This window comes from Vicugna pacos, chromosome 31 (assembly GCF_048564905.1).
Source record: "Vicugna pacos chromosome 31, VicPac4, whole genome shotgun sequence".
Lineage (NCBI taxonomy): Eukaryota > Metazoa > Chordata > Mammalia > Artiodactyla > Camelidae > Vicugna > Vicugna pacos.
In genome coordinates this window covers 13,376,325-13,519,799 of record NC_133017.1, presented here as the reverse complement: position 1 = coordinate 13,519,799, position 143,475 = coordinate 13,376,325, and the positions used below count along the sequence as shown (strand labels likewise).

At 46.0% G+C, this 143,475-nt stretch overlaps 2 protein-coding genes and 1 long non-coding RNA gene across 5 annotated transcripts; 1 reads left to right on the top strand and 2 right to left on the bottom strand.

Moving 5' to 3' along the window:
- Positions 1–24,560: 24,560 nt before the first annotated feature.
- LOC140690691 (polypeptide N-acetylgalactosaminyltransferase-like 6) lies at positions 24,561–48,711 on the bottom strand. 3 transcript variants are annotated; one of them, XM_072952602.1, is made up of 4 exons: positions 44,917–45,119; positions 41,747–41,896; positions 40,693–40,842; positions 24,561–25,013 (listed from the first exon to the last, which is right to left on the bottom strand). In XM_072952602.1, the coding sequence occupies exons 1-4, from the start codon at positions 44,935–44,937 to the stop codon at positions 24,846–24,848; spliced, it is 489 nt and encodes a 162-aa protein (XP_072808703.1). In that variant the 5' UTR covers positions 44,938–45,119; the 3' UTR covers positions 24,561–24,845. The 3 variants fall into 3 exon arrangements, 2 of the variants coding, with proteins under 2 accessions (XP_072808703.1, XP_072808704.1); XR_012065950.1 differs by lacking the exons at positions 41,747–41,896; positions 44,917–45,119 and adding an exon at positions 48,639–48,711; XM_072952603.1 differs by lacking the exon at positions 41,747–41,896.
- Positions 48,540–53,091, top strand: LOC140690692 (uncharacterized). The gene is made up of 2 exons (XR_012065951.1): positions 48,540–48,890; positions 52,659–53,091. It is a non-coding gene; the product is annotated as an uncharacterized lncRNA (long non-coding RNA).
- Positions 53,092–55,123: 2,032 nt separating this feature from the next.
- On the bottom strand, positions 55,124–98,213 carry LOC102536049 (polypeptide N-acetylgalactosaminyltransferase like 6). Its single transcript, XM_072952487.1, has 4 exons — positions 98,106–98,213; positions 80,529–80,636; positions 67,797–68,018; positions 55,124–55,282 (listed from the first exon to the last, which is right to left on the bottom strand). The coding sequence occupies exons 1-4, from the start codon at positions 98,211–98,213 to the stop codon at positions 55,124–55,126; spliced, it is 597 nt and encodes a 198-aa protein (XP_072808588.1).
- Positions 98,214–143,475: the final 45,262 nt, after the last annotated feature.

Here is a 143,475-nt window from a genome sequence, read left to right as displayed (position 1 = left end):
AAACGAACAGGCAATCACCAGTAAAACTCTATGTCTTTTGGGAGCAATCTCCCAGTTGTTTCAATTTTTCACTTTCCATTAAGTAGGGTTGGTTTAATGCTAACACCGACTGTCAAGGAAGTCATATTGATGAGACGTAAATGTCGCAGAGAAAACAAAATGTTTAGAGTTTATTCAATTTTTCAGGATGATGTGCTAGCATTTTAAAAATATGACTAAGTTCATTGCCTTAATACTTCCCTCCAGAGGAGCTCCCGATGGCCTTTTATTGTCAGTGTTTCCCTTATCGTGAAAAATACTGAAAACTGGAGTGAGGAGAATAGCTTTAAAACTTTAATACTTTGAGCCTATGTTTTATTTTAATGATCTTAAACTTTCATGAAAGCATTGCAGGCATCATCATGAAAACCTAAAGCCTTGGGAGACTATTAATAATTGAGTGTCTCAAGTTCATGTGGGAATGTTAATCCCACTCACCAAAGAAGAGTTCATTATGATTCACAATGATTAAGACCCTGTAATTGTGGAGGTGTGGACGTGTGGAAGTGTGTTTTCACAGACTCGCTGAGCCTCAAATCCAAGTATGCCGACTGGAGCGATTGTGAAGTCAGCCCCTGGTGAATTTTCCCTGAGTCTTACTTCAAAAGTTAAACTCAGATCTAGATTTTTTTAAGAAGTGGAATGTTATCCAAATTTGCTTCTGAGATTATCTTGCTAGGTTTAGAATAGTGGCTATAATGACTTTAGAGTTGAGCTAGTTAAACAAAAAATGTAATTTTTCAAACAGTACATGGTGTTTATATTTTTAAAGAAATGATTGTGTCATTTTAGAGATTTTTTGGCAGAGAGAAATGGTAGACTTTGAAGAATAAGGGAAGACGAACTCGAGAGGTTGATGCTAAGATTTTGGGGGGTCTCGAGGAGGGGACTCTTTGGGGAAGAGGCATTTTCTAGCAGCCCCTGTGTGTCTGGGATTAGGGGCAAGGCTGGCATCCTTGTTGCTCTCTGCTGGTATTTCTGTACAACTTCCAGTCTTGTTGAAAATCATGCTTCATTGAGCAAAACATGACTTTTGTGCAGTCAGCTTCCCTTCCTTGTCATCACGGTCTCTCATTTACTAAGGCGTGTGTGTTGGTTTGAGGGGCTCCTTCACCCTGATTCCTGCTCTCACGTGTGAATATAGCATCCACCCCACCCACTGGCCCCGTTTTCTCAGCCTCCTTTCTCCATGACTTTCTCCTCTACATCCCTCTGTCCACTCCCTGATCCTCTTCCTGGAGCTGGAAACACCCACCACTTCCCCACCCCTCGAGCACAGACCTGACCCCATTCTCTGCTTCCAGCCTCCTGCCTTTCCAGACTTCCTGTCAGGTTACCCGTATTCTGGCCGGACTTCAGACTCAGGTGGGCATCGACATGAATGGCTCCGGCCTCTCTATATCCCTTCCCCTGTTTCCTCTTTACTTTCTTCCACATCTTACGTAGCATCTATGAGCCATCATTTCACTGTGTCTCAAAGACCCAAAAGTTCCTGCCTTTGTCATATCCCTCAGAGCAGACGTCAACCCTCAATTTCTATTCTGGTCATCAAAGAACTGTTGGAGAAGATCTTCCAGTGGGGCAGATACTAGCCACCACAGAGTCACAACTGGAAAACTTCCGCGCCATCTGGAATCCACCAGCGCTCCTCTGATGGACGTGTCTACCCTTTGTTGTGATGACTACTTCCGACGACCTCTGTTCTCAAACTTCCAGTTCCTCAGCCCCATCGCTTTCTCCTGCTCTGGGATCACCTTGCCCTTTAGAAAGGGGAGGTGGGTAGGTATTCTCAACTTCCTTCCCTCGCTTCTCCTCTCTAAGGTCAGTCCTTGCACAGGTGGTTGGGCTCTCATCTTCTGCTGATTCAGGAAAGTTACATTTTCCGTCGTCCGTTCTCTCTTTTGCATCTTCAATCTCTCCTTCTTTCAGGGAGCCTGCTGTTCAGTGTCAAGGTATTTTCACATCTCATCCACACAGATCCTTTACGGACCTACGCCGGTTCCACTTTTCTCCCCAGTGCTCATCTTCCCTTTGCAACCAACTTCTTGAAAGGTTTCTTGTCTGCACTTACTCTGTTTATCCAGCCCTTACTCCTTGCTCAACACCCTGTGAAGTAGCTTCTGCCCTTTCGTGGGGAGGACTCTTTTTATCATCAAAAACACCTTTCCCATCACTAACCAGTCTGCAGGCGTCTGTGAGTCCTCCGTGAAGCACTGGCCTCTGTGGAGAACCGCTCTCCTGATGTTTGTCTCATCTCTCTGTCTTCTTTGCCCCCCTTGCTTGTCTGTCTTCTTCCCAAACCATCGACTCCACCTGTGCTCCTTGGGTGATCTCATCTGCACCTCTGTCTTCACCACCAACATTCCAGTTCGCTGTCTTCATCCTGTCCTGTCACCTGTGGGGTAAATATGCATCTTTCCAACCATTATCTACACCTAATGTCCCTACAGAACCTCAGATTCTGCATTTCTAAGCTAAACACATCATTTCTCTCACCACCCCCACCCCCCACCCAGCCTATTGGTACTAGAGCTCCCCCACTCTTAGTGAATGCCAGCACTATCCATCCGTGTATAGAAGGCAGCTCAAAATGAAGGCATCATCCTTGACACGGCCACCCCCATCTCCAGTTTGTGGCTAAGTCCTGTGAATTTTATCTATTTCCTCCCACCCATGCTGCCACCATCCTGAGTCTCCATTACTGTTACCTCCCTCCCAGCTGTCACTCCAGCCTCCTAACTGGTTCCCTGCATCCACTTTTGCTCCTCTCTAATCTCTCCTCCAAGTTGCAGAAAATGTGATCCTTTAAAAACACACATCAGTTATTATTACTCTCCTGCTGAATGTCTTTCAGAGGATTTCTGTTGCTTGAAGGAGAAAGATCGAAATCTTTGGCATGGTCATTGAAGCCCTTAGAGCACCTGTCTCCTCTTTAGCCTCATCCCTGCCACTTGCCCCATGGGTCCCTCTGCTCCAGCCACAGTGTCTTGTCTTCAGCTCTTCATGTGCTGCACGATCCTCTACCCCAGGGCCTTTGCACATGTGCTTCTCTTTCCTTGGCTATTCTTCCCCACTCCTCATTCTGGGCTCTTTCACCAATAACTCACTTGGAATGACTCTTTTTATAGACTTGAAGTCTTTCACTCTCTTCAGAGAAAAATGTTTTCTTCTTCTGGAAAACAGAAGGAATCCAAAGTGCCCATTGTCTGTTGTTCTTAAGTAAATTTCACACCGAGATCAGTGATTCTCTTCCCTAGAAGAGAAAATCTAATACCTGTAGAGTGTCTTGCTCCAAGACAGCCTTTTGTTTATGTTTTTGTTGTGTTTTTGTATATCTCTTGTATTTGCTTGTCTTTTTATATCATTAGAAAAATGGGGGAAATTAATCCCTCAGCATCCTGGGTGACGTAGGAGAATAAAAATTATCACCAAGGCTGGCCGTTTCAACCCTTAGAGGAGGTAATAAAAAGACTCAGAGGGCTGTTCCAGTTCCTCTCTGTACCATAGCCTGCCAGCCCTCAGAGGTGCAGGGATACCCAGGATCGTAAAGACTCTGGAAGAATCCTAGAGAGAGTCTCTAGGCTGTCCGAGAGCTGGACACAGTGTGATTGATGTCGTTTTTGTTGAGAGAGTGTAAAGCGACAGTAGAACCCTCTGACGGTCTCTGTCTCTCAGAGTGTTGATACTTCCATCACCTTATGTTAAAAAAAAAAAAATCAAAATCGTGCCTAAACGGGCAGGTCCCGAAGACACTTCCGCTCATCCTTTGGCTGGAGGTAAAGGGTCGTTTCCCTGAGAAAGCCCTTCACACATCTGCAGACCCCGCAGGTCCTCCATCGCAGGCTCCCGCAGCACGTGGTGGTTTTACTTCGTAGCACCCATCACATTTGTAGCCATGAACTTGTGAGATTATCTGACTGCTGTCTGACGGCGCCTCCAGAGTGTGAGCGTGGGGAGAGCACCACGTGTGCGGGGCTCTTGGCCGGGCTCCCGCAGCGCTGGCTCCTGCGGTGCCCGACCGACCGGCGGCGGTGGTGGAGGGAGTGACTGCGTGAGGGGGCGAGTGTAAGGGCACAAAAAGCCCGTGGCTCATGAGCGTCTGTCTCAGAAACAGAGAGTCATCACCTGAAAGTCCTGTTACCTTGCTCGATAATAGCTGCTTTATACTCAAGACTTTTTTGAATTCCAGTTTTGGGACGATCTCCCCAAAGAGAGAAAAGGGCATGAAAGAGCGATCGTTCCTTTGTGGCTATGAAGCACGGTTATTCACAGGGGCCCTGTCTCCCCGACACCCCTCCGCGGCGCCGGTAGGAGCTGTGACCTCCGTGTCCGCGAGGGTGTGTGTTGGGGCAGCCCTTAGAGCCACCGTGTGCCACGTGGCCTGGGTCTGGGGGCTGTGAGCCTGGTGGCCCCTGCTGTTCTGTGTCTTCTTTCCTCTCTTCTGGGGACACACATCCCCTGTGTTCACAGTGATTCACTTCCCCCGCAGGTGCTTCAGCCATGGTTATTGCCGCGTGGCCGGAGTTTGCACCCTTCCTGTCCCTCCAGTGAACCTTGCTCTGTCTCTGCTCTTTGCACGACACTTGTCTGCTCAGCCTGGAAAATCGGGCGGCCTTGAGCACAACAGCGGGACTTCTGAGCAAGCCACCCCCTGGACTGATGCTGAAGACCCTGTCCTTCTGTCTGCTTTAGGGAAGAAGAGTGCAAGTTTAACCCTGACCTTGAATTCCCAAGTGGCATGTCGGGAGGGAACAAAATGACCAGGAACCTGGAAGCGTCTTCACCCCCTCGCTTACACCTCCCAGTGCCCCCGACAGGCCGTTCATTTCATGAGCTTTACATCGTCCAGCCCAGTTTTGCTCTTGTGTCCCACTGACCCAGTGCCCAGCACCCCACCGGCGTGGTGAAGAGTCCCCTCTGGCCAGTTAAGAACACTGCCTTGCCGCCTGGCTCAGCCCGAGTCCCGGCTCCTTCCCGCCTTCAAGCTCTCACCCTCAGCCGCTGCATCTGATGTGCGTGTGTTTGTTCCTCCTGCCCTCGCACCGTGGGCGCCCCCCCCCTTTTTTATTAACATTTTTTATTGATTTATAATCATTTTACGATGTTGTGTCAAATTCCAGTGTTCAGCACAATTTTTCAGTCACACATGGATATATACACATTCATTGTCACATTTTTTCCTCTGTGATTTATCATAACATTTTGTGTATATTTCCCTGTGCTATACAGTGTAATCTTGTTTATCTATTCTACAATTTTGAAATCCCTTCCCACCCTCCGCCCCCCTGGCAACCACAAGTCTGTATTCTATGTCTATGAGTCTATTTCTGTCCTGTATTTACGCTTTGTTTTTGTTTGTTTGTTTTTGTTTTTGTTTTTTAGATTCCACATATGAGTGATCTCATATGGTATTTTTCTTTCTCTTTCTGGCTTACTTCACTTAGAATGACATTCTCCAGGAGCATCCATGTTGCTGCAAATGGCATTATGTTGTCGGTTTTTATGGCTGAATAGTATTCCATTGTATAAATATACCACCTCTTCTTTATCCAGTCACCTGTTGATGGACATTTAGGCTGTTTCCATGTTTTGGCTATTGTAAATAGTGCTACTATGAACATTGGGGTGCAGGTGTCATCCTGATGTAGGGTTCCTTCTGGATATATGCCCAGGAGTGGGATTCCTGGGTCATATGGTGAGTCTATTCCTAGTCTTTTGAGGAATCTCCACACTGTTTTCCATAGTGGCTGCACCAAACTGCATTCCCACCAGCAGTGTAGGAGGGTGCCCCTTTCTCCACAGACTCTCTAGCATTTGTCATTTGTGGATTTTTGAATGACGGCCATTCTGACTGGTGTGAGGTGATACCTCATTGTATTTTTGATTTGCATTTCTCTGATAATTAGTGATATTGAGCATTTTTTCATGTGCCTTTTGATCATTTGTATGTCTTCCTTGGAGAATTGTTTAGGTCTTCTGCCCATTTTTTGGATTGGGTTGTTTATTTTTTTCTTATTGAGTCATATGAGCTGCTTATATATTCTGGAGATCAAGCCTTTGTCGGTTTCATTTGCAAAATTTTTCTCCCATTCTGTAGGTTGTCTTCTTGTTTTACTTATGTTTTCCTTTGCTGTGCAGAAGCTTGTCAGTTTCATTAGGTCCCATTTGTTTATTCTTGCTTTTATTTCTTCTAGGAGAAAAAATTTGAAATGTATTTCAGATAATGTTTTGCCTATGTATTCCTCTAGGAGGTTTATTGTATCATGTCTGTGGGCCCCTCTTTTGGAGACTTTCCCTCTCCTTCCTTTGGTTTCTGCTGCTTTCATCTGCGCTGGGTGGTTCATTTCCCCCAGAGACTCACTTGGCTGCAGAAACCTCAGCTTCCCACAGAGACATCACAGCCCGCTGCCCCCAAGTGCCCCGCCAGCCCAGACCCATCCAACCAGGAGGACCCGGACAACTATGGGGCCAAGCTAGTTTTCGTTTTCTCCTGAGAAATCTGAAACAAAAACAAAACCAAACTTTCCCGGTAGTTGACACCATCTGAGATGGCCAAGTTTGGTGTATTGAGTAAATTTGGGATGTTTGCTGTACAGGGAAGGACTTTTAGAAAAATTATTCCAATATTTCCAATTAGAATCTATCTATTCAAATATTCATCTGAAAATGCTAATTTTTGGGACAATATTTTGTTGATTGTTTAAGGAGAGAGGTGACATTGTATTTAAATGGCTGTGGCTGCCTGGACACTGATCTGACCACTGAGATGCTGAAGGTCGCAGTGAACCTGCCCTGTGGTCTGTTTGTCGCTGCTGCTCACCGGGACTTGATCTCTGGCCACCCTTCCCCGCTCCTGAATCACCCCTCGGCACTGTCTCCTCGTATCTCCACTCCCTTTGCCACTGGGACAGCTCGAAGTTTAGGTGGTTTTGCCCCTTCTTGTGGCAAGCAGAATCTAGACCTGAATATCTTGTTACTTTGTGACATGCCGCACATTCTTCTGATTGTCCTCGAAGTGCCCTAATCCTTGTCATGCCGCTTTGGCCAGTAAGCAGCCCGGAGCTATCCACTGTTGCAGCCAAGATACTGGTCTCGTAAGTTGTCAAATTGCTCAGCTGCAGCTCGGTGGCAACCAGGAGATCGTTTTTCTTCTGTAGAATTTTTAATTCGTCCTATGAAGTTCAGCAAATATCCATGAAAACACCCACCATGCAGCTTTTTAAAATTTTACTGTGAACTGCCATTTTCAAGCACATCATGACAGACCTTCACAAAAAGATGGTAACTAGTCCCTTTTCTGTTAAGTTCAGGAACAGTCATGTGTGTGAAGCAAGGCAGAGGCGGTCCGGAAGTCTCTGTCCGTGGTCCTTCAGGTGTGAGTAACACGCTGCTCTGCCTCCAAACATCCTTTAGACTATAACCCATCAGCATTTTGGGGCATTTTTGTTTGAATTCAGTGAGGTTACAGCTATAGGAAAACTGCAAAATTTTTACTCTTTAATCAATTCAGAAGCTGCACATTTTAAATTCCTCCTGAGAATTAATTAAACAGTTATTTTAAAAGTGGATCGTTGAAGGGGAAATTGTGATTAAATGACACTTCTGCTATAAGCGACGCTCAGAAGCTCCATCTAGAATATATCGCGTGGGAGGAGGTGCAGCAAGCAGTCTCTCACCTTCGGGCTTCTGAGTGTCTCCAGATGTCTCCTGTGCTCACTTCCCCCCTGGTAATTGTGTCAGCGTCTGGTGGCAGAGACTGGGAGGCGTAGCCAGCCTTCTGATGCTGTTAGAGATGGATGCTCCCCAAACCAGCCTTCCAGTCTGACTCTGCAAGGTGTTGCCTCCTGACTTTCCTCTCTCAGTGCCATAGTCTGGATCTGCTAAATGCATGCAGTTGAATCAAATGCAGTGATTTGTCAGAAAAACAAAACAAGCAAACAAAAAAAAAACCCAGAAAAAAACAGAAGCCTGGTGATCTCTTGGGCTAGACTAGCAAATGCTTCTACACAAAGAATCTACGTAGAAAGCTATTTGTATACAGAAATGCTTAGAACTTTCTCACCTTATTTGATATCATAGATCTGAATTATTCTTCCCAGGTAATTCTCTGAAGTGTGTGGTTATTAATTGAGTTTAAAAATGCACAACTTCAGTGCCGATACGATGCTGAGTCTGTGCCCAGAAGTGTATTTATTGAATTTATTTATTTATTAACTACATAGAATCAAAGAAAAATCTATGTTTGATGTCATTTACTCGACCAGACGTCTGGCTCTTACCTAAAAATGTTCTTTGGCAACAGTGGTGACTTGGTTTTAGGGAATTTCTTCCAGAAAAATCGGCTTCAAATACCTATTCTGTTCCATCCCTACCAGCTTCTAAAACGCATTTCCCAACTGAGCCAACACCTCTGACCTCACGAAGGTCCCCCATGGCGCCTTTAGTTAATGAGGAGGAGGTGGTCTGAGCTTGACCCAGTGCTCTGAAGGCCAATCTGGCGTGAGCAGAAGCAGGTGGGGGGCTGGCGCGTGCAGCACACCCAGTGGGGCCTGAAGGAGTGACAGAGACGAGTACCTGGAGGGGGAAGGGCCTGATGTCAGGCCTTACACTTGTTGCTTCGGGCGCAGGATGGTTTGGCTGTTGATCGGGTTCATGCAGAGGGACGGGGAAGATGACCTGCCATTGCCCTCAGCGCAGAAGTGCTGCAGGAGCGAGTGCTGGGAGCTGGGCCTTCGTGGTGCCTCCAGAGAGTCTGCCCAGGGTGGCGTTTCCACCTCTGCCCTGCCCTCCCATCACCTGCCTCTCCCCCGTGCATCCTGCTCCGACCTCACTTCCTCGGAAACCGGCTCCCTGTGTCCATTCCCGCTGTAGACTTCTTCGCGGAGAGGACTCTTAGACGGCTGTTTCCTCCAAAAAGGACAGTCCTGCTCTCTGATAAGGGCTGTTTGATCCCGAGGCCTGGGAGGTGCTCCTCCGGTTCTGGTCTGCGGAAGCCTCCTGGGAGGGCTGCTCCCCGGGGCGGGTTACACTCTCCCGCAGCTCTTTTCATCAGAGACATTAAGTCTGAGTTTCTCTGTCCTTCATTTCACCCCCGTTATTCCCTCTCTTCAGCTCAGTAACGACCCCGACTGTTGTTTACACTGTGGACACTTGCCTATGACAGTCACGTCCCCTCTTGGTGGCTGCTTGGAGCTGGGCGTTTTAGAATCCTTTCATCACTTCTTTTCTCGTGTCAGTCCCTCTGCCCTCGGAGTCAGATCTGTGCCCTCCTCTTAACTTCCTTTAGTTTTAGCCCGATTGGAATAGTTTGATTATCACATGGCTCTTTTCGGCTCTGGCAAGGATTTTACAAACGGTTGCAAAAAGAAGCTGTAAGCTCTTTCAGAGATCCAGGCTCCAAACCCACCGAATTACACTATGGCATAGACCAATATCTCCCTTTAAACACTTTTTTATTCTGAATCTGCTTCTGGTAATGGGAAGTTTAACCGTGTGGCTCTGATACAAAATTCAGGTGGAGTTTGTATTTTCTGAAGCTCTTTCCCTACGGTTGTGAATCTCAAATGATAAAGTAGAACCGTAGTTTTCAGTTATCTTATGCTCAAATTCAGGCAGTGATTGTTACTTATCTTAAAAATGATGGTAGAGTGCTTTACATGTAGCTGTAGTGGCTTATTGCTCCTTTAATAGTCACACCCTTTGGTAACAGGTACCTCTCTTGCGGGGGTAGTAGCTCCTGCGATCCTGAGACCCCAGTCTCCTCCGAGATCTAACGTTAAGTTTTGCAGCTGCCTTGTTATCCAGCAGTGTCCTTTGTTTCGCTTTGCCAGCCACACCGGAGTGTTTATCAAGTCCTTCCCAGTTTAACTGCCTGCAAATATTGGGCCTAGGTTGTTGACTTACTCGATTGGTCAAAATTGACAATTGAGACAACAGTCTTTCCTTTCCAGTGGCTGGTCCAGCTGGCACACTTCCTGCCAGGTTGGAGAAATACCCGTGAGCTGTTTGACGTGCTTGCCCTAGGCCTCCTCTAAGAGAAATCTGAAGCCAGTGTATGAAAAATGGAAGCGGGTTAGAAGAGTGATTGCCACCTCGTTAGTTAGCGTTGGATAATTAAAAGTTTGAGTTTGGCTTTATCAGAAGTGTTGGCCCGAGCAGATGAAACTTTATTCCTCACTGGTTTGCTTTCTATCCCCATCCTGGAGCAGAATGAAAGACTTTGATATTCAGTAGGCCGTGCACCGTTTTCTCAGGACTTCCCAGGGGAGGGGAAGCACCTAGCCAGCCCCCCTCTTCTACCATAGGGACCACAGGTCCTAAGAAGTAAAGCAGGAAAGGGCTGGTGATGAATACAGAAGGAATTCCCCAGTGACAGGGACGGACAGCATTCATGTGCCCAGTGCATCCCCATAGTTGAACCAGGTTATCAAGTCTCAGGTTTAATTATAACTGTACCCCTTTCTCTTTTCAATTTTTATTTATTTTTTTAAAAGAAAGTAGTAGTTCCTTTTTTTTTTTAATAGAAGTGCTGGGAATTGAACCCGGACCCGGTGCATATGCGCTACCACTGAGCTACACCCTCTGCCTCCAGCTGTGCCCCTTTCTCATGCTCTGGAAAGAGCATCTCAGAGCACAAGTGAGTGAGAAAGATGCTCCTTTAGGGAAAAAAGAAATTCAGATTCCTTTAACTCAATAGAAAATTCGGAGACTCTGGAGCTGTACTTGTTATTAATAAATTAATTGTAACACAGCTTAGAACTGATCAAGGCACACAAATTGGCCAATAAAGGAGTTGAGAATTCCGGCCTTTCCCACGCTCCATGGTCAGGACACCTCTCAGGGGGGACGATTTAGGGAAAGGGAGACGAGAAGATGCCTCGTGTGCCATTCCTAGTTTCCTTCCTTCTACTGAAGATAACAGGATATTTTTATTTTATAAACCTTAAAGACTTCAGAAGTCCTCCATATCTTCTTACCTCTTCTTTTTCTCTTACTCTCTGAGAAATCCCCAGCCATCTATTAGAGACAAGATGAAGGAGAGTAAGGTTACTGTTCAGAACGGTTTTCCTTTAAACGTTAGCCCTGGCTGTGGTTTTGTAATCCGATAAGCAGATTTCCAGCCCGCTGGCAAGGCCTACAGAATATCTGACTAGCCTCCGCATGAATTCAATCAAGGCAACGGCGTCCTCGCAGAAAGCTTCGCCACGAAGCCCTGTGATGGGTTTTTGAGAACTTGAATGATTAGAGCCTACCATTCAGCCCTCAATAAATGTTTGATGAATGACTGACTGAAGAACTGATAGAGTTAATACCTCGCCAGCCACTTGTGGCATCTGAGTGCCCTCCGATCCATTACCCCATTTTCGAGTGGCAGGTTGGCACCGTTGTTTTGTTCGGCCTGTCATTACCGACGACTACCCTCATTCCAACCCTCCAGACGGGAAAATATGTCCCACGTCCCTCAGGTGACATTGTTCACAGCGTAACCTGGGTCCCTTTCTTGTTTTGGTTTTTACTCTAAAGTCACAGCATTTTCCGCGGTGGGGCTGAACCACGCCAACCCCGTTTTTTCAGCTCCACCTGCGGCCTGAATACTCCCCGCCCCCGGCCCCTCGTCACTCTATGTGACTGAGCTCTAGCCAGACTCGCACGGGACCTGCCCCAGCCAGGCACGCCCCCTGTCCCCTTCACCCTGCCTTCCTGGGACGTGAAAACTGGAAGAACTTGTGCTGATGCGGATGGTTAGTGGTTGGGAGATCCCGGCAGGACGGGGCAGGGGGTGGTGGACCTCTGGTTCCCATCCGTGCAGTTGCGTCTCTCCCTAGTGGTCAGATTCTGTTTCTGGTTTTGGCCCCTTTGAATCCCCCCGGTGTCCCTTTCCCCGGCGCAGAGGCCCAGGCCCCCGGATCGCCGTGGACCTGCCCATCCTGCCTGCACGTCAGTCCCCACAGGGGACGTCATAACTGCTCTTCATGGCAGCTTCATTTCTCGGTCTTAAAGTTCCTCCTCTGTGCAGAGGATACGATTCAGTCTCTCCACCTTCCAGCATCATTTATCCGGGGCTTTGGAGCACAGCACCGTTTAGGCACGAACACCCTCTGTTGTAGACCTGAGATCATTTACCCATGGTTATGCAGCCAATCAGCAGACATGTGTATGGTCAGTAAAAGTAGAGTCGGTGACCTTGGGCATTAGAAACAGAAACAGCGGCAGCTTTGCCACATGTCTGGTAAGCACTGCTCCTCTCATGATGATTTAGAAGACTAAGCACAGGTGACCAAAAGCAATGCATTTTGAAGTAGTTTAAAAATATTCATTCCCAATGGGAAGGGGTAAACTGGGAGTTTGAGATTTGCAGATCTTAACTACTGTATATAAAATAGATAAACAGTAAGTTTATACTGTAGAGCACAGGGGACTATATTCAATATCTTGCAATAACCTATAATGAAAAAGAATATGGAAACGAATACATGTATGTATGTGCATGACCAGGACACGATGCTGTGCACCAGAAACTGACACAACATTGTAAACTGACTGTACTTCAGTAATAATTTAAAAAGAATATTCATTCCCGTCAGGTCAGAGCGTCACCATTAGGAAAGCAATGCCCACATCTGTTGCTTTAATTATTTTCCATTTGGGCGAATCAGCAGTATAAGCAAAATGAAAGTCTGTAGGTCAAGAAGAGCCAGCGAGCCTTCTCCGTTTCCTCGGGGAGCCTCTTCTGATCGTGCTGCAGCCCAGCGTGTGCCTCAAACTTGCCTCCTTATCCAGTTTCATGCATTTCTTGTAGCTTAATTAGTTTCAGAAATCAATGTGACTACCCTGGAAACCTTTCAAGTCGCGGATTTCCACTTACAGTTGGATAAATGTGAATTTATTGGGTAAACACCCTTACATGCTTTGCGCTGTTCCTTCAGCATCGCGAGCTCCAGGCGCCCCACGGCTCACCTGGAGAGGATCAGTGCGCTTCCCATTAAAAAGGAGCAGAGAGCTGTTGCACAATGTGACCCATCTGCCTTCGCTCGACTGAGGTCTAGGCCGTTAGAACAGACTTCTCCCCCACGGGGCTCAATATAACGTATCTATATTTGCCGTTTCCACCAGTAAGTAGAAATCCTGTGTATAATGTGTACACATTTCAGCTTCTGTTGGATCTTTTCTATTTTTCTCAGATTCCTTTCTCTAACTACTGACAATCCCGTACGACCATACACGTCTAGAAAGGGGTGAAGATGTCAGCATGAGCTGGGAAAGGAGAGGGTGGTCTTTCTTTGACCTGAGCTCCTTCCACTTGGAGAGCTGCACGCGGGAGGGTTAGAGCAGATCGGAGTCGTGAGAGGTTTCGTGTAGACAGGGACTCGGGCTCTTCTAGGAGACTTTTTTTTTGTTGTGTTAGTTTCTGGTGTACAGAAAAGTGATTTATATATATATAAATATATATAAAATCTTTTTCATTATAGGCTATTACAAGATATTGAATATGGTTTCCTGTGCTTTATAGTAGGACCTTGCTGTTCATCTATTTTATGTACAGTAGTGTGTATCTGTAAATTCCAAACTCCTAATTTATCCACCTTTCCCTTTTGGCAACCACAACTTTGTTTTCTATGTCTGTGAGTCTGTTTCTGTTTTGTAAATAAGCTCTTTGTATCACATTTTAGACTCTACATGTAAGTGATGTCATATGATATTTGTCTTTCTCTGTCTGACTTACTTCATTTAGAATGATCATCTCTAGGTCCATCCGTGTTGCTGCAAGTGGCATTATTTTATTCTTTTTTATGGCTGAGTAACATTCCACGTATAAATACACCACATTTTCTCTATCCAGTTATCTGTCGATGGACATTTAGGTTGCTTCCCTGTCTTGGCTGTTGTAAATAGTGCTGCTATGAAAATTGGGGTGCACGTATCTTTTCAAATTAGAGTTTTCTCTGGATCTATGCCCAGGAGTCTGGATCATATGGTAACTCTGTTTTTAGTTTTTAAAGGAATCCCCACACTGTCCTCCACAGTGGCTGCACCAAGTCACCTTCTATGGAGACTTTTTCCTGTCCACTGCCTAATGGGGTGTATTTTGATTGTGCCTCATTTTCTTTCTTGGAGTAGCAATTATAAAACAACTCACCCCATTAACTGAAATAATCCAGTCAGTATATGTCCTTATGCCACTAGTGTGCCTTCCAGTGTGGTCTTCATTTCTATTGCTTTCCTCCCTCTCTCTCTGCTCCCCATTTTTTGAGGTTGAGATTTGGGGAATACTGAGAGTAGTATGGGGCAGTAGACATTATCTCTGCCATCCATCCACCCATCCATCCTTCCTTCACCACAATTTTAAGCAGCTAATACATACGTATTTTAGATAAATCCACTTCTGTCTTCACAAGTCTGTTGTTAGAGGAGCATTTAGGAGCTTTATGGTTGTCTTTTGTTTTTTGCTCATTTTCTTTTTCTTTCTTTCTTTCTTTCTTTCTTTCTTTCTTTCTTTCTTTCTTTCTTTCTTTCTTTCTTTCTTTCTTTTTTTCTTTCTTTCTTTCTTTCTTCCTTTCTTCCTTTCTTCCTTCCTTTCTTTCTTTCTTGTTGATTTGGTTCGTTGATTTGGTTCTAAATCAGATGATTTATTGTCTTCTCATTTTTGCTGGGGCTGCAGTATAGCTTGTCAGGAACAAATCCTGCAGAAAACAGCTTCGTTTCATGGAAGCTTTCCCCCAGTTACCTTTGTCTCAGGATGCAATAAAATTGAACAAACATGGCACCTCCCACATTGCACAGACGGGCACGTTTATCAGGCATGTCCATCAGGCCTTATTACCTCCCTTTAATGGAGGAATTGCCCCTGTGCAATGTGAAACCAAGGAAGTAAATTAGCAATAAAAACCTAATGTCCTCTTCACTCTTTTGTTTTATTGCTAAATTGTCTGACAGCTGCCTCCTTCCAAAATCCTCATTCATCAAGTAGAACACAGATCTGTTGGCTAGCTACGTAAGGCAAACTACAAAGTAGCATTTTTTAATATTGTGGGAGGAATTTAATAATTCAATTATTTTATAAGTTCTACTTTCCTATTTAACTAAGTATGTATGGTTGCACATCAAAACAGAGGCAAAGACTGTATTTCCTCTTTAAAGCACCTTCTTTATAAGCCTTTTATTTACATTCTCTAAATTAGGCTGGTTACTATGATGATATTCTGATACCCTGATTTGATGAATAAGGGTTTTAGGGCCATTTCAAGCAGTGACTAGCCTAGATGTTTTAATCGAGTTATAACAGCATCCAAACAATTGCATTTTAGAAAGAGCTTGATGCTCAAACTTAAAAAACAGTAAAATGAAACCACATAACCTCCGTGATTTCAAAGAACTTTCCAATAAGAAAATCTAAGCCCTTAAACCCAAATACACCTTGTGAGCACTGAAGAGGTTCATGATATACCACCCCCCAAAAGATGCCACTTGGGCATAAGAATTATTTTGAACTAAGGCATCTGAGCTCCTCAAACCCTTTATCTGCCTGAAAGCAAAGCCCACCAAAAGAACTCAAAAGGATTGTTTCCATAAATCCTCACCCCAGGAAGAATTCTCGTCTTTTCTGCTTGGAGAGAAGTTGGCACCACACCCAAACAGACATTGTCACCAACTATCGTCTCTCCCATCTGTTCTGCTAAGGGTCCATTTATATTTCCCCAAAGTCTCTTGTCTTTTGATAAATGCCCTGTCTCCTGCCTCCCCTCCTAAGAACTCAGTTGTTCTCTCAGAAGTGCCCCTCTGCCCCTCTCAGTCCTGTGTGCGAATGGTACCTAAGTCCCGAGTTCTGTTTCTTGAGTTACATTTCTTTGTGAATTCCTATGCATAAGTGTATCATTGTATCTGTTTTTTTCTCTTGCTAATCTGTCTGTCATCAGTTTAACTCACAGCCTCCCTGCCCCTGAACTCAACGAAGAGGGTAGAGGAAAAGTTCTCTCCTCCCCAACAACCTGTAAATGTTGTCTGCATGGGTTCAGGCTTCATATATCATCTTCTCCACAAATATTTTGTTAATGTCTTTAAGAAGAAGATGCCCTATGTCCCAGTTTCCCCAGGCTTGGTTTTTCACCTGTTTTTCCTCCGTCATTATTAATAATATCTCATTTCATTCTCAAAAATTGTCTGGTTTGTATGGCAGATTATCTGGTCACCCCACTAAGAATCACTCTGCTAAACTGTTTGCTGCCAGAGGACAGACTTTCATTCAGTGTGAACGTGTTTTGCTTACATTTTGTTTGTCAGCCCCCTTCATTACCATCTTTCATCAGGACCACACTCCTGCCAGGGAAGCCGTAAAGGTTAGTTAAGGAGGCTAAAGGTTTGCCCAGTTTCAAGTGGGAGACAAGGGCTGCAGCTGGGGCAAGAGTAACATATTTTGAGAGCTAACCACACGTTTTTCTCCAAACTACGTGTACCTTCTGCTGTAATGTGAAGCCTCACTCGTGTTGATACTTGACAAACACTTATTGAATTCAGTTTACAGTGTTGAGTCCCCAGAGAGAAAGACCAGCCTGCTGATACTGCCTGAGATAGTCTCCCCCAACGTTTGGGGTTGAGGGGGGAGAGACGCGTAAAGAATGACCCGCGGGGATGCTGGAGATTTGACTGTTCTCACATTTCTGTGAACCCAACAAGAAACGTGCTCAGATCATCAAGTCATCAAAGGAACGACACCGATCTGATGTTCGACTTCGACTGGTGGAGGAAGCACATCAGGACTGGTAGAAACAGGAGAATTCGCCAGCAGTAAGAGGAGAAGAATTTCCCAGGGAGCCTTGGGGACCCTCTGCGCTGGGCTCAGCTCCTGCAGAGCATCCCCGGTGGGGGCGGAGGGGCCGTCAGCCTCGTTAGAAGCTGTGCCCAGCGCGCCCCGTCTTCCCTCAGCCTTTCTTCCTGGTTGTTTGAAACCCGGCCGCCTCGACCTCACGGGCAGTTTTCTGGCAGGAACAAGGCCATTAGGTCTCCTCCGGTGAAGGCTTTCCTGTTGCTCCCAGTCCAAGAGCCTTCGATCCACTTCCTAGGGGTGTTTATCATCCAGATGAATTGGCCTCGAGATTGTTTTATTTAAACATTTCAAGGACTCGGCATAGCTCTCTAATGCTTGTTTGAGCTCCCATCCTTTAGAAATCCTCGACTTCTCACCGAAGGTACTTTTGTAGACTGTGCATGTGCGTGGGTCTGGCCCTCGTGGCTCTCTGGTGGGGAGACCATAATGAGAAGTGGCTGCCTGTTTTAAGGGTAGCATTTTTTCTGTGAGATGATTTCTTTGACATCTCAGCCCCTCCGACGCTTCCCCGCTGCTTCCTCCAAGACACTAAAAAAATCATCTTGAGGAAAATAAAGACTTGGCTGTTTCTCTTTCTCTCTCTCAAGCTCACCCCTGCCACTGCCCACCTCTTCAAATTCCTCCTTTGCAGGATGGGGAGCCTTGGTTCAGACACCCCCTTCCCTGGTCCTTAGAAGCTGGAACAAGAATTCAACGTCTTGATGATAGAAGTGTATCCTTTTGATTTGAGGTGCACTGTCTAGATTTTGGCTCTAAAAGGAGTTTTTGCATCTCCTGCATCTTTTCTTCTGCAAGATCAGAGCACATGTGGCTTGGATGTTTGGCACATGACCACTTTATAAATTACACAGCAAGCAGTTTGCTGGGTGATACAAATTTGAATAGCAAGCAAGGATAAAACAAAACGTTTTTTTCACCATCATAATTCTCCTTCATGCATCCATGGTACACAGACACACACAGACACACAAAACTAGAAAAATACTTGGGAAAAAAAGTAACTTGGAGGAATTACTCTATGTGCTATTAGAGGCTAGAATTTAAATGCACTGAAAAGAAAACTATTCTCAGTTAGCTTTTATTTTGAAGACAGAGGACAAGGGAGAAACAACCATTAAAAAAAGATCTTTGTGTTTTTATTTTCGATGAAAAGGTTACAAATCCGCACTTCCGACATGGCAGAAATACTAAGCTTTTCTTTACCTCCTGCAACTATTTCTAGTGAAGTTACTCAACTGAGTTGAGCACAATGAGATACTGTTACACTTAAAAAAGACTTTTAATTAAGCTTGCTGCGTTTTTCAAAGATGAGAGGAGCCACAGCTCAGTGACGTCTGCACAGTGTTATTGAAGTGAGCTCAGCCAGGTATTTGCCACCAAAAAACAGTGTTTCTTTTCTCAAGGCAGCATGGTCTAGGTTAGACAGGCTGATACACTGAAAAACCACGTTAAGTGAATTATGTAACCACACTCTGCCTTCTTTTGATTGTCAGTGTTGTTCTATAGTAGCATGACGTTCACCAACAGCCAGAGGCAGGGACGGCTGTTTAACTAAATTATTAACGCGATGCTCACTGCCAGGCACTTTTAATGGCTGGGGCCGTGACCTATTTATTGTATTTTAATTGAGAAATGTAAGCGATTAAAAAGATTTTTACTGTAATACCTTAATACTGCCTGTTCTTGGTGGTCCAGCTCTGTGCTCTTGATTTAAAGAGCTTTAAAAGAGAAACTTTCTCCTGGCTATAAATATCTGCTGAACTGAGCTAACACTCAGCTTGGATTTTGAGTGGGCTGGGATTTTTATCATTTCTAAGAGATGGCTTTAAATATAATAGGTGGTTTCTAAACACGTCCAACATTAACACAACTATCTTTAAAGTATGTTTTCAAAATGGTGAGACTATTGATCAAAGCGAAAGGGTGGATCCCAGATGCTCAGGATCCTCATGGCCTAGAAACTTGTCAGAAATGTAAAATTTGGGGCCCCATTCCAGATCGAACCTTGGGGTAGGGGAGGGAAAGTGGTCCTGCAATCTGTTGTAACAATCCCTTCAGATCCTGCAGTTTGACAGCCACTGGCCTGATAAAAGCTAGAGGATTTTGGAAAGAAGAGGTTCTTGGATACGTTTTTTTGGCGTTAAGTGTAGCTTTGGATTCCAGCTGACCTTTCTTCAGACACCTGCAGCGTGTGTACCAGAGGCGAGCCAACCCCAGCGCCAAGACATGAAGAGCTGGAGCCCAGAGCGATGTATTCCCTCTCCCAGTGTAGAGTTATCTGTGTGTAGCAGCCTGCAGTACCCTCCAGAAATTCGGATTTAGGATGCCCGGAATAGAAGAACGGCTGCAGAGGGGTCTTACATCAGTGCATTTAGAGGGTCTCAAATGACTGGGAGATGTCCCGGGACAGCACTTCTCAGAAACAACAATATTGAAAGAAGATAGGTTTTGGAGACTTACTGAAAGGTAAGTGCAAAATCTTTGGTTGGTGGCCGTCCCCGGCCCCTCCCCCGCCCCAGGGAGGGCTGAGCCATTAATAATCACAAAGTGCGCGTGCGCGGAACTTGCCTTAGGCGTCGTCACCCAGAGCTCCGCGAATAGTGTCAGATCCCTTCTTCAAAGTGCCCTGGAAATCTCATTAAGGGGGACTAATCCTGAGCTGAATTTGCTGTCCTTCCTTTGATAAGCTTGTGGGAAGCGAACAAAGCCCTCAGGTGCAGAGAAGAGTGAACAGTAACTGAGGGTTAAAACCAGAGGCCGGCGAGGAGGGGTGCGCACGCGGTTTTGAAGTAACTCAGGACGTCTGGTGTTCGGTTTTGCTGTGGACCAGCGACCCTAGAGGGAGACGTGGGCACCACGGAGCCAGGAAGGTACCGAGGCCTCAGCCTAAGGCCAGGATTCCAGTCCCGCCTGCTGTTAACTTGTTGTGTGACCCTGATCTGGCCCCACGCTCCCGCCGAACGCGAGGCCTTCCGTTTGTTCATGAAGACGGTGATATCATCCACCTTAGAAGTGGTTACGAGGGTGGGATGAGATTAATGTTAAATCTATTTGAGAAACAAGCAAAATTGCAAACAGTTCGTATGGCTGTGTGTATGTATCTCAACTTCATACGGTAATGTTGATAGTTAATAATATGGCTAATGATAGGCACCTACTGTTCTCAGCTTGGAAAAGGAGAAAATGACTCAGTTGGTCTCAGCTAAATGTTTCAAATCATGAAAAAAGCCACTTACATTAGAATTGTCTTAATTCAGCAGCCAGATTTAGATGGGTTTAAGAATTCTTAATTTAAAAGCTTCCATGAAGCTGCTTGTAAAGCACTTGCTCTAGACAGTCACCAAATGTGACTGGTGTTCGCTGGGTCCTGTCTGAAGGGATGGAGTGAGGCCACTGATTTCTCGTGGATGACAGGCATGTTTCCCTGGAAAGAGCATCGGGTAAACAGGCAGGCAGATCCCAGAGACAGCGACCACATAGCTTGCTGTCCAAAGAGGACACTTTTAAGAGTAAAAGGGGGCACTGCTGATAATTACACAGGCTCAAGCCAGGACTGTCCCTGGTAAACCAGGACATATGTCACTTAGTTACAAATGGATACACTCAGCAATGTCGGCGTGGAGCCGTTAACAAGGAGGTTCTGCAGAGCCCCGCCTTTCTGTGCTGAGGTTGGACAGGGCACACGTGGAGGGCCGCAGACCTCGGGGGCCCCGGGAGGCGGCTGCGTGGCGGGCTGATGCCTGAGCTGACGTCTGCTGAGACCACGGGACCAGACACACCAGCCCGGAGTGTCAAGCGCAGAGATGCGTGCCTGCGAATGAAAACTCGGGGCCAATGTCAAGTCTACTAAACAGAGTCGTAGACAGCTCCCGGGTCTGCCATCCATGCTCCGGACGTAAATCAAAGGGCATCTTCCAACGTCAGCGGCATGGGAGGACTGGCCACTTCTCATGCCTCAGGGTTCCCTCCTCAGTCACACACTTGGAGAGTAATTACCGCTGGTGGTGTCATCTGAGAGTGATGCTGGCTGGGGTGGAAGCTGCGGACACAGGGAAACGGAGGGGCTTACAGGCACCCTGGTCTAGCGATGCAGCCTGACCTCCTGTCATTTACATTTACTCCCAGGATCACAGGGAATCACGTAGAAATACCTTCCCTTTGAAGTGTTCTCTCTCAGGATTTATATAAAATGCCTTCTTTCTTTGCCTCCAGCAGCTGCGTAATGCAAGCGTATTTCAGCCTTACATCTCTGCCAGGGGAAGAGGCCTCAGGAGATGTTTCTAAAGAGGTCCCAGAGGTAAGTCGATGTTCACAAGAATCTCCTATTATTAGGACGGCTCAAAATTCTGAATAATGTGAGCCAGCGGCTTCTGAAGGCCGGGGAACCATCTGCTCCTGGGAAAGACTCTGTAACCCTCAAGACGGGAACTCAAAGCAGAGGGGACGTCATAGCTTCGCCATCCACGCTGTTCTGGTCCTCCCCTGTGTGACGTCCAGGGCCAGAGGTGTCACCCGGAGGTGGGCGTGGCCATCCCTGACCGGACCGATGGCTTCCTCACCCAAGCGTCCTTGGCTCCTTTGATGTGTCTGACACAAGCTTTATATGCCAGTCTTTCCAGTAAGAGATTCCTTTGTGCGCTTTTGTTTTGGAGACAGTTGTGGAAGAACTGAAATAGGCATTTGCACGTGAGGGCCAGAAGCACAGAAGAGAGATTTATATGCCCTTTATTTTCTGGCTGCCTTTTTTTTTTTTAAACATATAATTGCCCTGAAAGGACAGGGTGTCAAGTGTTTTGCTAGAAAGTGAACAGAATGGACCTAACGCTCTCTTTCATTGACTATAAATCCATTTTCATTACGTGCTATGCATTTATTGTATAAAGCTCTGTGTTACTGGTTCACAAAAGAATCCTGGAACTTGCATGATGCTCTGAGGCCTCTGATATAATGAATACATTTAAAAACAGTCACGTGATCATGTTCATATTTTAAAGGAAATAGCAGTAGGTGTAGAGGCCACACATTGTTACTGCCGTGGTATTAACTCAGCCTTGGGGCACAGATAAATCCCACAGTCAGCTCACAGCTGGTCTCCAGCCATTTCTCAGTAAATACATGCAAAGGATTGAAAATATTAACTATGTTCTAAGTTCTGGCAAAACCGCTTCTAATGATGGAGAAGTAGCAATTTCCGAGGCCAGACCACATTGAGGCTGTGTTTCCTCCCATTCTGATAGAAGGGTAGGTCAGACCTCCCCTCCTCCATTGCTAAATTGGGTTATTTCCAGGAAAGAGAATCTCTCTGGTTACTGTTCAGTCCTTGTACCCCAGTAAATACACAAACCTACATAATTGTCTACTTTTCAGAGTGATAAGACAGGTATTTTAAGTAAGTGGAGACCCGCCCTCCGGTGGTACCAGGGACGCCTCCTGAGATGTCCTGACTGGACTGCGAGGCCCTTCTGCCCTGGGGCAGATTCCAAGGCTTCGTTTTATTCTACCTGGACGCTCCCCCTTTGCACACATCTAACAATTGCTGTTTGAAGTTTTAATTTTGGCTTATAACATCTCAGGCTTCTCTTGAAAATTTTTTTTTAATTTAAATTTAAATTTTTTATATTCCATCCTTTTAGTCAAAGGGGAGGTAAGATCCAAGAGACAAGGCTCTCTGAGATTAGGAAACCAGCCTCGTCGGTCCCAGGTGGCACACTAAAAGGATGCCGCATTCAGGCTTTCTCAGGGGACAGTGCCAAGCGTGCTGTGGCCAGCTTCCCACCATTAGAGCATCCTGACATATTGCATATCCGGGCCCTCCAGGGTGCAGAACCCAGGCTGGCTCCTTGCTGGAACTGTAAATGGCAGTCAACTGTTTAATGACATAATGCGGATTTTTATAGGCTCATCTCATCCCACAGCCAGACTGCTCTCTGAACACTGGAGATAAATCTTCGTGCACTCTCTGGAATTGTTGAACACACAGGTTAATTTCTCACTATCGATTTTCTCCACTATGCATCTTGAATGCCTCCAGATCTCTTGACCTAACACACACACACACACACACACGAAATCTCTGCGACTGTCAGTTTAGAGAGAACAGCTCTTCAAAAGAATGCTTGAAAAATCAGTAAAGGTAACAAAATAAGTCTTTCCCAACTATTAGCCGGGCAGTTTAACTGGACGTTCTGATCGGATTTCAGTGAGAGAACAAGATGGTGAACATTTACAAGAAGCCATTTTGTACGTTAAAGCTTCTGAACGTGAATGCTGCTCCTGTCTGCAGCCCCAGGCAGGCGCGCTGTGCTCATCTGGGGACTGAGCCCTTCACGGTAAATCAGGGAAATAACCAGGACCTCCCGGTGACAGAGTGAGGCAGCACAGCACCGACGGAAGAGCCCTGGGCTCGGGGTTGGCAGACCCATCGCCCTGCAGCCATGAGGACCACTCTCCCTGTGCTTCTGCAGTTCATCCGTAAAAACAAGGGGACTGGGTTCCAACAGTCTTCCCAATTGTAAAGTTCCATGCTTTTTTAAAAAATCCAAGACAGTATGTACATTTTTTTATTCATATGAAAACTGAATTAAAAGAAAACCAAAGCAAAATAAAGACTATTTTTTCTACCTGGAAAAAACTTGAGAAATGTATATATAACAACTATGATTCAAACAAAACAAAACAAAACATGATTCTGTCCTCGAGAGACTCACCTTGATCCCTGTATAGTCCTCCCCCACCCCCGTTGTTACTGAAAAGTAAAACAGTTCTTTCAAGGGTTAAATGTTCCATTTAGTTTTTTAATCATCCCTTTCTTCATTCCTGAAATATTGTCCCATTAACAGAAAATGGGATCAGAAGCACTTTATTAATGGAAATTCCTTCTGTGTGCTTCCAAAGAGAACAGAAACATTATTAACATCCACAACATAAAGCCAAAAAAATAACCAGAACACCCAACCCAGGGCAAAACCAAACCAGCTCTCTGCATCACTGAAGTGTGCCAAGCCATTTTCAGTCGTCACTTGGAGTGTAGATTTATTTGGATTTAAGGATCTCCTAAACAGGTTACATCAACCCCACTCCATTTCCTTCCTTAATAAAACTATGACAGGACAAGCAGCAGACTTTTAAAATTCTAAAAATAATAGAAAAGTAAAAGTAGATTTCCTGGGGAAATTCCTCTCCTAAACCTTACTGGGTTTTGCTGCATCCATGAAATCTTTCTCTTTGGAGTAACTGGGTAGCATAGATTTTTGTTTCGTTTGGTTTTTGTTTTTAAACTGGATTCATACACGGGCACTGAATTTGAACTTCAGCTGATTTATGGGGCACGAACTTTTGTGGCCAGTAAGTTACCTCTGCTGTTAGAGGAAAATGGCACACGAAAACCAAAGCATGGGACCGCTGGAAGTCCATTTCGTGATGTCATTTTGTGATGTAATTTGTCTTAGATAGCACACTCTCATTTCAAAATAAAACGATAAACAGAATGGTATGAGCACTCTAGAATCTTGTGCAGAACTTTTGACCCATTCTGGTTGGAGAATGGCTAGTTCTGGACCCACGGTGTCCATCCTCAGGTTATCAGATCGTCACGCGCTCCACCTCTATCCCTCCCCCCACCCACCCACTTAATAGGATCCATTCATAGCTACTCACTACTGCAGGATTTGACCTGAGAAATGCTAGGATTTATTAACTCAGCAGGTGTTTGGAAAGGTCCCTAAATAATCTTTGCCCTTGGCCAGCAAGGGAGCTCACTGCTCGTCTCAAGTTCTCAGAAGCAGCTGGTGAGGGTCTCAGCCAATTTCTTCAGGTGCGGGAAGTTGTTCAGGGCAGCCTCTTTGACACGGCATTGGCAAATCTTCCAACCAGGCTTCCTGGATCTAGGAAATGCTATTCCTGACTCCTTCGACCCAGATGCTGGCTAAAATTTAGTTCTCATAATCTGTAGGTAACCACTCTTTCCTTCTTCCTTTGTTTCTTTCTAGGAGCTGGCATGGTAGTTAAATTTTTCTAAAACAGTCATATTAATATGTTCAAAAATCCACTGCTGCGTCTCGGACAGGGGGTCACATCTGGCCATGAAAATCTTCTTCTCTGCAGGGTTGCAATCCATGCAGCTGTCGCTCACAGGATGGAATAATGTTCTGTCCTGGAGGGAGGGATCGGAAAGAAAAGCCTGATATAACATTTGGGTGAATGGTTAGAACCCAAAACAGAATAGAGGAAGTAAAACAACACTGCTAATGTTTCAGTCAGTATCTATCAGGAGTGTGAAAAATTGACCGTCTCCCAAATCAAACAACAGCAGGTGGGGTTACCACAAGGAAAGTGGTTTCCTTGCCGTGAGGTGGCTTGATCTCAAAGCCAGTTCAGCCAGAAACAAAGAATTCATTCATTTCACTGAAAAAAATTTTTAAACACTCCCTGTAGTGGGGAGGGTATAGCTCCAGCGGTAGAGCGCCTGCTTAGCATGTGCAAGGTCCTGGGTTCCACCCCTAGTACCTCTGTTAAAAAAAATTAAATAAATAAACCTAATAACCCTCCTTCCTTCCAAAAAAATCCCCACAATCCATTCATTTCCTAGTGAGTGGTAAGCATTTTCTACATGCTTGAGTTTTGAAGATGAAAAGTATGTGAGGTTGCTTTTCAAGTAGCTCCTAATCCAGCTCCTGGGGGAGAGGTGTCGCACAGAGCTGCCATTTACCCTGTAATAAACACCACCGCCATGGCAGGTGCGTGCCTACACGGGGCCGGAAGAGTCATGATTTCCCCTACCCTTGTCCTGAGCCTCTCATGGGACAAGGACATGCACAAGGACTAGGAACCATGGAGCTGGGCTGGGATCCTCGCTGCGTGGGACGTCTCATGCACAAGTTCCCATTTGTCAAGTCTTGACTCTCCCCAACCCCTTTCTTGCCATCCCAGCAATTCCTGGGGTGCCATTCTCACTGCTTGCTGTAAAATCCAGGCGAGGGGGGCAGCGATCACTTTGTAAACAAAGTCGCTGAGCTCTGTGGCACAAAGTTTAAGGGGCAAGCAAGCCCAGTGCCTGAATAGCCTCTGTGAACACACACCCTTTTTATCGTGCGAGTGGAGAAAAGGAAGTGAGTGCTATGAGTAAGGATCTTTCCTTACTACTAATAAACACGTTTGTCTCTTACAGTGTCTGTACCTTAAAAAAATGTGCCAATGGCACATAAAAACGTCCCCAGATCACTGCTTACATTTAAGGAACAAGTGATGTTTTATTATTTAGCTAAGAAAACATCCAGAGATGCTGATTATTTTCTCTGAGGAATATTAGACTCACAATGCTTTTATTTTTAATTATAATTTTTGTTGTGGCAGGGAGGGGAAATTAGGTTTTTGATTTATTTTTTTCAATGGAGGTACTGAGGGTTGAACCCAAGACCTCAAGCTTGCTAGGCATGCGCTGTGCCACTGAGCTGTACCCCTCCCTCCTCACAATGCTTTTAGAATGAAAGAGTTTTTCAGGTGACTTGTGTAAACATTTCTGGGCCACCCAGGTTGTTAACCAATATTTGATGTCCTTTAGGACCCAGATGTTTGCAGAGCCAGGTGCCTATGAAGGAAGGAAGAGTGAGGAGGAGGAAGGCAGCCTCCTTTGTGTTTGCATATTTCTGCTTTCAGAGCAAACAGAGCTACGCCTGACGCCTCTGACACCGAGGCTCACTCTTTTCTTCTCTGTCAAGTCTCCTGAGTTCACCAGGGATTTTAATTTCTTTACAGTAAGGGGGCTCCTGAGGTCTTCTGCCCATTTTCTTCACCCTCTGCTTCCCTAGCTGCTGTCTGAGCCCAGGGCGGCTGGGAGGGGCTCTGTCCTTCTGGGGGCGGTGGGTGGGGGGCGCAGGGCATCCCTTCTCCCTCACAGACCCCTCCTCAGAGCAGCCCTGGCTCCTCCCCCTCCCCCACCCCAGCATCTACCCCGCCAAAAAACCTTCTTGTCCTCCTGCCTCCACTGCTGCCAGCGGAGCTACACAGGACTAATACACTGAAATCAGTTTTTCAAAGAGCATCCTTAAGCTGCTACATTTGTGCAAATTCTGTGTGACCTGCTAAATTCTAAAATTCACTTTGTTCCGCATCCATGGACTTCTTTTTCTTCTCAACTACCTGGATTTCTTCCTATTGTTACCTTTGTCAGTAGCTCAAGTGGGGACCCCCGCATGCTCGCAGTTTCCCTCCCTGAACACACGTTTCCATAAAAACTAGAAAATGAGGGGGAAAAGGAGTAGACCATGTTTCTATTCTCTTCGTTTCTCAGCTTGTATAACCCGGTGTGGGTGCAAAAGCCAGGTTTTCTGAACATTTCATGTTTCCGACTGTTCCTTTCTGAGCCATAAGGTGGTCACGGTGTCCCAGATCTCACGCTGGGACATGAGCTCTGACAGAGCCAGGTATGCTGGGGACAGCGAGGTGGGATGAGCAGACACAGCGCCGTCCTCATCCATCCAGAGTGGGTTTTCTGTCACCACGCTGCACCATGTCAGAAGAGTTGAAGACTTGGATTCCCTGCATCTGTCTGTGTCTGAGACGCTCCATCGGGAAAATGAAGGGGTGGGTGACATCAATCACGGAGGCCTCGCCCAGCCGTAAAATTGGATCAACATTTTCTTCCAAAGTTCACTGGTGACAGAGACAAATGACAGGGCATCCAATAGAGACTGTCACTGGTTTTTAGGGGACTGGTAGATGGATTGCTCTCTGGTTGTAGACTGAGCTTCTGTGTCTTTGGAGTGTCCAGCAGGTCCTAGAGGGAAGGTTCTGGAAGCATCTTCAGTGTCCCCAGGACATGCATTTTCCACTTTGACCTTGGGACCTAAATACACCGCCACCGTTACGTTTCTACTCAGCTAAGTTAGGGCCTGCCGAATGTCCTCAGTGATGCTTCTCCTGGCTGCACGCATCCTCGGTGGTGGCCCTGGTTTCTCGTCCTCGGACAGCCCTTTACTCCTAAAGTCTCCTTGGTCGTGGCAAGAGATGCTGGAATGGAACCAAATACAGTTTTTTTCCAGGATAGACTTCCGAGTGCTTCGGAAGCCTGCTTTTCCGTGACGTCGTCCTGAGCGGGCACTCCGGCCGGCCCATCCAGTGTTCGGTCCCCAGCGGGGCAGAGCACGTAGCCCGGCTGTTCAAAACACAAAGTGCCAAGCTGGGTGTCCTGCACCGCTCCCACCTGCCCCAACTGCTTCCTCCCTTGTTTTGTTTTTGCCTAAGAAAATGAGAAATCCTTGAGCAGGAAATGAAGAAGTTTCAGACTGAGGATTATGGAAATTCCCCTCATAGTCCAACCAGCTCAGGCTCAGTTCCTGGCCGTCGGCCAATGGCCCCCGCTGTGAAGGACTGGGTGGGGCTTTTCAGGTGGGTCCTGGAGAGGGACACGCCATCACAGCAGGCCTGTGTGATGCTCTGGGGCACTCACAGGCTGGCACTAAATTTTATTAGATTCTGTACTTCCATGGGGCCCAAACTTTAAAAGAATAAATATGCTGTAGAAAACATTCCATACCACGTTCAGGGTAACAAAAGAACCAAGCATCAAAGATGCGAAGACAATAAAATAGGCGTGTGAGCTCATAATGTACAAGAACGTGACCTTGAGAATAAAACGCCCACTTGGTGAGGGAGGCAGCAGCCTAGTGCTGTAAGGGGTGGGGGGTGGGGGTTGTTCCACAGGGAATTTGGGACACGTCCTGGTCATGCCACTCACTTGTTATATGACCTGGGACAGATACTGAATTCTCTCTTAGCTCTCTCATCTATGAAATAGACATAATAGTCTGCCTCACGACTTTGTTGTGAGAATAAAATGAACTAACGTATGTAAAATCACTGGCATGATGTCCTACGTATGGTGAGTAACTAAGTAATAGTGATTCCATGCCCCACTCTCCTCTTAGTTTGTTTTTAGTCAGGGAGCATCCCCGATGCTAAAAATCAGAACATACTATCTGATCTGAGACCAGCAGTTCAAGACCACATTGAATTTTCTGAAATCCTGGTGAAAGAGAATTTGCAAAGGTTAGCACCTGCCTCAACCATTTATCCAAATGGATACAGCAGTACCGCCTGTTTTAAGCAAAAGATTTATGGAGCAAAGGTGATCTGTGGCTCAGGAATAAGCTCCTCTGTGAAGTTATGGTCTGAGTTTGTATGTGATGCATGTGTTCAGGGCCTTGGCCTGAAGTGCAGCATGATCCAGGGCATTTGAGTTCAACTAATACTTATTAAGCACCTTTTATTTTCTGGCATGTGTGAGGAAGTAGGTATAGAAAGATGACCTAAGATGCCTCCCCTGGCCCAAACAATGGGGGAGGCCAACAGGTAAACAAGACATGTTTGAAGTAAAAGGTGTCTATGAGATTGTAGCTTCAAGGAAATAAAATGAATAAAGAAGAACATGTGAACAGAGAGAGATGTGAAATAACAGGTGTGTTTATGCATTCAGTTTATTCAACAAAAATCTACAGGGCATTTACTGTTTTGTCAGGCACTGTTTTTGGTGGTTGGGATGTATCAGTAAAGTTGATAACAACCCCTGCCCTCCAGGACCTCACATTCTAGAGGTCGGGGTGAGAGCGGGAGCAGTAGGGCACGGGCAATAAACAGTCAGTCTAACAGGTAAAATTCACAGCTTGTTCAAAGGTGATGTGAAGAAAACTGAGGCAGTCACGAGGATGTGGAGTGCAAAGGGAGGGGCCAGCATGCAAACTTAAATAGGGCAGTAAGGGTCATCCTCATTGGGAGGGTGACATTTGAAGGAGGTAAGGGAATTGGCCATGCAGATATCTGGGGGGAGAGGTTCCAGGCAGGGAACAGCCAGTGCTAAGGCTCTAAGCAGGGATGCACGGTGTGGGTTAGAGGAACAAGGAAGAGGCAAGAGTGAGGGGGGAGTTAGGAGATGATGTCGGGGTGATGGAGGACTCCATCATGTACTGGGTACCCTGGTATGGCTGAAGCACAAGGGGTTAGGTGGAGGATTCCAGACAATGATATCCAAGAGACATGCGTCTTGGGCCACAAAGAAACTGGGGTAAGATGCTGAGGCCTGGCTTCTCATGCAAGTGTTGGGGGTGGTCACTGGAGGACTGGAAACCGTGGCGTTAAGGATCTACACTCTGGGGGCATCACGCTAATGGCAGAGAGGAGGACGGACAGGGGGTAGGCAGGCTTTGGACCGCAGCCGGAGGGACTGCCGGAGGCTGCTGCAGTCATCCAGATTTGAGCTGAAGCAAAAGCAATGGGGAGGTATAGCTCGAGTGCATGCTTGGTGTGTATGAGGTCCTGGGTTCAAACCCCAGTGCCTCTATTAAAGGGAAAACATAAAAGTAAAAAAGAATTTTTAAAATTCCACTCCCAAGACAGGAGTGGAGAGCTCTTTGAGAGGGTAGATGTATAGGGCGCTCTGGTCAGTGGGCGTGGTGAGGTGGGGGTTAAGGTAGGGGCAGGGCGCAGATGGGTGGCAGTGCCGAGGTGAGAAATGCAGGAAGGGGAACAGGGTCGGGGGTGGGGACGGTGATGTCTGTGTCAGGTACAACGAGTCCTGCACTGTTTTGGGACGTCCGGGTTTAGATGCCCAGCAAGCAGTGGGGCAGAGACTGGGCCTCGAGGTAGCTCCTCTGTGTGACGTGGGGACAGTCGCGTTCCTCCGTCCTCCTGACTGTCCATTGCTGTGTAGCTCACATAAGGAGAAAACTCTTATTGAGAGAGAGAACTCCTTCCCGCCCTCTGCCTTTTGTTTCTGATCTGGGTCTGATAGAAGGAAGACTTGGAACTACAAGACTAGGTTTTAATCCTGGTTTTACCTCTGGCAGTAATCTTTGATGGTCATGGACTCTGCCAGTGACTCAGGTTTCCCACCCACAAGATGGAGTGAGAGGGGGCGAGAGGGACGAGATGCGGGGTAAAAACACCGCCTCCCCACCTCCCCACATCGCGGGGAAGAGCAAGGCTGAGGCAGGAATGTCCTCCGAGCTCTGGAAGACAAACCCGGCAGTTTGTTGCTGCCTGTTCTGGCTGTGGGCATCTGGGAGAATGCAGGCCACACCCTGACAGGCGTTGAAAGGGCCAGAGTTATTGCCTGTCCTTTTCCACTGTTTTCTTTGACAGGTAGAATTCCTCACAGGCGGAGAAAACTGGTCTTCCTGCATCAGCGGATAATTTGGCCAATAAGGAATAATGCCTCCGCGCGCCTGGCTGACAGAGCCTTCGGGGTGCGCGTGGGAAGGTGCTGCCTGCCACAGACCCGCACCGCCTCCCACTCTGGGCAGTCACTGGTTTTCTGGACTAGGGGCAAACGATGGGCAAGGGCGTACCCCCAATTCTCGGAGCAGCCAGGATCTTTAACAAATCTGCTGCGATTTGCTAGATCCCTGCTCTTCATGCTGTCCAGAGACTTCCCAGTCTCTTAGCTGAATTCTGAGCACGGCCCACAAGGTCTTGTACAGATGGTCCTGCCCCCTGCCTTACATTCATCATTTCTGCCTCACCCTCATACATTTCAACCGGCTTCTCTGTCCTTCCGCAAAAACCAAGAGCTTCCCTACCTCAGGGCCTTTGCACAAGCCGCACCCTGTCCCCCATATCTGGGATCTTTTTCTTCACTTAGCTAATTCTGACTCATCTTTTAGATTCACTTAAAAGCTAGCATGTCAGAGAACCCTTGTGTACCTCTCCAACCTGGGCCGAGCCCCGTGTTTGGTGTTCTCAGATCACCCTATTCACTGAATTCGTTAAATTATTTGTCTGCTTCCCCACTAGACCAAAAGCTTCAAGAGTGGAGAAAACCCATTTGTTCCGTATCTTGTTTCCATCTGTCTGTAGCTCTTTCTCTGCCCCGAGTCAACCTGCCGGGAGTCACTTCAGCGTCATAATGGCTGCTGTTAATCGAGTATGTATTTGTGTGTCTCGTAGGGTTAAGTGTTCTACCCAGATTTTCTCATTTTATCTGCTTAAACCACATAAGCAATCTGAAGAGAGAGTGAATGTGGGCAAACAGGAAGCCAGGGTCATTTATTCATTCGGCAAATGCTAGTGAAGCACCTACCACGTGCCAGGCAGCGTTTTAGGTACTGGGGGCACTGCACGAAGGAAAGCAGAGAAAAGTCTCGGCTCCCGTGGAGTCTACCCACGAATGTTTAGGTAGAGCTAAGTAGCTAACATAGGACCGGAACACGCCTGGACAGCCCATCTTGTCCTGCCTGCAGACTAAGTCGGAGAGCTAAGCTCAAATCAGGAGATGGTCTGCTGGGTACTTGGAAGAGTAACAGCCAACATGAACTGAACTCTTACCAAGTGCCGGGTCCTAGGTGCGCTTAAATTTTATTTGGTCATCACCATCATCCTCTAAGGTAGGTACTGTTCTCATCCCCACTTGATAAATGAGAAAACAGAGGCACCTTGTAAGGAAGTTTCCCAAGATCCCACAGCTAAGACCCACAGAGAAGCCAGAACTCAAATCTCAGGTCCTTCAGGACCCAGCGCCTGGGACCTTGGCCTGTGAGATGTCACCTGCCCCCTCTGCTCGGCTGAGCCAGCTGGCAGTCCTGCTCCAACCCCACACCTGCTCCGTAGGGGGAACTGTCCTTGTTAGCAAATACTAATTTAAAATATTCATAGTTCCAATCACCCAGATTCTTTAAAGTCTGACAGTCTAGATCTTGGCGGGCATTCAGTTCAGGAAGCCTTTGTCCATACGTTAGAGCTGGACAGAGACTGGACGGAGTCCTTCTACTGGTGACTGGAGAACGGTGGCTCAGTGTGCTCGGTAAACTGGTAACCAGTAGGAATATCGCTAAGGTGCCCAGATGTGGGGAAAGTTAAAGGCACATGACAACTAAGTGACTTCAGCTGGATGAACATGGAGATGAAACCAGAAGGGGAGACAACACTACTGGGAGCGTAGCTTCACTGCAGGGGTGCACATACTCTCCGGGGAGGGGGGTCACCCTCCCTCTTCTCCGACAAGGAGGAGAAGGAATCATCAGTTCAAATTGGAGATCCCATCTTACGGTACGATGCTTATGTCTCCTGTTATTTTCAGATAATATAGGGTATGATGTAGACGTTTGTGCATCCGGTTTTCAGCAAGGATGTTTGAAAAGTCCACCTTTGTCTTCCGTAAGCTGGAGAAATGGGGGCTGGAAGAGATGGCTGTTAGGTGAATTTGTGTCTGATCCAGTAACTGCACGCATCCTGGTGGATTGGAGTCACCTCTGTCACGTGGTAGGGAGCTCAGTTCTGGGCCCAGGTCGGTGGGATGGACAGCTCAGATGGGGCATGAGTGGGCTCTGGTCCTGTTCGTGGATGGAGCTCAACTAGTTTGCCTGCTACTAAGTCGGATCAAAGAGTCGAAATCCAGGTTGGGGTTAATCTGATCAGAGAATTTAACAGAAACCAGTGGACCAGCGACACCAAAGTAAGGGTGAGCGGTACAGGTAAAAGGCTGCAGAGGCGTGTCTTTGTGGCAAAGCAAGAGGGTTTTTTTTTTCACATGGCAAACTCATTAAGAAGCCAAGTATGTGAAGTTAAGGCAGAAAATCAGTCCGCTTAATTTGAATTAACAGATGTATTGCTCATAGCAAGAGGGTGCTAGAAACTCATCCTACTTTCTTTGGTTAAAACACACCTGGGACACTGTGTCCTGTTCTGGGCATCATGTCACCCTCCAGGACCACTTGGAAGATGCCGGGGGTCAGCGTGCAGGAGCTGAGGTAGATACCAGTGAAGGCATCTAAAGGGCCGTGGCCGGAGGAGTGAAGATCAGAAGAGCACTGTTGAAATATCTGGGATCTCTGTTAACCAAAATGGATTAAATTTAATCTTAGTGCTTTCTAATCCTTGGGACTGTCCAGAAATGAACGGGCTGACCGGGGACAGTGTGACTGCTTGCGTCCGACCACGAGTCTAGGATTCTGTAGTGGGGCTGCTTCATTTACCAGAACTGGAGTCGAATTCCATGCCTTTCAATTAAACTCTTTGTTTCCTCTTCTTGGGTCCTAAATCAATACCTAACCGTAATGATTTAAAAATAACAACCCTATGGCCTTCCATCTGGCATCTCTGTGAGCCAGCAGGATTGTATGAGCTGAGAGGCCCGAGCCCTGGCGTAGGTCCTGAGTTACGGCAGACAGCCCGACGCGGGCACCTGCCAGCCCCGCCCTCTCACTCTGTACTGTGACTGTTTCACTGGTATGAATCCAGCCTGGCAGGCCCCTTCTTATCTAATATTCTCCTGTTTGAGGTTATTTTTTAAAAAGCCCTTTCTTATGGGAGTTAAGCTATAAGAATATCCCAGAGAGCGGCTAAGAAAAGTCATGTAAACCTTTCAGTCTTGGGCTTCAGACTTGGAGGATGCGGACGTGGTTCTGGGAAAAGAGGTGTGTCAAGTTTCACGCAGCACAGCTCAGGGATCACGGAGGAGGGGACGGCATCGCCAGAGGAGCCGGTGGCTCTCCAGGGCATTTAACGAATGCTGACTTAAGGACGTCTATGTGGTGGACACCCGGCAGGGCTCACAGAAACAGAAGAGAAAGTTGCTGCCCTCAGGTAGCTAACATCTGCAGGGAGCGACTAGCTGCGCACAGGCCAATGTCATACATGCAAAGACTGGGACAGAATGGCATCTGAATACAAGCCGGGGAGGAGGGCCAGTTCCCAGTAAAGTATGAGAGATGCGGGACAGTGAGGAAAGGAGTTAAAATCTGGAGCTAGAAAAGGGATTCTCCATCTGGCCTTCCCGTCAGAAACTTTGAGCATCTTTAAAAAAAAAAAAGCCCACCGGTACCCAGGCCTCCCCTCCTACAGCGTCCGTCTGTCCTTACGCCAAGAGCACGCTGCCTTAATACGTGCAGGTTTATACTGTTCTGGGACCTGGCCCTTTCCTAATGTTCAGTGCTTGTTCTTTCTCTCTGTCAACATTTTCTTGGCTCATCTTGACCCATTCAGTTTCAGAATCAGCTCATTAGTTTCCGCAAATAAACGTGCTGGGGTTTGAATGGTTTTGCGTTAAATGTAAACACCTGTTTGAGAGCTGAGCTCTTCACAGTGTTGAGTCGGATCACCTTTGCACATGACAGATTTCTGCTATATTTTTTTTAAAAAATTCCTCTTAGTGATGTTTTAGAATTTTCTATATGACGGCCTTGCACATCTGCTGTGAGATTTGTTCCTAATTATTTGATGATTTTTATGGTGATAGAGTGGAGTAATTTGAAGTTTGTTTTCTATTTTTTATCTTTTTTTGGTCACTAGTAACAGACAATTGATTTCATTACATTTACCTCATATCCAGGACTGTGCTAAAGGTACTTACTCATTGTAATAGTTTAGATATAGAACCTTCTGGGTTTTTTTCATATACACAGCGATGTCATCTGTGAGTATGTAGACTGATCTCTTCCTTTGTCTTGCCTGAGTGCGCTGGGTGGGCCGCCCTGTGCAGTGTTGGACGGAAGTGATGACAACAGACACTGGTTTATTTCCCGTCTCCAGGGGAAGCTGAAACGTCTCACCACTAGGAGTGATGCTGGTGGGTTTTGGGTCTTATTAGATGAAGTTCCTTTCTCTACTGGTTTCCTTTCTGTATGGTTAAGACTGTTTAGTCAGAGGCAGTCCTAAGACGGGGATTCATAAATAAGCCATGCAGATAAGGCCCCCTGACTTATGACACAGGTGTCACTTCCATGCAGTGGGACAAAATGGCTTTTTCAGTGATTGATCAATTGAATATAAAAGAGTCAACTCCATCTTCCACTGTACACAAAAAACTACTCTGAGAATGTATACCACAATGCAGAAGATTAAGCAAAAAAGCTCCCAAAGGTGACTCGGAATGCTGTCTTCCTGGCTTTGGGGTGGGCAAGATTTCCAACGAGGACCCAGAAACCGCTGCCACAAGGAGCAGCTTGTCCTCAAGGAGAGGCCCAGCCAGGCACCAGCTGGATGAAGACATTTACGAGACAAACATCCAGCAAAGCGCTGTGTCTAGACATACCCTAAGCTTCCTTAAAATCTGTTACAAAATAGAAGAAAAAAAAAAAGCCAGACAGCCCATGTTGAAACATAGTCAACAGCCTTGAACAGACCCTTCACAAAGGAGACGTCCAAAAAGGCTAACGCACGCATGATGTCAGTCGACAACCACAGAATGGAAAAGGGGAGACAGAAAGAGACCAACGTGCCAGGTGCCGGCGAGGACGTGAGGGCTGGGTCCCCAGCAGACACTGCCCACGGCTCGTCAGGCCCCAGGATTTTGGGGCGCACTGGCCTGACTTCCTGAAGTTGGCTGCTGTATCTCTCTCTGTAAGGGCATTCTCTGGGCTCAAGAACGGCTCTGTTTGCAAGAGCAGCAGCCCAGAGCTGTCAGGAGTAAACGCTGCTCGGAGCAACCCTAAGCCGGGAGCGACTGCAGTGGTGTGTAAAGCCCCCCTTGCCTCTGGTGCGCGTTCTGGGCCGTTTCCAGAGATGTCAGTGGGCGTGGGCTCCGGCTGCCCGCGGTGGGACCCGCTTGATTCATGCACCCTGTATGGCTTCCATTCCTCCCTGTAAGATTTTAGGGGCATAAGCCCCCCAAATAAGCCACTTGCACTCAAATCCTCACTTCAGGGTTTACATCTGGGGAAACCGCGATCAAGATACTGTTATAGTCCCACAAAAGTGGTTCCTTAAGGAAAAGGCTGCGGGATGTAGCTCCCGACTTGGAGGAAGGACAGTAGTTGACAGTGCTGTCCATCTGGAGAAACCTCACCACTCTCCTTAGGGTACCAAGTGTTCTTGTCACCCACACAGATGGATGGAAATGCCATCTTAGGGTCAGAAATGGTGCTGAAGGTTTCCCCTGGTCAAGCTCACTTTAGTATCATCTCTTACAGTGACGTGGAATTTGGACATCATAGACGTGAAGCAGCGTATTTAAGACCACGTCCCAGTTTCGGGGTGTGTCAGGCCAGACAAGCAAGCGGTATGTGGACCAGAGGGTGAAGGGTCAGGAGAAGACACTTGATCGTCTCAGCGGGGAACCAAGTCCCGTGTAAACCAGAGGCATGAATGCAGCGAGCAGAGCAGATTTTGTCGGGGCTCCTCTGCCTTCAGGACGTGAGGTGGGCTGGGGGGAGGGCAGGAGGCAGCTGTGGCAACAATGCAGGGGTGAGGTGGGGGAGCGGGTGTCAGGCTGGGGCCCCGGAAATGGCAGGGAAAGCGTGGGCTTCTGAGATGCTCACACGTCTCAGTGACAGACTCATGCAGGGGCCGAAGAGGAGGGGAGACAGTTGCTTGCTGCAGACAGTGTGGGCGGAGAGCTGAATATTTTTAGAGGTTGCTGCAGCAGTTCACAGTTCTTGTAGCAGGGGTCCCCCTGCTGGTGAAAGTAACCAAGAATGGGATTCCCCATCCTCATCCTGGGTGCCCGCCTGCCGCGGTGGGACACAGCCGTGCAACCCACCTCCTTACATGATGCAACACAAGGGTGCCCTTCTTCTCTCGTGGTGGCAAAAGCCACACGTGGAAGTCACTGAGAGCTAGAGGGTGGAGGGCCGGGGAAGGTGGTTGAAAGGGACAAACTTCCAGGTAGAAGATGGCTGAGTTCTCTGCTGAGAGCAGTTTCTTAGAAACGCTGCTCTCTCGCGGGTGCTTAGCATGCATGAGGTCCTGGGTTCAATCCCCAGCACCTCCATTTTACAAAAAATTAATTAAATAAAATAAAACCTAATTACACCCCCCCAAAAAAAAAGAAAAAAAGAAAAATAAGAAGTTCTGCTCTCTCTATTTAACTAGCATTTTGTTCAGTTTCACCTCAGTGGAAGTAGAAAGGGTTTTTTTTTTCCAGCTATTAAATCCTAAAAATCAATATAATTTATGTATGTAAAAAAAATCACTCAATTGATATATTTTTGAGTACTTTTAAGTACTAATTTTCTTTTTATCAAGTAGAAAAAAAGTATTTGCCCTAAATCCTTAAAAAACAAATGCTATAAAAATTGATGTATCTTGAAAGCCTTACTGCAAATGATTATTATAGACGTTCAGCAGAAAAAAAAAAGATGGCTACGTTCTGAGGATTTAATATACAGCGTGGCGCCAGCGGTTCATAATTCTGCATTCTCTATGTGAACGCTGCTAAGAGAGTAGGTCTTCAAAGTTCTCACCACACACACTGTGCACAGTGATGGATATGTTAACTAGATTATTTGTGGTGACCATTTCTCAGTTTACACACCTATCAAGCCATTACATCTTAAACTTACACAATGCTGTGTGTCAACTCCATCCCAATCAAGCTGGGATGAAATGGGAAAGTCTCCCTGAAAACAAAACTAGTAAGACCCAAGAGCTGCTTCTGCGCCTCTGACAGTGGGGCCCCGACAGCGGCCCGCCCCGCGCCAGCAGACTTCCTCCGTCCAGGAAATCTCCGTGCAGCTGGGGGAAGCCGGGCTGGTCTCGGGGGTGCAGGATCCAGCAGGCGTCCAGGGCTCCCAGGGAAGCTTGACCTGAGTGCTCAAGGGCGAGGCACAGGCCAGAGGCCAGAGGCCAGCTGCATGTGAGTTTGAAGGCTGGCTTTGCCACAAGTCTGCTGGGGCAGATTTGTCTGTCCCTCTGTGGATCAGACATAATGGTCCCTCATTGGTTCAGAGGCGTGGAAAGTGCTGACTCCACAGTTCCTTACCAGCTGGAGACCGTGATGGGGATGCAGCAGAGGGGGCGGCCCGCCGGCCCCTGCAGGCAGTCAGCAGAGTCTCAGGGATCCGCGCTGCTTCACGAATGTGCCAACACAGAGGCGGACTCCAGAGCCGACTCCCAAGATGGCCGAACTGTCCCCCATGGGGCCAGGCAGCACCTCTGAGCAGACAAGGCAGCCCCCAGCAGAAGGGCGTCTCCCTTTGCATTTCAGGCATCGCCCTGGGACTAGACAAGGACACTTTTCTAAAACAGGTGCATTTGGGCAGGTCTGAGTCATCGCCTGACATATCTCAGGAACTTTCCATTTTAGGCCTTTGGCACATTCTGATGATGTATAAAAACCATGCTCGTTATACAAATACCGGGGAGGGTCACGGCTGGCTGGGTAATGTGGGGCCAGCAGCCACACCCGGCAAGAGCCACCAGATGCCTGGACCCGGTGGGTCCCTCGGGACCCGGGAAGGTCTGGTGGTTAAGCTGGAAGAGTCGCCTCTAGACATCGCTGCCACCATTTCCCTCCCGGGAGCTCCGTGCGCACCTGTATCACCGGTCTTATCCATTTGTAAGCTTTTGTAAGCTCCTTAAAGAAAACCAGTGTATTTTCTAGGCTTAATTGCACATTGCCCAGTGTTCTGTCTCCCACGCTGTCAGTGGACAGTCGTGAGAAACGGTCTGCTCCTTCGGGACCACAGCACACCAGGCAAAGGGCCAATCAGGTGTGTTATCCACGTGCCCAGAGAGTAACTTCTTACTGGTTCAGAATGTAATCATAAAAACAACACATTTTCTTAAGTCGCACCACACACAGTGTATTATACTGACAAGGAAAAGGGTTTGACAAACCTCATCATTTCTGACATATTTCACAAGGAAAACAGTGAGGTTCTCCTACTGCGGTGACCCCCCCATTATAGCTGACGCCCCGCTTCTTATTAGCGCTTTTGAATTGCTTCTTAAGAGGCTATAACAACGGACGTTTGGTACTTTTTCTGTCGCCTCGTCGCATGTTGCGGGGGTGGGGTTGGGGTGTGCGGAATAAACTTGTACAAATGACTCTGCCTCTGAGTATAATTTTCGGTGCCCACCTCTAGGATGGGGATACTGAGGGGACAGGTATCAAAAACAGTGGTTCCTATATTGATTTATTCTCTGCAGATTCTTCTCTAAAGCCGCCTGCAGTGTCAGGGCTCAATGATATCACCTCAGCCACAGGAGCCAAAGCTCACGGTCCAGGTGCTGGGTGTGACATCTCCCTTGCAGCCCCTGGGGAGGCTGAATTATCCCCGAGCGTGAAGAGGCAAACAGAGGGCCCCTGCCATTCCACAGTCTTGACGGGCAGAACGGAACCGAGTCTTGCCTTAGAAACCGAGGAAGTTGAGGAAAACCATAGTATAATATCCAAAAAAGTTATCAAAAGACAACTGAATGAAGATATTTCAAAACAAATATTCAGTTGTTCTTTATTTTATCAACTCGATAAAATGATTTTATATTTGTTTTTGAACTATGTTTTTCTATCATTAAATGTGAACTTTATAATTCTTTAAACTTTCAAATTCCCCAAATAAGTTCTCTTCTGCTGTACTTGGGTGGGATTTCAACCAAATTACAGATGAGTCACTTTCTGTGTAAGAGTTGTAACAATTCCATCTGCGTGTGCATATTAATATTTGTGTAAATGTAATTGTCTTAACCCAGACAGCTCCCAAGCAAATGAGCCTGTGATGTATAATAAATGAGTAGGTGTTAATCTGTGTGTGTGTGTGAGGTATTTGGGGTTGTTAAAAATCACACGCGTGTGCCTCTGTTTGCTGGGCGCGTGGCCCCCGTCGCGGGCTGTCTGGGTGAAGCCCAGCCCCTTCCACGTGGGGCTAGCGCTCCCGTTGGTTCGGGGCCACTCCCAGTCATAACTGCCTGTGCCCGGTGACCGCAGGGACAGAGCCAAAGCAGTGCCCCTCCCCACACACTCTGCCTCCCCCCCGCCCTGATCTTGGCTGGTGGTCTCCAAGCGTGAGAACCAAATGGCCAGGTGACAATTTAAATCAAAGCAGTGTGTCAAAAACAAACCTTTGAGTGAGGAAACCTGAAGTGGGGCAGCTGCAGAGCGCCCTGCCGCGGGGAGCCGACCTTACCTTCCGGTGTCCCCAGAGCTGGTTCCCCTTCATGCCGTGACAGTCGTACAGGGTGACCGCGCTGCTGTGTGAGATGGCGTCGAAGCAGAACTTCCGGGTGTGCAGCGGCTCACCAGGGCGAATGTCTTCTCTCCAGCCGAAGGTAAAGAGCTGGCAAAGGGACAGTAGCAGGAAAGCCACAGTGAGTGCAGTCTGCAGAGGCTGGAGAGCCGGGGCCGGGGGCCTTGCGGCACAGCCAGCTCCTGCTCCGTGATGCGCCAGCAGAGAGCGCCGCCCGCCTGTCCGGGCTTAGCAGCGGCGCTGACAATGGCACGGGCGCCAAGTCTGTGCGGGAGCCGCAGGGCAGCTTTGGCCCAGGCCGCCCCAAAAAGCGAGCGGTGGGGGGGTGGTTTCCAGGGAGACAGAGAGGCACGGAGGGACAGAGGGACCAAACCTGCTAATGAAGCTCTTTCCAGTCTTCACTTAGGTAAAATGTTAGTGGATTTAATGCTTCACAGTTCACCTAAATGGGCAGATTCACTGAGAACAGACCAGGAGTGGGGCTGAGCTGGAGTGCCCACAGCAACCTGCAGATTTTGATTTAAATGAAAACTAAGCTTGAGGAAGTCACGAACAAGGAAATTGATGTCCTGGGGTTGCCGGGAGTAATTCTGCCGGGCAATGTAGAGCGTTTCGGACTGACTCGCAGAAAGAGATTCAGTTTACACACACACAGGTGTCCTCCCTCCACCCCCGAACTGAACAGAAGTTTCCTGAAATGGTATTTGTCCTCACTGCCTTTAGTAGACCCTGACCTTTTCCTGTGCTGGTCTATTCTGTGCCATGCGTCCAGTCTATTATTAAAAAAGTGCTCCCTGTGATACACCAAACTGATTTTACCATGTATTAAATTAAAACAACATTTCTATAAAGAAAGGATATTTCTTGAGTTTGAGCTGGACCACAACTTGAGGGGTTCAGCAGGAGAAATCCTTAAGCAAGTGGGAAAATGGACTAGACTGGCCCCAGGATTTCTTCCAATCCCAACATCTCAGTGAGGTCATCGAATTCTTACCATAGGACTCAGATCGGCCGGCCTGAGAAGCCAAGCTGTGAATCGTAAAATCTTTATTTTTCGGGGAGACTCTGTCGACATTAAAAGCAAGCATGGTGCTGGGTTTTGTGTAGACAACACACTTGGCTCTGACCAGGCCCTCGGGATGCCCTGGGTATTAAAATGCAGAGAATCAGGCAAAATTCCAGGGATGGCTAACAAAAACAGGCAAGTGGTGGGGAAACTGCAGAAAACGTGAAAAAGCTGGGTGAAACGGTCTGAAGGAAGTTGGAAAGACCTGAGCTAAACCTAACATCTGAACGTGTCGTCCGGGAGGCATGGCGCGAGGCTGTGTTCTGTTTCCCCGGAAGACAGGACAGCGTGGGATGTTTTCTATAGAAGAAGGGGTTTTAGGTGAGGCGCCTGAAACAGACTCACAAAGAGCAATTACACGGTCTCTTTTCCTAGAGTTGTTGCTGGTTGTGTGTCTTAAATACGACTGTGGGCTGAGACATGCTTAGACTCATTCAAATCCTATGGAGGGCAATCACTTCTCAGGGACAAGTGTCTGTTCAGCTACTTCTGACTTTGATCACTGCCTTCAGATTGGGACTTACGACTCCCTTGGGTTTTGAGATACTGAGCTCCCGTGTTATCCGAGGACTCTCGCCTAGTTGCGGTCCATTTTTAACCATCCCTTCAGCGCAGGGGCAGCTCAGGGTTCCTCTGACCCAGTCTGTGCGCCTTCTCTGGTTGGTCTTAAGACACGCTCAGTTCAGCTCGTGCCAATATGTGGATAACTCGTCATCTGTGTCACGTCCAATGTAGAAGTTCCCAACCGCATGCCCCACGGACATCTCAAGGTCAACGTCTCCTGAATTCCCTTGATTTTCTTCCTTTCTAAGCCTGCTCCTACTCCTGTTTTGTGTCAGTTGGCGGTTACATGATTGAGCCTCTCAACCCCAGGGGTCTTTCGTCTCTGCCTCCTTGGTCTCCCCCCCCCCCTTGCCATCCACTCCATCTCCAAGTCTTGCCACTGTGTCTCCCAGATACTGCAGGCCGTCGCCCCCTCCCCTCTGTTTCCACCACCTTCTCTCTCCACGCATCCTGCCTGGGCTGGTGAAACGACCTTCTAATTGGTGTCTTTTCCCACCTTCCTCTTTTGGTTCCTTCATAGCAATCTGAATGACCTCTTTGACCATGCTACCTCTTAACCTGAAACCTCCCCGTATTTTCCCATAACCCTTAGAGAACAAAGTTCAAACTCTTTAACACACAAAGAACTTTCCACTGTTTTCCTCAGCTGCATCCTTTCCCCTTTAGTTATGCTCTAGCAATAATAAAACATTTGTCTTTTGCTAAGAGGGTACATAAGTTCTCATCATAAGGGAAAAAATTCTGCAACTCTGATGACGGAGGTTCACTGCCACAAAGGAGGTGATCATTTCACAGTCTATACCAATGTCAAGTCAACGTATTGCGCACCTGAAACTAATGTAGTGTTGTTTGTCAGTTACACCTCAGTTACAAAGTGTAGTTGCTTGCACGAAGCAGGCCGTATGTGTTCTCCCTTCTGTAACTTTATGAGGCTCTCTCTGACTGGAAGGCCCCTGTTCACCAGCCAGTCTCGTTACAGCTCACCCATCCTTCCTTCACTCTGAACAGTCCCTCTTCCCTCCCTCGCCTAAATTTCATCACCACCGTCCATCTGTGCCTCCACATCCCTCTCTAGACAGTGAGACCCTTGATAGCGGGAGTCGTATCTTCTTCATCTTTGTGTTTCTAGCCCTCAGGACAAGGCATGACATTTAATTAGTGTCCAATGAAATTTCTACTGAGTAAGCAAAAACGTGCACTCATTATATTAACAGCCAGTGCACCAGGATAACTGTCAAGATGAACCAATTAGGCTGTTCAGTTTCTCCAATGGATTTGTGTTGTTTGTGTCTAATTACAACAATAGCAATGATGACGATTATTTTTTGAGCTTTCACCTTCAGTGATTCCAGGCTCGGTTACCTATTGTGGGTATAAAAATTTCCTGGCCTATAAACCTGTCATTGGTTAATCTTTATGTTATTTATTTTTTATTACCATTTTAAAACAATTGAAGTGTAGTTGATTTACAATGTTGAGTTAGTTTCTGGTGTACAGCATAGTGATTTAGTTATACATACACATTTTTTCAGACTTTTTTCCATTATATGTTATTATAAGAGGTTGAATATAGTCCCCTGTGCTATACAGTAGGTCCTTGTTGTTTACCTCTGATATATATAGTAGTGTGTATTTAATTCCAAATTCCTAATTTATCTGTCTCCCTTCTTTTTCCCCCAGTAACTGTAAGTTTGTTTTCTATTTCTGTGAGTTTGTTCCTGTTTTGTAAATAAGTTCATCGGTGTCATTTTTTTAGATTCCACATAGAAGTGATATCATATGATATTTGTCTTTCTCTGTCTGACTTACTTCACTTAGTATGACATTCTCCAGGTCCATCCATGTGGTTGCAGATGGCATTATTTCATTCCTTTTTTATGGCTGAGTAGTATTCCATTGTATAAATATACCACATCTTCTTTATCCAATCATCTATCGATGGACATCTAGATGGCTTCCATGTCTGTATGTTATTTAAATATCACATCTCCATGGTACTCTCAGTAGTGCAGCCAATGCAGGAACCAGAGGTCTTGACTGGTTTATCCATTTTCCTCTTTGTCTCTCTTTCTCCTTTTGGTTTTAATGCCTATGGGAGCCAGAGCTGAAAGGTGCTGTAATCAGCACCCAGCAGAGTCTCTCCTCATCCAGGTGGGGGCAGCTGTCCCACAGGGGTGCACGGGTCTGCACCCCACACTTCAAGTGTCCAGGCTTGTGTATTCTTTCATAGACAGTTTTCCCTTACTTTTTACTTTCTTACTGTTTACTTTTCTTACTTTTCATTCAGTACAGTAGTTAAGTCCAAAAGCAGACGGGCACACTCCTCTCTTGGCCGATTTATACACCTGTTGTCACAATTCCATCTCAGGGCACCCTCGGGTGGCTTTTTATTTCTTGTTTCCAGGTTTGTTATTACAGTGCAGTTAGCCATTCTCAGACGTGTAGGCTGGTCGGTAGCTTGTGGTCCTCACAGTGTGTTATGCATTATTATTATTGTTGTTGTTTTTTATTGTTATTATTACTACTACTATTACCTGGTTCTTACTTTCCTGCATCCCAGGTGACACGTCTTCGGATTATATGAGCTGCTTTATTCTTCTGCATCTGCCATTAGCTATGATTTTTCTGTCTTATGTCTTCCAAACGCTCTCTCCTGCCTTGCAGCTTATCCTGGTGGTCAGGTGGAGCCCATCGGCCCTAGCGTTCCATTTCTTACACCCACTTTCCTGCGTGCAATCGCGTCAGGGCAGGAAGAAGCAGACGTCAGCCCGGACTTCGTGGTTTGCACAGGTGATGTCATGACGCTGGCACTTGGCCTCCCACCCTCGGGCTGCTCCTTGCAGCCGAGAAGTATTTAGATTTTATTCGGGTTTCCTGCACAGGGCCTCCTGATTTTTTTTCCCCAGCCTCAAATTCCTTAACTTTGGGGTAAACTGATGTTAATTTCTCCCTTTTCTTCTCCGTGCTGACACTTGAAAACAGGTTCAGAATGATGTGGAAGTCCTACTTCTTGGCTTTAGTATGAACGCGCTGTGTGTGACGTTGCCTGAGTCTGTCTTGTACTGTGTGAACCGGCTCAGGAGACTCGCACAGAACACTTAGGACCGTAGTCTTGCTACCTGACCCGAGAGGACAGAAACGGTTCTTCCCTCTGTGGGCAGTTGGATTTCACTCCATCGGCACGCGGTCGGCAGAGATCGGAGACGCTGCGTGTTGCCCTGCGTGGGCCGGACCGCCGGCGCGCTCGGTCTCCAGGCTGAGCCCGCGCATCCCAGCAGCTGCCCTTCCCCGGCGCGCTGACTTGCCGCCCCCTCTGCTGGCCTCGCGTCCGGGTCTCCGCAGGGCGGCGGGGCGCGCGTCTCAGCACCCTTGGCAGGACCGTGCCTTCCCCGCGCGAGGTCAGGGCCCCACTCCTCGCCCCTCGCACACACTCAGACCCACAAAGGCAGGTGGGGAGTGCCCTTTCCAGGTCTCACAGCCCTGCTGAGGCCAGTTTCCTTTTCTTTCTTGGTCCCTAAAGGAAACTGAAAGCCAGCCCACGTGCGGCCGTGAGGCCAAGCAGCTCCATGGAGGGCTGACCCTTGAACCCGAGGCTGGCTTCCCTGCAAGGAGACCGCTAGGTCACCCCCTGTCCTGCAACAGAAGGCGTTCTCCTACCCAGGAGCTTCCACAGACTCGCCTTTACTCCCCTACAGAGCTATTTTGTTTATTCACGTGTGTTTTATTTTTTGCCATTAAAAAGCAGACAAAGATCATTTCAACTATAATTAGTGCCCCTCTTGTGTTCTTTTCGCATCAGAAAGCATACCTGTAATTCTCCGGTCCTGATACGCTTTTCTCAACCAGGACTTTTCATCTAAATGTAGAAGAGTGAGTCCTAATTCTTGCAAGTTATTGAGTCATGTCACAAATAAAGCCTACCGTCAAGTACCGGAAAACAAAGCGCCTTGTCAGGTTTTAACCTCCAAGTCAATATATGGCGATTGGTGTTTCGGATACGATTCACTTTTCGCCTCCCGTCCACCTTGCCGATCCTCCTGCAGCTCCTAGTTCCATCTCTGGAAATTTCTTTAAGGAGTTGTATGAACTGTGTCTTGGTCGTCTTGTAGTTGTCCGCTTGTCTGGTGCTGCCCTCTGGTGACTATTTCTTGAGTTACACATAATAGATTTTTGCAGTTTAGCCCAAGGCGGGGCGGGGCGGGGCCTGGGGGAAGGACTGAACAACAGGTTTTAGGGTATGCAATATAGTTGGTTTTATTTGCGTTTATTTTCAGCTATCAAATAACAGCTGCAGCCCAGAGCATATTTCATTCTAGAACATTCCAGGGGATGGAGAGCTTAAGCCTGATTCAGGCGTTCAGGTATGCATTCTTCCTATCCACCAGGTGGCTGCTAAGTGTGTTTCCTGGTTGGGCTGAACAGAGGGGGTAGAGAGAAGTTTAGCCCAACAGATACAGAGTTGTTGTTTTACGGCATTTTCTTTTTTCCTTTAAAAAATTACCGTTTCCCCTCTAGGTGCCTCTGAAGCCTTCCCTCTTGCTCCCAGGCTGAGGTCGGAATTGCTTCTTAGAGGGAACAGGCACTATTCACCTCCCTGGGAACACTGCCATGGTGCTTATAGACACAGGAAGGCGGAGGCAAGACAGCTTTTACCAATACTTCGTGCCGATCAGTGTACCCTGGAGCTGCAGGGCCTTCTTTAAAACCCATGCAGTCCGTACTGCAGGGTACATTTGAGCGAAGAGAAACACTATTTGGTATTCTGGCGGCTGCCTTGGGCAGTGGGAGATTTCTGGCTTGCTGTGAGTGTAAAGTGATCTGGAGGAGGGCTGTGAGGAGGCAGAGGGAGGTGTGTCTGCTCCGCGCCTGCTACCTGTGTGCGATGCTGCGACGTCAGGGCTGTTGCCCATTCTGGTGATAACCTTGCTCGTGAGGCGGGTATTACTGTCCCCGTTTAAAGGTGGAGGGGCCGTGGCCTCGAAAGGTTTAACAGGTTCACAAGGATACTGCGGTTCAACCGGCTGGAATCTAGGTCGGCCTGACTGCAGGTGCACGATCCTTCCGGAACACGGCGAGTCTGCGGGTTGAGAGGACAAGGACCGGGTTCCCGGCCGGGAGAGGGGTGGTGTCGGGCTAGGGACCGAGTTAATTCTGGCTATGCTGTGGGCTTGGTCTACCGCGGCTTCCCTGGCTCAGCGGCTCCGCGCTGCGGGGCAGGTCCGCGGAGGGGCAGGAAGCAGCGGGGAGGCAGCGGGGAGAGGAGGGAGGGCTGCGCGCGGCGTCTCTGCGCGCTGGGACAGCTCGAAGATCCCAGGCTGCGCGGGGTCTCTGCTCACTTCGCGTACAGGACACTCGGGCAACGCAGTCACAGGCGAGCACTGATGCCTTCCTGCAACCGCCTGCCTTCCCTTTTGGTTTTCATAAGAGACACATTACGGCCAGTTCCGGGAAACAGAAAGTCCAAGCAGGACAGACGACCTTGAACTCGGTGTGTCCTTCCGCGGGGGGGGGGGGGGGTAGTGAGTTGGGGAGGGAAGGGGGGCTTTAACTGCATGTGTACTTTTTTTTCTTCTAAAAAGACACGGCAATAGCTGTAAACATTCGTCCAATCTGCGTGATGAGTGCGCCACGATATGCTGTATTTTTAGTATTTCCTATTTGAAATATTTCATGATTTAAAATTAAAACGATAGAAAGGGGCAGACACAAGTCTACCCACTGTCTGTTCTGACAGGTGACACGGTGTGAGGGAAGCCCCTTACAAAGATTGTCACGTTTCAAAGAGGGTCCAGAATCACACATCACTTAATAAATTGAGTCGCACTGAAATGTTTTTCAAGCAAAAGCAGTAACTAGTCCTGAAGCATCCCCTGAAGTCCGTGCTGGGGAGTTAGAGCCTCTGGGTCGCCCTGCACCTGTAAGACGGCAAGCTGCTCCGACAGCACAGAGGTGTGGGTGCAGCGTCCTTTTCAGGAACCAGCCCCGGGAGAAAATAAGATTAGACGAAGTCACAGAAACAGAGAATAACGAAGTCTTTCGGTGAAACGTGCTTGGGAGAGTGACGTCACACTCCACGAGCTCATCACGGTTTGAAAACTATCGTTCTGGGAAAGAAATTAGAAGACTAGCGTCACAATCAACATTCCCCCCCCCCCGTTTCTGTTAACTTAAAGCCCATTTTAATACATTCCTTCCACTGAATATCACGGCCTCTCTGAGAAGAAGCAGAAACAAGAAAGTTTAGTGATTCACTTGCCTGCAGAGCTGGTTAGAGACGGAACCAGGGCTTCACCCAGGTCCCATCCGGAGACTTGTCCCCACTGTGTCCCCACTGTGCCTGCCCCAGCCCCACCCCCTACTCCCACGACATACCTGCTCGTGGGACCACGTCCTTTCAGAACCGTCCTTGACGCAGACATCCAGCCTCAGCTCCGTGCCCGTGGCCCCGTGCTTGCTGTCCACGCAGAGATTCGCCGCCACGTTTCGAAGCTGTGAGAGAGAAGACAGGGTGAGCGCGGGGCTGCTTTTCATTGTCCCCCGTCCCTCCTCATAATCCCCGTGTTGATTCAGGGTTTTGCTTTTTGTTTTTTAGTTTAATGATTATTGAATGATGGTTTAAATGTACACGCGATTTCTGGAGAGAAATCAGGGAATAAACTATAACATTGTCTAGTCTATGTGTAAAAGAACACGTGAAGGTTTAACAGCAAAACGGCAGCCAAGGGTGATGCTTCAGCACAGGGGCCTGAACACAGAGTTTATGACTTCTGTAAATGGGGGATTTTTCTTTTTCAGGTAGCTTTTTTTAAAGTTTTTTTTTTTAAATGGAACTGTAGCTGATTTACAGTATTAGTTTCAGGTGTACAGCACAGTGATTCAGTTATACATATACATCCATATATATTTTTTCTTTTCAGATTCTTTTCCTTTATGTTATTACAAGAATTGGAATATAGTTCCTGGGCTTTACAGTAGGCCCTTGTTGTTTATCTATTTTATACATCATAGTGTGTGTCTATTAATCCCCAGCCCCTGATCCCTCCCTGCACTTTCCCCTTTGGTAGCAATCGTTTGTTTTCAATGTCCGTGAGTCTGTTTCTGGTTTGTAAGTAGAATTTGTATATTTTTTTAAGATTCCGTATATAAATGATATCATATGATAGTTGTCTTTCTCTGTCTGACTTACTTCACGCAGTGTGATCATCTCTGTTGCTAAATGACCATCCATGTTGCTGCAAATGGCGTTATTTCTTTCTCTTTTATGGCTGAGTGGTATTCCATTGTACACCACATCTTCTTTATCCAGTCATCTCTTGGTGGACATTTAGGTTGTTTCCATGTCTTGGCTGTTGTACATAGTGCTGCTGTGAACATTGGGGTGCAGATGTCTTTTCAAATTATAGTTTTCTCCAGATATATGCCCAGGAGTGGATTACTGGATCATGTGGTAAGTCTATTTTTAGCTTTTTAAGGAAACTTCAACTGCTCTCCATGGTGGCTGCACCAATTTACATTCGCACTAACAGTGGGGGAGGGTTCCCTTTTCTCCATACTCTCTCCAGCATTTATTATTTGTAGACTTTTTGATGATGGCTGACTGGTGTGAGGGGAAACCTCATTGTAGTTTTGATCTGCATTTCTCTGATAATTAGCAATGTTGAGCATCTTTTCATGTGCCTGTCGACCATCTGGATGTCTTTTCAGGTAGTTCTTAACTTAGAATTGGTTATCTTCCTGCTTCAAAGCATCTCCTCCCATCACTTCCTTAGCTGGGAGGGTGCCAGGAGGAGGCAGGAGGTGCAGGTGAAGGTGAGAGAAGGAGGGGTCCCTGTGCGGGGCGTGTCTGCCTGACGCCCCCGTCTGCCTGGGGAGGTCTTGGTCTGCACCTGTTGTCCTGGTTTAGTGTTTCTCCTGGATGAGAAGTTACATGCCATCCTAGAGGATCAGCAAAACGGGAGAGACAGCACCGTGGGAACCACACCCTGCCGCAGGGCTGGGGGCTGCTCACAGCTTGCTCCTTAGGTGTGGTGCTTAGGTAAAGTAGGCGCGGTGATCTCAGTCCTGTTCCTGCCCTCGCATTGCCCTGGATTATAATAATCCCTTTAGGTCCTGCTACGCATGGAAACTAGAACGGGATGTACCCAAGGGATCATTTCGGTCAAGGTTCTTTTGCCCAGGTTGAGGGGTAAGGTCAGGAGCGTCTCCAGGACAGAAAAATGCGTGAACTGAGCCTGCTCCTCTGGGGAGGGAGCAGTGCGGCAGAGGGAAGCTTGTTTTGAGATACACTGGGTACCGCGAATGGAATAAACGATGCCGGAGCGGGTGTGCTGGAGAGCAGAGGGCGATGGTGTCATTCAGGAGGGAACCAGTGTGGTTGGTACCACTTTCTTTATTCAGGGAATTTGGCAACAGCTGGGCTTCACCTCCCACTCCTGGACCCCTACTTTCAGGCTGTCTGTCCCTCATAACAGGGGCCATGAAATAAGGCAGGACACGGTGACGGTTCTTAACCTAGTTGGGCCTACAGACCTCTCTGAGAATCCAAGAATCGACGGACACTTGCAAAAACAAACCCACCAGCTGTAGGGGGACACACACAAGCATTTCTGTGCTTGCTTTCCTGGACGCCACGGCCTCCACACCGGAACCCCGAATTGGGGAAAACGCACCCCCCCAGCCCCCGCAAATGAATTGCCTGCCTCCTCTTAGTCTCATGGAGGATCCTGACAGACAGGCGATAAACTTGGCCACGTCAGGGTGCAGCTGAGTCTCCCCCCCACCGCCTTCACCTTTGCCCCAGACAAGCACCGGGGAGTTTTACTGTGGAATTTGGGGAGCCAAGCTGAAAACAGGCCTCCTGTCACAATAGTTCAGGCGTGTGATGGAGTTTATTTGGTGGAGCAGAAGCACCCCAAGGGTTAGAGGTCAGATTTTGCCCTCGCTGTCTGGGGCCCGGCAGACTCCACGCTCAGCTCGCGTCTGACCTCAGCGGGGCCCAGCGCCCTGGTTTCTAATGCTGCTTCACTCCCGGCGCAGCCGGACAGAGCTCTGGGCAGAGCTGTCTTTACATTCTTGGCCACTGAACTCCCAGACTCACTCTTCTTGGAGAAACGGTGTCAATTTAAGCTGAAGGCACCTTCAGGGCACTCTGACTCCCTCGCCCTGAGCCCAGCAGCTCAGATCCGCTTTGATGGAAAGCAGTTCCTTATAGGTTTCTGGCCACGTGGCCGCAGAGGGAGTAGCCAGATGGGCCCTGCTCTTGGAAGAGAAGGACGCAGGGAAGAACAGAACGTGGACCAGCCAGGGATGCCGGCTGCAGATCTGCCCGCAGGTCTGCACCGAAGCCATCAGCGGGCCTCGTTTTGTTTCTAACTGCTGTGAGCTCCAGATGGCTCTGGCCGGGGACGAGGAAACCGTTCTCTAAACTCAAATTTTCCAAATTCTCACGCAAATGGCATCAGGGTAGACAATGGGATAAACGGCTTTGGAAAACAAATATCAAGTTTCAAAGGCTTGATTGTTGGCACCTGTGTAAATCTCAGCCCGTGGCTGTGCCAGAGAGGAGCCACTGAGTTCATGGGAGGATGAGGCACGCGCCTGGACTCAGGGCGCATCAGACAGCATCGCTGTTTCTCTTTTACCCTCATCTCTCCAGCCCACGTTCCCCTCCCTTCCCCGGCTCACAGAAAGCTCCATCATAACAAACAGGTGAATGAAATCCCAGCAGAAAGGGCCTTGATGCTTGCTTCTTCGTTGGAATGGAGATTTCTTTCTAAAAAAAACCCAAAAAAAAAAATAACCCCAAAAAAACACAGACAAGAAAAATCACACATATACACTTCTTTCAAAGTGGGCTCTGCATCTGTGGCTGAAGGAGAGCAGCTCACACACAGACACACGCCTAAATCTGGGGCGGGGACACCGAGTACACCTGTGACAGGGCAGGGCGTTTCCATGCTCTTTTCCTACGACGTCTGGCGTCAGAGCTTGGCATCACCAACATCGTGTCAGGGAATCTTGGGAGACACGGGACAGGATTAGAACATGATGGAGTGCTTGAGTAGGAACGGGTGTAAGGAGAAAGTGGGGGGAAAGGGACTCGCTGTGTTCTGTTTTCACAGACCACAAACTTGTGGGCGGAGCTGGAAATAGAGAAGACATTAGTGTGCTGAGGACGGAGGACGGGATGGAGGAATGGAGATGGAGCAGGTCTGGGTTCTGCCTTCCAGGCACAAAGACAGTCTTCCTATATCCTCAGCCATGCTCTCCTTTTTAGAGCCGATCCTCCGTTTATAAGAAGTCATCATTGAAGGAGTGCTTCTGAACGCAGGGAGCTCTGAGGAGCGCGGATGGAGGCGCTGAGACAAAGGAGAAGCAGCCCTTCCCCGGCCGTCTGCAGCCTGCCGTCTGGCAGAGGGACCCCTCGGAGGCATCCTCTTCAATCAATAAATGCCCAGGGACGCTCAGAACTGATGGTGCAGGACGGGACTCTGCCGGTGAGCAGAATTGGATCTGGAGCAGAAGGACAGAAGGACCCCGGAGCCTTAGGGGTCAGAAATGCACACAAACCTGGAGACCTGACAGTGCCAGGCGTTCTTTAGGGGACGGCATGGAATTCGATGGCTCAGCAGAAGACATTTTTTCCCTGAGAAACGTAACATTTTAATAGATGGAGTAAATACTCCAGTACATGCAAGTTAAAAACTTGACATTGTGTGAAGAATTCACTCTATAGTGTAAATTAAGAAATCAGACACACACAGTAGCTTGCCTCCCTCCCCATCTGCAAATCGCATGGCGACGTCATACTCTTTCCACACCGAGCATATGCCTCATCCATCACAATTGCTCCAAACATAACAACATACAAAAAAAGGTGGCTACATCCATGTCTGAGGGTGAAAACCAAGGTAACCTTTCTTTTAGTCAGGGGACAAAAAAGATAAAAAAAATAAATGAACCCCTGACCTCATCCCTGCCCAATTAGTAATAACATTTAGTCGAGGAATTCAGGAAGTGGAGCTGGGGGAGCGGTGGGCGTAGCCACAAGCAGCAGGTGGACCCGTCTTCCATCTCCTGGTCCCTGATGTGTGCGGGCTGCTGGGCACCGGGGCCCTACGATGTGTAAACGGTATGCGTGGCCCTGCCTTCTGCAAGATTCCTCTCAGGCATTTAACACAGGATGGGGGTGGGGCAGGAGAAGCTTCACCTTTGATTTCATAACAGGGAAGAACAAATCTGACGCCATGTTAGATCTGGTCCTTCAGCTCTAACCCTGTGCTCAGTCATGCTGGTTCTGCACCTTTTGTAAAAGGTGTTGCCTGGAGCCTGAACCACACAGGAGAGCCCACTCTCAAGGCTCTGACCTTTACAGGAATAACACTTTCCATTCCTGCAGAGAGAAAAAGTTGCAGAACAGAGAATAGCATTTGTCTTGTTGGAGGTTTATAGGACCATCGTGCCCTGACCCACGAGGACAGCTGCGAGAACAAAGGATTCGCACACCAAGAAGTGGTGTTTGCAACAACCAGCCACCCCCTCTCATTCTCAGTATAGAAGGAGTCTGAGTTCTGACCTGGGGAAGCAGGTTCTCTGGGACGTTAGTCCCCCATCTTCTCAGCCTGCTGGCTTTCTGAAAAAAGTCATTTTTCCTTGCCCCAACACTTCACCTCCCAATTATTGGCCTGTGGCGGGTGAAGCAGAAGGAGTTTGGACTCTGTAACAATTTATTTGGTATAAATGGAAAGGGGCAGAGAATAAGCATCTTCCTTTAGGCTGGGGGCCAGGCCAGGGTGGGAGAAGGGGGTGGGGGCGAGCGTCGTGGTGCTCGTTTGCAGAACTGGAGTTCACTGGCGGGGAAGTCCTGGGGGAAGGCCTCCCCCGTAAAGCCTGAGATAGCAGGGCGCAGGCCCAGGTCCTCAGCCTGTCCCTGTGGTCTGACATCTCTGTGTCCTGGTCAGGGCGCTGCGCCATGTCCCCTGGGCCCTGGGTCAGGAGCGTGCCCAGGATGGAGGTCTGCACCGCGCTGCCCTCCGCCACCCGGGCGTCCCGGGGACCCAGGGTGCTGACCACCGGCACCTGCGGCCGGAAGCGCACGGCGGCTCTGCGCATGCCCGCCCGCGCCCCTCCCCCCTGCCCAATTCCCCCTGCCCCCCCCCCCCGCAGACTCCGGCGCCCCGGCTCCCGCTGCCCCCGGGGAAGCGGCCCCGGGCCTCCTGGCTGCCCTGGCGCACCTCCGGGCCAGCAGGAGATGTCTAAGACGAGGACAGGCGTGCCTACCAGAGTCGTGAAGATGGGACAGCTGCCTGCAAGGTCCGTGGTCTCGCGCCCTGTAAGTGGTCAGAAATGGGGGCGTCGCCTCGTGTGTTGCTTTATTTTTGCCTCTGGATCCCTTGTGATGGTAGATGTGGTGACGTCCCATTTCCAATAGACTGTGAGACGTCCCACGTGCACGTCCATTTGTGTCACGCTTACTTCACGTAGCACAGTGTTTTTAAGGCTTAGTCCTATTGTAGCATGTAGCAGAACTTCATTCCTTTTTAAGGCTGAGTAATATTCTATTGTAAGTAGTGTCTCTATCTATCCAACACCTTCTGTTTATTCGTTCACCCTTTGATGGACACGGGCTGTTTCCACCTCTTGGCTATTGTGAATGGTACTGTGAGCGCGGGTGTATGAATGCTTGCTTGCATACCTGTTCTCAGTAATTCTGGGTTTCTGCACAGGAGTGGAATTGCTGACTCATGCGGTCTCTCCGTGTTTACCTTTCTGAGGAAGCACCACGTTGTCTTCCGTGACAGCCACACCGTTTTGCATCCCCCCGGGGGCGAAGAGCGATGGTTCCGACGTCTTCACACCCTTGCGGGCGCTGCTTGTTTTCCGGTTTTGGCCATAGCCGTGCTGGTGGATGTGAAGTGGTCTCTCATCGCGGTTTCAACGTGCATTTCCCTAGTAACTGGTGACACTGAACATCTCCTGTGCTTACAGGGCATTTGGATGTCTTCTCTGGGAAAATGTCCATTCAGGTCCTTTGCCTGTTTTTGACTAGGGCTGTTCGTCGTCTTTGTTGTTGAGTTGTAGGAGTACTTGGATATATGGTTTGCAAACATTTTTTTCCTATTTTGTAGATTGCCTTTTTCACTCTGTTGGTAGTGTCTTTTGATGCACAAAAGTTTTTATTTTTAATCAAGTTGAGTTTATCTATTTTTTTCTCTTATTGCCTGCTTTTGTTGTCATATTTAAGAAACCATTGCCAAATCCAGTGCCATGAAGATTTCCTACTATGATTTATTCTAAGAATTTTGTAATTTTAGCCCTTGTGTTTAGGTCTTTGATCCATGTTGAGTTAAACTTTGTGTATGATATCAGAGAAGTTCCAGCCTCATCCTTCTGCATAAGAATGTGTGCGTTTGCTACAGCTGCCTGCCCTATGCGATTGACTAGGAAAGACCTCCTTTTGTGTCCATCAGAGCCAGGTATTTCCTTTGCAAAGCAGAGAATATGGAGCCATTTTGATCTTATGAATACACAAGAGTATAAATTTGAACTCTTAGTGATTTGCAAATGTTAGCCACTATATATAAAAATAGATTTAAAAAAGCAAATTTCTTCTGTGTAGCACAGGGAACTATATTCAATATCTTGTAATAACCTTTAATGAAAAGGAATATGAAAAGGATATATGTACATATATGCATGACTGGGACATTGTGCTGGACACCAGAAATTGACACACTGTAACTGCCTGTACTTAAATTAAAAAATTTGAACTCTTAGTATAAATTTGCGGGGGGGTAAGTTTTGCTGGTGTAATTTCATAGAGTCAAGGAAGGAATAGGTTTGCTATAGATCCTGTCATGAGTGCACTGCCGGAATGGGGCAGCGGCCTGGCAAGCTGGTGACCGGCTGGCTGGGTGACTGGCTGGCCGGGCCGAGCAGAGGTTTCTGAAAGCTCGGGTGACCATTCTTCACGTTGGTGGTGAGTTACGCACACGTGTGTTGTGAGACAAAAGCATGTTGTGTGTCAGAAACGTGAAGGCAGACGCCCTGTGTGGAGGGCAAGGAGCAGCTCAGGAGGTGTGCAGGGATACTCCTGCCCTGGCTCTCCCCCTGCACCTCACGCAGCTCAGGTCAGGAAGCCGAAGCTGTGCAAAAGGAGGGGGATGAGGTGTGAGGGAAGATTTGCCGGGGGAGCTCGGGAATGTGTGCAGGAAAACATGCCAAGAGGACATCTGAAAATTGGGAGTCAATCCGAGTCATCTGTGGAGAGAAGGCATCACTCCCCATGCTGCAAACAGCACACGCACCTCGCGTGCCCCGGGGTCTACGAGCCAGGGTGCTGCTTTGAAGGGAAAACTTTCAGGAGCAGCTGGTTCTTGGCTGTGGAAGCTGCATGGCCCCCGTGCGGCCGAGACTGTGGGATGGAACCCCGGACTAGGCAGCAAGCCGCGGGGCTTGTCACCACACCTCCTGCACCGTCACTCAGAACGTGGCCTGGAGTCCTCTCCTCGGACTCGGCCCCACTGCACACCCTGCTGCACACCCACTGTATACCCCACTGTGCAGCCACCCTGCACGTCCCACTGTACACCCCAGTCTGCACCCCACTGCACAGCCCCTGTACACTCACCACTGCATGCCCCACTGTACACTCCACTGTACACCCCAGTGTACACCTATCCCCACATGTCCCACTGTACATCCACCACTGTGCACCCCACTGCACACCCACTGTACACCCCACTGTACACCTATCCCCACATGCCCCACTGTACACCCCCACTGCGCACCCCACTGCACACCCACTGTGCACCCCACTGTGCACCCCACTGTGCACCCCCAGTAGCTCGACACTGAATATTCCCGTCACCCTCCTGGAGTGCCGCTTAATGAATACAGACACTCCTGCCAGGGCTCACGTTCACCTACGAATTGCCAGTAGATCCCAGATTGGCTCCAGCTCCAGTAAATCAGCAAAGCTGCTTCTGACATTATCCCCAGGGCCGGAGGCAGAAGCCACAGACGTTGAAAAGATAGCAACTTTTTAGTGCTTGAGGAAGGACTCACACAGCACGAGGGCCAGAAAAAGTGATTCTTCCTTTCAGTTCGCATCGCTGCAACGTGGGCAGGTGTAGAAGCTTGTCCAACAGGTGTCAAGTCCTTGCGTCAAGTTCAGGCCCGTTGGCTAATGAGGACCTGCAGTCACGGTCATAGGCTTAATTCTGAGAAGGGTGCGCCCCCCTAACCTGAACGAGATTGCGGCACAATCCCTGAGACCCACGAGCTGCTGTGGATGAGCCCTCCAGAGAAGGAGCTTCTCTTCACCTCACTCTTGAGTTTCACAGCTCTCCTTCTAAGGAAGGTCAGCAAATTGTCCTTATTTTCAAGTAAGATCATTGAGGGTCTGAATTTTCTGCCATCAATTTCATCCCCATTAAACACAGCATATTAAAAGAGGTGACATGGGTTATTAAGGGGGAAAAGAAAAGGTAAAAAATGTCATTGCATTTTGGATACTAACTTGTAACATTTGTGAAATATTTCATGGTATAACTTCTTTGCTGATCTATTGCTTTCTGGACCCTTGATTATGAAGCCATAGCATTCCCATTTTGCAGAAGACAAAACTGAGTGGTAGTTAAAAAAAAATACTTCCACCCTCCTTCTTACCTCCTGACACAAAATCGAACAGATGGGGAACAGAAATAGTGAGCTCTGGGGGCCTCGCTTTAAAATTCTGAGTCATACTGACCAGCGTTCCGTCAGCGTGTCCTGCAGCAAGGGAACTTTGTGCAAAACGAATAGGGAAACCTGAGGAATATCTCCTATAAAAGAAGGCAGCTGCTCTGTCTCCAAACCAGTGACACCCTGCCTGGAGCTCCATCTTATGCAAAAATGAGTGTCACAATCTCAGAATGCGTGGATGCCCCGGTCAGCTTTCTGAATGATCATCTCACCTTTGCCTAATCTGAGCATTTTGGCTTCTTCCTCCCAAACCTCTTAACGGTGAGTGTAGTTACTCATGACAGGCTCAGCGGGAAGATGGTTCTGAGAAGGTGCTAACTGGGGTTTGGTGAGGTTGTGGTGTAAACGGTGGGTGTCCAAGAGCCAAAAGTTATCCTTCCCCTGGGAGAGAGCGAGACTTGATCACTCCCTGAGAAGAGAGCAGAACAGAACAAGAGCACGAGGCAAAACCTTGCAGAACAAGACAGAAGAGGTCTGAACGGAAGCCCTCCTCAGTCCCGCTGTGGTCCGGCGAGCCTGGGCCCATGCACAGCCCAAACCAGGCCCGTTTCAGGTGGGGGTCTGGCGGGTCTGTGTTAGTGTCAGGTGGCTTTAGGGGGCCAGGGAGGGGCTGGGTTCTGTTTCTTGCAGGATCCTGCCACTTTGCCTCAAGCCAGTGAGGCTCTCCTGGGGAGAAGCTGTGCTTGAACACCGGCATGGTTTTGGGGTACAGTGAATCCGTCAGCTAGGGCTGCCATCACATTCCTCACGGTTCTGGGGGCTGGGACTCTGACATGAAGGTGTCAGCAGGGTTGGTTTCCTCCGAGGCCTCCCTCCTTGGCTTGAAGATGGCTGCCTTGTCACTGCATCTTCACACGCCCTTTTCTGTGTGCACATACGCACCTGACGTCTTTCCTTTTCTTCTGAAGACACCAGTCCCATGGTATTAGGGCCCCACCCTCATGACTTCCTGTAACTTTAATTACCTCCTCGATGGCCCTCTTTACAAATATAGTTACACTGTTGAAGGGTTAAGGCTTCAAATTATTAATTTGCCTGGGTGAGGGGGTGCACAATTCAGTCCATAACATATAGTACTTAGTCAATGACTGCCTTTTAAATGAAGAACAAGGTTAATTGTGTTTCTAGCTAGTTTCTCTGCTGATTGCTGAGGGGAGTCAGGGTGATAGTTGTTCATTATTATTTTTGCAGTTGACCTTAGGGTTTTACAAAGAGCCTTCACTAAGCATTGAATTTTTCAAATGATCTCAAAGTAATTTATTGCTCGACCTTTTGGTTGGATGCACTCAGTGCTTGCATTCTGTCACTGCACACGTGCCAGGCCGATTCAGGAGACTGCTGGGGTCTCAAAGCCACTCACCCCTCAAACCCCTTCCCCAGACCCTGACTCATCTCCTCTTGTTGCTGGAATCAGGTCACAGGCAAAGCTCCAGAAATGACTTTCTGAGCCACAGGTGGCCCTCCAGCTGAATATGATGCTTGCCTGGTTTATGTTTTGAGCCTGGCCTTAATTTTTTCATTCAAGGCTGTCAGTATTATTCTATTTTGTAAGTGATTTTAAACTTCCCTTCGGGAATCAGGTGAAAGCTGTGGGCTATCCTGAAAAAGGTATGTGTGCACAGATACAGAATCTCCTCGCTCGATAGCCCAGGTGGCCCGTGCTCACGGGTAGAGCCTCCCCTCCCCCGACACATGGACACACGGGAACCCAGAATGTGCTTTTTGGAATGCATGTCATTTTTGCTAAAAAACAAACAAACAAGCAAAAAACCAACGGAGAGCTGCCTCCTGCAAAAGCAGCATTTTGCGTGGACCACTGCCTGTCTTATGATGTAGGTAATGTGTTGCCTCCTCCATCCACTTGCAGTGCACACCGGGGTTTCAATGGCAGCAAATGATAACAGCCAGTGTTCCACGGAGGGCTTGCGGTGCCAGGCCCTCTGCTAGGTGCTTTCCGTGGACTTTTTGATGTAACCATCACAACAGCTCTGGGAAGTAGTTACTATTATATTTCTATTTTGCAACGAGGAAATCAAGGCGTATTAGTTTCCTGTAGCTGCTGTAATAAATGACCACAAACCAGGTGGCTTAAAGCAACTGAAATGCATCCTCTCACGGTTTTGGAGGCCAGGAGTCCAGAATCGAGGTGCTGGCTGGGCTGAGCTCCCTCCCAGGGCTCCAGGGGAGACATCAACCCTTGCTCCTTCCAGCTCCTGGAGAATGCCGACATTCCTTAGCTGGTGGCTCCTCCTCCCATCTCTGCCTCTGTCCTCACATGGCCTTCTCTCCTCTGTGTGTGTCTCTTCCAAGGACACTTGTAACTGGATTTAGGGTCCACCTAGATAGTCCAGGATGATCTCATCTCGAGATCCTTAAGTTAATTCCATCCACAAAGACCCCCCTTTCCAAAGACAGTCACAGTCACAGACTCTCGGGATGAGGATGTGGACATACCTTTGTGCTGGCCATCACTCGGCCTGTTACACAAGGCACGGACAGGTCACAGCAAGTCAGCGGTGGACCTGGGATTCCAGCTCTTACATGAGAGTCTTAAGAAGCTGTGAAAGCCTGGCCCTCAGCACCCTCCTCGGCAAACCCTCAGTCAGAGGGGCAGCTGTCCCATGTGCTGACTGGCACCTCGCTGAGAGGTCAGGACCTAGTTTGGTGACAGTCTCAGTTCTAGAGGAACTACGACATTGACTCACACACAGAAACAACAGAGCCAACCTCCAATGTCCCTCCTTGCATGCTAGGGTGAGATGCTCCGTGTAGACTGTGCTGTGGGGACAGAAGAGGAGGGGCTTGGGGGAGCCTGGGAAGCCCGCTGAGCTGTAGCTGGGACCAGCCTGGGCAGAAGGGCAGAGCTCCCATGGACGTACTTGGCTAAAATATTACACATGATGAAAGAAATAAAGGAAAATAAAAATAAATGGAAAGATACCCTGTGTTCATAGATTGGAAGACAGTATTGTTAATGCTATGTAAGGTGATCTGCAGGTTCAGTGTGATCCCTGTCAAAATCTCAATGATTTCTTTCTTGCAAAAACAAAAAAAATCAATCCTTAAATTCATATAAAATCTCAAGAGACCTTGAATAGCCAACACAATCTTGAAAAAGAAGAACAAAGTTGGAGAAGCCACACTTCCTGATTTCAAACCTCACTATAATGTACACCCCACCTTCGTAGCAGCATCATTCACAATGACCAAAATGTGGGAACAACCCAAGTTTCCATTAATGGATGAATGGGTAAACAAAATGTGGTATGTATGTACAATGGAATATTACTTAGCCTTAAAAAGGATGAAATTCCCATACATACTGTAACATGGATAAACCTTGAAGATATTGCACTAAGTGGAAAATGTCAGCCCCAGAAGGACAGACGTGTGGTTCTAGTTATCTGAGTGACCTGAAAGAGTTAAATCTACAGAAACCAGAAGTAGAATTGGGATCGCCAGGGCCTGGGGGGAGGCAGGAGTGGGGAGCTGCTTAAAGAGGGCAGAGTTTCAGTTTGGGATGATGAAAAAGTTCAGGAGATGGACCATGGTGATGATTACACAGCGATATGAATGTATTTGATGCCACTGAACTGTACACTTAAAAATGGCTAAAAGGTAAATTATATATTATGCATATTTCACAAGAAAAAATACAGTGCTTATGTGATGCTGATGGGGGAAGTTGCTTTTGCTTTTTGTAAATCCATGAAAGAGAAGAAGCCATGCTAAGGGGTCTGGAGGTAACAGCAGGTCACAAAAGGCGTGAATTCCTTTGCTCTGCAGTGGAAATTAGAGGAGCCTTGTGCTTACTAGGGCCTCTCTGGAATCTGAAGGAACAGATTATCCTTGTGTTTGTCACAGCAGGGCACAAGGAGCTTCATGTGTGGCCGAGCGAGCTCAGTCGGGTTTGCAGAATAAATGAACGAGGGAAGCTGGGGGGTGTTTCACACTTTGTTAACGACCTCCTATTCTAACTTGGAAGCGGCTGCAGTGTGCACGCGATGGGCTCACTGGTACGCACTTACATCAGGTAGCCTGTTCATCTGACGGGTGCATGTGGCTTTGCTGTTTTTTGGGGGTTGCACAGGCTAGTCCCTGGCAACACCGGAGCATGGCAGTTCTGTCACGGCCTTTTGTGTTTGTGGAGACATGCTCTCATCAGAAGTTGTTCTGAGCAGTGGAGCGCGTTTCCAGAACTCTAGGATCTGGTCCACACACTGCCAGTGAATAAGGTGCCTGCCCCTCGACATGATGGCAATGGCTCACCCAGACTACAGCTCACGAGCCCTTAAGCCACGTGGACGCGAAACTCTGTCTTGTGTGGTGCACAGTTCACCCCCTGGGGTGACTACGGTGCCGGGGGATGGAACCAGATGAAGGAAAGTCAACACGTGACTGGTCAGGTAACGGTACATAAGGGCCCATGGAGGAGACAGGAGAGCCAGCAAAACTCCACAGCGACCCACTCAAGGGATCACTCGAAAAAAGAAAGAATGTGCTGGTAAGAAGGGGTCATCAGTGACAGAAGGACAGAAAAGGTGCCTGCAAGGTGGATGTTGGCACTTGCTGCCCAGGGCAACCACCTGCTGCGAATATTCGCCGTCTCCGCCGCAGGGTGTCCCCAGGAGAAAGCTGGCGTGGAAGGTTAGTGTGGTTCTTTCCGGCAAACCAAACCCATCGGCGTCCCTGATGGGTTAAATATCCTCGTAGCCTTTGTTCCGACGGCAAGTTCATCAAACAAAGTTCTGACTCCTGCGTCTTTTGCTTGCACAGAGAGCGTTTGCCGATGGCATGGATTTCCCATTTTTTCCGTTCCCCATTTTCTATCATGGAAAATCAATAGAGCGGTTTCCAATGCACGTTTGATGCCTGCGTAGCGTTTGAGGCCAGGTGTGCTAATGTTACTCACAGGTAGGTTTCTGAGCCTTGTGACAAATATTGTTTTCATTGACAATTCATGGTGGCCGTTTCGGTGCCGTTCTCAGCCTCTGTGCATTTCAATTGGGAAGAATCAGTCTCTTGGGATCTGATCATTGTGGGTGCCCCCAAAGAGCTTCTGGATCTTCAAAGAGGAGGGTCAGTTTCTTCCGTCCAGCCTTTTCCTCAGGCTGGTAGCCCGCAAACCTTTCCCCCTGGACCAGGCTGATAGCAGATGCACATGTATCTGGGGGGCTGGCAGTCTTGGACTGAAGTACCCCACCTTCTGGAAGAATTCTTTCCATTTAAAAATGTTACACATTGTGCACTGTTCTCTAACAGGTCCATTTCATATCAGTGTTATCCTCCACACAGTGTTATCCTCCTGCTAACCTTTAGGTAAACGTGGTGCTGCGGTGGTGCTCAAAGACAGGCAGTACTTTCCCCTGGCTCTGGGTGGGTGAGGGCAGGGCTGTGCCCTCAGGGAGGCTGGTGTGCACGCGAGAAGCCCTGCCTCACGCCCCGCTTCACATCTGCAGTTACGTGGTCTTTGAGTGTCACTGTAATTTCAGGTTTGATTGCTTTAGTTCTGTTCTTTGATGGATTGGCTCCTTTTGGGGTGAATGTCTGCTGATTTGTGAGTTGCCCTTGTAGAACTGTCAGCACTCCCCGCCTTTCCTTCCTACCAACCCCCTCATCTCCGCCGACAACCCCCTCATCTCCACCGACTCCCACACGAGACCTGCTGCCGCCTGGGGGACCGGGGACACTAACCCCTGCTCTGGGGCTCCTGGGGGAGGGGTCTTTGTCTTCAGTTTTAGGTAAGATCATATCCAGGTTGTGTGTGTTTTCTTTTGCTATTCTGTATGTTTTGTCTGCCTTTTATGATTTAACGAAACCATCCTGCTGCCATGCTTTTAGCATCGGAAATCCCAGTATCTTTCAAAACAAGAATGTTGCAGAAAATTTAGCTCTTCGTTTCTAGCATCCACACCATCTGTTTTTTCATTATTTCCGGTAGAACGGCAGCCTCTGAACGTGGGGATCTGGAGCGAAGCTGTCTGCTGCCAGCTGGTGTGCAGTTCTGGCAAAAAGGCTTGGTGTGTATGTCTCTGGTTCTGCATGATTTGGGTCTCAAACGAGATCGAGAAAAACTGACTCATCCTTCCTGTTTTAGGGGTTGATCTAGAGAGTTAAGCTCCTGCTGAGATGGTCCTGTGACATTGGTTTCTCTCTATAATGGGTCTCACGGACCGGCCACCTTTCCCAGAAACTGACCAACTAGCAGACCTCGTGCCAGGCAATGGCTTTGCAGAGAGGAACAGCAGGCGACAAGGCCCTGTGGTGGGCTGGAGCCTGGATGTCGGGAGCCGTGCTGAGGCCAGCGAGCTCAGAGAAGAGGAAGCCAGGTCCAAGGACAGTAAGAGATGAGGATGGAGGGGACAGGTCAGGTCATCTACAGTGTGGGTCAGGACTTTGATTTTTGCCCTGAGAGAACTGGTATCCATTGAAAGTTTCTAAGTGGGGCAGCAGTGGGCTGATCTCCTGTTTTAAGCGGACCATGTTGGGATGAGCTGGACAGGAATGGAGGGCAGGAACAGAGCGATGAGTCAGGGGACACCCCCAACAGCCCATTGATGCCGCCAAAAGCCCACTGACACCCCCCAGAACCTGCTGAATTGGTCAGGGAAACGAGCAGCAGTTAGTTGACGGGCTGTTTCTGGTCTGTGATGGATCCTTCAAAAGCTGGATTCCAACTACCGGAGCCGAAAACTGCCAGAGCTCTTCACTGCTTACCCAGAAGCGGGCTGGCACAGAGAAGCAGGTGGAAAACCGCTCCAAGGTCAAGTGCATGGAACAGCCAGCTGCCCTGCTTCTTGGCACAGCTTTCCCATAAAGGATTCTCATGCTTTCGTTGCTGGAGGTTTGTGGTTCCTTCCTATAACTGCTTTAAAAAAAAAAAAACCACACAGCCTGTGTTTCCCTTCGCACTTTCCTTACCAAAATAGCAAGTGACCGACTACGTTTATGCAGGAGCCTGGCCTATTGTAACAATTCATTTAAAGCTTATAGGAGCCGAAACAGCTCTTTCACATACTAGATTGGATCCTGCCACAGAAAAAGGACATTAGTGGAAAAAAACGAGTGAAATCTGAATAAAGTCTGCAGTTCAGTTAATAGCGTGGTCCCAGTACTAACCAGCGAGATCAGATCTACTACAGGCAGCGTGGCAAACACAAGATGTTACGATTAGAAGGAACAGGGTGAAAGGTGTATGTCAGCTTTCTTTACTTTGTTTGCAACTCTTCTGTACATTTAAAATTGTCCCAAAATGAAAGAGTAACAAACAAAAGCCACCGTCAAAGGGAAAAGAAAAACACCGGTGAAAAGTTGGAGTTTTTTTCAGCGATCACACGGTCCGTAGAAATATGCTGCACAGTTAGTCATTTTTATCCACCGCTGAGAAGCAGGTGGTTATTATTGAGTATAAAGTTAGAAGACGGTCTGCCCTGTTCATCATTTCACTTGGATTAAGCCACGTTCCAAACACTTCACTTGCCTTCTGCGTTCAGTGTCCAGGCATCACTTCTGCCCTCAGGGACCTAGTCTGCTTGGGAGGGAAACAGATACGTTTCATGACAGTTTACCAGCCCACACCCCGGTGCGTGTGGTCTCCCCCCTCCCTCCTGCCATCACTCTTGCCGAGTCCCACCGCTGCACTGAGCAGATGTAACTGGGTGTAACTGGCCCTTGAACTATTTACCCATTTTCTTCTTTCCCTGTACCTGAAATATGACCTTCCTTTGTCTACTGTTCTGAAGATTTGGAGAAAGAAACTTGCTATTATATTAAAAAAAAGAAAAAAAGTCCTGTCTTCTCGGTGTCTGATTGTTTAGACCGAGAATAATGATCTTAAGTGTCCCCAGGGCCCAGGCAAACCACGTAAAGATGTGAGGCGGGCAGGAGTAAGGATGAAGACACTGGTGTCGCCCACCAGCTGCCAGATAGTCCTTCCTGTGCTTTTTCCTGGGAAGTTGTGTCTTTTTCCAGAGCCTCAGGGAAGTTTGGAATCTGTTTCCAAGCAAGACGTTTTATAAATGGGGGTTATGGTTTAGTCAGGTAATGTGGGAAGATGGGACCAGTTGCAGTTTAGGTAGTAACCAGGTTGGAATAAATGATGTTTCCACATAGGGCAGAGAAAAGGTTGATGAGATTTTAATCCAGCCACGAATCCCACGGTGACGCTGGGAGATCCTGGGGACTAAGGCGGGACTGTTTTAAAGTCAGAAAGATGCCAGACATCACATCCAAAAAACCCAAGGAAGAAACTCACCCGCTGATTGGGTAACAAATTCTTAAATGTCTTACAATGCATTTGACTAAGAAAGTTCTCTCTGGGGTCTACTTTAAATTTCTGCTGCTGTAAATTAAGCCCCTGGTAGATAACGAAAATGAATAGGAACAAACTAATATTTCTAATAGTCTAGGGACACTTTAATGACATGTTTAAGATGCAAAGAATTAGACCAAGTTGCTCACTGACTTAAGCACCCAGGATCGGGACCACGTGCACACAGAAGAACATTAGGAGGTAGGGCATGTAGAGGGGGCCATGTCTCTCCCCTTCATGCCCAAGGTCCCAGGTCAAGTAGAGAACGACATCCCTTTGGACCTCTCAGCAAAACAAGCAGCGCACAGGTAAGCTGCTGAACGTGTTTTCTGCAGGGAGCGGGTACAGCTCACCCAGGATCGCTGCCCCAGCGCATGGGCCTCTCCTCCCACAACCGGGCCTCTCCTCCCACGCCCAGGGGCAACCTGTTTCCAAAGCTTAGGCGAGCCACAGACAGGAACCAGGCAAACGCATGTCCTCTCCCCACGACAAAGCCAAGGACAACGACCATGAGAAGGCCCCTCCACGATGTGAGACGGTCGGCTCCCGGCTTCCCGAAGCGCCGAGCGCTGGGATGGTGCTAGCATCCCGCCCCACCCCCAGCGCCCGCGATTCCCCCACAGCCCCTTGCTACAAGCAAAAATCCTGCTACAAAGATAAACCCACCCTCTCCAATTTTGGTCCGTGCTCTAGCACACTCTTTCCGAAGGCGAAAAGGCCACAGTAACGGGAACGAACGGAACTGAACCAGGCACAAACGTCCTTTATCTGCTCACATATAGATGGTCAGTTTGGAAACTGGGGCTTTTCAGCTCGTCCCATTTTACATCATGAAATGAAATCCAAAAAGATGCGCTCAGAGGGAAGGAAAGGTTAGTGCTGGTGTAAGGAACCCATGCGGTCCCGCACGTGCCACAGTGCCGGGTATTAAGCAAAAGCGCATCTTCCTGATTCTGCGTCCCACCTGGTAAGGAAAACGGCCACGCCCCTCAGCACCTGGTCCTGACACCTGCCAATGGCAACAAGGCTACGTGCACAGGGCAGCCAGCGATTTTAGCGTGGACATGGGGTCACGCTTAGACACACAGTCGCACGACAACTGTTTTCAGTTTCACGAATCTCACATAAAAATATTTTTAAAAAAGTCAATTGTGGGGTGGTCCACGGGGGCCAAGAGTTCTCAGGGTGAGCTGAATGCCCCTCCGCATCAATCCCCACAGAGGCCAGACATACATGTATCAGAGACGCAAAGCTGGCTTCCTTGCCCAAGGGAGGGGAGCGGAAGGTTCCTGGACGCCCCCGACCCCCACCCTCACCCCGCCCCGCCCCGCCCCCAGCGGGCCGCCGCGCCCTCCTCACCTCCCCCCAGGCCGCGGGCGGGGGCTCCACCGGAGGGTAGTACTTGGGCACGTCCCAGGCCACGGCCGCCATGAACCACTTGAAGTCCTTGCACTTGAGCTGTCTGCGCAGCTCCTTCTGGGCCGAGAGGTCCCCGGTGGACAGGTGCCGGTACTCGGGGCGCCGCTGGTAGACGAACTCGGCGAACTCGTCCATCCAGGTCTCCGCCACCCGCTTCAGGTTCTGTGCGCGGAAACGAGACTCAGTTACCGGCCCGCGCACGGGAAGGGGGATTTCAGGTGCCCTCGAAATTGAGAAAAGACCAAGAAAGAAGGCAGTTAGACAGCCTCAGGCAGCTCTGTCCTGACTCCGCACACCGGCCAGCGGTGTGCCGTGACTTCCCGAGGCCTGGCACACATTGCTGCCTCTGGCTTGGGGTTCAGCTGCCAATTAGATAAGTAATTTATCGGGGGTGGGGGTGGGGGGTAAAGAAAAGCCCAGCTCACTGTCTGTCGACTTCCTCACCCCTCCTGTTATTTCCTGATTACAAATGCTTTATTTTTCACACAGAACTACAGGAGTTGGAATTGGAGGTAAATGAGATTGCTCTGAGGCATCAAATGGCTTAAACCGTTTCAAGGAATAGTTAGGGATCTCGGAAAGCAGAGGACAAACACGCTGTTAGTGTTCTCTGCCGTGATGGGGAGGGACCCCAACGTTGCTACATTCAGGACCTTGTGCTCTGAGGAGACTGTGGCCTGGCCGAGTTCAGTCCTTCCCTGCGCAGTGAAGAAGGGGGCCGGGTCCGTGGGGTGAGGAGGCCGAGGGTTGATGGCCGGAGATTAGCTCGTTCCTGAGGGGCGGGGAGTGTGGGGCGCTCAGGGCAGGGCGCTCGGCGCCTTGGCCGGGTTTGAAATTGAGCAAGTAACTGACATACTATGCGCGTCAGATTCTGCACCTGAAGAAGGTGCACCTGGTGATTAGTACCTACATCGCTGGAGGGGTCGTGGGATTTAGTAAGTACCATGCACGAGGGGCTTAGCATAGTACTGGGCACACAGTAGGTGTCTATGGCATTTAGAGCTATTATAACCAGTAGAACCATACTAGTGCGGCGGCGGGAACTGGGGCTCCTGCGCTGGGCTTGGGCCCCGGGGTCTGTGAGAAGGGCTGTGGCCGAGTGCCGTGGTCACTCCGCCATGCCTGGTGGTGGACAGAGTACTGCCTTGCCTGGAGGACATACGTTCTGACGGCCCAGCTGCGGCCCACCTTCACAGGTGGGTGTCCCACAGGTCCTGGTTCTGGTTCTTCTGTGTTCAAATTCCTTTTTTTTTTTTTTGCTTTTTAATTGAAGTATAGTTGATTTACAATGTTGTGTTTCTGGTGTTCAGCATGGTGATTCATTTATTCATGCACACACATGTATATTTATTCCTTTTCATACTCTTTTTCATTCTAGGCCACTAAAAGTTATTGAATGTAGTTCCCTGTGCTACACAGGACCTTGTCGTTTATCTATTTTGTATATAGTAGTTAGCAGCCGCAAATCCCAAACTCCCAATTTATCCCTCCACACCTCCTCTCCCTGCTGGTTACCACCAGTTGGTTTTCTACGTCTGTGAGTCTGTTTCTGTTTTGTAAGCAAGTTTATCAGAGTCCTTATTTTAAGTGCCCCATTGGTGTGAACATCGCCCCTTTCCAGCTTTGCACTGGCACTTAGAAGATAAAGGAATGGCCTGAAGCTCTAATAAGACCCAGACATAAGTGACTACAGTAAAAACCAGTGATGTTTAGGAAAATCGCGTTATCTTAAACATGGCTACAGAGTCCTAATTAGGGCCCGAAACCATGCTTCAAGGTCAGCTGGATTTGAAGACAGTCTCCAGATACCCAATTCCTGATGGAATTGTACCGTTTTCTTGTTTTCCCACAACCCCTCCAACAGTGACCCTGGGGGGCCTCCCTCCTGGCTGACTTCATCACCACCCCCATCCTCCATGGGCTCCTTGGTTAGCACGAGTGGGGCTCAAGCAAGTTATCCAGCAAGATGCAGAAAAGACGGTGCCGTGAGGCTGCTCTGACTTCCCAGCTGCCTCCGAGTTTCTTCCTTTCTAAGGTTCCTGGCGTGAGTGTGAGAACTGCCCTCTGAGGGATCATCCTCTGCCATCCTGGTGCTGCCTGACATCCCGTTGGCATCGCCTGACCCTCACACCTTCCACCCGTCTGACTCCAGGTGACTCTGACTGATGATCAGAGGTGACATTGTTGTGTAAATCGCCCAGCCCTTGCCCAGACTCTAAGCTGCCTGATTTGTTCTGGGAAGGAAAAGGAAACGTGATGTTTGGAGCTCTGTCCTGGGATCAAGCATGTCACATTCCAGTGTGAGTCTTCAGTATCAACGTACTATTTATCCCTCATTACAATAAACGTGCTGGATGGAATGCATTCTACTTTCGTGTGTCCTTGGACAGACCATGTTAATGATTAGCAACAAGGCTCAAAGGTAGAATGGGAAAAAATGAATTGATAACATTAAAACTTTATTTGTATTCAAATTAGATTTGAGGTTGTAGTTTCAACCTTTATCCTAAACTCCAATTATCATGTAAAGTGAAAATATTTAATTTTCAGCTGTTTTGTGCTTCTCTAATAAACAAAAATGAATAAAGGCAAAAAAAAAATAACAAAAAAGCAGAGGTGAAGAGGTAAATTACCCAGGAATAATGAGAGTGATTCATTAAGCCGAGACATGCCTTAAAAATTCTGATAGCTTGCAAGAAAGATTCGTTGCAAAGAAATCTATTTTGCCTCTGGTAAATAAGCACTTTTAGACTGTAAATGCCATGAAGTTAGAAGTAGGTTTTTGCTTTTGTTTTTGTTTTCAATTAAAAGGCCCAAGCACATGTGTGTGCCCATCTGGGCAGACTGATTTTTGAGTTAATAAAAGATTGTTTATAAAATGAATGTGAACAAACTCCTAGTGTGGGCATGTATCTATTGATAAAGGCACTGAAATGGAAACAATATTTTCAAAAGCACTGTTGCTAGAGGGTGCATATGTGTTGCTTTGGGTTTTTCAAATAGAAATAGGAATTATTGTGAAAACTCAAAGAAGAACTGACCAGTGCAGATGCATTCAATTGGAAATGTCTGGAAGGGTTATGTTGCGTGTTTGCAGAATAAGGAACACGACTAAGAGGAAGGGGCAGGAAGGGGCAGGCTGGAAGACGGCCGGCACCGTCAGGGCAGCTGCAGCGCAGCGAACCTGGGAGCCAGGCAGGTGGCTTTGGAATGATCGCGTCCTTGTCAGATTGAAATACTTGGTTGTACGTTAGGTTTGCTGATTCCCCAAACACTCCGAAGAACACAGCAAGATCACAGACACATTCCAGGCATAATGTCAAAGCATCGAGCCTTTGTGTGAGCCTTTTTGGGGGTAGCTTTTCCACAGCTGGGAACAGAGAACCAGCACACTACTTGCAAACACGAATTGCCAGTGTCCCTCCAGCAATGAGTGTCGCGTAAACATTTAGACATACGTACAAATCCTAACTGTCCTCTCGTGTTCCGAGGACTCGGCAGACATCCTCCAGTATAGATGCTCTGTTCTCTGGAATTTCCCGCCAGGAGGAAGCTTTCTTTTTTTACTATTATTATAGTCGAGGAATAGTCCTCACTCCGGAACAGCCCAGGTGAGTGGCCAGATAATGCCATTCTGAAGGCACTATTCCGGGAATAAAGACGCTGTGTGAATTTGCCCCGGTCGTTACAAATTAGCACTTAGTTTTGGGAAGTATCATGAGCCGTTGCAAGAAGCGTTTCATTGGTCTTCCACAGGCTGTAGATGAGATTCACCTGCTGCAGGAGACAGAATAATCAATCCACTTTTGAGTTCATTGGAGTATTTACGGAGGAGCACATATGGACACAGTCAGATACATGGAGGCAACAGGAAGAGAGCAGTGTTTCTCGCTTAGACGCCCATCGCTGGGCACACGTGGACAGAATTGGAAAACTGAGACACCCCGATACCATCTCTTGCTCCAGATGGTGACAAAGAGAAAAGTAAGCCAGTGTGAGCTGGCCCATCTCTCCTGAGGTTCAGTGACCGTTGGTGATGGTGCTAAGATGTCCGAACAGTGGTTACGAAGAGGAAAGAGGAGAGTACAGACACACAGGCGTTCTCTCCCAAACCATCAGAGGTTGGCTATGAAGCTTGTCTTAGATGTGCGGAGCTGGGGTTCCTGTTTTTTGAGATTTAAGTGAAATTGCCTCAACCGCAAGGGACACATGCCTGCCTGCCGACCTCGAGTTTGTGTGGCTTCCGAGGGATGTGGGTTCACATCCTGCACTTTGGTGTCCTGCCTGGGCTCGCCCGCCACCCTAGTCGGGCAGAGCTGAGCCGGGCGCACTCCGCTGCCCCGCACCTCCCAGACACGTCTCAGATACTGGGGCGAAGCAGGGACCTGGAAGAGGTGGGGCCAGTGGCAGAGACGGCGCTGACAGCAGTGAGATGGAAGCTCTGAGTTCTTCCATATTCTTTAACCCCACAGAAAATTTCATCTGGGACTAAATTTTCCCCCGTCCTCTGGCCTCCTGCCATGTACCATCCTAAAAATTTCCCTCTTGTGTCTCCTTTGTAAGGCTGTACCAGAATAGGTGATTCCATCCCCCTTTTCACGACAGGCAAGTCAGCTTCCTCACTGTCTGTCTCTGATTATCCTGGCCAAGCACTGAGGCCTTTCCTTCCCATAGCAACATGTCCTCTCCTGGTGTTTTGCTAAACAGAGGTAATTCCCCTGGAAGAAACTGACTTGGGTGTTTTTTTTTTTTTTAATTGAAGTGTAGTTGATTTACAATGTTGTGTTTGTTTCTGGTGCACAGCATAGTGATTCAGTTATATAATTATATAGGTTATTGCAAGCTATTGAATATAGTTCCCTGTGCTATGCAGTAGGACCTTGTTGTTTATCTATTTTATATGTAGTATTGTGTATCTGTTAATCCCAAACTCCTAATTTATCCCACCATCCCCCTTCCCCTTTGGTAACCATAAATTTGTTTTCTTCTTTCTTCCTTTCTTTCTTCCTTTCTTTCTTCCTTTCTTTCTTCCTTTCTTTCTTTCTTTCTTTCTTTCTTTCTTTCTTTCTTTCTTTCTTTCTTTCTTTCCTTATTTTCTTTCTTTCTCTTTCTTTCTTTCTTTCTTTCTTTCTTTCTTTCTTTCTTTCTTTCTTTCTTTCTTTCTTTCTTTCTAGCTTAGTTTAAGTAATTAAATAAATAGATACTTTTTTTGGGTGTACAATGTTGTATTAGTTTCTGGTGTACAGCACAGTGATTCAGTTTTTTTCCTACTGTTTTTCATACATTCATACAAAACACATTTTTCTCTTGTTCCTTTCCATTACAAGTTACCGCAAGCTACTGAATATTCCCTGTGCTACACAGCGGGAGCTAGTTCTTTGTCTCTTCTGTACATAGGAGTTTGTATCAGCCAATCCCAAACTCGCAGTTTATCCCTCCCTCCCTCCTCCCCGCCCCTGTAACTATACATTTGTTTTCTATGTCTGTGAGTCTCTTTCTGTTTGGTCAATAAGTTGGTTTGTGTCATTTTTTTTTAGGTTCCACATGTAAGTGATATCATATGATGTTTGTCTTTCTCCATCTGACCTACTTCACTTAGTAGGAGAATCTCCAGGTCCATCCACGTTGCTGCAAATGGCATTGTTTCATTCTTTTTTATGAATAGCCGGCTCTTGAATTAGGCCCACCCGACTCTCTCTGGTGTGCAGTGGCCCTCTGTTGAAGGCGTTCCACAAGAGGTCCCTCATTGCCCTCTTCAGTTTCATTCTGCTGCGTGACACTCTGCATGGGAGATCTGCCCTGTTCACTGCTGCTCCTTGTTAGCCAGACAAGGAGGCCTCTAGACCAAGATGCCCCTAATGCCTTGGTGGCCTCTGTGAGCAAACCAAAACACAGCCTTTAGTAAATGCCTCCAGGGAGCAAGCTCAAATGCTAGGGCCAGCCCGTCACAGACACCCAGCCAGCTTCAGTCATTTCCTTTCTTGGCTCCTGCTCTTTCTCTACCACGTGTAAGTGTCTCCCCAGCTCCTGGCGGGGTGTGTGTGTTGGTGGGGGGGGCACCCTAACCACGTCCCATCTGGCACTGCCTCATTCAAATCAAGTTTTGCTCAAATGAACTCTTAAAAATTTTAATTTGTCTCAGTTTATCTTCTTACATAGGGAACTTCCTTATGCTACTGAAACATTTATCCGAAATTCAGATTTAACTGGGCGCCCTGTACTTGCTTAAATCTGGCAACCCTACCCTGTTATCTATAATATGCATGTAGCATGTGTTCCATGAGTGTTTTAAAACTCATTACGTGGCTAGCATATCTCAGTGCTATTGCCAATATGTACTCAGTGCTTTGCTTCTGTGGAAATGACTCCAGAGAAGCTTCAAGCTCTCTGCAGAGAAGCCTGCTATGACACACGGTGGATCTGAACACGCTCCCCAGACGCACTGTGCTCCTGTTGTGAACCAGTGCGGTCCTGCTGGCTCTCTGTCTGTGAAGCAGGCAGCGGGCAGCCACTGGCTTCAGGTAACAGCGGTGCTAGTTGGTGGCTGGAGGTGAGGGCTCAGCACGGCTGGAGTGGACCACGTAGGGCTCACTGTTAACCTCAGTCTGAAAAGCAGCAGATGGAGCCTCTGTCTCTGCACAGCCGGGCTGGGCTTCATCCCGGCTCTGAGCAGGGGACAAGGGAGGTGGGGTGAGGGTGGAGAGGGAGGGCGCCATCCCATTCAAGCTGGGCCCTGGAGGTTTCCACCTGCTGGGGCTGGACCCAGCACAGGCCTCCCGTATCAGTTAGAGGAAGACAGCTACTGGGGCAGAGGAAGACATTTATTTATATTTTTGGGATAGAAAGTAAATGAAAGATTTCTTATTTCTCTATTTTTAAAAGCTACAGAACTTTCATACAAATGAAATAAAACCTGTGATTCTGTGCAGAGACATGGATGGCCCCCCATTTTCACATCCCCCCCCGTGGTTCTTTGTGTAACAGCGCATTCCCCTGTTCAACCCAAACTAGTACGAATCTCTCCCTTCTCTGTGTCGCCTGAATATTTATTAACTCACTTAACACATTCCACCCTGTGTTCCAGGCCTTTAGAATTCGAGTCTTGTTTTCGGTCCTTCTCCAGCACTAAATCTTTCCGTAATTCTTATAGTCATCAAGTCTTTGAACTGATATCTGACCGGGAACATTAAATCCCGTCGCTGCCGCAGGTCATCAGGACAGATTTCAGCTCTGATTGATCATCTTTATCGCACCGCGTGAGGAAAATAGATATTTCTGTGACACCTGCTGGCTTGCCAAATGGCATGCATCCACCCACTAATTTTTCTTTTCTTTTTTTTTTTCTTTGTTTTTTTTGCTAGCAACATGATAGACTCTCAGGTTCCGTTATTCTGAGAAGATGACCCCTGTTCAGTTTCTGAGCGTGTCATTTGGGAGCCTATTGTTTCTCTGCCCAGGGGGCTGTCCCATGCGTGTGAGTTGCCTGGGCCACCTCGTGCCACTTACAGGCTTCTCCTCTGTGGCGAGCGCAGTCATGCACATGTCCCCAGTCCACACGCCATGCCTACGTCCATGTTAAGCTGCTGTATTATGGTGGATTTAGTAACAGACGTCTCTTTCTTCAGTTATCTTTTTTTTTTTCCCCTGGTGGTTTTACCCGGAAACTGCCAAGAGCTCGCAAAGCCAGCCTCACCCAGGAGCAGTTTCTTATTTGTCACAGGCACCCCTCCAGCAAGAAATTGCATCACTATCTCACGACTGAAAAAATTCTGCTTTGATTTAAATGCGTTTCTTTTCTCCTCTTTGAAGCTTAAGAGCACTTCAGTGGTTCCCGAGTCCCACCCCACTGATGATGTGATAATGTCATTATGGCTACAGCTCAGAAGAGGATCTCTTTAAGAGAACCTCAACTCACTACCCAGCGCTCTTTTCCTCTGATCTAGAGACTTCTTTGAAGTCAGTGGGAAGCCTTCAGCGTAAGGAGAGGAAGGCTAATCCAGCCCTAAAATGGGGGCTTCTCTGACAGGCAGTTTCCTGTCTGCCTTCCCGAGGCTGTGTAGGCTGTTTGTAAGTGTTTCCCTGCCCCTGGAGGTTTTGATATCATGTAACTAGTTCTCTATTATGTTTTGTGGCTGAATATTTTGGATATTTATAGTAAGTGTTTCTGATCATGTTTAATGTAGCTTCTAGATATAGAACAAACAAAAAAACAACTTCCCCAGTTATTTAACTGCATATCTTATTAAAAATGCTTGTAAACTGACTTAAAAATGGTTTTATTGAGGAATAACTGATATGCAATAAACGGTTCATGTTCAAAGTGTGCTATTTGTTGCACTTCGACATACGTGTCTGTTACTGAAACCATCACTGCAGTCAAGATCATAAACCTATCCACCACCTCCAAGTGTTTCCAAATGCCTCTTTGAAATCTCTCTCCCGGTCTCCTTTCTCAGGCACTTCGGCATCCTCAGGCAACCACTGATCTATTAAAGAATTTTTTGAAAATTAGGACTTTATGTCTTTAGAGCAGCTTTAGGTCCACAGTAGAGCCGAGGGGCAGGTTGAGAGATTTCTTACGTAGCCCTGCCCCCACACATGCACAGCCTCCTCCACTATCAGCGTCCCCGCCAGAATGGTCCACGATGTCCCACCATCACGCAAGGGCCACAGTTTCCATTGTGGTTCACTCTTGGTGTCGGTACACTGGGCTACTTTCCGTCATTATAATTTAGTTTGTACTTTCTAGAATTTTAAATAAATAGAATCATGAAGCACGTGCTCTCTTTGTCTGGCTTCTTTCCTTAAGTGGGATTCCTAGAGGTTCATCCACAGAATTACATGTGCTCCTCTGTCTTCTAGTTCATAGACCATATATGGATAGACCACAATTTGTTTATCCATCTCTGCGTTGATGGACAACACGGAGATACAAAAATCATCAGAGACTACTGTGAACAATTATATGCCAACAAAGTGGACCATGGTTGTCATAACATACAAGATGAAATTTAAAAAAAGAGAAGTTCTCGATCCCATGTCAGCAGCAAAACGCAGAAGGCTACTACCCTCCCATGTGCGTTCTCTGGCTCCCCTTTCAGACTTGGGGGAGAGTCGGTTCCTAATTTGTCTCCTTTGCATCCACAGGAGCCTCCAGGAACCCCACCCGCAGTCTGCAGGATGCTCCTTGCACCGTGGGGGGCCAAGCGTGCGGCGGCAGCTGCTGTATGTAGCCGCAGGGTGGCGGTTCTCCATCTCTGTCGCGTCACCTGTCACAGGTACAATGGCATCATTGTCCCCAAACACACTGGCATTCACAGGGGCATCTGAGGTGCCCGAAATCGTCTCTACAGAGTGCGTGGCTCACATCACAGTTGGTGGGGATGGAGGGTCTCCCCCATCTGCCACTCAGCCACTTGGCTGCAGGGAGCATCACGGAGCCTCGTGGGGAGGGCTGGTCACTCCTCTGTGCGAAGGACGGTCGGTGTCATCCCAAGGAAGGGACGCCCATCACCTCGGCCCTGGGGACTTTCTGATCCCCTTACAGGAATAGGGATGAACAGTCCTTCCCTCAGGGACTGGCCATTCACTCCCGGTGAAAAGATACCACAGCTGTGCCCAGTGTCCTGATGCAGGACCCCAAGCCAGCCGGGTAAATTATCTGGCTTTATTCATGACACGTGAATATTCTGATTCCCAGACAAAGCTGAATTACAGGGCACTGTGTCCCAGATCTTTGCATTTTGTGGGAAATGACATCGGGATGCTAAGTTTAATTTTTGCCAAATTAGGCACATTAGTAAAAACCTACTATCTTGTATTCTGTCCTAAAAAGAAAAAACCTAAAATTGCTGCATAAAAAAGATGTCACTGAAGGGAATGGATGTAGCTTTGTGATTGTCGTTTTCCACCATGCGCTGAGGCTGGGTGGAAGCCCCGGCCCTGGCCCCGGGTCCTGAGTTTGGGAACCACAGCTCTGTGAAGCTTGCTCACTTAACTGAGGCACCCTTGAAGGTCATCTATTTCAGCAGCTGGGGGACCTCTCGCCCCTCCCCTTCCCTCTGCCTGCGCATATCTTTACAGCACATTTGAGCAACTATTTATTGTCTTGGATTGTCCTGTAATGGTTTCATAGGTGGGTATCTTGTCCCTTCCAGCCAGACTGTAATGCTGGGTGAAGAGATAGTACTGAGTAACTAATTATTTGAATTTACTTCTATGATCCACACTGATACACTGTTTAGAGGACTGCAGGCTATTCACACAGGGGTGTGTGTGTGTGTGTGTTTGTGTGTGTGTGTGTGTGTGTGTGTGTGTATGAAGTCAGCTGGAGTCCTCTATTTAGGTTCCTAAGTGAAACGTGCACATTTTTGAAGAATTACATGAGCCTTGTGATGAGAAACCAGCCTCTGGAGTTTTCTTCATCTTCCTCTCTGTTTCCTGTGAAGCTGGAGGGATGGACCCCCTATTACGTGGCCTGAATCTGAGCCTCTTTGCAGCCCCTCCTCTCCTCATTTCTGACGATTTAGTAATAACGTAGGATGTAGCGGGAGGTTGAGATTCTCCCACGAAGTATCAGAATTGTTTTTCATTTTAATATTTTTTATTTTAAAAAAAATCATTAAATGTTCCTTAGAATGACAGCTGAGTGTCCATATTTAAGACTTCCTGATTGCTCTAGCAGTTTAGGGAAAAAAACAAAATAAAAATGAGCCCACAAGGAAAATTTAAGTGGAAGAAATTAAAATTCAGAATTGTAGACTTTCTTTTTTCATTTGAATAAATACTCAACTTTTTGCTGTAAATTTTATGTGCCAGCCCTAGTTACCCTATATCCAACAGTCCTTGAAAAAGTACTTAATTTCTTCCTTGAAAATACATGAACAGTTTTATTTTTTGGAAGATAAACCCTTTTGGATCAGCACAGCTCCCCCTCCCCCACTTTTATCCTCTACTTTTGGCTACGACCCAAACACACACACACACCATCTGCCTTGCAAGTGAATAATTCAGTTCGGGCACAGGCGGGCGGGGAATATGAGTGAGTGAGACGGGTACGTGGCGGAACATCATTATCCTTGGGGTAAGTTAAACTGCTGCTGCTCAGGACAGCACATGGCTGACGGGTGCTGCGGGCTCAGGACTGTTCGGGCCCTTACCTTTTCCTGGCTTCTCATTGTTCTCCTGAGTGAGTTTTCAGATTCGTATTTATTCAGTCCTTGGCTAAAGTTCAATCAGGTTTCCTTACCCCGCGTGCAGCTCTTTAATCACTTCACGGTTTTGGGATTGGTTTCTCTTTCTCCAATCATATATTTCTGTAGCAACTTACAGGAGTATGTGATTAATGTCTGCTTAATCTTTTGAGGAGGGAGGACCAATATGACCGCCTCCCTTCAAGGTATAGGTAACGTTACTTCATTGCTATTAACGCGAAGTGCTGTCAAAGAGATGATGGGTGTGCCTAAGAAAGCAGACGTCGCTGACAAACAATCTCAGAAAAGAAATAAGAAGGACCCCCCCCCACAAGACACACTATAAATGAGAGTTTCATTATATTTCATTAAAATGTTTAAGTTTTAGTAAGACCTCAGACCCGCGGTATTTTCTTGTCTGAGTTTCTCCTGATTAATTAATTCTTTCAGCAAATCCTGGGGAGGGACTACCAAGTGCCGGGAGGAGCGGGTATTGGCAAGTAACACCGAGAAAAAGTGCCTCTGTGAGACTGATGTTCTGATGCATCCTGATGAGCTAACTTATGTTTTAGAAAAGCCTGTCACGTGAGTGGACCGAACTTGATAGAAAAGACTCAATTATGTATTGCAGCCTTACTAGTAAGAGCACCAGAATGAACAATTCAGGATTGGATTCCTAGGGGAACCCTGTGCAAGGGGAGGCAGTGAAACACCCCTTTTCTAGGCTTGGCCTCTGAGCAGTAGCAGGTACACATTGTGGCGCAAAAAGCTGGCAGAGCTGCTAAGAAAAAGGTGCACGAATGAGGGGGGACTGTCAGGACTGCTTCTGGAAGGTACTGTGATTGTGTGCTCCCAAACTTTCTCAGAAAGCAGAAAAGTGCATTCTCTAAGAAAAAGGTTTTACTCAAAATAGTATCTGAAAAATAAATCTTTGATTAAGCCAATTTTGGAATTTTGAAGATGGGATAGTACAGGCAGAGCTGGTTACAAGCAAGAAGGCAGAGTTTGGGGGCCCCCCTCCCCATCTGCTGTGTACCCCTTTCTCCATCCTGCGGTTCCTGTTGCACTCTCCATGGTGGGGTCCATTCCGAAGACCCGGGATTAACGAGGGCTTTGCTATTTGTCACTCATGTGTGAAAGAGCCACCTTGCTAAGCCTGTTTCCTCATCTACAAAAGAAAGATAAGAATCCTAACCTCAGAAAGCAGAGGCGAAGATTAAATATAACATATATGAAAGTGCTTTGAAACAATTAATTATAAGCATGAGCATGCTAATGACCTTAAGGAATTGGAACAAAATGCTGAGAAACACGGGAACTCTACGTGAGAAGCCTGCCCAAGGGGATGGCCGAGCGGTGGATCTGCGTGTGGGTCGGTGTTTCTGCCAGACGATGCTTTAAATCACACTGTGTCTGGGGCTTTGTGTTCTGCCTGCAGAAGCCGTACCAAGCCCGACTTCTCCGACCCCCAGGTACTCACTCTTGCCAGGCTGGTCCCAGAGGGAACTTTGTAAGGGACGTACTTCCTGTAGATGTGACCGACTCGGGAACACGGGACGTCAAACATCTCTCCTCCGCACATCCAGACCTAGAGGGGAAATTAGCAGTGTAATAAAAGAGAGCAGCGCATTTCATACAAAACCCCCGAATATGCAGTAAGACTCATCCGAAAGCCTTAAAACCTCTTAATGTCTCTAAGTCAATGATTTCTACTTATTATCAATAGCTAACCAAGAAAAAAAACCCCACATTTTGTAAAACCTAGATTGATGAAAGTATAGAACCAAAATATTAGTTCAGTAAATCTAATTTCCATAGACAGCAAGTTGACTTTTTAAAATTCTAGTGGAATTTGATCACAACTATTGCATTAAACTGGTGTCTAATGCTTAGACATTGAATTTCTGTAGATATTTGTTTTGACAATCTCATGAAATCACTGGAAGAAAAAACACGGGAATTCGTGTCAATTAAAAATTTAAAGTGTAAAAAGTGGAATTTCTAAAATAGGGGAATGAATTAAGGAACGCAGGTATATCCATACTTTATCACATCTAGTTTCTGAAACATTTGCTAAATCTCACCTTAAAAATCAGAGTGTCAGTCTGATTTCTCCCTACCCCTGATCTTTTCTTAGGTACGGAAAATAATTGGTTAGCTATGTGGACTCAAGAAGTGTTAAACTCAGGGTATCTGTAAAGATTCTGTACTTATATAGAGTAACAAAAATTTATTGGTTATATTTTACCATGACTACCCGCTCAGTCACACAAAATCATAGTTTCATATAAGAGACTACTTATTATAAAAGCACTAATTATCAAAACATAAATGCAGGCTTCATATATGCCACATTTTTACCTATTTTCATTGCAAGAAGAAGATTGAAAAAGAGTTAGATGCTGTAATAGTTTTATGTGTCAACTTGGCTGCACCACAGTGTCCAGATAGTTGGTCAAACGTGATTCTGGATATTTCCGTGAGGGTGTTTTTTTGATGAGATTGACATTTAAATTGGTGGATGTTGAGTAAAGCAGTTTCTATCCATCATGTGGGTGGACCTTATCCAGTCCGTTAAAGGTCCTAGTAGAACCAAGACTGACCTTCCTCAAGCAAGAATGGGGTTTGACTTGGATGTAGACAGCAATTCTTCCTCATGTCTTTGGCCTGCTGGTCTACCTTACAGATTCTGGATTTACCAAGCTTCCTCAATGGCACGGGGAAATTCCTTCAAATAAATCTCTCTCTCTGTATTTAGCCTGTTGGTTCTGTTTCTCTGGAGAGCCCTGATACATATACACAGCTTCTTTTAAAGTGAAATATTGAAAGAGAGAAAGAGAAATGTTTATGTCTTAACTTGCATTTGCTTCCAACTTCTTTCACTAAGAGGAATGGCGCCCCAATGGGACTGGTGAACAGATGGTGATCAGGGTGAATGGGGCTCCAAGGAGGAGGCAGCTGATTATTAAAACAGAACTCAGCTGCTCTAAATGAGCTCAAGACTACTCGTGGCATCAGTTTCAACTCGGTTTGGGACCAAGACATCAGAAGTGCACACAGACGATGAAAAGCTGGGAGGGGCAGTGGACTATAGCATCAACCTCTAGAAAGATCATGAGAGGCTGGAGCTATGTAGGATCAAACGTGAAAAGGTGAGATATAAGAACCTGTCCCCAGGCCTACGAAACTCAGCGCGTCCAGAGCAGGTAGGGTAGGAAAAGACTGAGCAGCACGCACACACCAGCCGCGTTGCATGGAGAGTTTAGGGAGGGCAAGTCTTCCCTGTCTGCCTGGAGTCTCACGCTGATTTCTGGGCAGATGCTTTGCATTCCCTCCTAAAGAGAATCACCAACGTGGGGAAGGGATGCAAAGTGAGTCTTAGCAAAAGCAATATGGAGAACTTGATCAGGCAGAATTCAGAGAAATATTTTCGAATACCTCAAGAACCTAATGTTTCGTAGTGATGTTCATAGTGGGACCTCAAGGAGATAGATTGAGGATTAATAGCAAAGAGACAGAGAGAGACAGATTTCCACTCAGTGGAAGGAAGAGCTGTCGAATGGACAGGTTGGTTAAAGAAGAAACGGGCTTCCTGTACCGCCAGGTGCGTTGACATCTGTAGCAGGTGGCACTTCGGAGACCAGCGTATGGCTTTGGAGCGACTGCTGGGCTAGCTGGCATTTTAAGGTGACTCTGATCACAAGAGCTAGCATTTGTGGATGTTTACTGTGCCCTTTGTCATTCAGTGCCCACAGCTCAGGGACGGACTTTACCATTTCCCCAATTACACAGGTGGGAAAAAGGCAGACTAGGGGCTAGCTCGCCCAGAGCCGCACGCCCGGCCCCCTCTGGCAGAGAGGTGGCCCCAGTGGTCTCAGTCCAGAGTCCAGAGGGTCGGTAGTCTGTCTGCAGCGTTGGCAAGCTCTGCCTGTCAAGGGCCGGACAGTGAACACTGCAGGCTTTGTGAGTTGCTTGGCCTCTCTTGCGACGATGCAGCCTCGCCGAGGCAAAAGCAGGGCTGCATCTTGGTACAGCTCTGTCTACCAGAGTCGGCAGCGGGTCACAGCGCGGATGCGGCGCAGGACTAACCAGCTTCCAAGCTCACATCTTCCTGGCTCGCTGCCAGGCCGGGACTCCCAGCCCCTCTGGATTTGGAAGGGGCCGCACGGCTGTTTCTTGCCAGTGGAACATGAAGGGAGGCGAGGTGCATCACGACCTCTGGGCCACAGTCAGTAAGAGTGGACTTCATTTTTCCCCTTCTTTATGATTCCTTTTTACCCCAGAGCCTGACCAATTGCAGAAGACCGGGAGGAGGCCTCCCAGGCCCTGGAAGACGGTGGAGTCACAAAACAGGTGGGGCCCGAGCGGCTGGAAACCCGGTGGAGCTGAGCACGCTGCTCCCTTCCCAGCCGGGCCCCGGTGTGGTGGGAGCAATGGAGACGTGTGTCCCATGTGAAGGCACTGAGCTGGCCGTTGTTACAGCAGCTGGTCCATTCTCATGACTCTTCCCTTGTTTTGTTTCGTTTTCAGTCTCTCCTGACATTTTCACTCAGGTACGGTGAATTTTTTAAAAATCAATTCTGATTTTATCAAAAACATGTTTATCCCCAAATTTATCAACAGTTTAATCAGGTGTGCTGAATATTTCTGAGATCATTTCCTTTTATTATTGGTGCATTTTAAAGAGATGCAACTTGAAAGTAATTAGCCAGCAGATGAAGGGGTTGGGGACGGGAGGGCAGAGAGCATTAGGGAGTCCTGTGCGGAATCCAGCGTCAGTTCTTCCTGGACAAAGGTAAGCAGGTATCACGGCAAAGGGGCCTTCCTACCATCTGCAGCTGGAAGGGAAGGTTTTGTTGGCACAGGCATTTACTTTGCGTGAAAAGGTGACCACACTGCTCTCATCACTAGGTGAGTTGACCAGTCTCTCCTGCAGGACCAGGGGATGGTGACAAACGAGGATGAGATAAGGGGCCAGGCCCTGGGGCAATGCCTTACAGTCTCTGGCTGTAATCTATTTTTTTGGATGCTGTGGTCTTGTAGAACACTTAGAAAGCAGACAGAAGCCGACTAAATCCTTTTTAGGAGAGAGTTTGCCAGGTAAGCAGGACCATCGTAAAAAGTTAAATAGATCATCATTGCCTTCTTGCCCAAGATCGGCAAGATAACTTCATGCACACACAATGATGAAACTCTAAATCTTTCCAGAAGGTCACTCTAACACAGTTTTAAAAGATTGGTGTGTAGCAAATGACCACAACCTTAGTGGCTTAAAACAACACACATTTATGATCTCATGGTTCTGTGGGTCAGAAGTCCATGTGGGCTCAGCGGGGTTCTCTGCCTAGAGTCGCACGAGGCTGAAGTCTGGGCGGCCGCTGGGCTGAGCGCTCACCTGGAGTGTCTGGGGAAGAGTCTGCCTTCGGGCTCATTTAGTCACAGGCAGAATTCAGTCCCTTGCAGCTGTAGGGCTGGGACACCGTCTTGCTGTTAGTGATGCCCAGGGCTGCACCCAGAGCCCATGCTCAGTTCCTCGTCCCACGAACCCTTTGTCTTCACCGTGGCTAACCCCCCTCACAGAGAACCCTTCTTAGGCTTTTAAGTCTCTCGGACTTCCCGCTGCCTGCTGGAGAAACTCCGTGCTCAGGTGGTTAGACTAGGCCCACCAGGATCACCGCCCTAGCTTAAAGTGGATGGATTAGAAATTGCATTTGCCGAATCTCTTTGGCCCTGTAATGTGACATAATCGTGGGTGTAAACGAAGGGAGAGGGGCCTCTTAGAATTCTGCCTACCACCATCACCGATGAATCCACCTTTGTCTTCTGTTGGTAACCTACGCCTAATTCTTAAAATTCTTCCATCAGAAATTTTTCCTTTTTAATTTAATTTAATTTAATTTGGGGGGGGGGGCGGGCTGGAGGTAATTAGGTCTATTTTAAAATTTCTTTTTAGAGGAGGTACTGGGGATTGCACCCAGGATCTCATGCATGCTAAGCATGGGCTCTACCACTTGAGCTATACCCCCTTAAGGAATTTTTCTTCATAGCTAAGTCAAATTCAGGAAACTTCTGTCTCTAAATTTCTTAAAATATTGGTGTCAAATAATATCAAATGACAAATATCAAAATGACACTGCTAATATCAGTGTCAAATAAATTCTAGGATTCTATAGTTTTTATAAAAATGTTCTCCATATTGCCACAGTGATCACTTAGAAGCATGAATCCGAGCATCACGCCTCCACTGAAAACCCGTCGGTTCTTTGCCCCTCCGCGAGGTGTCCAAAGCGCTGCGCGGTCCGGCCTTCGCTTAACCGTCCCTCGGCCCCTCGCGCCTGTCTCCCCGCCAGCCTCCCCATCTGGTCTATTTTGAATTCTCTCGAAAGCACCGGGTTCCCCTCCTCAGGGCTTGCTGCCAGAAATTGTTCTCTCTAAAGGCGTTCTCCCCTCCCCGCTTTCCGGCCCCTTGCCTAGTATTCCCTGCTTATTTTCCGGATGTCAGCCTCACTGTCACCAGATTCGTCAGGGCTCCTGTTTTATACTCGCTCTCCGTCCCGTACGTCTCTTGTCACACAATTCATTAATCAGGATCCTGTATTCCTTCTGAAAGATGGGGTTTACATTTTAAAATGACATTTCCTGGTGGTATGAGGTGATGATGTTCTAAAAAAGAATCCATGGCGTTGTCATGCCTAAGTATCGAATTCTTGGAGAAACGTTCTAGATTTACAAATAACGTGTCTTCTTTTGGCAACATAAATATTTTAAAGCAATGTTATTTTACCCACGAGTGAGCACAGTGCTTTTTTTTTTTCCATCGTGCAGTTCAAATTGACTGAATAATCGAATGCTTGCCTTATTTTTTAATCACTTTTCAACATCAGACACAAACTGGAATTTAGACACAGAGAATGTTAAATTGAATGGAATCACACAATTACAGCGGTCACACAGAGTATGAAATTAGTTTCAGGAAGAAATTGATTGTCAGGAGGATAATAAGGGAACATTATCAGGTACAAGACGAAGCATAATATATGGTGTGGAAACGGTGATCTAAATTTTCAGAAAAGAACTCATGAATGCCTTCAGCTCCGAAGCCTGCTGCCTCTCTCATCTCCTGCTCTTCTCCCCACCACCTGCCCGCCCTCCCTCCCTCTGGTCCAGCAATTCTGGGCACTTGCTGTTCCTCCAACACACCAGACATTCTCCCACCTTCGGCCGTTTGTGCTGGCTGGTCCTTCCGTCTGGAATTCTCTTGCGGGACTCCCCAGGGCTGGCTCACTCCTCCCTCTCACGTCTTAGCTCCAAATCCTCTGGCCCCAAACACCCTCTCGTCCTCACCACCAGCCCTCATCACTCCCCTCCCTGCCCCCAGCTTCCTCTCTCACCGCCCTTCCCACCTTCTCACTCAGTCGACACCTCACTTACTCCTTACGATTTTTATTTGTCTGCCGCCCTCCCTCACCACGGCAAGGGTCTTCATGTCTTTTACTGAGGTGTATCTTAAGCACCTGGGACAGTGCCTGGCACATGGTTGGTGCCCTGTAAGTATCTGTTGAATGAATGAATGGTTCAATTATTGGCTTATTGATATAAAGTTAATTCCACACAACTGAGTTATTTAAAAATAACCTGACATTTAGCTGCCATGAAAAATAAAAATTGTTCTCTCCAAGGTACCCAGATACAAATTTCAGGGTAATAAACTGCCTTGAGGTCACTTTTATTTGTAACTGGTTTACTATAAAGTAAAGAAATGGTTGATGTTAGAAGTACAGCACATTATATATAAAGAAGTAATTAAATTTCTGGGTCTGGAAGATAATTTTCTAACTGTATGGTGTGACTTGGGTGGGTTAAGTTTGAAAACCTTCTTAAAACTAGATAATCAAGCATTTTACCATCTACCTAGAAATTAAAATATTAGTTGTTAACCTAAAAAATCTTCAGTGTATAGATTGAAAACTCCTCTTCCAGGCTAGATGTAATAAAAACTGCTCCTTCTGGCCTGACTTGATCTAAAAAGGGTAACTGCAGAAAGGTTCATGCTCACCATTGCTTCATTTTATTCTTAGAAACCTGGGTTTTGAGGTTATTCTTTGAGATCAGGAGGGAAAAAAGAGCAGTGTATTCTGACCCTTCCTGTCTCCCCTTTTCAATGTGCTGATCAGAATATAATAAAAGCAGAAACTGGAAAACGTATCCACAGTCTTTACTGAGGATAGGGTGGTTTTCAGTCTCAGGGGAAAAGCTCTTGTTTTTCCAGAAGCCATCTGCTTAAGATTTTTTTCAAAGTAAGAAATGCTCTGTTATGTCAGTATGAAAAAATCGTGCCCAAGCGATCTTGCATTTAATGAGCTTCAAGAGGCCTGGGTGGGGACGCATGTCTTCGGAGGATACGTTGTTCCGAAGAACACCACTGTTAAGACGTGGTGTTCATGTTGGCAGTAACACTAAAGCAGCCTTAGAAACAGTGATTGGGGAGGGGACTGGAACATCAAAACAGATACATCACTTTTTAGGGTATTTGAAACATTAACTCTTGGGGAGGAAAGAACGGATTTGAACATCTTCAGAGCGCTTCTTTAGGGAGACTACCACGGTTTAAGGACTTAATCCCTCGTTTTCCTTAACTCATCATTCTGCAGCTTAGAAGGGGCGGTGGGAGCAGCATTTGCTTTTACCATTATTTCTGTCTGCTCCAGAATTTAGGTCTATTGTTTTGATTTCCTGGCTTCCCCATCTGCTAAAAATAAAGTTCTTTAAAAATGCTTTAGAATTGGCTTTCTGCAGTGGAATGACGTCTTTCCCCAAACATGGGCTTCTTCATTGCCCGAGGCTTGGGCGGTCAGTCGCTCCACCTTCCCAGTGGCTGGGGCGGGGTGTGGCCGGGCGCACACTCACTGAAGTCCTTCCTTGAGATTTCACAAAGTTGGGCTGAGCTGTGTGGTGGTGAAGCCAAGAGTGGAAGCCGGAGGGCTTCCCGTGGCCATCGTTGAGGGGTGGGGGAACATCCCGGGAGAGAGGCCGAAGGCCTCTGTTTTCTTGTGAAAGGATCCACAGTAAAAAGCTCTGTCTTTGGACGGCAAGTGTGTTTGAGTGTGTAGGAGCACGGAGCACCTCTGTCAAAAGCTTCTCATCTGATTCTGCTCAGAACATCACAGCGGGAACCTTGGAGACGCCACGGGTTCTCTAGGTTTCAGCTGAGAAGGGATTACATTTGAGGAGGGGTAACATTCCATGCGAAGAAATTCCAACAAAATTAAAAAGTGAGCACTCTTAAGATTCATAATGGCATTTACATATTTTCTATATTGAGGAGGTGAGCTTTCACACTACGGAATCGGGCCAAGAGCACTTAGGACTAGGTTTTGTGCTGGGCAGACTAGGACCCTCGTCCGAGGCTCATTCTCGTCTTCTGTAAAGCCGGGGTAAATAACGTGTCTGCTTGGTAAGGCGGCTGTAAGGACTCGGTTAGGTAAGACACGTAGCACCTTTACCTGGCACATAGTCAGTGCTCAGGGATGGTGGTCCCATGCTGCTGTTTCCCTAGGGGACTGGTTCAGTCTTCTGGTGTGTCGGGGGCCACACGGGGTGGTGGCCGTGCATCCACATGTTGCCCTGTGTGGGACGGGTCGGGCTTATGACATGTAAGTCTGTGGCTGTGTGTGGGGGGAGGTAGACTGTATTCTCATCTGTCACTCTCACACTCTGGAGACAGGCGGGGAGTCCTGGGGTCACCTAACGCCAGCTGTGTGTGTTGTAGGTTGCCGGCCTTGCTGTGGAGTGTGAAAATCAAGCCTTGTACGTCTCAGGTTAGTGCGTGTGTGTACCCCGGGCTCTGTATAGTATTACTGGGATTTGGGTGATGGAATTTGAGAATTGCATGGAGAGGTTGTTTTTTTCTTTTTTCTTTCTGATCACTTTCTATACACATCTCTTGGGCAGGGGTGCACACAGGGCAAACTGACTTGCATTAGAGCGATTTGACTATAGTTCATTTTTCTCTGTTAGGGGACATGGCAACCAGAAAAAATACAAAAAATCTGAAAGAAAAACTCAAAATTAGAAAAAGACTTCAATAGGAAGTTAAATTGACCTTAACACAGGTACGGGATGCTGTGTAAATTGTTCTGTCCTGCTCGCTTCACAGCTTTTATAAATCTATAAAAGCTAAACTAAAACTAAATAGGGAATTAGGAAAATGCCATCGGACATAAAGGAGGTAACCACTGGAAGGAATTTAGATTTGCCCGTTAGGCTGCGATCCCACGGACATAAAATTTAACTTCAAAATGCTCTGTTTCACCTGAGGTGCCTTTTGTTGGGTAATTGAAACGAAGCTCAGACTGGCTTGTGAGGCATTTACCAGCTGTTTCTGTTTATCTTTGAGTTTCTGAATGAGTTTAGAGTCATTTTAATATTTTCTTTGGAAGATCAATTCTGGGCATGTTGAATTGGAATGGTTATTTTTATGTCACTGAGGCTCAATACCGCAGGGGAAGAAACCCGCCGGGGAACAAATCCAGATACGTTCCTGGGTGTGTGAAGGTATATGATAAACCATAAAAAGGCGTCTGTCACGTTTGAGACACAAAATGCAGCTATGCTTCGAGGTCCTTTGCAGGCTCAGAAGTGAGGAGAGGGTTTTAAACGTAGCTGTCTCATAAAAGCAATGAGAAGGCACATAAAATATCTTAGAATCATCCTTGGCATAGAAAGGATTTCTAATGAGTACATTTTATAAGACTAACTTTATTCTAACAAAATCATTTGTGCAAAGCATGATCAGGGGAGTTTACAGAGAGATGGCTTAAGGGGAAAGAGTACCCTTCCAAAATGAGATGGAGATGTACCCTTCTAGGGAGGCAAGTAAACTATTTCGGGGACATAAATTAAACACCTAGGAGGTTTTCGTATTTTCAGACAACTATGGAGAAAGTGGAAAAACGCTTACGAATTAAAACCATATGAAAACTCTGCCAGTACGCTAGAGGCTGGCCTGGGGAACCAGGGATATGGAAATTAGCAATTGCGGGGCTTGGGGGACCGAGGGACCGGCTTGCGGTCACGGCCCCGGGAACCACCCCTTTTCTTTGGTACATAGTGTATCATTATTTTGTGGTTTCTCCTGAAAATCTGTGGTCCTGAAACACATGGAGCATTTGCTGCAAACAGTGCTGTGGGGGTGGCTGGATGAGAGACCCCCAAGGCGGGGGAATAAGAGGACGAGGGTCCATAAATACTGCAGCCCGTTCCCCCATCTTCCACTTTGAGTATAGATGCAAATATTTAAAAACCGTTATTTCCAATATAAGCATCTCTACCCTGGGGCTCCTACTTTGTAATATTGGCTGGTTGAACCCTTTTTAGGACTTACCAACAACAGAAATTATCTTTTTTATTTATTCATTTATTTATTTATGCTCAGTCTCTCCTCAGACTAAATTCCATGAGACAGAGAACAGGTCATTTCTGTGGATTATTACATTCTCAGTGTCTGGCACACAGTAGGCTCTCAACATGTACTTCCTGAGTCTGTGAGCACAGCTGTGACTACCGTCTGCCTGTGAAACTAACACTGTAATTTTATTTTACAAGTACTTACATATACACTGTATGGCATAGGTTATACATGTAAACTATTAAATATAAACAACAAAATTTTACCTTCCTTCTATTGATTTTTGCAGGTATGTTTGTACCTTGTCTTTTCTCTTCTCTCAACAATAGTAGGTTTGGCTTTGATCCCATGTTAGTGAAAAGACAACTGCTTCAGTCTTTTTAAAGGCCACACTGGAGGCCACAGTGTGTATAAATAATGGTTAATTTAATCAGCCCCCTACAGTAAGTGGGGAGGTATTTGGTTTGTTTATTTATTTATTTTCCTGGTGGTGCTGGGGATTGATTCTTGTAAGTGAATGAAATGCAAGTGAGATGGGAGGTTTGGGGTGAACCCCTTGGAAGTGACCGGGTTTCAGGAACGTCGACTCGGAAATGACCTCTCTGGATACTTGGGAGCTTGAAATGTCGGCGTTGTACTGGACTAGGGAGGATGGTGGAGGTTTGCTGAATGGCTGGGTCATTCCTGAGGCGGAGCGAGATCCTGAGGCTTCCACTGCTGAGCTCTGGCTTCCCTCTGCAGACAAGCTGAGGGACTCAGCACGATTGATGGGTGTGTTTGGTGCCACCCTGAGACAGTGTCTATCAAAGCACACGCGTTTATAAATTACTGACGGTGTTTGTGTTTGCCAGTCCACAGCATGCTAGTGGAGGGGACAGTTCATATAACTGCTTGCTTTTTGGTTCTCACTGGAAGTGGAGATTTTTGGGAGTTGGGGATTCTAACTTGGATGTGTAATTAAAACCACTGAAAATGATGGGGGAAACATTTCATTGTACAGTAGGAAAGTAGGATGTGTGTTTTGAACAGAGGAACGTTATGAGGAATGGAATTGCGCTTTGTCAAGGGAGAAGAAAGTGATTTGGTCCCAGAGCTGGTTGTTTCTGGGTGGGAAAAAACATAGGGGACAGACTAATGTGGATACAGAGAGTTGGGAAGTTTGTGGAAAGGGACCCCAGAAGCATGAGTTCTGAGCACGGTCGGGCTGAGACTAAATGTGGGTGAATGGATTTTGTTGCTGGAAGTGGGCTGGTGCACAACTAGATTTGGTTCCTCCCTGTTCAAAGAACAGTTTACTTGTAATGGCTTCTGATAACAGATTATGTGAGACTCTTTGGTATTCTTGACCAACTTCTTATCAGATTCTAATTAAAGGTGTTTTGACTTCAGCTAACTTTGGGAGGCTTCAGAGGGCCCCTGAGGCATTTCAGAGAAAAATATTCAACTAACTAGGATTGCTTGGTTTGTTAATTACATGGGAAGTACTGGCAGGTGAGTGAGAAGCCGCCTCAGATTATACAGCACGGATAAATGTCATCAATGTAGACGTTCTAGAAATGACAGTTTCTGAATTTTAGGTATGTCCCGGCATAATGCTGTTGGTCAGGAATTCTAGTTGTTACCCTAAAATGCCATCTGTCACAGCAACTTGATGAAGCTTCTTTGTCAAAAACATGGTAATCAGATTTTTCACCATGCCTTTTTAAGTCTTTTGTCACTCATGGAGAGTTAAGCTGATGTTTTGCAAAACGGCTTCATCTTTAAGAAGATTCATCGAGAGGACTTTTTGATGGTACAGGTTTCTTTTAAATCATTCTGCTGAGCTGGGTAAGAGATTTAAAAAGTCTAATGAAAACTCTGATTTCATAAAACTGTTAGTAAAAATGATTATGTAGGGTTGACTAAACTCATGAATATGGTTGTAATTTTTTGGTTGTCCGAAACAATACTGGCTTTTAACTTAAGTTCTTTAATTGAACTATTTATCAAATTTTTGTCTCCTTATTAATATTGAAAGTTACTGTTTTACTTCCAACCACACTGTTGCCCCCAGTGCTTAGGAGAGAAAGAGAGCTCCCTAACGGAGCTGTCAGGTCTAACGAAGCACACGTACGATGCTTGTGTAACATCGGGTGTAAGTGTTTCCCTGTTAACAACCCTCTGACACTGTTCACGATGTCTGATTAATTACTCAGACATGTGGATAACGAGGCAAATTGAAAGGAGGCCCAGCACCGCAGGGCGTGATCTGAACTGGGGGCAGGAGCCACCACCCCAGCACCAGTGACAGATATTTTGAGCATCAATGTTTCCTATTGAAAGATTTGTCATCAAAAGGGGAAATGATGGGGAAGTCTGCACATACTGAGGTGTGGGGAAGGCATTCTGGCTTATGCACAGTTTGACTTAAATTTTCCTGTCCAAAGCGGCCTGTTTTATGGCCTGTTGGACACGTGCTGTCCATCTGCCTTGGTCTTGAGGAGGGGAGTGCATTTGAAAGTCAGAGTGGAGCAGCTGCGGTTCAGACACCCAAGGTAAACCTAGGTGGCTACTGGTGTGATTTTAGACACACTCTTGTATCATTGAGAGCTCGAATTTTCTGAGCTGTGACACACTTGGGAGACCACAAGCCACTCCTGAGGCAGTGCCAGGTGGCAGCTGCAACCTTGTGCCCTCAAGGTCTCCTCTTATAACTATTAAATTTTTAGACAATAAAATTGTTGTAGATCAGATGTTGGAAAAAGGGGACACCTAAAGTGGCCAGTAGCTCCTATCGTGTACGTGTTAATACCAGATCAAAAGTTAAAACCTACTCAGACAACTAGCTATCTGGCTACAGGTCTCCCCTAAAGTGTCAGGTCCAGGCTGGTTTTCAGGCTTCTTCTGAATTCCTCTGGTTGTCAGATCTTAATCCTACAAGACTTGGATCCAGTGCTTGGAACTTGGGAGTATTTCCAACTTGGCATCCATTCCCCAAATCGAGGTAGGACTACACCCCATTTCAGCAGGAAGCAGCCAGAGCGGTTGTGGTCCCAGGCCTTGAAGGGTCTGGGGCAGGATGAGACGGGACAGGAGGCTGACATGGCTGAATACAGGCTGCACTGAATACACACGGAATCTTCGGCTCATAATAGTTGTTATGTGTGTATCTCAAAGGCAGGGCATTTCTTCCCAAATGTGATTATGCTAGTTTTAAAAAATTGTAATTATGTGATTTAATTAAATATCACTTAAACTGATGACATTAGTGTTCTGAAGTGTTGTTGTTCATGTCAGAACTAATCTGAGGAGTTTGAAAGATGGAGTTGTTGTTAAAAAAATTGCTGTCCAATTGGATGTAAGTGAAGTAATCCTAAAAGATTGGATAAAATCATAAAAAAATCAGAAGGATTCTGTTCCTGGATTGAGACATCTTCCAGATGTCTTTAGGTTCTCGTTCCAATTTAGAGGAGCCCAGAGTGCAGCTCGTGGAGGATGCAGTGTGCATGTGGCTCACGTGCCTCTAGGTGTCCCCAGTCAGGGACCCAAAGCCTCTCTTGCTGCAGTGTTCACAGCAGCACTGTTTACAGTAGCCAAGAGACGGAAGTAACCTAAATGTCTTTCAACAGATGACTGGATAAAGAAGTTGTGGTATATTTATACAATGGAATACTACTCAGCCGTAAGTAAGAGTAAAATAATACCATTTGCAACAACATGGATGGACCTGGAGATTTTCATACTAAGTGAAGTGAGCCAGAAGGAGAAAAGAAAATACCATTTGATATCAATTATAGGTGGAGTCTAAAAAAATGACACAGATGAACTTATTTATAAAACAGAAACAGACTCACAGACATAGGAAACAAACTTATGGTTACCAGGACGGGAAGGTTGAGGGATGGAGGGATAGATTGGGAGTTTGGGATTTGCAGATACTACTATATATAAAATAGATAAGCAACAAGGTCCTACTGTACAGCCCTGGGAACTGTATTCAATATCTTGTAATAACCTATCATGAAAAAGAATATGAAAAGGAATATAGACATACATATGTGTAACTGAATCACTATGCTGTACACCAGAAATTAACACAACATTGCAAACCGACTATACTTCAATTAAAAAAAAAGACTGGTGAATAAATGTACATTTATATGTTTTACTTTAGAGGAGATTCTTAAGGTAGTTTTTTTGTGCTTTTCTGCTTTAATCGAAGTTTATGTTTAATGGCTGAAGGACTCATCTCAGCTGCACTTGACCCGAAGACTTCTACTGGGCCTCCTTTACATTTTTCCACAGAGTCTTGCTTGCACAGTGCATGTCAGGGACCCACAACGGCTTTACCATTATTTCAGTCACTCCAGTGGCAGACACCATCTTAAAGGTGTGTTCTCTCTTTCATGCCACACCCTGCAGCCTGTCTTGAGTTCCTCTTGGTCTCCAGGTGCAACTCCAAATTGGGCACCTGGAACAGTGCCTGGTGTAAATTAGATGCTCAGTAAAAGCTTGTGAATGGCTGACTGCATGCTTTTCCTCCTCCCTGGCGGCTGGCCATCTTAGCAATGTCTGAAAGACAGCTGGGCCATTCTGGGCCACGTAGGAGTTCAGACTCATAATAAAGGAGATTCAAGACTGGGTGCAGTGCAGACAGATCTTGTCTCTAGAGAGCTCTTTTCCTCCCGAAAAGTACACCGTGTTGGCTTTTTATGGGATGGCATGAAATCTATTCACCTGGTCAGATGTTAGAAAAAGGAAGGAAAGACATTTACAGAGATGCAGAATTGAGGAGCACTCTTAGCTAAACACAGTCTGACCAAAAGCTCAGCCCTTAGTATAAAGCAGAGTTTTCTGGAAAAATTTTCAGTTGGTGATGGAATCTTGTCATAAGCACTGGTGAGGTGATTCCTTGGTTGAAGCGCAAGCCACAAGCAAAGATGCCTGTTAATGACCATAGATAGAAAGCTTTCGAATTAGAGCTTCTAAGGTTTAGACTTGAAACAATCTCTGGGTTATGGTGTGAGATGGACTAGTGAACTCCCAGCTATCCGTCCCTATTCCCAAACCAGAAGGGCCGACCAGTGTATGTCTTACCGTGCTTTACACTGTAAAATTAATCACGGTTTATGGACTGTGTCCCCAAATGCAGATGTTTGATTTTTTTTCCCTTTTATTTTTCTCTGTTTTTTATTGATGTATAGTTGATTTACAAGGTTGTGTTAATTTCTGGTGCACCGCATAGAGATTCAGCTGTACATATGTATTCCTTTTCTCTTTTATTTTTAATACCATTTAACAGAGGTGTTTGTGTGCAGTTCTTTTGATTTCTGTCACATGGAGAAAATTCTTTGTCTTCAATGCAAATGCTACCAAAGACCTGCTCAAGTTTGTCCCCCTTATGTTACAGATACTAATAAGGATGGACAGGAACCCCTGAGGTCAGCACACAGTAGCGGGGGGAATGGAGGGATGTGTCTGAAATGGGACCCTGCAAGACAGAGCTGTCACCAGAGAATCCGTCATTCCAGCCAAACAACCTGGGGCAATTTAGTCCGAACCTCTGGCGCCGTTGCCATGGTTTCTAGACAAAGAGGCTACGCTGCATTCCAGTTATATCCTTCAGAATGACAGATAACTGAAAAATAGGAAACGGGGTAGTAAAATCTCAGGTCGCCCAGAAGAGAAGCGACAGATACCAGTGACAGAGAAGTTGGAGACTCAAGCTCATGTCTGCCTGGGAAACACCTTTGCGGCTTCAGAGCACGAGCGTCTGCTCTGCGGACTGTGCAGACTCTCCATCGCGCTTCTATCCGCACCCTGTTTGTTATTCAGAACCAGGTATCTCCTGCTTAACAGAGATTTTCTTCATAGCATTTTAAACTCAAAAGAATTCATGAATTAAGAGAATCTGAGAAAAAGAAATCTCTGAAACTGTGGAAACTAAAGAGCGTCCCTTGACTTCTGATGAAATTGCAAAAACAGCAGAGCCTTTTTCTTTTCTTCTTCTTTATTGCTGGGGTCAGACGCAACATTCTGTTCTCCCAGTGGAAGGTATTACTGCAAACGTCACACCCAGCTCTGGGCCCTGTCTGACAATCAGCTGTAGTTTGCCGGGGTCAGCAGAAAGCTTGCTGCTAGGATCTTAAACTATAGTGAAGCTACTCGCGTCTGTTCGGTGAGAGGAACCGTTAGGCATAGATGGAAAGGTTGTGACAGTGAACTCTGGAGTGGGGTTGGTAGGTGTGACTTGAGTGAACAGACAATTTTGTGTACCTGGATTCTGTGCAAGTGAGCAGGAATGGAGCCTTTTAAATCCCTAGCGACTCTGGGTAGTTTTATTCAATCTTTAAAAGTTAAAATAAATCTAAAATCTTTAAAACTTTGTCTCAGTTTCTTCATCTGGGATAACACCTGCTTCTTAGAGTTGTGGTTTTAAATTATACAGCACATGTAAAACTCATGGCTTAGTGTCTGGTCCATCCCAGCATTTTGCTCACTAAATGGAGCAAAGGTACGTATACAAAAGTTAAGGGGAAGAGTACCTTAGACGTGAAATTAGATGAGTTTCAATGATAGTGAAACAAAGCACCAACTTAGTAAACAGTCTTTCCAGGTTTACTGCCAGCAGTGAAATGGAAAATTCTAGATGTCTTAAAGCCCGAAATCACATCTCCTGAGTTGCTCTTTGGGGCTGTTTATTTCATGACACTTTGAGGGCAACGTAACATGACTGTTAACACGTTGAATATAGTTGTTTGTTTTATCAAAATCAGTTTTATTTTCTTTTATGCATAAATTCAAAAAGTTTAGCTGGATTCTTAAGTTTGACTTTCACTGTATTCAGGATACACTTAATTTTCTCAGTAAGGATTGGTTAGATTTTATAGTGTAGGCAATTAGGAAAAGCTGACTTATTTAATGAGATTTCTGTATGATAAACCTTGCAAGAATCATTCTATTTTCTATGTGAATAATGACAATGATAAAGGAAAACTGAAAGCCTTTTGCACAGTCTATTTTGCTTTGATTATCTGGTCTTTACATGTTGTGGTAAATTTTTTTCATTTAAAAACCCTGGAGTTTGATATTCTATCTTATATGTGTGTATATCATGTGTGTGCACATATAATAAAGTAATTTTAGTGAGTACTTACGGTCAAAGCGAGAAATTTCCGATAAAAATTAATGACTCACTTGGAATTACACAAAGGATAGCTTTCATTTGTCATTCATATTTTTAAATTACTCTTCTGTTATTGAAAGTGTGGAATAAGTGGTTATGAGCAAAATGTGAACTGTTGTTTCTAGAACAAATACAGAAGGGCGAAAACTCCAGTAACTGGATGTTTTCCACCTTAATTCCCCTCCGTCTGTGTGCTGGGTGCCCCAGAAGGAATGCACCGTCAGTGAGGCAGGAGATGTGCTCGACCCCACGTTTCCTGCCTGCAGGTGGGAGTTTGAACTCTCTCTCGAATGCTTCTCTTTTATGGCACAACTGCGTCTCCCTGGACCATCCGAAGGAAGCAACTTCTCTCACCCCAGGGCTGACGTGGGAAAGTGACATGTCTATTTTCGTTGCCAATGCACAGCACAGGTCACAAGAACAACACGGTGACACCCCACCAGAGCCGTCAAAACGCCACCGGCACAGGGGGGGCTGGGGCTTACCTTGAAGGAGATCTCATACTGCTCCCCGCCCCAGATCTCCAAGCCGGGGTCGTAGCCGCCCAGCTCCCAAAACCACTTTCGGTCCACAGCAAAGAGACCTCCAGCCATCACGGGAGACCTGTGAAATGAGTAAAATCATCTCTGAAGGACTGTGATCATCAGGGAGGAGGCATTTTGCTTGGGGGAAAAAGGCGAACTTCAAGGTAAGTTTCAGCGATCACTGCACAGAGCTGTTCGGCTGGGGCTTTCTGGGAGTGGACTGGTCTCCGATCGCTCCTGGAAACCCCACGAGCCTTGGACTCACAGCTTAGGCTCTAAATCAGCTAGTGCCCCTGAAGTCACACATTTGCTCCATGTATTTGTCACCAGAGAGAAGCCCACGACGGCTAGCAACTGACGTGTTGGGAAGTCCCCATCAGTTTCATGGCTGTCCTTCAAAGGGAGAGATCTCATACTCTCAGACGGATAATAGTCTAGAAAATGCGGTCGGAGACCATCTCTCAGTACGAATTTACCAAGCACGCACCATTTCCAGGTCTTGTCCATTTTACACAGTGAGATGGTCAGTTAGAATAAAAGAACCAACCAGAACTGGTCATTTAATTAACAAGCCAAAGTTAGACTTTAAATGAGGTCTTTTCACTTTTAATTACATTAATTTTTTTTAAGTCTACCTTTCTAGGAAATTTTCTTTTTGATCACATAATTTTCAAGTGTTCTGCTCCTGCTGGGAGGCACTGTGGCTGTGTGGCTGTGTAATGAGATAATTATGAGTCACTGGACCCTGCCCTAAAATGTTTTGCGGTTCGAAGGTAGCTCCTGTGCTTTTGCGTGTTCACTGTGTGCTGGGCTCTCGGCTGAGAGCCTTGTCCAGTTCCCTCAATTAATCCTCGCAGCAATCTCACGAACAGCATCCCCGGGTGCTGTTGGGAGGAACAGGCAGAGAGGGGTGGTGAGGCACAGCGCCCTAGGTTAGCGCTAGGACGCGTGGGGCTGGGGCTGGACCGGGTCCTTTGGTTTTAAAGCTGTTGAGTTCTTTTCTGCAACACTGTTTCTGTTGCCATGTTCAGAGGGTGAAGAGACACAGCTGCATAAATGTGGACAGAAAGCAGTTAGACAACACTCTCATGCAGACCAAGCAGATCTGTGAAAACACACACGGTCAGCATAGTCTTTGTGGCAGTTTTGAAATTTTTTTGCAATAAAACGTTTTTATACATAAGAGTACAAGGCATTTAATGTTGAAGACCCACATCTAAAAATATATCTAAACAGATCAGACACACCAATTTACAGACCAGCTGAAGTCGTGTTCTTGGTAATGTGACAGTGACCTGAATTTGTTTAAGTGTGTTAAGTATTTCAAAGACTGCACGTTAAGATGGTACTTGGTCTAATTACTTCAGTTTAAGGTTTTTAAAAAATGTGTATACTCAAGCAGATGTAAATATTACAGGACAGGAAGGGGGGTTTGTTTTTCACCCTGGGAAAGTGAGTAGGATTCAACAAACAGCAAAGAATTTCATGCAATTTACAAACTTTGTTTGAGATAAAAGTTCTAGAACCAGATGGACCTAACTTTAGCCCTTTTTCCAGCAGCCCATCTTTTTCTATTTTCCATAAACTTAATTTCAGAGGGGAATTATAGCAGTAGCTGGAACAAATTAGGACTGGGTGCAGTTCCCAATGAACATTTAGCTCAGTGTAATCTTTGATTCTCTAGGGCTCAGGCATAAGTGATCAGAAATTCCCAATCCTATTCCATCTGAACCACAAAAAGATCTCAGGTCATACAAATATATTCTCACTTGATTGTGTAAAATGGGACACCAAAATGTGATGGAATTTACACTGTGCAGAATGAATCTCCAAATTGGAATTATCATAGATACAGAATTAATATAGATATCAGCAAGAGAAAGTCCAATATTGATTGTTTTGTTGTAAATAATTTGTTGGAAACACAGCATTTTGTTTTCTTGATGATTTTATAAAAAGCTAACCATGGAGTATACTTTTGGTTAATTTGAGGCATGATAAAATAAATTCAAATGTTTTTTTTTATCTTCGTTGCTGTTTTTGACAAGTCCCAGATAAATTAGTGTATTCTATCTTGATTAGTATGAATAACTGGTAAGAGACAAACCTTTTCTTCATGTATTTTCTCATATTTGTCCATTAATCTTTTGAACAGCTTAATTGAGGTGTAGCTGACATAAAATGAATTGCAAATATTTTAAGTTCACAACTTGATGGATTTTAATTTATGAAAACCCTTGTGCAGCCAGCACCACATTCAAGAAAATGAACAAATCTGTCACCTATCCCCACTCCACCTCCAAAGTTTTCTCATTGTAATCACTCCCGCTGGACCCTCCTCGTCCCCTTCCTCTAGGACGCCACTGATCTGCTGCCTATCATTATAGGTTAGTTTGCATTTTCTAGAATTTTCTATAAATGGAACCACACAGTACATACTCTGGGTGGGTCTAGCTTCTTTCATGCAGTATAACTGTTTTGAGAGTCACCCCTGTTGTAGCATGTATTAACAGTTTATTCCTTTTTTATTGCTGAGTAATATTCCCTTTGCATGAGCGTACCACAGTTTGATTATCCATTCCTCCACTGATGAACATTTGAGTTGTTTCCAGTTTGGGGCTGTTACAAATAAAGCTGCTGTGAGCTTTGTGTACTAATTTTGTGCAGACATACACTTCATTTCTCTTGAGGAAAAGCCTAGGAATGGACTGACTACATCCTATGGTAGGTGTGGGTTTAACCTTTTAAGAAACTGCCAGCTCTTCCCAGAGTGGTTGCACCACGTTATATTCCCACCAGCAGGGTCTGAGCTCCAGCTCCTATACGTTCTCATGAGTCTTTTTGAAGTTTGTCATCATAATAGGGCAACATACGTAGCTGATTGTGGTTCTGTGTTGTATTTCCATGATTAGTGATGTTGAGCATATTTATACCATTTCCCTTTTTTTTTTCCCCTCAGGAAGTCTGACTAGAGGTTTATCAGTTTTATTGATCTACTTAAATCAATAAAACCAAAAGCAATTTCTTTTTCTCTATTGTTTTTCAGTTTTATATTTCATTGATTTCTCCTTGGTCTTTATTAGTTAAATTATTCTACTTACTTTGTATTTAATTTGCTCTTTTCCCCCCTAGTTACTTAGGGTGGACGCTGATATTATTGATTTGAGACTTCTTCTTTTCTAATGGAGCTATAAATCTCCCTAAAGTGCTGGTTTAGCAGAATCCCACACACAAAAAAATGTAGTGTTCTCATTTTTATTATGTTTAAAATATTCCCCAGTTTCCCTTTTCTTTTCTTTTTTTGACATATGTTATATAGAGGTGTATAATTTAGGTTTCAACTATTTGGGGATTTTTTTGAAGATCTTTCTGTTACTGATGCTCATGTAATTCTGTTGTGGCCAGAGAATACACTTTGTATGACTTGAATCCGTTTAGATTTATTGAGATTGTTTAATGGCTCAGAACACGGTCTGTCTTGGTAAATGTTCCATGTGTATTGGACAGGAATGAGTATTCTGCTGCCATTGAGTGCAGTGGTCTGTAAATATTTATTAGGTGAATTTGGTTGGTAGTGTTGCTCAAGTCTTCTGTATTCTCATTGATTTTCTGTCTCCTTGTTCTGTCAGTTATTGAGAGAGAGAGATTGAAATCTATGGCTATCTCCTGAATTTATTTCTTCTTGCTGTTCTGTCAGTCTTTTGCTTCATCCATTTTGTAGCTTTGTTAGTGCATGCATGTTTAGGATTTCCATGTGCTCTTGATGAATGGACCTCATTCTTGTTCTGAGGTAACTTTTATCCTCCCTGGTAATGTTTTTCGCTCAGACATTGATTTTGCTTTTATATTAATATAGCTGTTTCAGCTTTCTCTAAGAGTCATACTACTGCAACATGAATACTTATAACCCTTTACATCCTTTTACTTTACTTTCTAAACTATTTGTGTCTGTATTTAAAATGGTTTTCTTGATGGCAGCTTATAGTTGCATCTCATGGTTAAAAAGTCTTTGCCTTTTCATTGGGTTGTTGAGGTCGCTTACTTTTAATATGATTAGGTTTGAATCTGTCATCCTTCTATGTGCCCCATCTGTTGTTTCCTTGTCTTCCTTTCCTGTCTGATTAACTGAATATTTTTCACGATTTCATTTAGTGTCTTTTTTGACTTAATGGAAACTCCTTGTTTTGCTGTTTAGTGGTTGCGGTAGTGGGTTATAACATACTTTTTTTTTTTTTTATCAATTTACCTTCCAGTGATATTTTACCAGTGCCCATATTCTGTAAGGACCTTGTAATAGATTCCATTCATTTCTGTTCCCCCAGTGTCTGTACCTTGTTGTCATACATTTTACTTTTACAGATGTTGTAAATTCCACATCATATTATAATTAGCTTTGTTTAAGATAATTTTTTTCAATTATCTTGAAAAATATTTAAATAATAACATTCCATCTCTATTAAATTCTGTCTTTGTAATTCTTTTGTATAGATTCAGATTTTCATCCTCCCATTCTTCTGCCTACGGGACTTCCTTCAGCACTTCTCGTAGTGGGAGTGTGTTGGTGATGAAGCCTTCCACCTTTTGCAGATCTGAAAACGCCTTTTCTTGGTCTACAATTTTAAAGACACTCTGGTTGGCTATAGAATACAAAGTTAACAGCTTTTTTTTTTCTTTTAATCCTGCAAAGATATTGCCCACTTTCTTCTTACCAGTATTGTTTCTCATGAAAAGTATGTTACCTTTATCTCTGTTTTTCTGTGTACAGTGCATTTTTTTTCCCTTCTGGCTGCTTTTAAGATCTCTGTGGCACTGGAGTTGAGCTATTTTATTATGATGTGACATGATGTATAGTTTCCTTGGTATAGTTTCTTGTGCTCGATAATACTTGAGTTCCTTGGATTTGTAGATATAGTTTTCATGAAATTTGGACAATTTTGACCATTATTTCTTCCAGTATTCTTTCCATTCCTACCTTTCTTTTACATTCTCTGGAGTGTCCAATTATACACTTTGTTCATTTAAAAAATTCTCTTTTTTGTGCTTAATTCTGAATAGTTTTTAGAGCTATATCTTCAAGTTCATTAATTTTTTTTTTTTGGTAAAGTCTAGTCTGTTGATAATCCCTTCCAAAGCATTTTTAATCTCACACTTTTTTTTTCATCTTAAGAATTTTTATTTTGGCCTTTTGATATCTTACATATTTCTCCTTAACTTTTTGAGCTACTGTTAAAATTACAGTCTTAATGTCCTCATCTGTTAAGTTTTAGTTTGTAGCTTCAGTTGACTGAGTTATGTACGCATCACGGGCCACATACTGGTACCTCTTTGCCCGGTAAATTTTTCATTGAGTTCTAGTACTTTTTGGGTGCTGGATATTTTGAACATTCTTGAGCTTTGTTCTGGGATGCAGTTACGTTACTTGGAGGTAGTTTGACCCTTTTGGATTTTGCTCTTAAGAGTTTATTGGGCAGCCTGGAGCAATGCAGAATCTACAGCAAATTATTCACTACCCTGAAGGCAGAAAAGACCCTTCTGCGTGCTCTACCCAGCGTCCTGCCGGTCATTAGGCTGTGCAGTCTGGCTGGTGGGCAGAGGCGCTCTCCCCAGCCTTGTGTGCGTTCCCGGCACTGTGGTTTCTGATTCCTTGTGGTGGCTCCTTTTGCAGTCTTGGGTAGTTTCTTCACACACATGATCATGTCAGTCTTCTACTGAGCACCCAAGGGCTGCCCTCTGCAGATCTGTGGGCTCCCCTGGCGTGTGGCCCTCTTCCCACTGGGGCTCTGCTCTTGAAATTCCAGGTGCCCTTTTCTCCCCAGACCCTCAGCTGCACATCAGCACAGGCTGGTCCCACCTGGGTCCCCTTGTTTGTGCCACTACCTAGAGACTCTCAGGTCAGTAAGCTGGGGTCATCCCAGGCCTCTGTCTCTCAGGGATCTTCACTGCCAGGTGTCTAGTGTCTTGAAAACCACTGTTTCATGTATTTTACTTGTTTTATCAGGTGGGAGGGTGAATCTGGCTTATGTTACTCCATCTTGTTCAGATGTGGAAGTCTGCGGATCCATCCATTAATCTTTATTTTAGGACATTAAAAAATATTTAATTATTTTGAATAGATAATATATTGTATTGCATGTTTATAAAAAAATAATCTTGCTCCTACTTCTCCTCTTTTCTTCCTTCACAAACAACCATGACTTTTTCTTAGGCACCCTTCCAGAGATGTTCATGCACATACAAGCAAATACAAATATACCTTTTCTTCCTTTTCTATGAAAATGATTATTTGCTACAAACAGTGTTCTTCACCTAATTCCTTTTAAAACTACCTAACATATTTTAATGACCATGCCGTACTGAAAAGAGCTTCCTTGAACTATTTTTGAGTCTGCTCTTCATTCTATTATGCATATAGATGTATATATATTTTTGGTGAACATTTAGATTATTTTCAATGTTTTACTATTTCAGAATTTATATAAGAAATAATGTTGCACCCACATCATTTCCATGCGTGTGAGTAAATCTTTAGAAGAAATTTGCAAGAATTTAATATCCTGGTTTGCTATAAAGAGTAAAACTGTGAAAAACCGATTGACTTTTCCTCTTCGGGGAGTTAACAGTTCATCGTAAACTGTGTCCTAACCTGCCACTTTAGCTCATACTTCTTACCTGTCCAAATGCAATGATATAGGGCCTGATAAAATCAGAGGAAGGTTAGATAAAGGTAGCGATCCTACTGAGAAATGACAGATCTGCTGTAAAGTATGAGGAGCCTTCCGGCTACAGGTAGAAAGGGCCAAGGACGTGGCATCGACATGACAGTATCTGGAGGGGAACTGCTGCAAAGTTTCCCCAGGTGAATAGTCTTAAGAAAGGGAAAGAAGAGGAAGGAAAGGATGGATGTGGGGCGAAGGAAGACGGCGTCCAAGGCCCCGTGTTCGGAAGGAGAGCAGTAACGAGACACGCAGGATGGCCAGCTGCTGTGGCCGGAGCACGGAGGGGCTGCACCGGCGGCACCGGGAGTTCCCGCCGGTCCCCTGCACCACGGCCAGTTATCCTCACATCACCGGGGTTTGCTCTTTCCCCTGGATCGCAGGCACCCTTCTCACCGCAGGCCCAGGGCCAGCCGGGGCCCCGGCCTCCGTGCTCTCCGCGGCTGGGAGAGGACTGCTCGAGGCTGACGGAGGCTGTCCGCCCGCCTCTCGGCCGATGCAGCCTGGAGAGGGAGGAGGGAGGCTGAGAGGGGAGACTCCCCACCAGAGCCGTCAAGTCCGGGGGCGATGGAGGCCCCCGCCCTGCACCGTGGAGGCGCCCCGGGCGGCGGCAGGGCCTCCGCGTGGGACGCGTGGGAGGACGGGCCCCGCGCACTGCGCCTCTTGTCCTTGACACCCTCGGCTGGCGCTGGCGAAGCATGGGATTGGCAGACCGGCGGCATCTGAAACCTCATGGCTTGGGCAGCAGGGGTCCCGGCGGCCACCCCCGTGAGCGGACAGCTCCGATCAGAAGGACAAGTCTGACCCTGGAGCGGCTGCCCTCCTGGAGAAGGGGTCCCGGCCGCCCCAAGAGAGACGGAACCACCCGCTACTTGCCGCGGGGAACTCAAGAGTTGGATTGAAGAAAATCTGATCTGTGAGAGGTCACGCTCGTCTGAGCTTGTGGCTTGAGGTCCATACGCCCCCACCCCCCAAGTCTGAGTTAACTCCTGTGCAGTGTTGCAGCCGAGTCAGGAGACGGTGGCGATGTTCCTCGAGCAGTAAGAGTGGAAGGCTTTAACGCGTCACCTCAGCTCCTGCGCAGAGGACGTGGAGGCGAGCGCTTTATTTCCAGAGCTTGCAGGTTAAATATAATGCTGACTGCCTCGAGCCCTCCGCGCTGGCCCCGTTCCCCACCGTCTCTCATCGGCTTGTCTTCACATTCCTTGATTTCTTCCAAAATGTTCTCACTGGTTTTGTCCCCTGGGAATGTTAACATGCTGTAGACATGTGCTAACGTGGCTCCGTGTCTGTGAAGCTTGAGCATGTGACTGCACTTGGTGGGGACAGCTCCTAATACCATAGATCAGGTCTTGGGTTTTGCTCTTAAAAAAGACCTGTTAGCCTTGGGGTGCCTTTTTTGGTGGGGGGTGGGTAATTAGGTTTACCTTTAATGGAGGTACTGCGGATGGAACCTAGGGCCTCCTGTGTGCTAATGAGCACGTGCTCTACCACTGAGCGGCCCCTCCCCCTTCCCCTGGGGATGCCTTTTAAAATTAACATAACCATGCGGCAGCATATTCCTGTCAAAGATTCTTGATTCTTTGGGCCGTGGAAATGCAGCTTTTCTGAATACTTACTGGAGGTCAATTTTCTGTTTTATGTTAAGTCAGTTGAACCAGGTAATAAATATGCTTTCCTCTTACTTATGCTGGACTAGTTTACTTTTCCACATCAACTCTTACATCCCAGATTTTATTGACTTTAAATTCATGAGTCAATGATGCAAACGTGTCCTAAACCACTGAGAGTGTCTTCATGTTTTCACCTGCAGATGCGTTTTTCAAAGTGTGCTGAACCGGAATGTAGTTCTTCATGCCTGTATCCTCACCCTGTGATTCCCACAGCATCCAAGGATTTACTCGTCTTCTTAAAATTCTCTGTTTCACATATTGACTCTTTTCCCCAGATGTGAAAAAATGGTAGAATTTTAATAAAAAAATCTTTCTCCAGAATATTTTTGTCTACTTTCTCTCCTCTTTAGAAAGTGTTATTTCAAATTTTAATACATCTCTTGTGTTCTTTAGGGGGTCAGGAGAGAAAAAAATATATCATACTGAAAAATAAATATACATCAAAAAATTTATTTTTAAAATTGACTAACAAAACCCAGGTCCAAAAATCCAGAGGAAGCCTCCCATTTGGCTTCTTAGAAATTTGGTGCTCAATTTCCTTTCTTTTTAATGGCCCCAGTGAGAATTCTGGACATGTGGGCTGAAATGTGAATTTAATTAGAGAAGGAATGACACAATTGCCCTTAGGATTCTGTCAAATCAAGTCCATCAACACAGATGAATCACATCATTTTCAATTACGTAACTAGAAATTTTTAGTTGGCCGATGACTCAGAACAATTACAGCTAAAATATAATTATTATCAACTAGAATCAATTGTTCAGTAAAATGATACTGCAGATTAAAACAAATTTTTTTCCTAATAATTTTGTTCTTTGAAGAATTAAATCATAAATTAGAATTCTGGAAAGAGTGGCTTAAATCACTCTTGATAAATTCATTTGTATCATTTATCTTTTTTTTTTGAGTTATAGTCAGTTTACGATATTGTGTCTGTATCATTTATCTTTAAAAAAGCATGTTATGGGTATAATTTCCTTACTTTTTGTTGTGTCATGAGGACTATCAGGATGAGGGAGGAATGTGACCCTTCTGTTGTGCCAGGCAGTGATCACTCTAGGGGCAAAGAATGAAGTGGGTTCTGAGCTGGGAAAAAGGATGCAACAGTGAGTGGAGGGAAATTTTGATTCCAATCAGAGGAAGCGATGCTCATCCACCTCGGGACCGCGGTTGTACAAAGGGAGAGATGGCGCTGCTAACGTGCAGCCGAAAGGATCATGGAAGTAACCAGGTGTGTGTAACACGTGGCACCCAGGCCCCTGCGGAAGCCCCGCTGGACACGTGACTGGCTCCACGCCTCAGCATCACTGCCCTCCTCATTTCTTCCATGGGCTGCACCAGACTGCCGACTTCACTTTTTTTTTTTTTTTTTGCAGTAGCAGAGAAAACAGATTTTCGTCTTGAGAGACAAGAGTTACTTGGAATGCATCTGAGGAGTGAGGGGTTCTTTGAGTCACCAAGGAGAAGACAGACTCTAAAAGGAACGCAGTGAAGAAAATGGGGCTCTCAGATGGGCTAAATCTTGTACAGCCCGGTCCGCTGGGGCCGGCACGCTCCCCTGCTTCTCGGAGCAGACGACGCCAGGCTAGCCGGTTGCAGGCACCTGGTCCGGCCGGCGGCCGGCAGCGGCTGCTCGGTGTAAAGTGAGGCTCTCAGATGCAGGTGTCCCGGGCTCTGCCCCTGAAGCTAACATTGTAAACCAACTACACTCCAATACAAAATTTTAAAAGTCTGCCAGCCCACACCCACTGTATCGCTAGCCTCCCAGTATAGCCAGCCTCTGAGCCCCAGTTTGGGCTTGGCCAGGGCACCTCGCTTCTGTTACATAGAACACAGACTTTGTGTTGCCCTCTGCTGGACGGAGACTCCAAAGCCCTCCTGTTTCCCTCATTTGTCTTTGCAGCACGACCTTCATCCCTGCCTGAAATCCCTGTTTTGGTGTGGATGCTCCCCAGATTCTCCTCACATGATGCTGATGAGTGCATCTCACCTAAGTTCCTCGTCTCACCTTCAGTCCTGGTCCAGACTCCCTTACCTCTTCCACCAGCCCCTGGAACCAGCCCCCTCCAAGCGGCCTCCTGCCTCCCGCCCAGGCTCTCAGCCCTCCTGTCAACAGCGACCTCAACAGGAACACAGCACTGATGGGAACCAGCAGGGCAAATGGCTCATCTCATCAGTAAAGGAGACTCTTCAGAGCAAAAAAAAAGAAAAGAAAAAAATTCTAAGTGCCGCGTGGGGAGCCTTTCTTCTTCAATACAAATAGAACTTTTCATTCAAGGGATAAATGCTAGTTATTAAAATCCAAGCATGGTTGAAACTGCAGGCAAGCTTGTTTTATGCTTCGTTTATTTAATAAACATTTGCACGGTTTCTTCTTACGAACACTTTCCGCCTTCATCCTAGTGAGGAATGCAAAATATGCTTTTCCCCTTTGGCACTGATTGCATCTCAAAGGCAATTTTGGTCTCATTTCCTAGCATTTCATATCCAGTTAGAATTGACGGTTAAGTGGCATGGATTTTTAATATCACTTATCAGACCGTTGCTGTTTAATAAATTTACACTGCATGTGTATCCCCTGCTTAATGACCTTAACTCCTTAAACACAAAACAGAGCAAAAGAAACAGGGACTAGGAAAAGAGGTGTCAGGCAGAAAGGCTGTAACTGTAATTTGTAAAAAATCTGCATAAAGGCGTCATCGACTTCTCCCCCCTAGGTTAGCCCATCCGCAAAGGAACTGCATCTAACCACACGTAGCAGGAGGGAACAACCCCCTCACGGAACCCTGCGTCTGCTCCTGCCTCTGTCTCTCATTCTGGGGCAGTTTTCTACGTACACAAATTCCCAGACCCTCTTCCCGTTGAGAGGTGGGTCTCCATCCCGTCCTTGAACCTGGATGGGGTTAGGACAGCTCAGACCCACCGAGTCTCAGACCCATGGTGGCTCATGGGAAGCCACACAGTTTCCATCTTGCTCGATGGAATCCTTGATCTCGGGCCCTGAGCTTCCCTGTGAGAAGTCAGCCACGGCCAGGAGGGAGCACAGGCCCCAGAGAGAAGCCACGTGGAGGTGACTTGATCCTTTCTGTCCTTTGTCTTGACAGATGCTCTTTCCTAACATCTCAGGTCTTTTTTTTTTATCTTTAAGAATAGATCTTTAAGAAATATATGCCCATTTCTCAAATCAATAAATCATCTTTCAAAATAACACAAAGGAAATTCATCCTTAGCACCAAATCTCTGCCACATCACCTATTGCTGTGTAACAAACTGCCTCAAAACTTAGTGATGGAGAGCGTGCAATAGTCGGGATGTACTGACACTAAAATCTTACTTGTTGTTCTTTATCTGAAATTTGAATTTAACCAAGCATTTTAAGTAGCAATCCTAGGACACAGAAGATGCTTTCTGATGGTGTTCCTGTGCCAATACCAGGAAAGGAACTGGATTGGCTTGCTGGGACCCAGCCTCTCCCCTTTGCAGAGAATGAGGTGGGATACAGCCCACCTCTGTGGCCAGTGCAGCTGGGTTTATCACCAGCAAGAGGGGGGATGGGAAAACTTCCGGGGTCGCCACAGTCTGCTACACACTCACTAGCGTCTCACTCTCGGGCTGACTGATCACCAGAAAAATAAAGACACTTGGAACTGTAAGCTCTGCTAGCTGGTGGACTTACTGGCTAAACCCTTCACAGTTCCAGAGGATGAGGGTGAAATCATCTGTATTGGCTTTTGTAGCATCAGTTTTATGGGATGTTGTACTGCAAACCAAGTGTCTTACAAACAACAGAAGATTCTCTCCGCAGGGGCTGGAGGCAGGGAAGTCTGAGGTCACGTCCTAATGAAAGCTGTCTTCCGGTTGCAGGCTGCCTACCTCTTAGAGCCTCATGTGGCAGAAAGGTGGCTGGAGAGCTCTCTGGGGACTTTTAATAAGGACACTAAGCTCATTCGTGAGGGCTCCACCCTCATGACCTAGTCCCCCTCCCCTAATGCCACCTCCTGGTACCATCACATTGGGGTTAGGATTTCAACACATACATTCCTGGGGGACACCAACCTCCAGTCCCTAACGGCTGTTGACTTCCCGGGGCCTTTTTCCCTCAGCTGCCCAACAGATGGCCCAGGAGTAAGCTGAACGGTCTACTTCTCTGCAGTGAAATGCAACAAACAGCTCCTGAGCGCCGAGCTTCAGGGCCCTGAATATGGGAAGCAAAAATGAGGAGCAGCCTTTCTGCCCCTGTGGCGTCCAGGGTTAGCAGGAGGCAGACACGGCACTGACAGGGCAGCGTGGTCTGAGACGTGACGAGTGTGTACAGCGCTTTATGGGATCACCAGGGGGGTGCACCTTTACCTGGGTGTGACCTGGGGTGAGTGGGGGTTAGCTGGGGAGGGAAGAAGCGGGGTGTTGAGCAGAGGAAATGGAACAGTCAAAGCCCATGGAAAGAAATAACATGATGTGTCCCCAGAGGGGTTTGGAGAGTGGGGTGTGGAGGACGTACATTGGTGTGTGTGAGCGCAGGCAGAGAGGGCTTGGTTAAAGCTGGACAATTGAGTGCAAGGCAAGCTGTTACGGAGGGTGAGGCTGGACACGTTGGCAGGGCTCAGTGTTGACGGTCTTGTCAACCATTTCCTGCAGCTTGAATTTGATTTGCAGCTTTTGGTTTTTGCTCTTTGCTGTGCATGGAGGCTGATGAAAACTATAGTCTTTCTCTAAATAAATGCATGTTCACCTGCATGAAGATTCAAGAGAAGATTCTGCATGAAGATTCAAGAGAATTCAAGATGTTCTGGACCCCAGCTTAACAATCTTAGGAAGTGACTGGGTACAACAAAGAATTTTAACCAGTGGAGTAAAGCCTTCAGGTTTTTGGCAGATGACCTTGACAGCAGAGAAGGGAATGGATTTGAGGGTGACAGTTCTGAAGTGGAGAAACCCATTTAGAAGATGACAAGCCATCCAGGTGAGAGGTGATGCGCGATGGTGCTGACGCCATGGAAACACTGATGGGTTGGCTGAATATTTAAGACATACAGTTGACAGGACTTTGTGCCCGCACCATGTGGGGACTGGGGGTGGGAGGGGTGAGCACTCCATTATCGAATAAAAGAGGAAGGGCAGGTTTAGCCGAACACAGAAGACCAAGCTAGCATCACGGTTTTGGGTCAGAAAGTACGATCTGACTACAAAAAGTGAGGCACCATTTCTTGACTCTAAGACTCTGAAAGCAACCTGGGAAAGTGAGTTCTAAGCATTTCTTGTAGCTATTCCTTGGAATAATCTCCCGAGGCCTAAAACGTGCCATTCGTTTTTGAAGGATGGATATTTCTGCATTTTTCTTTCTTTAAGGCATCACTGCACCGCAGTCTATCCTTATATCACGAGAGAAGATATTCATACTGAGGTTCAAGTGCTTATTTCAAAATCATCCTTAAAATGGATAACACTTAAAATAATTGAGATGACCACAAGGCAATTAGAGCCAGCTCTTACTAATTTGTATTAATCCAGGGGAAGGTCAGTTGAAATTCATTAAAAATCTCAAGTCTAAGGATATTGTCTTCATTCATATTCTCTTCCTAAAAACAATCTGAAGGAAAATATCGTCTTTCCCACTATCCCATAACTGCTTCCCACTTCTGCTCCACAGATCAGCGTGGAGAATGCACGTGGTCAGAACGCTCCTTGACCTCCTGTGACCACTGTTGACAAAAAGCAGTGTCTTTTGACAGAACCAAATCCCAGACTATCTCTACATTCTTTCATTTTAAAAAATGCTGAACTTTATCAGCCACTCCTCACTGGCCCCTGAGAAATAATCGTTTCCCTTGCTTTGAGGGGCGATTTTGAGCATCACTTCCAAGTTTCATGTGAACAATAGGATAGACGCACAGACACACACATAAAGTGAGGGGCACACCAGAGTCAGGGAGAGTGGACACTGCTGTGCCCTCTGCTGGGCTGGAGACCCTGAGTGTGAAGGCAGGAAGGTACATGTGGAAACCCTTTGACATTCCCTTGTGATAGAACACGGAAAAAGAATAAAAGGAGGGTGAGTCAGTGTAAGGGTGGATAAGGAGCCTCTGTGTGGGGTCCCCTTCCCGCCTGGGGGACAGGAGGACAAGTCCCAGGAGGTACTAAACTCACCCCTGCCCAGGGCGGGGGAGGGGAGCGTCCACCACTCACTTAGGGGTCCTTCTTCAACCAGGAAGGACACTTCAACTCACTGAGAAGCCAGTTTGAATATTCAGGAACCTGGAGGGTGTGGATTGGATACAAGCGTCCTCTCCAGAGGGAGGAAGGGACTAAAGCTGGGGGTTAGAGGGCTGCCTGGAGGAGACGTTAGGAAGTTCTGGCTGTGGTTACAGCCTGGTCCCTGGAGGAGTGAGGATGAGCTGGGAGAAACTCTGCCGGGAGAGGCACAGGCACCCCCCCGACTCCATTTGTTTTTCAGTATTTGTAGTTGTAGCCTCCTGACCCTGCGAGTCAGCATGTGAAACACTCTGGGCCTGAACAAAAAATGTTTGGGAATTATTTGTAAGAATATTCAAATAAATGCCAATATGGCAACGGACTCCCAGTTGCCCTTGTATCTTTTGCATTTTGGTTTTAATGGACCAAGAGAGTACCATTCAAGTTTACACGGAATTTATTTCATGATCCCTTCTGAGTGTTTTCTAATTTTTTTTTCTATCTTTTTTTTTTGTTGTTGATTTACAGTGTTGAGTTAGTTTCAGGTGTACAGCCAAGTGATTCAGTGCATATGTCCTTTTTCAGATTCTTTTCCAATATAGGTCATTGCAAGTTATTGAATATAGCTCCCTGTGCTCTACAGTAGGACCTTGTTGTTTGTCTGCTTTATATGCAGTAGTGTGTATCTGTTAGTCTCTTTATCTGTTCCCCTTCCCTTCCCCCTTTGGTAACCATAAGTTTGTTTTCCATGTCTGTGAGTCTATTTCTGTTTTGTAACTAAGTTCATTTGCATCATAGTTTAGTGCCACATAGAAGTGATATCGTGATATTTGTCTTCCTTTGTCTGATTTACTTCAGTTAGTATGATCATCTCTAGGTCCATCTGTGCTGCTGCAAGTGGCATTATTCCGTTCTTTTTTATGGCTAAATAATATCCCATTGTATATACACCACATCTTTATCCAGCCTTCTGCTGATGGACATTTAGGTTCCTTCCATCTCTTGACTATTGTGAATAGTGCTGCTATGAACATTGGGGTGCAGGTATCTTTTTGAACTAGAATTTTCATCTTTTCCAGATACATACCCAGGAGTGGGGTTGCTGGATCATATGGTAGCTCAATTTTTAGTTTTCATCTCAGTCGCATTTCCTAATAACCCTGAGAGGGATTTACCATGTACCTATAAGCAGGTTGAAGGTTTATCATCAGTAACCCAGGCGTTTTTGTCAGAGGCTTGGTCTGAGCTGTTTAGTTATCTCTAGAACTAGAGCAGGGCTGATTTTGCTCTCCAGCTTGCACTGTCCTGTGACCTGTTCTGTTGCATCTAAAGTTTTGGAGGAATAAACTTCTCATTTTGTATCAAACAACTGCCTATAAAACTACTCCTCATAAAAGGGACCACAGACTGAATGCACACCAGCCCAGGGCCAAAGGGGAGAGAGACTGCCTGAAACAGCCTGGTGCTGTAAACTCCAGAAGCAGTGGGTTCTTTACCCTGATAAAATTAAAAAAAAAAATACTACCGAGTTTTAAAAAAACTGCACAGTTACAGCGGTTATGGGACAATGTAGAGAGTGGTGCAAATAGGAGGGACTCTTTGATTGCCAGGGCTTTTAAAACTTTTAAAACTTAAATTGACTTGTGGGTCCTGGGGAGAGGGAGGAGGGCACTGGGTTTCTGTCTTTTTAGTTGATCCACCCCACGACAGGAAAAATCACCCAGACCTGCGTACTTTGGAGCAAAGAGCAGGGTGTGTGGACAGAGGGGCAAAAAGTGGAGGGTTGGGGAAGAAGAAAGTGATGTGACTGATCTGCCCGCTGCGGGAGTGCTCTGTCTGCTTCTCCTTGTCCATCCGGATGAGTGTTCCCAGAGCCCAAGGGGGTGGGAGGCTGAACACACTGTGAACGCAGCGATCGTGTTTGGGGTGACTGCCCCATAACCAGAGTGCAGGGTACAGCCAGCTTCGTGGAGCCACGTAGGAGCTGGAGGAGGGGAGGGCTGAATGCAGTGGCCGGACGGCGGCCGTGGCTGTTGGCCGGCACAGGAACACACACACACACATCACAGGGGCTTTTCTCTGCTCGGGTGGCGACGTAGACATGTTGGAAACAAGTGTGCTTTCTGCTGAGACTGCCTAGTGAGGAAGGCACCTACAGGAATGGGAAATGGTTAAGGGCGTGGACCCGGGAGTCACACTGCACGGGTTCAAGTCCGTCCTCTGAGCCCCCCTTGGGTGAGGCTCCCTCTCTCTCTGCCACGGCGTCCTCGTGGTAAGATGGGGCTGATGATAATGGATGGCGCGTCCTCATGGCAATAAGCGCTAGTCGGCAAAAAGCACCAGAGCCGCGCTTGTTGCCCCAGAAGCTCTCTGCGGACCCTGGCTGGGCTTCCAGGCAGTCGGTGGGGACAGGAGGACGCGCAAAACTCTCGGAGCTCGGAGAGCTAGTTCTTAGGAAGTGGATTATTTTGTCGCCTTCAAGGCTGAATTTGGAGAATTGTGTAACCCGGTGTTTCTTTTTGCAGGGAGTGCATTTCATAGACAACTTTCGCACGTTTTGAGGCGGTAACCCTCACCAGGTCCATGGAACTGGCACCGCTGGTCCGTACCTGATGGTCACAGACAGCCCGCGCTGGACTGAGAGTGGTCCTTCCTCCCCCATGACCCCGGGTCCTGCCTCGGCCCCAGCCGTCGCCTCAGGGACGGGCTTCCGCTGGTGGGGTTTTGTCCTGAGCTCCGGCCCTTTGTTTCAGTCCCTCTTCCCCAACATGCTGCTTCTTTGTTCTGGCATCAACTCATAAACGAATTCAAGATGATTGAAGCATTATACATGCCGACCACACAGGTGCCTATTCAGTGACAGGACGTGGAGTTCTCAGCGCCTGTGGTTGCACTTAGCGAGTTTCCTGCGATGAGACGAAAGCCTGGTCTGACATCCTTCCAAGAACTCCAGCTCTTCTGAGATTTGATTCCAGTCTGTTCCCTGTCTCTCCACTCCCTTTGCTCCGTTCACGGAGGAAACACTAAATTCACAGCACACTGCAGCGGGTGCTGGAGATGAAGAGACAACCAAGGCAGAGTCACTTCTCAAGAGGCGTTTATAAACATAGTTTCCAATGTGGAATTTGGGTAGCAAACAGTAGAACATTTGGAAAGTGCGTGAAGTGCATATTTCTAACTTGTCTCGTTAGTGAACCAGTCCACATGACTTCAGTCCTAGAAGTTGCTGGTGCCTCATTGAACCCCCTTTTTCTGCTGGGACACCCATTCCCCAGGCCGGGCAAGTGAGCTGGGAACAGGCTACAGCTGTTTATCATCTGAAAGATTGTCTTTGGCTGAAGGCAGATGCCTTGCTCAGGAAAGCCTGAGAAGTTACACCGCCTTCCCCCTGCTCCCCTCAGGGGTGGACACGGGTGGAAGCACCCAGCCCTCCTTCACGGACGGTCAGCTGTGCATGTGAGTTACGCTCAGACCCCCTCTGGATCACAGCTCACCCACCTTGTCTCTTTCTCCCTCCCTGTCCATTAACCCTGCTCCTTGCAACTCTTTCCTTGAAACAACTCCCACAAGAAATGAGATGCACCAAAACCCTGCCTCAAGCTCTGCTTACAGGAAACGCCACCAAAGTCAGTTTTCTTACTGGTGATCATTTACTTTCAGGGTTTACAGTAGGAAGCACTGACTTACCATCATCATCTGAAACTCGTCTTCTTAAAGATTCTGTATTTTAAACTTGTTCATTGCCAGAGATGATTTCCACTAGGGTCTTCTCCCGTCTTGACCAAAAGCACTTTTCTTATCCACATCCTCTGATTAGTAAAGACAGCTCTATGCCTTCCAGCATATAATACCATCAGATTCTCCAAAGAAATCAATGAGCTCTGTTTGGAGGCAGATCCAGGGTTTAATATCTGCTCAGTCAGTGGAATGCACCACTAGACCCTCACTTGGACTGGTTGTCAGGTAGCACGCTGTCTGGATCAGCTATGATGCTCTTGAAGTCGGGGCCAGAACAAATTTCAGAAGGAAGAGTTGATTTTCTCAGCTCACTTGTCCAGTGCCCTCGGGTCCCAAGATTAAAAATAAAAGTACTCGGTATTTTAGATTTGTGTGACACTCCGAGGAAGGCCACGCTCAGGCTTTGATCAGTGGTGAAGTACCAAGTGATGCTTCCACGCAGGAGCTGGGTCCCGTGGGCGCCCAGAACTGGGTACCTCAGCTCCAAGTTTCCGTGCAAGACTTCTCGGCAGGCTGCCCAGCTCCCAGCCCTGTGCTCCTTTTATATCCCATCAGTGAAGCAGAGAAAATTACATTTCTATTTGCCCTAGTAACTCTTGGGAATTCCAAGAGCTGCTGGAGACCTGCTGGTGCATTGTTCTGAAGTAGTGCGTGCGCATCTTACAGGAAAATTTCCTCTGCTGTAAAAAGGCAGATAATTAACATCTGATGGCCCAGGTTCTCTCCTTTTAGGAGATCGATGTAAGATATCTTCATAGCCTTTTTAATCTCTCTAAATATTGTAATCTTTTCTCTTCCCAGCTCACGAGGATGCTGAGAAGATGAAGAGTCAAAAAAGATCTTCCAAGTGCTTTGACCTTCTTGGAGGCAGGTCCCGTGTCAGCTGGGTGCTATTAGCTCTGAGTGCCTCTGACCGTTGTATAGGATTCCTATAGACTTTCCTGGATCTGAATCATTTGTCTATTTATACATCCCTTCAGGGGTTGTAAATTGCAGTCACCAGGTCAGCACTGGCTTCTGAATGTTTCAGTTTTGGCTATAAATAGAACAGAAAACTGCCTGTGGGGCATTCTGTTCACTGCTGAGTTCCCATAATACAAAAAAGAGCCTGAGGGTCCTTTCTAGCCTTTGTAATATGACATTTGTCAGACATCCCTTTGGGGGATGAACTGCGAGGAGCCCGTGTGGAAGAGGGAGCTCTACCCCTGATCCTCATGGGCACGGATTCCTGTTAAGAGCTGGTTTCCTTAATTGTGGGTTTCGGATGTTACTGCTCTCAGTTGGGGAATTGTGTGGCTCAGATAACTGTGTTCTGAGGGTATTTTTAGCTTCCTTTGAGGTCATCATGTTCTCTGGAGCCGAAAAAGAGAAAGCTACTCATTCTGCTGGACGTCATGTGCTACAAAGATGGGGAAGCTTGGCCGCAAGACAGGTCTGACAGAGGCTGGATGATCGCTGCTTGGCCGACAGGACAGCCCGTAGTCAAGGAGGGGGCAAGGTGCTCGGGAGACGCTGTGCACCTGCTGTCCTGCGTGCCCCCCCCCCACTGCACAGGTGACGTGGGCTGAGAACAATGTGGACAAGTCAGCAGGGTCACGGAAGGACATTTAACCCACTTGCCGTTTAGGAAGCCCATTTCCCCCCCTCGTCCTGCTCACCACTGTCACGCTCCCTGCGGCTGGGGCGGTGGGACAGACTCTCCTCTGTGCTCTGGAGGCCCCAGCCCTCTGGGTTTTCTGACTGTCCCCAGAGGTAAGACCAGCGCTGCCTCTAAAACTCTTTCACTCCAGGCATTCAACGCACACTTTACTTTACACCCCATAAGCAGTGTTGGGACCATGCTCAGGGCTGCCAGTGATCACTCTGTGTCACAAGAGGTAACACATTGGTCACACTGCAGCTGTATGGAGGGTGATGTTACATCCCGTTTGTCCCAGACAGTCTGCGTTGTGTCTGTTATGCAGGCTGTTACGAACAACACCCTCTTTCATTCTTATGAGTGTCTCGATTTTGACCATGAATATGTCAAATTTAATCTACTCAGAAGATTCTGGAAATTTTGTTTCTTCCAGAAGCCACTTCAGATCTTTAAAAGGCAGGATTAGAGATGTCGTCTGCATATCCCCCTTGGAACTTAGAAACATATCTGTCCCAGCATTTGCTGTCCTGCTGTAAGCTCTAAGTTCCATGAAGGCAAGGTCTGCACCCCAGACATCAGTGGACTCTCATCTGGCATGGGACTGACACAGAGGAGGCACTGTTTTTGATTGAAGTCACTATTGAATTTGTACATAGCACAGGCCTATCATCCGTATGGGGGTGTGGGTTAGGGAAAGGGGACCAGAACAAGAAAGGCATGACTGGAGCCGTGAGTGGGAGGAGTTGGCCAGGAAAAGGAGGATGGAGCACAAAGCATCTCCGACAGAACTGCTCACAGCAGGAGGCATAAGAAACCCTGGTACTTCAGCTGACGCAGCAGCCTCCGAGGGTGTGGAGCGCCTGGCCAGAGCTGAGGCTGGGAGGTGGTAAGTCCAGGCTGGGTGAGGGGAGGGACTGCACACAACACTGAGCAGTCTGGACTTTGTCAAGTAAGAGCAGCAATAACTGTCTTTGAGGTGGGAAGCCCCATGAAAAAGATGGCAGGACCCCCAGGCAAGGCCACCAGTCTCCTGCCAGCACCATCTGGTTCCCTGGCCCAGCAGCTTTATCTCACATTTTGCCTCTGAAACAGGCTTACTTCTAGGAAAGCGGAACTTACCCCTAAAATTCTATTGGTTCTCTGAGCTCACTCCTGATTGGTCCATTTGTACAACTTCATTTGCATGGAGCTCACTCCTGATTGGTTACTTGTTTCCCTCCTGATTGGTCCATTTCTACAAAGCTTGCTCCTGATTAGTTAACTTTTGTTATACCTTATTTACATATGATGTTGCAAAGTGTAAACTGGCAGCCTTTAAAAGCCTGTGTAAACCTACAGACGGGGTCCAGAGCTTGGCGTGTTAACTTCTCTGGGTCCGCTGGCGTAATAAACCTGAGTTCTCCAACTCTCCGAGTGCTGCTTGGTCTCTTGCCAGGATCACAACGGAGCTGTAACACACTGTCCTGCAACATATTGACCAAACATCTAATTATTAGCAAGGCACTAGGTTAAGTGCCTTGAGTACTTGACCTCCACTTCTCCTCACAATTCCCCCAGGAGTTAGATAAGCGTTGTTACCCCCATTTAATAGATGAGAAAACCCAGGTTAGAGGGAGTTGAAATGATCTGACTGATGTCACCTGGTTGAATGTGGATTCCAGCCAAGAGAGGCTGACATCAAACCCTAGCATATTTCTTTCTCCATTTTTTTTTCAGTCTCTTCCTCCTTTTATCTCCCTCAAATGCACAGACACACACACAGCACCCAGAGTCAATGAGGATCCATTAAAGTGCTTAAAGCTTGAAAATGGAAAATGGCACAGTCAGGTTTCTATTTGAGAAAGACTACACTGGTGGAAGTTTGGGAAGGGAAGTTTGGAGTAGGATGCCAGGAGCAGGGATACCTGCTGGGAGGCTGGTCCAGGCGTCCAAGTGGGAAGGGATGAAACTGACCCAAGGTAGAAGCAGTGAAGATGTTGACGAGGGAATGGACCCAAGAGATTCTGAGGACGTAGACTCAACAGAATTTGAAAGGGAGGTGGAACGTTTGGTTTTGCGCTCCAGCCTTGTCTCTGTGGAAGTCAGGTGGGTTCAATCAGGTGGTGTGACTTCTTGAATGTGGGAATCAAGTGTGCAAAGAGGCCAGAGGATGAGTTCAGTTCTGGGAGTGTTTGCTGAGTAGTCTGTGCAATGTACTGATGGATTTATTAAGCAGGTGTTAGAATACACAGGACTGAGACTCAGAGAAGACCTGGACTGGCAGTCTAGATGTAGGGTCATCCGCATGAAATCAGATGAAATGACCAAGGACAGAGACAGAGGAGGGCCCCTGGTGTGAGCACACTGGAGGGTCCTGCAGGATCTAAGAGGGAGAGAGAGGAGAGGCAGGAGGGAAATCAGGATAAAAGCCCATCACGAGAACGAAGGAGGGAGAGACGTCAGAGAGAAGGAGATGACTGGAGACCAAAGAGGGAAAGAAACCGACATAATCCAGCTTCTACGAATGGGAAACAGATCCGGTGCTTATAAAAGAGGGCTGCTAATGTATGTCTTACAAAGCAGTTAGACAGTGGTTTCCATGAGTACATTTGAAAATATTACAAAGCTGAATTGGCACTTAGAGGTGTCAGAATTGGAACTGCTGTTCAGCTCATTAACCCAGAGTCTAATAGTGTCTCACTGCTAACGTGGAGCTTGACTTAAACTCACTGAGTCCCACTGACTCAATGTTTTTGCCTTTGGGAGGCAGAAAGACTCTGGCCTCCAATTCTGCAGATGTCCCCCAAACCCAGTGTCACGTTGACTCTACAGAGTGAGATGCTAAGTATTATCAAGGACACAGCCTGGCAGTGCTGGGCTCCTGGGCTTCCTAAGCAAATAGCGTGTATCTTGATGTCACAATCCCAGTTCATCTGGATGACACAGTACAGTGCTGACATTTTCCTGGAATGGGTCACTGGACCCAGATGAAGAAAAATGGGTTATTGTGCCCTTGTGTACCAGTCCTTTCTCCATGACAGCAGCTTTGTCCTTCCCCTTGATATAGATAGTTGAAACACTCAAGTCTAATGAATTTTCTGCTGTCTGGATATGTTCCCTTGGCAGGACATGGCAAACTCGAGAAAATATTGTAAAGGTTATCAAAAGTTAATAGTTTCTCCGAAGATAACAAAACCCGAATTCTTTCAGGCAAGAAGATCCAATAATAAGACTATAATTACAACAGCGACACTATGTGGGTATGGTTCCACTGATAATTTGCCTTTATCTAAGAGCTTTATTTTTCTTGGTGCCCATCTGCTTCCGAAATTATTTGAAATATTTAAAAATAAGGGGCACAATGCAAATATAGTTAAAATAGAAACAGAACATCAAAGATGATGCAAAGGAAACAAAGAAAAAAATATTCCATAATCCCAATCTGATATATGCAATGTGCTGTAACATCACGTGTAACTTTGAGATTTCTAGGAGGCAAAAAGAAACTTTCTTTTGCCAACTTGAAAGTATTACTGATCCACAGTTCCCCATGAGCACTACAAAGTAAACAGATGACATGGACGTATTTTACAGCTGAAGTGGGGGCACCAGGGCTCTTCCAGGGGACAGGGCACTGTAACAGAAGCAGAGCGGCCCTGTGCAGACGTTACCACCGCCGCTTTTGAAGTATGGACAGAGGCTTCCTGCTTAATTTCACAGATTGTTCTAGCGTTCCTCAAACGGCTCTGTTCCTTCCTTCTTCCTTAGTGTTGCTCTGACACAGTAAGCTGTTCCCCGCAGACCTAGGTGGGCTCCATTCTAGTTATTTATGATCCCAGGTTAAGACCATGTTGCCCCCCCCACCACATTCACAAGTTGAAACCCTAGCCTCTAGAGATCGTGGTTTTAGGACTTGGGCCTTCAGAGGGTTAAGTCACGGGGGTGGGACTGGCATGAATGGCATTAGTGCCTTATTAAAGCGGCTCCAGAGCCCCCCACCCCCGACCATGGGAGGACACAGTGGATGTGCTGGCTCTCACCAGAAGGCCCCCAGGTTGGCACCTTGATCTTGGGCTTCCAGTCTCTGGAACTGTGAGAAGTCAGTGTCTGCTGTTTTCATGCTGCCGAGGCTTGCTCTTTTGTTACAGCAGCACGCACGGACTGAGACACTGGCTGAGATAGGGCAGAGAGTATCCGCAGACTGGTCATGGCTGGGTTTCCATGTGGTTTTATTTTACTCATTTTTTTTGGCTTTTTATATTTTTTTAAAGGATTCTTATAATTTAATAGCACATTTTTTTATCCCAAACTTCTAATTCATCCCTTCCCTCCCTTCTCCCCCCAACCCCGTAACCATAAGTCTGTTTTCTACATCTGTGAGTCTGTTTCTGCTTTGTAAGTAAGTTCCTTGTGTCGTAGTTTTAGATTTCACATGTAAGTGATCTCACACGGTATTTGTCTTTCTCCATCTGACCGTGTGCTTTTAGAAAGGAGTCTGGGCAGAAAGCACGTGGGAGTGTTCCTGAGCCAGGAAGGCAGAGCTTGTTGGCAGGACTGAACAAGCGTGTAAAACCCATGGCCAGCGTGCCAGGAGGCTCACTGCCCACATCTCTCCTGCCACCTTTCCCACACAGTTTGAACGTGACGTTGGCTTCACCATGGCAACCACATTGGCTGATTCCACTGCTTCCCAGACTCCATCTGGAACCACCCGGAAGTGAAAGTCTCTGTCAGGTAAATGCTTTGAAATGGGCTTGAGTGACAGAAATGATACACATACAGACACTAGCCAAGGCAAGCGGTACCCTCACACGGCCGAGCTCACCAGACTTCCAGAATCAGGCAAGTTCAGGCAGAATGTATGCTACACATGAAACAGGGGAGTTCATTTCTCACCACCTTCTCTGTCAGGCTCATCGAACTTGGTGCCTTTCGGTGGATTCTCGAATATTTGCTCTGCTGAGTGAAGGTGACAAATATTAGCTTATCTGTCCTATCCATCATTTTGAAGCGTATAATTCTCCATTCTTCATGATGAAAAAAAAAAACAGAATGCGAGTTTCTCTTCTGCAAACTAAAGACCATGCCTGGAGCTGCGGACAGTTTTTCCTTCTGGTATCAATATTGCCTATGGGCGGAGTGACACTTGTCTATGGAGAGGCCATATGGGATTCTATATTCACTTAAGCACTGCACTTATTAAGCAAGAACAGCCAAAATCGTCAGGGAAAGCTTATTCTCAGGCTTGTGAGTAGCTACAGCTGACCCCTGAACAAGGTGGGGGTTGGGGTGCTGACCCCCCAAGTAGCCAGATACACCTGTCAGCCTTGGAGAACGTAGTGCTATCGTATTTATTGAAAAAAGTCCGAGTATGCAGATCAAACCCACGTTGTTCAAGGGGCAACTCTGTTGCTAAATAACAGCGTGGAAGTCACCTGGAAGACGCGCTGGCGGCGGGGTACGGCAGCAGTGATTCAAGCCTCAGTGGGGTTTGGTTTTAGCTGCTGTGTTTCAGTAACGACCTGAGGCATCGTTTAGGCATCTCACGTCCCCATAAATATAATTTGGGGAAATTTCCCCTTGCTTCATTTATAAACACTACAGTAATACACAGTTTATTCCCCGTACAATATTCATTAGTTTTCCTAGTTTCCAGAGCTTTCTGTAGAACATCTGGTTAATATATACACTATGATATCCATCCACACAGAGGCTTTGTTGTTGTTGTTTGTTTGTTTTGTAAGGCTGGGGAGATTTAACCTGGGTGAACGTGCTTTTTTCACATTGAAATACAGATCAACAAGGTCCAGCTATAAGTGATGACTAATGAGTTTCATCACGATGTATTTGACAGCAATTAGATGCTAGGTTTTTTGTCATTATTCTTCTAGATTTTCTTTCTTTTCTTCCTTCCTTCCTTCCTTTCTGTTTCTTTCTTTCTTTTTCTCTTTCTTTCTCTCTTTCTCTTTCTTTCTTCCTCCATTCCTTCCTTCCTTTTTTTGGTTATGATTATTCTAGAATTGCACTTACTGGCATGTGGTTATTGAGCACTTAGATTTTCTTAGAAAGCTGTCCAACTTCACAGCTCTTGAACAAAATTAACACTACAGCTGTCTTAATATAATATGGTGCAGCTCGTGAGCATTTGAGAAAGGGGTGGTCTCCAACCTCTCACTGGTTACTGTCCCAGCAGTGAACAGTGTATGTATACACAGAAATAGGTACAGAATCTGCATGGAAGTGTCAGAATGTTCCTAGGATCAAGGACAGAGTAGGTTCTGTATTATGCAAACCTGGCTGATTTCAAAGTATGCCTTTGAAGATGATAACACCTTTTCACTGTCTTTGTTATTATAATTTTATCCATTCATGGTACTTAATGACAATAAAAATAGCTGATAACATTTTTTAAATAACTCCAGCCTCAGGTACTGTTCACATTGCCTCACCTGTTTTATTTTATTTAATTCTTGTAACAACTCCACAAGGAAGACAAAGGCTGGAGTAGTTTTATGGTAAACAGTGGGCCTCGGAACCACAGGCAGGCCTGGCCTGTTTCTGGAGCCTTCATTCTCAACAGCATTGCTATCCAAAGATGGCAAAACCCAAATCCATCAGCGAGAATCCCCTGTGTTATATGTACAGACTCATCAAAGTGTATACGTTAAATATGTGCAGTTTTTTTTGTGTAATGATTATAAATAATCTGTTTATAAATAAACGATTATAAATAAAACTGTTATGAAAATGAATTTGAAAATTTAAATTTAAAAGAATTTTAAAAATTTAAATTAAAAAAACTTAAAATTAACAAATTAAAGTTGTTGTGTTGATTCTTCCAATCCAGGAGCATGGCATATCTTTCTATTTTCTTAAGTCTTCTTTAATTTCCTTCATCAGTGTTTTATAGTTTTCTGTATATAAGTCTTTCACATCCTTGGTTAGGTTTACTCCTAGGTATTTTATTACTTAGGGTGCTATTTTAAAGGGGATTGTTTCTTTACTTTTTCTGTTGATTTATCGTTAGTGTAAAGAAATGCAACTGATTTTTGAACGTTAATCTTGTAACCTGCTACTTTGCTGAATTCTTCAATCAGCTCTAGTAGTTTTTGTGTGGACCTTTTAGGGTTTTCTATATATAGTAACATGTCATCAGCATATAGTGACACTTTTACCTCTTCTTTTCCAATTTGGATCCCTTTTATTTCTCTCTCTTGTCTGATTGCTGTGGCTAGGACTTCCAAGACTATGTTGAATAGGAGGGGTGATAGTAGGCAGCATTGTCTTGTCCCAGATTTTGGTGGGAAGCTTTTGAGTTTTTCACCATTGAGTACTATGCTGGCTGTAGGTTTGTCATATATAGCTTTTATTATGTTGAGATACGTTCCCTCTATACCCACTTTGATGAGAGTTTTTATCATAAATGGGTGTTGAATTTTATCAAAAGCTTTTTCTGCATCTATTGAGATGATCATGTGGTTTTTGTCCTTTCTCTTGTTGATGTGATGTATTACACTGATTGATTTGCGTATGTTGAACCACCCTTGTGTCCCTGGGATGAACCCCACTTGATCATGATGTATAATCTTTCTTATGTGCTGTTGGATTCTACTTGCTAATATTTTGGTAAGGATTTTTGCATCTATGTTCATCAGTGATATTGGTCTGTAATTCTTTTTTTTTTTCTTTTTGGTAGTTATCTTTGCCTGGTTTTGGTATCAGGGTGATGGTGGCTTCATAGACTGAGTTTGGGAGTATTCCCTCCTTTTCAATCTTTTGGAAGAGTTTGAGAAGGACTGGTATGAGTTCTTCTTTGTATATTTAGTAGAATTCCCCAGTGAAGCCGTCTGGTCTTGGACTTTTATTTGTAGGGAGGTTTTTATTGCTAATTCGATTTCATTTCTAGTGATTAGTTTGTTCAAGTGTTCAGTTTGTTAAAATGGTCATACTTCCCAAGACAATCTACAGATTTAATGCAATCTCTATCAAATTACTCAGGACATATTTCACAGAACTAGAACAAATCATAATAAAATTTATATGGAACCACAAAAGACCTAGAATTGCCCAAGCATTACTGAAGAAAAAGAAAGAGGCTGGAGAAATAACTCTCCCAGACTTCAGACAATACTACAGAGCTACAGTAATCAAGACAGCATGGTATTGGTACAAAAACAGACATACGGACCAATGGAACAGAATAGAGAGCCCAGAAATGAACCCAAAAATTTTTGGTCAACTAATCTTCAACAAAGGAGGCAAGAATGAACCATGGAATGAAGACAGTCTTTTCAGCAAATGGTGTTGGGAAAACTGGGCAGCAGCATGTAAATCAATGAAGCTAGAACACTCCCTTACACTATACACAAAAATAAACTCAAAATGGATCAAAGACATAAACATAAGACAAGATACAATAAACCTCCTAGAAGAAAACATAGGAAAAACATATCTGACATACATCTCAAAAATGTTCTCCTAGGGCAGTCTACCCAAGCAATAGAAATAAAAGCAAGAATAAACAAATGGGACCTAATGAAACTTACAAGCTTCTGCACAGCAAAGGAAACCATAAACAAAACAAAGCAACAACCTACGGAATGGGAGAAAATTTTTGCAAAAGATGAAACTGACAAAGGTTTGTTCTCCAGAATATATAAGCAGCTCATACAACTTAATAAGAAAAAAACAAACAGCCCAATCCAAAAATGGGCAGAAGACCTAAACAAGCAATTTTCCAAGGAAGAAATATAAATGATCAATAGGCACATGAAAAAAATGCTCAGTGTCACTAATTATCAGAGAAATGCAAATCAAAACTACAATGAGGTATCACCTCACACCAGTCAGAATGGCCATCATTCAAAAGTCCACAATGATAAATGCTGGAGAGGGTGTGGAGAAAAGGGAACCCTCCTACATTGCTGGTGGGAATGCAGTTTGGTGCAGCCATTATAGAAAACAGTATGGAGATTCCTCAAAAGACTAGGAATAGACTTAGCATATGACCCAGCAATCCTGCTCCTGGGCATCTATCCAGAAGGAACCCTACTTCAAAAAGACACCTGCACCCCAATGTTCATAGCAGCACTATTTACAATAGCCAAGACATGGAGACAGCCTAAATGTCCATCAACAGATGACTGGATAAAGAATAGATGGTATATTTATACAATGGAATACTACTCAGCCATAAAAACGACAACATAACACCATTTGCAACAACATGGATGTTCCTGGAGAATGTCATTTTAAGTGAAGTCAGCCAGAAAGAGAGAAAAATGCCATATGAGATCACTCATATCTGGAATCTAAAAAAAAAAAAATAGAACGTAAATACCAAACAGAAACAGACTCATAGACATAGAGTACAGACTTGTGGTTGCCAAGGGGGTTGGGGGACAGACTGGGATTTCAAAATGTAGAATAGATAAACAAGATTATACTGTACAGCACAGGGAAATATATACAAGATCTTGTGGTAGCTCACAGTGAAAAAGAATGTGACAATGTATGTATGTATGTATGTTCATGTATAACTGAAAAATTGTGCTCTACACTGGAAATGGACACAACATTGTAAACTGACTATAACTCATTGAAAAAAAGTTAAAAAAAGTTGTTAGAGAAATAAATTTAAAATTTAATTGAACGAATTAAAATTTTAAAAAATGAAAAATTTAGAGTGAAAAATTTAAAAATTATAAATTAAAATTAAAAACATTAAAAAATAAGCTGTTATAAAAATAAATTAAGATTGAAATTAAAATTAAAAAAAGAAGGAAAACCTAGTCAGACTTGATCATATATTTCATTTTCAGGCACCATTCCTCCAAGGGTTTCAACAGTGATTTTGAGGCTGAAGCACCCAGAGTTCCCTTGGTCTGTACTCCCCTGATGATGTGGGCAAATAATCTGGATTTGTATGATTTTTTTTTTCAATCTCAGACATTCAGATTAGCTGTCAACATAAGCCCACCTTCCCTCCTGTGCTGTGTCCAACAGGCCATGGAGATGCTGTTTCTATTAAGCAGATATCGCCATCTCTCCTATTTCTCTCCCTGCATGCTCCTTCAACTTTTTTATTTAATAGAAAAAAATAATTAGAAGTCACCAGTATATTCTTTCTCCTGCCAAGTTGCAATTTGAAGTAGCAGCAGGCTAAAAGTAGTTAGGTAGACTTGTCTCCGTTTTCTTGTTAACTTTTATGATCAGATCAGCCCCATAGCTCAGGATAACTCATGTGTGGCCCGAATGAACTTGTGAAGCAAATTTACTCATTATAAATGGGCTTGATCTGGATAATAAGCAAACCAAGAGTAACGATGGGGAAGGGGCCAGTACTGCTGCTCTCCGGAGCCCTGTGTTACCCAGGAACCGTGCCAACCAGCTTTGGGATAAAATGCCTTTATTGAGGTCCATGGAGAAAGCCTGTACAGACGGCAGCATTGCTGTGTTCTCTACTGTTGGAGGGAGTTACTGGAAAATTCCACACCACCTTCACTGCAACTCAGCATAAAAACACCTGCCATGAATGATGTGGTGAGGTGGCAGTGAATTATGGAGATGAATATACTTCACTCATTCTTACATTATCCTTTTCAGTAATCATTTCTGGATCCCCAAAGCAAACACTTAGACCGCTGGTTTTCTTTCTAAGTCCTTCGTTTAAAATTTTTTTAAAAAAATTCTTTCCCTTTTCATTTGTTTCTTGAGTGTGTGCATCATGTCCCCCTAGTGGATGGTTACTAATTTTTGGTACTGCACAACATTCGCGTCTCTTAATTAACAATGCGGTTATTTCCTGCTGTGGAATTGCCTCTATCCTATTTGGTCCAGGGGTTGGAGAGATGGAATACATTCTTGCCTTATCCCAGGGATGCAGAAGAGATCCTTGTGGGCCCCTTACCTGAAGCTCTTCATGCACTTGGGCTAGAACATCATCTCCTGGGACTTTGAAACCTGAGCTGGGGTGGGGATAGACAGTTGTCTTTCATTCATTCATTACAGGGGTGGCACCAGCTAAAACCATGAAAATGTGCCCCCAACAAGGTCTTCTGGAACTTCCTGTTCCTGTGCATGGTCTCTAACTTTCCTTTTGACCTGGGAAGCTCCCTGCTTATCCTTCCATTAAATTTCCTTTTTAATTTGGTTGAGTCCATTTCTGTTGCTTGCAACGAGGGAATTCTAGTTGACACTATCCTTGTCGCAATTTTCTCTTCCTTTATTATCATTATACTGTTATTATTTATTCAGATCACTTCCAGCTCATGCTTGATCTTCTTTTGTGAACTTACCCTTTGTCTGAAGGCTTGGGGTTTGTAATTTTTTTTTCTCCTCAAGAGGTGATACTTCCTTTGATTTCACCAAGGTGGGTTTGTTCGTTTTGATCTCCTTTGGGAGTGTGGTTTTTCTGTGTACATCTTTCATTTGCCTCTGTCATAGCTTTTCCTTGCCTTGTCTAGCCCTGGTCCCAGGCAGGTTCCTGTCTAGCTGTTCATTTTTGAATGGGGCCATTCTTGTTAGGGCGCGGGCCATGGAAGAGGAGGCACCTTGTGTGTGAGCAAACAGCAGGTGGCTCTGCGTTCCGTCTGCTTCCTGAGCCTGTCCTCAGCAACACGTGCCACCACAGTGCGCCTCTACACGCAGGAAGTTGGCCAGGCGCCCAGTGAGCCTTTGTGAGTTACAGGTGTTTTGCATGTGATTTAACTGGAGGTGGACTGATTTGGAAGACACGGAAGCTTAGTTTGCAGGGCCCCTGACTCCTGGGGGCGCCCTTTCAAGGCTCTATTCCCATAGTCAGATGTCTCTGTAAAGTTTGCTAAAACCAGATATTTTAACCTCAACTGGATAGACTGCTGTGTACTGCTCTGACCTTCCCTCTGCTGTCTTGTACCAGCTCCAACAGTATTGGGGTCTGGGGGAAGTATAGAAAAATGCCTTTATTGTTAAGCTTACTTTTTTACGCTGAAGGATTTTTAAAGTAAATTACAGGTACCTTTCCATCTTATCCCTAAATATTTAGATACGCATCTTTAGGAAGAAAAAAATTTCTGACAAAGTCAAAAATAGCTTTGCTATTCCTAACAAAATTAATAATAATTTCTTAATAGACTCTAACACCCCGCTCATATTCAAGCATCTCCACTTGTCCTCAAAATATCTTGTATGGCTGATTTGCTCAAACCAGGATTCAGCCCAGCACCACACTTGGCATCTGATTGTTCTCTTTCTTAATCTTTTCTTTTTTTAATAATTAAAATACATGTTTCCCATCTCACTGACATGCTGAAGAGAGTGGATCTTTTGTCTGATGGAATTTCCTGCCTTCTGTGTCTGCCTGATTGTAGCCTCTGGGTGCTGTCTAGCATGTTTCTCTATTCCCTGGAAGTTGGATTTAAAGAATTGATTATATTCCATTAAACACTTTCAGCTTTAATTCCCTTGAGTATTTCTCACTGCATCACACGAGGAGGCAGAGGGCCCCCGATAGGCCTACCGAGCTGCTCGACGCCTGCATTAGAGAAGTAACTATAGTTACATCCCTCCTTTCATTGTGATCAGAAACGCATCCATGCAATGTTACTTTGGCACATATGAGTTACCAGTCCTCCACCAATCATTCAGATGACAGTTGACACTAAATGACAACCCTTGCTTGCGTCAACAGTGTCATGAGGGGGGTTACAAAATGACTTGCTAAAGTGGACCCAGCCGACGCCTCCATCGTCTCTTAATTGGTTGATTTCACTAGCCTCCTAACTGGTCTTTTCAAGTTCCCCACCCCTATGACCTACTGTCCACATGGCAGCCAGAGGGCATCCTGGATTGTGCTGGATGATGTCGCCTTCCTGCCCGCATCCTCCCGTGGCCTCTCAGGGCGCTCACAGCAAGTCCACGTGGCTGTCCACGCCGCGCAGTTCACACTGTGGTTGCACCTGTGGCCTCCGCCCTTTCCGCTCTGCTCCAGCCGCGCTGGCCTCTGTGCTGCTCCCGGACACCCACACGCACTGCAGCCCGAGTGTGCCGCCACTTCCAGGTTCTCAGGTGACATCACAGGGGAGAGGACTTCCTGACCATCTGCCAAAAGTAGCTGCCCCACCCCTCTGCCTACCCTCGCCACCACTTCCCTTGGCTTCGTCTCCCCGTAGCACGTGCATCCTTGGCGTGTCATGCTTGCTGCTCTGAGTGGCTCCCTGCTGGCGTCCAAGCTGTGACAGTGGACACATTGCCATTTCGTTTATCCTGTGCCCCAGCTCTGAGCACGATGCCAGCATTGGTGCATCTGCTGAACGAATACCCAGTGACCTGATACTCAGTGAAAGCGGCACTTCAAAACTGGGAAGAGTTGCCTCCTTTTCAGAAGAGTCTCCTGGCTAAAGGAAATGTTGCCTCCTTTCCATCACGCGTTTTGCTGAGCCACTGAAAGACGCATTTCGGGAAATTATATCTCTAGGATATAATTCCCATAAAGTGCAACTCAAAAGGTACTTTTCCAGGACACAGACTCTCACCCCCATTAGAAAGAAATCTTCAGGAGAGAAGTGGAAATGAAACGAACTCCATTCTTTTTGTATTTTCAAAGGAATGCCAGCAGAGCAATCAGGGACAGCGTGTCACCAGCAATCAGTCTCCAGTTGCACCCAACACACCCCCACCAGAGGCAAAGGACACGCAGGGAAGAGCCAGTTCCTTCCCTGGAGTCAAGACGGTGCATTAGCGATTCTTCTCATGCTTCTTGACAGGCTGATGAGTAGAACTGAAATTCAGAGAATTGCTTTTATCCCATCCACTGAAGACTCATTGGATTTTAAAAGTGCTTTCTAAGAGCCTACAAAACTATAGCTTTAAACTCACACACCCTTTCAAAAACGCAGGTCCCTCTTAGTTATCTCATTCTAACGGCCCCAAGAAAATTGCCTCAAAAAGAGCAGCAATGAGCTTTTATATATTTTCTGGATAGTCTGAAAATGTGTGTTCTCTCGTTAAGCTCTGTTCACCCGTCCTTTTCCTTCAGATAAATCCTTTCACATTCCGGTGCCCTGCACACCTATATTGAAATAATAGACCATTTCTCCAGGATTTCTCCACCATGTGCTGGTGTGATCCTGATTTAAACAGACAGGGCCTTACACGTTGCTCAGTGAATGAGACGCAGAATATTGAGATGGCTTGTGTGCAGCCCAAAGGCTGGGGATGGGACCGCCTATGTCCCCATGATCAGACCAGCAGTAATTCCCTTAAAGGCCATCCCCCGCTCCTCTCTGGTGGACATGCACTGCCCTGATCCTGGCCTGGGGGAAAGGGAATACAAGGCACTTAAAATATTTCATTTACTTCCCACCTCCGGGGATGAACATGGAGTCCAGTGCAATTTCATGGTGGCAGCTATGAGGGCTGACGCTGGTGGGGCTGCCTGTCTCCACTTCGTAAAGCAGGTCATCCAGTTACCGCCGGACAGCAATTTCCAGAAAATCCCGTAATTAGGTTGTGAAACGGTGGCAAATAGGATGAACCGGAGAGGCAGATGTGTGGCCCAAAGTAATTTGGTTTCTACTCAAATGCGTCTCAACCCACATCCTTCCTATTTCTGAAAGCCCTATAAGATACCTCGTTATGCTATTACCGGGTAATGGGGAGTCAGGCACTTATCCGTAATGAAATTAGATTCCCCCGTGCCTGCACTGGAGACACGGTGACATCTTCTTGTAAAAGCTGCAAAAGTGGTTTCTCAAATATAGCCTTAAAAAAAAAAACCACACTGAAATCCACTTCACCATAAAGAATAAAGGAGTGAAAAGCTGATGAGTTAGACACCTTTTGTCCCTCTGCTCGCAGGTCGCATCTGTTGCAGCGCCAGGCAGGCAGAGGAGGAGATATAGCAGCCCGGGAGCCTCCATGCTTTATCTGCAAAGATTGTTCGCCTATTTCTAGGAAGTGAACAGAGGCAAACAATAGTGATCCTGCCTTGCCACGATGGTCCTGATTTTGGGGGGGGGCGGTAATTTGGTTTATTTAGTTATTTTTCGAGGAGGTACTGGGGACTGAACCCAGGACCTCATGTATGCTAAGCATGCGCTCTAGACGTGAGCTATGCGCTCTCCGGGATGGTCCTGACTTCTGATGTTTTTTCATCAGTAAGAAACCCCCAAACTCAAACATAACATATCGAGTGAGATTAACCCACAGTTTCCCCTGAACGGTGTTCTCGTGGAGAACAAAGAGGAAAGGCGTTAGGAAGTAGCGACTTTTCAGCAAGAAGTTAAAGGACATTTGTGCCAAGTCCTTAAAGATTCCAAATAACCCAAGTTAGTGTATGTCTCCCTTCTCCTCATCATATTCTAACCCATAACTCCATGATACACATCATTTATTTTCTTTTTAAATTTTCAGTGATTCCTTATCAGTACAGCTTCAGTGGCTTTACCAAGACTCTGCCATTTCCCTCTAGATTCTGTGTGTCGACGAAAAACAAGAAAAATGATGGTTTTGCTGCATAAAACCATGGAAACATAGAATGCATCTTTTGTTTGGGGGAACAAATACTATATATTGTAAATATATCTACCTTGTTCAATACCTTTGTTTTATTTATGTTTACTTAAAATACATCATGTACCCTGTTCTTATCAAATATATTTTAGGATAAGCAGAAATCATCCCTTTTGTCTATTGACCAATTCTCCCATCCACTCATGCAACATTTTTCTTGGATTAGGAACTGCTGGGGTTACACGGTGAATAAGTCAGAGTCTTATATTTACAGAACTAACGCCCAGTTTATTTAATCTATTAACCATGGTTTCTCCCATTTTGAACGAGAAGTTTTACTTTCATTGTTTTCTGAGGTGTACTTTCAATTGTGACTCTAAGAGCTAGTTTCTTGGTCAACAGCCCGAGAATGAGTGTGAGCCCTTGCCCAGGGTTTCTGGCCCTCAGTCTGCGTCAATTATTATTTTTTGGGGGGTGGGGGTGTGGTGGGGAGTAGTTTATCTTCTCAAAAGAGAGGAATGTGTTGAAAGAACTACAGCCTTGTCCTGTAGGGCAACACGGAAATGCTCACCAGGGCAGAGAGGATGGATGGTCTTGGTGACTCCCCCGGTCTCACTTTCTAATGTTTGCTCCTGGAAGCTGCTCTCAGGAGAGACAGTGCCCAGCTGTGGCTTCTGGACAGACGGCCGCTGATGGCTCCCACGATGGAGATCCCCACCGGTGACCGCTCTCCACAGCTCTGGGTGGAGGAAGGCTCTCCGGCTGCTCAGGTCAGCGGTGGCTACTGCTCCCAGGCTTCCCGGGGCTCCTGCTGGACAGGCGAAGCCTAGGGCCCGGCTTCTAACAGCTGTGTCTGTTGGCGGCTGGAGAAGAATCCTTGCTCCTCGTTACTTCTGGGGACTCTTGCTGCTCAGGAAGGACCGGCCCAGGAAAGTCTGTCTTCAGAATGGACTCCACCAAGTCTTCTGAAGGGCAAGTGGGAGGAAGCTTCAAAATAACCCTCACAATGTGTCCTGGGCAGTGTCACCCCTTCCAGCCACCCCCGTGTCAGACTCCTTCACGACGCCAAGTGAGCTCTGAATCTAGGGCTGTTTTTTCATTCACTTAGCATTTTTCTTTTCTTTCATTTTTTTAAAATGTATTTTTATTGAAGCACCGTTAGTTTCCAAAGTGGTGTCAATTTCTGGTATACAAAATAATACTTCAGTCATACATGAACATACATGTATTCATTTTCACGTTCTTTTTCACCATAAGTTACTACAAGATATTGAATATAGTTCCCTGTGCTGTACAGTATAAACCTGTTTAATCTATTTTATATATATTAGTTAGTATCTGCAAATCTCAAACTCCCAATTTATCCTTTCCCAACCTCTTCCTGCCCCCATAAACATAAGTTTGTTTTCTGTGTCTATGAGTCTGCTTCTGTTTTGTAAATAAGTTCATTTGTCTTTTTTTTTTTTTTAGATTCCACATATAAGTGGTATCATATGGTATTTTTCTTTCTCTTTCTGGCTTACTTTACTTAGAATGACATTCTCCAGGGACATCCATGTTGCTGCAAATGGCATTATTTTATTCTTTTTTATGGCTGAGTAGTGTTCCATTGTATAAATATGCCACAACTTCTTTATACAGTCATCTGTCAATGGACACTTAGGTTACTTCCATGTCTTGGCTATTGTAAATAGTGCTGCTGTGAGCATTGGGGTGCATGTATCTTTTTGCATTAGCATCCCCTCTGGATATATGCCCAGGAGTGGGATTGCTGGATCATAGGGTAAGTCTATTTTTAGTTTTCTGATGAATCTCCATACTGTTTTCCATAATGGCTGCATCAAACTGTATTCCCACCAGCAGTGAAGGAGGGTTCCCTTTTCTCCACAGCCTCTCCAGCATTTGTCACTTGTGGACTTTTGAATGATGGCCATTGTGACTGGTGTGAACTGATACCTCATTGTAGTTTTGATTTGCATTTCTTGACCTAACATTTTTGTTGATTATCTATTCTAAGAGCTGTTGGGGCTATCATAATGTCTGTGGCATAACTCTTGGGGCTATAATAGTATTCATGCATTATGTTAAAATAAGACCCACACAAGAGATGGTTATGGCTTGTAGCAAACACAATACAGTGAAAGAGAAACAGAGGGCACTATGAAAGAAGGGGATGATGGGAGGGGACTGGGGCAGGGCAGCCCTGGGGAGCCAACACTGAAGCTCAGATCTCAAGGCTTGCACATGTGTGGCATCTTATTTAGGAACTGGAGCCGTGCAAGAGGACTGGGGTGTCAGAGCCAAGCAGACCAGACACAGGTCATGCATGCTGAGATGACTTAAAGATATCCCAGGAGGGGAAGGCAGATGGCTATAGGATGCATCAGCCACATCCAAAGACATCTAGTCCAAAGGACAAATTTGAACCAAGAAAGCAATGTGGGAGTCACCTTTATACCCTTAGACGTGTGTGCTCCAATGGCTGAGGGGGAAGGTGAGGTGGCAGAAGATGAAGAGTCTCTCAGGGTGAACCTTGAGTGGCTCCCACACTTAATGGGAGGTGGAGGCAGAAGAAGGGACAATGTGAAAACCCAATTCCCAGTTCCCCAGTTGTGCGTCCTCCCTGGAAGCTCAGAGATCCTCCAGGATCTGCTGAGTGTGGAAACTGATTTCTACAGATGTCCTCGTAGTCTTAACCAAAGTGAGGAAATTTGGAAAGATACTTGTGTGAAATCAAATTAGTGTCCATCTTCTTCATTAGACTGAAAATGCAGTAAAGGCAGAGAACATCTCATCTCTCACCCAGTTCCTTGTACTTAGTGCCTCGCCCGTAAGGGAACTCAGTAAATATTTGCTGAAAAAAATCCGTCCATCACAACCCCTGGGAATAACAAAGCAATTTAAGCAGCTGAAGTAGATTAAATGTCTCAGGAATGGGAAGTAGTTAGAATGATCACAGTAAATATGTAGATATACACACAAGCACACAAACACGTACACAAAGCAAATTTGCCTTTGTTCACAAAAAATTGAATATGCACATATTTCTCATTTGTTCATATATCTCAACTGTGTCTACCTGGGCTGGGAAAAATATTAACATATAAATATTTATATTTTAGAGCACTCTACAGTGGAACAGAATGTATTGCTAGATCCAAAGAGGGGAAAAAAAAGAGAAAACATATATTTGAGGCCAAGGCAGTAGGTAGGAAGTCAAATAAACCTGAGAGATTTATCTTAAATAAATTCCTCAAGGGAGATGCAACAACTTGTCTGCCCTCGAAATGACGAACCTCTAAAATAAAGTTAGGTTCGTGGATGCTGCAGGTCAAGCAGCCACTGGAAAGCTACAGGCAAGAGAAAATGTAATCCTTTTGTTATTGCCCGGCCATGCCAGTGAGTCTAAAGGTGATTATGACTTACGCTTATGTAAATTTTTTCAGTGTGTAGTTATCAGAATCCTAAGCCCAGGAGCAATGTGAAAAGAGAGAGATACAGAGAGACAGAGATACTGAGAGAGGGAGAGAGGGAAAGAAAGATGGAAGGAAGGAAGGAAGGAAGGAAGGGAGGGAGGGAGGGAGGGAGGGAAGGGAAGGAAGGAAAGAAAAGGAAATTCAATATAGTGTAGGACAGAAAAACAGCATCACACTAAGGTTAACAGTTAAATAAACAGCATAAACCCCCTAAAGATTCATGTGATCAGACGTCAGAAATGTTAAGATTCAGTATTTGCTTTTCATCAGTTATTGAGTCCCGCAGTGTGCGCGGCACATTTATAGGCAAAGACGTGATGTGATACTGATCAGTGAATTAGCAGTGACGACAGTCATAATTTTAAGTCCCTCTTTGTAAATCAAAGTTTCATTGCAGAGTTCTGTTTATGTCCCAGACTAGTAATTTCACATGATAACTGTTATTAAAACAACAAACTGAAACCTATTCCGTGAAATGGCCTCATTTTTCCTTCCCATACTGCAGAAAAATCCATTGTGTGGCTGCTGAATGTTACTATTCGGGGGTTAAACGGACAAGTATCCTAATTGTTGTGTGAGTTTCAGATTTGAGCATTTATCCTTGGAATGATCCACAAAGGCACCTACGGTGTGTCTGTACACAGGACAGATTACAGCTGGTTATGTTCCTAGTGTCTGTAAGTCAGTTTTTGAGAATTCAAAATGTATTTTCTATGAATAATCATAATACCAGATTCAATGCTGTTTGACATAGCAATGCTGTATTTTCTAAGGTTCACGTTCCTGTTGAAGTCTTAAGTTAAAGTTTGTGTTAAGCAGGCGTCCAGTGGTTGGCCTGGGAAAACACTGACTGTTGATAATATTTTTTCCTCTAGGAACACATATTCCCAATTCCAGCCGAGATACCGGGCACACGTGCCCCATTCCCAGGCAGCACCCCCCACCCCACCCCCGGCATGGGCGCTGGGGGTCGGGGATCCGAGGGAGGGACATTAGGTGAGTTTGAGCTTTTATAACTGATCCCCCTTTATATGCACAATAGAAAAATGCACTTTGGGGAAGTCACTGTCCAGGCTTTCTGTTTGGGAGAAGAGAGCGCCTTTTCCCCCTGGGCAGTGAGAACCTCATGCTTAGAGCCACCTGGGGTTGGCGACCTCCCAGTGGTCCCCGTGTCCCAGCGTTAATGCTGTCATGTGACCTGCTCCCCTCGAGTGATGGCTGAATGAATGTAATGTGGCAGAGGGAAAGGGACCCCCTGCTGAGTTCAGGGGACAAAGAGGCTGTGACTTCTCCCTTGGGTGCCCTCTGGCTCCTTCTGGGGGAAGCTGGCTGCCATGTTGGGAAACAACAAACATCAAGAAGTAATGTTTTCTCTTCATTTTTTAGTGCACTTAGGAGTAAATCTGTAACTATGGCCCATAGATGTTAAAAAGAAAGTGCTTCTTTCTCTTTAGGAAAATTACTTATAAAATTATAAATGACATAGTTTTCACTGTGGAAAACTCCCAAAACATAAAAACAAACAAATGCCAGTTAGTCTCAGTCTCACCTTTTAAGGATAATTGTTTTTAATACTTTGGAATATTTCCTTTCTGATCTCTTTTTGTAGGTGCCTTGTTTTTTTCTTTCTGGTTAATCTAGTTGAGAAGCAATACCTTAGAAAATTTAAGATGATTTTAAAGAATGAATTTCCCATAAAAAGCATTTTTCCATATTATTCTAAAGTTTTATAGGATATTTTAAAAAGGACGTATTCTATTCCATATTCAAATGCATCATAATTTACTTTTTTATTTCCCTATTTGTGGACATTTAGACTACCCCCAGATTTTCACCATTATACATGTATTTGTTTATAGATCTTTGTGCACATTTTTAATTAGGACAGAAGTTGTATTGCTAAGACAAAGTTTTTGAAAACTTTTAGTACAAAATTCCAAATTATTTTCTAGAATGATGGAAACATTACACAAATTTATATTACTATAGCTAATATATGAACTTGCCTGCCACCAGCAGAAAATTAGCATAAAAACAAATCGTTGGCTAAATTGATGGCAAAAAACTTACTGCTTTTACGAATCATTTTTTAATAGTTTAGAGGTTCACTTCAGTCCACAGAAGTCTCTATGACCGAGGCTTTATTGTAGCCACAAATTGAGAGGCATCCATCTAGAAGCTAGTCAAATTGTTATCCACTAATTCATCACCACTCTCAGCGATTTCTGAAGGTGGAACTTAAGTATAGCCTGCTGCTAACAAGGCTCCTATTCAAAGCCAGCATCAGGGAGGGGAACCTTGTCTTATGCACATTCAAAACTGCAGCTCTGACCTGGAAACCTGCTTTCTCCCCATGTCCAACCAGTGGATTTACCAATGTGGCTGGGGAGCTGTGTCCCTGAGAACAGCACACAAATAAAACGTTCCTGGAATCTCCTTGAGACTTGTTTTTGGGTTCACATCTCTGGGGCCGAGGAAGTCTGATTTTTTTTTTTTTAAAGCAGTTGATTCTTATGAGCATGTGAATAAGGTGAATTTCATTTTTATCTTACCTTTGTTTCAACTTTTACTTTCTATGAGCAAGGACATTAGTCTTCGGCTTTGCTTTTGTTCAAAATTTATAACTCTTCCCAGAGCTAGGGCCGTGGTTCTTTTTTTTTTTTTTTTCAAATGAAGTTCAGTTGATTTACAAGGTTGTATTTGTTTTAAGTGTGCAGCAAAGTGATTCAGTTATACACACATCTATCTATCCATCCTCTTTCAGATTCTTTGCCATTATATGTTGTTACAAGGTACTGAACACAGTTCCCTGTGCTCTACAGCAGGTCCTTGTTGCTCATCTCTTTTATATATAGTGGTGTGTATCTGTTAATCCCAAAGTCCTAATTTATCCCTTCCCTCCCTGGTAACCACAAGTTTGTTTTCTGTCTGTGAGTCTGTTTCTATTTTGCAAATAAGTTCATTTGTATCATTTGTTTTTAGATTCCACATAGAAGTGATATCATAATATTTGTCTTTCTTTGTCTAGCTTATCACTCAGTATGATCATCTCTAGGTCCATCCATGTTCCTGCAAATGGCATTATTTCATTCTTTTTATGGCTGAGTAGTATTCCATTGCATAACTATACCACAGCTTCTTTATCCAGTCATCAGTGGACATTTGGGCTGTTTCCATGTCTTGGCTGTTGTAAATAGTGCTGCTAAGAACACTGGGTTACATGTGTCATTTCAAGTTAGGGTTTTTGTTTCTTCTGGATATGTGCCCAGGAGTGGGGCTGCTGGATCTATGATGACCATGGTTCATTTTAAAGAATGAACTCATTCAAGAAGTGTTGCCAGTTGGGTTCATCAGGAAGCAGATTTTGGCAGCAGGTTTTTAAGGAAGTGCCCTTGGAATTGACTTTGTGGAAGGGAAGGGGAGGTGGTCACACAGAGGGGAGAGAACGGGCTGCACTCAAACCTGCAGGGCAGCCAGCCCGATGGGGAGCAGGGTGTGGGCATCAAGCATGACACCTGTAATCAGTCACCGGATGCGGCTGCCGCAGGAAGGGTGTGCCTTGAGCAAGGGTGTTGGGACGTCCACCTACAGCCCATCCAGTGGCGGGAAGAGCAAGCCCTTCCCTGAAAAGGGACCAGGTGGTGCACATCTATGTTAATCACAGAAATATTTATTTGCCAGGCACAGAGATGGTTATATTCGTACTGTGTAGAAGCATCTGTATTTCTGTGTCACCTCCAGTTCCGTACAAGTGGTGCTTCTGTGTTTATTGATCTATTTAAGGGACGGTAAGCTACTAGAGGGCAGGGACTGCATTTTAATTTGTCTTTGCCTCCAAGTACCTACAGTGGTGCTCAGTGCATCTTAGCTGCTGGTCAAATCTAACTGCACGAGTAAACAAGTGAACAGATTAGTGACGAAACACAAAGGTTCCGAGAAAGGATGGGTGGAGCACTGAAAAGAGCGATCTCGGTTTGCTGACTTCATATCGCTGTGTGGTTGGGGCAGTTGGGGAAGGAAGTGAGGAATGCTCATAAGACTTGATGCCTGAGAACAGTTTTTTTTTTTTTTCCCGTTTGGTGTCATAGTGAGCTTTCTGGGGGAAAAGTTGCTACAAAAAATTCAAATTCATAATATTTAAGTAAGATAGTAAATTATCCCTTGTAGCTATGGATTCAATTGATGGACTGAAAATTCTTCTAAGCTTAAAGGAGAATTTCAATAGAGTTTCCATATGATGCCCATCTAATTAAGACTGAAGAAGGGCTTTAAAATAGTCAGTACAAATTTGGGGATAAAATACTTTATTAACCTTACTTTCATTCCTGTAGGCGTGGAGCACTGGAGAAGACAAGTGGAAATATGTGTGCTGATGCTTTTAGATTTAATTTACTCATTGTTTGTACAGCTCGCTTATTGGGGACATGTTTATTTTTAGTGCTGAGAATATTCAAAAAATCTGGAAGTATTTTGAAACATTTGCCTCTGATTCTGGCATTTGATGGAAGCTCATACTTACAAAGAGTAAGACAGCTAGTCTCCAGAAGTTTGACCATCAGTATCATGCATTTTTTGTCTCAGATCTTCATGAAAAACGCCAATGTTGACACACAAAGAATCTGTATTTTTTAGGTCTCTTCCGGAAAGAAATCTTTTGCTGTATGTCCAGAAATTACTTTTTTCTATTTTAGAAGAGGAAAGAGTAATTTTTCTCTGGTAAGGAGTTTTACGTTTTCTGATGTTTAGACCATTCGCTTTGTCTCAAAGGGAATTCAGCATTTTGAAACAGGTGTTGCATTCTCAGGACGAGCCAAGCGGCTAAAACTCCCGTTTGACCCACCAGCTGAGTCTCCTGTGCTGACTGGAGGTGCGTTAGTTTTGCGTCTAGAAACAGCTCCGACAGACCACGCCCTCTTCAAAAGTGTGGACTGAAATAGAGCTTCGGAAATAAATTAAAATAATATCTCAGATATTAATTACATCACACACGCACACAGCACCATCTCTTACTTCCTCTGTGTCCCCATGACTCTCGGATGGCTCACAGTTTAGTCTTAAGAACGTAAGAGAATTTTTATTTAAATTGGGTTCTTAGCAGAAGGTCATAGTGATGACCAGACACTGCAGGCGTGATAACTTACACCCTGTGCTGTCACTGGCATTACAGAAGTTTAACGCTGTCCGAGCATCAGATCAGTGACTTCAGGTAGCTGTTGATCCTCCACTGTCTGTGTCCTCCATGAAATGCCAGGCACCTTCACTCTGGCCGTGACTGCACACGACCTGTGTGACTTGGCTCAGACCTGTGATCTTGGATCTGCTCCCAAAGGGTGTATGTTACAGACTTGCCACTTCACTGCATTTCCACCTTTTTATCTGCAAAATTCTCTGTGTTAAAAATTCTCTGGCCACTATAACAAGCTAAAAGAACCACCTCCTGATGAAAAAGCATTTTTTATTAGCATTTATAACAAAATAAATGCCAAATAGTTAAGGATTTCTTCATTTATGATGGAGTCTCTGGTTGGATAATCTAATTTGACATTCTCCCCTTGCCCACCACCTTCCCATTGAGTTACTTTAACTGGTGATGGGTTAACATGATAATCCTGTACATTTCTCTAAATCCCAAATTTAATAACTACTTTTTTATTACAATTAGGTTGGAAAAGAGTATTTTTCAAAAGCATAAACAGGCTTCTTTGGTGACTGTAGGAGACAGATATGCATCAGAGGAAACCATTGTGAGTAGGGAGAAGCGAGTAATGAGAAAAAGTGAGCAATTTATAAACTGTGTCTATTTTTGTGTTTGAAAATGTATATATCCAAAGAAAACGAAAACACTAATTTGAGAAGATACATGCACCCCAATGTTCACAGTAGCATTATTTATAACAGCCAAGATATGGAAGCAACCTAAGAGTTCATCAACAGATGACTGGATAAAGAAGATATATATATATATATATATATATATATATATATATATATATACACACACACATACAAACAATGGGATGCTACTCAGCCTTAGAAAAGAATGAAATTCTGCCGTTTGTAACAACCTGGATGGACCCAGAGGATATTATGCTTCCTGAAATAAAATAAGTCAGACAGAGAAAGACAAATATTGTATCTTTTCACTTTATGTGGAATCTAAACAATAAAACAAACAAATGTATACAACAAAAGAGAAGCTGACTCATGGGTACAGAGAACAAACTAGTGGTTCCGAGTGGGGAGAGGGAAGTGGGCAGGGACAAGAAAGGGGCAGGGGACTGAGAGGTGCAAACTGCTGTGTATAAAATAAACAGGCAGCAAGGATATATTGCACAGCAAAGGGAAATAGAGCCATTATTTTGCACTAACTTTAAATGGAGTATAATCTATAAACACAGAGAACACAACGTTGTACACCTAAGACTGACACA

What these genes read in the sequence shown, in the direction of transcription:
- LOC140690691 (XM_072952602.1), bottom strand. Translation starts at nt 44,937, where the DNA reads ATGCAGGAAAGTAAGAACCAG. An exon ending in TGCAGGAAAGTAAGAACCAG is followed by an intron (nt 41,897 to 44,916) that starts GTAATAGTAGTA and finishes TTTAATACCCAG; the next exon opens with GGCATCCCGAGGGCCTGGTC. An exon ending in AGCTCTGGGGACACCGGAAG is followed by an intron (nt 25,014 to 40,692) that starts GTAAGGTCGGCT and finishes CCCTCCCTCCAG; the next exon opens with GACAGAACATTATTCCATCC.
- LOC102536049 (XM_072952487.1), bottom strand. Translation starts at nt 98,213, where the DNA reads ATGGCTGGAGGTCTCTTTGCTGTGGACCGAAAGTGGTTTTGGGAGCTG. An exon ending in AGTATGAGATCTCCTTCAAG is followed by an intron (nt 80,637 to 98,105) that starts GTAAGCCCCAGC and finishes TTTCCCCTCTAG; the next exon opens with GTCTGGATGTGCGGAGGAGA. An exon ending in CGCCCGCGGCCTGGGGGGAG is followed by an intron (nt 55,283 to 67,796) that starts GTGAGGAGGGCG and finishes CACATCCACCAG; the next exon opens with CACGGCTATGGCCAAAACCG.